The sequence below is a fragment of the Panthera uncia genome, chromosome F2 (assembly GCF_023721935.1).
Source record: "Panthera uncia isolate 11264 chromosome F2, Puncia_PCG_1.0, whole genome shotgun sequence".
Lineage (NCBI taxonomy): Eukaryota > Metazoa > Chordata > Mammalia > Carnivora > Felidae > Panthera > Panthera uncia.
In genome coordinates this window covers 41,426,368-41,570,546 of record NC_064812.1, presented here as the reverse complement: position 1 = coordinate 41,570,546, position 144,179 = coordinate 41,426,368, and the positions used below count along the sequence as shown (strand labels likewise).

At 39.8% G+C, this 144,179-nt stretch overlaps 4 protein-coding genes across 26 annotated transcripts in view; 2 read left to right on the top strand and 2 right to left on the bottom strand.

The window, feature by feature from the left end:
- Positions 1 to 655, top strand: part of DPY19L4 (dpy-19 like 4) — a 65,028-nt gene extending 64,373 nt beyond the window's left edge. For all 5 annotated transcript variants that reach the window (XM_049633123.1, XM_049633122.1, XM_049633121.1 and 2 more), the window contains one exon: positions 1 to 655. This exon is cut by the window's left edge and continues 7 nt beyond it. In XM_049633123.1, coding sequence (XP_049489080.1) covers positions 1 to 158 — 158 coding nt within the window. In that variant the 3' untranslated portion in view covers positions 159 to 655.
- A 23,696-nt stretch (positions 656 to 24,351) lies between these two features.
- INTS8 (integrator complex subunit 8) lies at positions 24,352 to 83,497 on the top strand. 3 transcript variants are annotated; one of them, XM_049633119.1, is made up of 28 exons: positions 24,352 to 24,647; positions 25,977 to 26,151; positions 28,543 to 28,707; positions 29,034 to 29,105; positions 30,029 to 30,080; positions 32,328 to 32,510; positions 36,497 to 36,604; positions 37,974 to 38,129; positions 39,624 to 39,724; positions 40,164 to 40,305; positions 45,083 to 45,153; positions 45,504 to 45,679; positions 47,536 to 47,669; positions 48,896 to 49,006; positions 53,708 to 53,909; positions 57,618 to 57,739; positions 62,223 to 62,407; positions 62,816 to 62,849; positions 64,103 to 64,159; positions 64,267 to 64,328; positions 66,923 to 67,041; positions 67,872 to 67,975; positions 68,725 to 68,775; positions 70,730 to 70,803; positions 70,884 to 70,948; positions 71,081 to 71,124; positions 76,709 to 76,828; positions 81,644 to 83,497. In XM_049633119.1, exons 1-27 carry the CDS (start codon positions 24,518 to 24,520, stop codon positions 76,823 to 76,825), a joined length of 3,012 nt encoding a protein of 1,003 aa, XP_049489076.1. In that variant the 5' UTR covers positions 24,352 to 24,517; the 3' UTR covers positions 76,826 to 76,828; positions 81,644 to 83,497. The 3 variants fall into 3 exon arrangements, with proteins under 3 accessions (XP_049489076.1, XP_049489077.1, XP_049489075.1); XM_049633120.1 differs by lacking the exon at positions 81,644 to 83,497 and having other exon boundaries at positions 24,353 to 24,647; positions 28,567 to 28,707; positions 76,709 to 76,902; XM_049633118.1 differs by lacking the exon at positions 81,644 to 83,497 and having other exon boundaries at positions 24,353 to 24,647; positions 76,709 to 76,902.
- Positions 77,955 to 90,428, bottom strand: CCNE2 (cyclin E2). Of its 6 annotated transcripts, none has more exons than XM_049633137.1 (12): positions 90,179 to 90,428; positions 88,939 to 88,978; positions 88,742 to 88,841; positions 88,612 to 88,665; positions 87,524 to 87,675; positions 86,285 to 86,420; positions 83,718 to 83,864; positions 82,651 to 82,746; positions 81,230 to 81,364; positions 79,303 to 79,414; positions 78,674 to 78,831; positions 77,955 to 78,298 (listed from the first exon to the last, which is right to left on the bottom strand). In XM_049633137.1, the coding sequence occupies exons 2-12, from the start codon at positions 88,950 to 88,952 to the stop codon at positions 78,185 to 78,187; spliced, it is 1,218 nt and encodes a 405-aa protein (XP_049489094.1). In that variant the 5' UTR covers positions 88,953 to 88,978; positions 90,179 to 90,428; the 3' UTR covers positions 77,955 to 78,184. The 6 variants fall into 6 exon arrangements, with proteins under 6 accessions (XP_049489094.1, XP_049489092.1, XP_049489090.1 ...); XM_049633135.1 differs by having other exon boundaries at positions 88,742 to 88,844; positions 90,179 to 90,427; XM_049633133.1 differs by lacking the exon at positions 90,179 to 90,428 and adding an exon at positions 89,930 to 89,997 and having other exon boundaries at positions 88,742 to 88,844.
- A 31,806-nt stretch (positions 90,429 to 122,234) lies between these two features.
- Positions 122,235 to 144,179, bottom strand: part of TP53INP1 (tumor protein p53 inducible nuclear protein 1) — a 155,269-nt gene continuing 133,324 nt past the window's right edge. For 8 of the 12 annotated variants that reach the window (XM_049633102.1, XM_049633106.1, XM_049633104.1 and 5 more), the window contains 3 exons: positions 132,276 to 132,535; positions 131,370 to 131,727; positions 122,235 to 127,078 (listed from right to left, as the gene is read on the bottom strand). In XM_049633102.1, coding sequence (XP_049489059.1) covers positions 126,829 to 127,078; positions 131,370 to 131,727; positions 132,276 to 132,387 — 720 coding nt within the window. In that variant the 5' untranslated portion in view covers positions 132,388 to 132,535 and the 3' untranslated portion in view covers positions 122,235 to 126,828. Of the gene's footprint in view, positions 127,079 to 128,184; positions 128,223 to 131,369; positions 131,728 to 132,275; positions 132,536 to 139,277; positions 140,102 to 140,498; positions 140,752 to 144,179 lie in introns of those variants that run through there. The other 4 variants (XM_049633112.1, XM_049633103.1, XM_049633108.1 and 1 more) reach the window with 4 other exon arrangements.

Here is a 144,179-nt window from a genome sequence, read left to right as displayed (position 1 = left end):
GCGAAGAAGGTGACAAGTTGACCTATTCAAAATATGGGCGATTTTGTCATGAAGTCAAAATTAACTATTCTCCATATGTGAATTACTTCACTAGAGTATACTGGAACAGATCCTACTTTGTATATAAAATCAACACTGTGATATCCTTTCAGTCTTGAAAATAGCAGAGTCTTCATTTCAAAGACATATCACTTGAAGTAAAATGTGATTTTCTTCTACTTACATGGTGTCTTTTGGAAATCAGAGGATGGACATTTGAAATGTTGCTGCTGCTTTTCCCCTCCTGCTGTTAACTGGATCCAGAGTTCTGCGAGAATAGAACATCAAGCATTACTGTCCTTTGGTAAAATGTCAAATCTGCCACAATATTCCAGTCAGGTGTTTTCCTTATCATTACATGGTCTTTGAATACTTTATCTTTTCAATTATTATAAAATTGCCCTCATAAATCTTCATTCTGTCATAACATAGGTCTTGAATTTGAATATGTTCAAGGTCAGAGTATATTTCTCAGACATAACATTTAATAAATATACCATTTAATGTCATAATTATAGACTAGAAGGAAAGAACTCTTCTTACCCTTGAGGCAGTTTCTGAAGGTATTTCATGGTTTATAATAGAATTGAAATATTACAATAAAAATTAATTTAAATGTTAGCTGAAAATATGTGACATTTAAATTAAAATGTGTAAATTGTGTAAAGGAACATGATTTTGAAGGATATATATAAAGATATATCCAGATTTTCCATGATACTGCTCTCCTCACCTGCTGCTTATATAAATGTGCACTTTCTTAGTAATATAGAGGACACAATATTGCATTTTATTATTTTATGACTATTAAGTGGTTAGCTTTTTTCACTTATACCCATAAATTTAATACCAATTTAATCATGATAAAACAGTGTAACTCTTGTTACCTAAATATTTTTTGAAACATTTAAAAGAATGTTCAGGTTTTTAAAGGGGTACAATGGGGTATACAGTCTATTCACATATTTTCTACTGACGTATTAAATAAAAAATTAAGTTTTTATCAGAATGAGAATATTCTGATATTAATGACTAAAATGACAACACTAAAACGAACAATTTCCTGAGATGGGGCAGAGGCTATTAAACATACTTCTGCATGCAGATATGTTTACCATAAAACACAAATGCTGTTATTTATGAAACTATAGTACAGTCTTCAACATTAAGAACAAAATGACAATTCTAATAAAATTCACAACACAGTTTCACAGTCTAAATGCTACGTTCCTTTAGGTTAAATGTTTTTGTATTTTTAATCATTTATTAAAAGAAATTCTTAAATGATTCATTGGGGCATATAAAGAGATTCAGGATAGATGTATCATTTTAATAAGATGGGATGCATGTTTAGTTTTACCTTATGCATATGTTTAGTGAATAGATTTTTAAAATTTTCACTTGTTAGAGTGTTGTAAAAATTGCAGTTTCAATACTCTGAATTACTACTTTAGAAGGGAGCATCTTTTCATTATCCTTATTTTCGGGTATATATATGTGGGGCTTTTTTTTTTTTTTTTTTTTTAAGTGCAAAAGCACATGCACTCTTAGACTAGCTTGAGGATGCTTTGCTTTTTTAGAGCTTCAGAATTAATTGTTTGATGGCAGTGTCATATATCTGGTGTACTAGTTTTATTTGGTTCTCATTTCATGCTTTTATATAATTTTTGACAATTAACATATTTCAAGGCAGGGCATTTCAGGTTCTCTGCACATCTTAATAGTGAGTCATTAGTACTGAACTTCAAGCCTTATGAAAATATTACTCTGGTTACCTAAGTACATAGCAAAGGGTCACCTGGTAGTCCTTGTGATTAGAGCATGTAAAACAATGTAACTTCAGGGTTAGCTTGCATATGTTGAAAGGGAAATAGAATAACCTATGTAGCGTGAAATATTTAATTGAATTTGTATTGATTTATATTATCAAATATGCTGAATTCATTTTGATGTGTGTTTTTTTACTTTGTTTTGGCTTTTGACATAAACATATTAGTGAGTTGCTTTTGCTTCTGCCAAAGCAAATTTATTTATTTCTTAAATAAAATTGATTTGGAGAAGCTTTTAATTTAATTTTTTAAATGATAAGTTGTTCATTCAGCATCAGTTGAAAAGGAAAATGTGAGCTTTATTATAGAAGTAATAATATTGGATACAAGAGATTAGCTTCTATTTTAATTATAGTTAAAACTAGTAGTAGGAAACTTTGAGGAACATTTTATTAATTTCCTTGCTTGTTTGTAGGGTAAAAACTGATTAAAAGTTCTGTAAGTAATTCCATTTGGGTAACTTACAGTTGTTAGATTTTCATAGGTTATAAAAACCTATGAAAGGAGCAAAGTTTACGGTTTTAGGATGAAAGGAATTTCTCAAAGAAATACAAAACATACTTTGCCCTTGATGTTGCAAAACCATGGAAATAAGTGCCTTAACTTCTTTATTTCTCTTTACTTTTTATTTTCAAAAAATATTATCTACTTTTTTCTATAATTTCGTATCTGTTTCCTCATCATTAAGCACAGAGAAAAATTCCTCACTAGGCTATTTTTAGTATTGACTTTAATTCGTTAATAAGCAAATCTTTGGTAAGGGTAGCGATGGGATTTTTAGCCTGCTAAATTAATTTATTTAGCTTCCCAAATGCCAAACAGTCTAACAAATAAAACTTAATTGATATGGTTTATGATATTGACTCTGTGCTGGTTTATATTTTTTCCCACTTTGGCATCTTGGTGCTTTTTGTTAGACTGGTGGGGTTTTACAGCCTAGGAAGTATGCATTATACTTTAGAACTGACTGTTTTCTTCATTACTTTTTGTGTATATGGACAGCATATTTTTTCAGAACATTAACCCAAACTGCGCAGAGCCTCAATGTTGTGGCACTCTTCCATACACTCCAGATTGGTTTAAGGAAAAGCAGAAATGGAGGTCAAAGTGTGTTACAAGTTGGGGCTGGAAAATAGGCTTTAAAAAAATAGGTTCTTAATTTCTTGAAGGGCACAGTGATAGCCATCTTACTAAAACTGTTTTGTTTTTGAGAAATCAACTGTTTTTTCACCCTGTTTTTGAACTGTTAAAACATTTTATTGCCTTTAGTGGATAGATAAAAAGTAGTGCCTCTCTTTATAAAATTGGTGGGGTTTCTAAAAGTTGTATGTAGGTCAATCTTTTTGGTAGATTTATTTTAAATGCATGAATATTTAAACATCACGTGTTATGAATTATTCTGTATATTTAAGAACTTTTTGTAAAGCAAATAACTACTTCCTGTACATCTCAATATATTCTCACTTCAATTGTCCACTTTTTAAATATATAGTCTCTATTGTTGCCATTTGCTAATAGTTTTAGATCCCAATATGTATTAAAATTACAACTTTGAAAAGTTGCAAGTAAAGTTAAACAATTCTTATTGAAATAATGGCTCGTTATTAGCTTTTTGAATGTTTAGAGTTAACACTTTAAGTAAAATTAGATGTGAAAATTGCAAAGAATATATTTAACTCAACTATTTTCCATCTATTAGGGTTTCTAAAATTATACCTGTTTTCTGTTGAAAAAAGGGGCAATGAAGAATCAGATTTGCTGAATTTAGCATAAAGTCACCTTTGAATCACTTGTTTATGTCTCTTAGAATTTGCAAAATTTTAATCTTGGCTTCTGTAATCCTATGTGCAGTTCTATAAGAGATACACTAAACTTCTGACCCCTGTATTTAGTGGAATAATGGTATCAGATAGAAACATGCATTCCAAACTTATCCAAACTTGAAATATCTCATAAACAACTTTTTAATATTTTAAGTGAATAGCTTTGTACAGCTATTTAGCAAAGATGAATACAGCTGCTTTTATGTATGTTGACTTCTGAGTCATAGTACCTATAACAATGTATACCAGATTAAATGTGTTCCTCTTGTAACTGTTACATCTTTCCAAAAGAATAAAAGTTAATTTCAATAAATAGAAATCCTTTAAAAGAGTTGGGTTATAAACTAGTTTACTTCAGATTTTGTAACATTAAATATACTTTTATCAAGAACGAAATTATTTATTTCATGCTTAATTACACTCCTTGTTTTGTTTCTATAATAAAACTCTTTTTAGAATTTTAAGTTGTCTCTTATTTCTATCTTTTTTGTTGTAGCTTTATTGGGATATAATTTATGTACCACACAGTTCACCCATTTAAAGTGTATAATTGATCAGTTTTTAGTATTGAATTGTGCACTTATCGCCACAGGTTTAGAATATTTTTATTACCTCAGAAAGAAACCCCAAACCTTTTGGCTATCACCCCTAACCACTCTATTCTTAGGCAATCCTTAGTAATATACTTTCTGTCTCTATATTTGTACATTCTGGACATTTCACATAGATGGATGGATATACCACATTTTGTTCATACGTTCATCGGTTGTTGGACATTTGGGTTTCCACTTTTTGGCTATTATGAACAATACTGTGAACACTCGTGTAAAAATTTGGGGGTGGATATATGTTTTCATTTTTCTTGAGTATATGTCTAGGAGAATTTCTGGGTTCTATTAGAACTATAGTGAGGAACTGTCAGAGTGATTTTCAAAATGGCGGTACCAGTTTAACCATCCCTCCAATAATGTGTGAGGTTTCCAATTTCTTCCTATCCTTTTCAGCACTTGCTTATTACCTTGCTTCTTGATTGTAGCCATCCTACTTGATGTGAAGTGGTATATTATTGTGGTTTTAACCCACATTTCCATCATGGCTAATGAAGTTGAGCATATTTTCATGTGCTTACTGGCTATATGTATATTTTCTTTGGAGTAATGTTCATTCAGATTCTTTGCCCATTTTTAAATTGGGTTGTCTTTATTATTGAATTGTAAAGGTCTTTATATATTCTAGATATAAATTCCTCATAAGATAGATGATTTGGAAATATTACCTTACATTCAGTGGGTTTGCCTCACTTCCTTGATAGTGTCCTTTGAAGCACAAATGCTTTTAATTTTGATTGCATTGTTAATCACATTTGATACTGATAAAGCATTTTTACTATGATGTGTTTGAAGTAGCTCTTGCATGTATCCTACTTGGAGTTTGTTAAGCTTCTTGGTTGTATACATTAAGAATTTCCTTGGGGCGCCTGGGTGGCTCAGTCGGTTGAGCGTCCGACTTCGGCTCAGGTCATGATCTCACAGTCCGTGGGTTCGAGCCCCGCGTCGGGCTCTGTGCTGACCGCTCAGAGCCTGGAGCCTGTTTCAGATTCTGTGTCTCCCTCTCTCTCTGCCCCTCCCCCACTTGCACTCTGTCTCTCTCTGTCTCAAAAATAAATAAACATTTTTTAAAAATTAAAAAAAAAAGAATTTCCTTTAAATCAAGTTTGGAACTTCTTATATTCCTATTATACCTGTGTTGGTGTGTTTAATAATGACCCACATTTCTTTGAGGTTCTGTTCAGTTGTGTGTTTTTTTTTGTTTTTTGTTTTGTTTTTTTTTTTTTCCATTGTTTTCTCTTTGCTCTTTGAATTGCGTAATCTCTATCAAGGTACCTACAAGTCTGCTAATTCTGTCAATTCAAATCTACTTTTGAACCTTTCTGAATTTCCATTTGTGTGTATAATTTCCATCTCTATTGATATTCTCTGTTTATAGTAACAGTGGATGTTGGTTTCCCTACCCCCTAATCCCCCATCCCCTGGAGCCAGTTCTTATAGTTGGTTTGGTGTTTTCCTTGGTGTTGGATGGACTATTTTAGTGACGTCTGTTTTCTACACATTATGGGGCCTCTGATGTTGGTCCTCGGACAACACTGCCTTGATTATACGTAGTCACCCTGACGGTGGTTTTAGCAGGGATCCGTACTGTCTCTTTCCTTGATGTTTATTCAGTTGTGAAACTTCACTAATTCTCCTCTGATTGTTCTATTGTTGAAAACAATACCCTGGGGCATAAATTATGCCACAACCTGATCTAATTAAATCCTGTCTACTTTGAAGGGGTAATGGGGAGGGTGGTCAATGATTATGGTTTGTTCTAATGCCAGGAAGGCTGTTTGCTGTCTCTCTCTCTCCTTGCCTCTGGTAAACTTTGTGATCTGATTTAGCTTGTATCTTTTATGAAGCTACCGGCTTCTTAACTGCTTTCCACCAAAATCTGTTGTTTTGAGTACCCTTAGGCTTGAACTTCCCTACACATAAAGTGTTCACATTCACTGTTTCACATAAAGTGTATTCCTTTGGGGATAGCGGTGGAGTTCTCTGTTTTACATCCTGGTTTTCTCCGTGGGCAAAAACCCCTAAGCCACAGCTCTGTAGCTGGTAGTGTAGGCAGAATTGTGGGTCTGTGTGGTACTCCTACTTTAGGAGCAGGCTTCTGGGTGGGGATGATAGGCTCTCTGGTCTTGACTCCCAATTTGGAAACCACTCTACACATTAGCTGGGATGAGAATGGCCAGTGTGTCATGCCTGAGTTAGAGTCCCTACTCTTAAGAGTGGGGATCAGGTGTGACATGAGAAAAACTCTCTAAAGGCCCGATATACAAGGGAAGCCATTTTAGATTTCCTTTTAAGTCAACATGACTGTATATAAACTTTCTTCAAACCAAAAGCCTGATTTGTGGCCCTCCGTGCACGCATTGTACATCTGCTTTGTGAATGAGTAGCCTAAAGGAAAGCCATCTCGTCCTTGAGGTATCTATTGATCAGTGTTTCTACTTCCTGCATTCCTTTACACTGCAACTTATGATTCCTGCCTATATGCAAATCTATATAGTCTTTTGCACTTTTACAGGTTGTGAAAAAGTATATAACCCTGTGAACTTCATTCTCCCGAACACCTTCCCTGTAAAGAGTGTGTTTCCTGGACGGCTGTCCTAACTTGGGCTCAGATAAAATTCTTTCTTACTTTTAGAGATTCTACAAGGTTTGTTCAAGTTGTGTCAACAGGTGAAAGAAGGTAGCCCACCTTTTGGCCTCACTTGCTTGGAATTCAGCCTTTACAACACATGGCTTGGAGAAGTGGGAAATTCCGGTGGCCTGCCTCTCCCAGGGTGATGGGGCACTGAGTGGGAGAGGTAGCCCTGGTTCTTGGCTGTACCCACCTGGAGTAGATTTGCCATCATTCTGAGCTGGGAGGGGACAGTGGGGGGATGGTAGTTCAAATGCCCCATGGGTTCAAATGCTACAGACTGTGGCTGTTCTTACCATGTTTTAGTAGGTTTTTTTGAATAAATATTTCTTCATTTGCCATATGTCTTTAGGTCAATTTCCAGAGATTTTATTTTTTTTTTTAATTTTTTTTTTTAACGTTTTATTTATTTTTGAGACAGAGAGAGACAGAGCATGAACGGGGGAGGGGCAGAGAGAGAGGGAGACACAGAATCGGAAGCAGGCTCCAGGCTCTGAGCCATCAGCCCAGAGCCTGACGCGGGGCTCGAACTCACGGACCACGAGATCGTGACCTGAGCTGAAGTCGGACGCTTAACTGACTGAGCCACCCAGGTGCCCCCAATTCCCAGAGATTTTAAATGGTTGTTTTTTTAAAAAAATAATTGTCCCTACTGGCAGTGCAGAGCCTGCTTGTGAGTCTCTCTCTCCCTTGTTCTCTGCTCCTCTCAGCTCAGAATGATGGCAAATCTACTCCAGGTGGGTGCAGCCAAGAATACAGAGCTACTCCGCCTCTCAAAATAAATAAATAAACTTTTAAAAATGTTTAGGCACCTGGGTGGCTCAGTTGTTAAGCGTTTGACTTCGGCTCAGGTCATGATTTCACAGTTTGTGAATTCAAGTCCCACTTCGGTGAGCTCAAGCCCTGCATCAGGTGAGCCCTGCTTTTCTCTCTCTGTCTCTCCCTCTCCCTCTCCCTCTCCCTCTCCCTCTCCCTCTCCCTCCCCCCCCCCCTCGTGGGATTCTCCCTCTTTCTTTCTCTCCCCCCCCACCACTGGTGCCCCCCCTCTCCCAAAAAAAAAAAAAAAAAAAAAAATGTGTGTGTGTGTGTGTGTATATATATATATACATATATATTAAAAAAGTAAAAAAAGTATATTAAAAAAAGTATATATATATATACATATATATATATATAAAAGTAAAAGTTTCAATTCCTGCCACATAGCAAGTGTTTTATAAATTTAAGCTATTATTTTCTGAATATCAATGCAATATTAGCACTTTCACAGCTCCTATTCAGTATTATCCTTTAAAATCATTAAATATTGGGGTGCCTGGATGATGCAGTTAAGCGACTGACCCTTGATCTTAGCTCAGGTCTTGCAGTTCATAAATTCGAGCCCCGCATCGGGCTTTGCACTGATGGTGCAGAGCCTGCTTGGGATTCTGTCTCTCTTTCTCTCTGCCCCTCCCTACTTGTGCACACACACTCTCTCTCAAAAATAAATAAACTTTAAAAATTTTTAAAATAAAACCATTAAATATTGCATTTGAAATTAATTCTGCAAAAGTTAACGCTATAAATCAGCTTATTAAATAAAATCTAAGTGTATTGGACCAAGTAATGACCTATAAGTCCATCAAAGACATTCTCCAGTTTTGTTACAGTATTTTTTAAATGTTTATTTATTTTGAGAGCGTGCACACACTTGCAAGGGTGGGGAGGAGCAGAGAAAGGGAGAGAATTCCACATTGTCAGCACAGAGCCCAACTTGGAGCTCCATTTCATGAACTGAGAGATCATGACCTGAGCCAAAATCAAGAGTCCGACGCTTAACTGAGCCACCTAGGGGCCCCCGTTACAGTATTTTTGATCTCTAGCATTTCTTTTGTTTTTATCTTAGGGTTTTCGTCTCTCTGCTTACATTGCTTATCTGTTCTTGCATGCTGTCTACCCACTAGAGCCCTTAGCATATTAATCATAGTTGTTTTAAATTCCTTTAAGTTATAGATAATTCCAACATCCCTCCTATGTCTGGTTCTAATGCTTGCTCTGTCTCTCCAAACTGTGCTATTTGCCTTTGAGTATGTCTTGTAATTTGTTCTTGATAAGCAGGCATACTCTGGGTAAAAGGAATTGCTGTAAATAGGCTTTTGGTATAGTAGTACGGTGGGGGAAGGGGAGGCATTCTGTAGTCCTATGATCAGGTCCTGGTTTTTTAGTGAGCCTGTGGCTCTAGGCTGTGAACTTCACAAGTGCTTCTCATTTTACTCCCAGTTAGGTGGGACAGGATGGCTAGAGTGGGCTGGGGTTGGATAGTTCCCTTCTCCCTGATCAGTCAGGCTCTGATTAAATCATTTCTCCTGAGGGCAGAATTCCATGTATAAATTAACAGTCCTTTATCAAATACATCTTTTGCAAATATTTCCTCCCAGTCTGTGGCTTGTCTTCTCATTTACTTGACATTGCCTTTCACGGGGCAGAAGTTTTTAATTTTAATGAAGTTCAGCTTATCAACTATTACTTGCATGGATTGTGCCTTTGGTATTTTATCTAAAAAGTCATCACTATACCCAAGGTCATCTAGTATTCTCCTATGTTGTCTTCTAGATGTTTTATAATTCTGTGTTTTACACTTAGGCCTGTGATCCATTTCAAGTTAATTTTTGTGAAGTACGTAAGGTCTGTTACTATATTTGTTTTTTGTTTGTTTCTTTGCATGTGGATATTCCAGCACCACTTATTGAAAAACCTATCTTTGCTCTATTGAGTTGTCTTTGCTTCTTTGTCAAAGAGCAGTTGACTATATTATATGTGCATCTCTATTCTGTCCCATTGATCTATTCGTCTATTCTTTCACCAATACCACACTGTATTAACTACTGTAGTGTTACGGCCTAAGGAGGCTTTCAGGAACACTGAGAAAAAGATAGGCAGGAAAAACAAAATCACACCATGGAACTATTCTAGAACAAAATTTACAGCCTCTACTTGGACCTTAGGTCACATGCAGAGCTCTAGATGGGAATCTGAGAAATGTAGACTTTAGATTTCCTACGAAGCCAGTAGTAGGTCATTAGGATGAGTGATGTTGAGCCAATTTATTATATATGCCACAAAGATGATCCAATTTTTAAAAAGTATGCATACAGTTGAATAGAAAAGACTGGAACGATATATAGGCTTTCCTTGCTTTACATCATTCTGATAAGCAGTGATGTCAACTACCATGGTTTAGTTAGCACCAGTCCTTCAACAGTACGGTTCAAATTTCACATGATGGTATAGTAACTGATTGCATAAAGTACCACAAGGCGGTATGTGAATAAGAGATACCTGTCACAGTCACTTCTTTCGAAATCTGTGACTGGTAACTGCACATCTGTTTTTCAGTTTACACACAGCAAAGCATGTGATGATGTTGCCTCTTTGTCTCCCAGTGACAAACCTAGGTGACATTTTACAGAAATGGGTAATTGAAAGAAGGAACTGGCCAAAGATAAAGGTATACCAAAGAGGGTTGCTTGGGTGGCTTGGTCAGTTAAGCAACCGACTCTTGATTTCGGCATAGGCCACGATCCTACGGTTTGTGAGGTCCAGCCCTGCATCGGACTCTGCACTGGCAGTATGGAGCCCACTTGGAATTCTCTATCTCCCCACCCCCGTCTCTTTCCCTCTCTCAAAAATAAGTAAATAAATATATTTTTTAAAAGTACACCAAAGAAACCAAATGATAATGTTTGAATGAAATTTGAACCAAATGTAGATAAAGTTATAGAATAAATATCTAACCGTGGCTGTGTCAACACTGCCACTGTTCAGAGACTCCAGATATGCTGCCAAAGGAGCTTCGTGAATATATTGATATAAATGAGAAAGATGATGATGTCCCAGAGGAAGTCACAGTAGCCAAAAAAACCCAAAACAACAACAAAAAAACCCCAAACCCTTAATGTTAAAGGAGTTCTCGGAGATAGTTCATGACATTGAAAACACAAAAGATAAAATTAAAAAAGCTGATCCTAACTTAGAAAGGGATATGAGAACTAGTGAAAATAGAATACATGCTTGCTCCATATGGTGAGTTATATGATGAGAAGACAAGCACTGCTGAAACTACTTTTGATAAGTTTTTTTATTTTTTTTAATGTTTATTTATTTTTGAGAAAGAGAGAGAGCATGAGCAGGAGCAGGAGAGGGGCAGAGAGAGAGGGAGACACAGAATCTGAAGCAGGCTCCAGGCTCTGAGCTGTCAGCACAGAGCTCGACATGGGGCTCAAACTCAGGAACCGTGAGATCATGACCTGAGCCAAAGTCAGACGCTTAACTGACTGAGCCACCCAGGCAACCCTACTTTTGATAAGTTTTTTAATGGAGAAATAAAATGCTTTAATTCCCAATGTTTTTAATGTTTATAGTTTAAATGTTTAAATAAATGTTACTTTTTCCATTCTTTTACTTCCGTGTTCATTTATAACCACCAGTTAGAGAGTTTTTAATGTTCTGGCAAGATTTTTCAAAGTTTTAAAAATTAAAGATCATGGAACAATAGTAACTATTTCCATTGATTGTTGAAATCACTTTTGCATCATTTCAGCTTGCATGTTTGTACCTATGGTTCTGCACTAGTGTGCAAAGCAAAGACTACTTGCACATCAAAATGTTGATAATGGCAAAGTGGTAGAATTATTGGCAATAGGTAATTCCTTTTCACTTCTCTGAGTTTGCTAAGTTTGATGCCATAAACATGTATTGATTTTGTAATTTAAAAAGCAACACAGGTGCCTGGGTGGCTCGGTTAAGCGTCCAACTCTGGCTCAGGTCATGATCTCACGGTTCATGAGTTGGAGCCCTGCATTCGGCTCTGTGCTAACAGCTCAGAGCCTGGAGCCTGCTTTGGATTCTGTGTCTCCCTATCTGGGTCCCTCCCTGGCTCAAGCTCTGTCTCTCTCTCAAAAATAAAAAATAAGACGTTAAAAAAAGCAACAAAACATTATAAAAATTTTAGAAAAATAAAACTGTACAATATTGCTGTAGATATCAATACTTGAAAATGCCCATTAAAATTTTTTTTCAGGTGGGGAGGAGGCTCTGAAGAACTAACACTGATCTTTTCTGGCTAAATACAGTTGAGATAATGGAAATGTATCATGATTGATTAAACCTCATTGTCTAAAAAAAGTAGAATCAACAGTCTAATATTTAAAAAAAAATTTTTTTTTAATGCTTACTTATTTATTCAGCACAGAGCCCGATGTGGGGCTTGATCGCACAAACCATGAGATCATGAACCATGACCTGAGTTGAAATCAAGAATCAGACGCTCAACCGACTGAGCCACCCAGGTGTCCCTTAAGATTTTATTTTTAAGTAATCTCTACCACCCAATATGGAGCTTGAACTTACAGCCCCAAAGTCAAGAGCTGCACGTTCCACCAATTGAATCAGCCAGGCACTCCTCATTCCAACTTGGTTTTTAAAATGTTTTCTGCAGCAAAGGAATAAGGACTCCTGGTAATTAATTTCACACCCGAGGGAGGGGGAAAAATCAAGATGGAGCTAGATTAACATCGCCTAATAGAAATGTAATTCAGCACAAATTACTGAACATCAGTAAGAAAATAGTAAATTTAGTAAGCTGAAAAACTTCTATAATAGGCCAAAGTTCATCATGATCCTCAAACGGGAAAGTCAATACAAAGTGTACAATTTGGCAGTTGTGATATGAAAGAAAAATGAATGTGACAGGATGTGATTGTAGTAGGATAACCTGTGTTGTTTAAATAAGTAAGGGACTGTTAATATACAGGTATTCCATTTCTTCTATTAAGTTGATGACTGTCATGTATAGCTATATACTCTTTCTGTTAAGAAGAATGAATATGAGGAACTAGAAAAATTCAAGATCATAATTTAATGATTCTAAAATGCACATTGTTCCACATTTTAACTTCTCTAAAAGTCGGATGCATCTTATAATAAATGATGTCATAGATTTGATATATAGATTAATCCCAGAAAACAGCAGAACCTACATCAAGAAAAGGAAGCACTGATCATTACTGGCGGTCACAAAAAGAAGGCAGCGTTGGAAGATGATGGGTCAACTAATGTCCGCAAGAGGGCGTTAATTGTGCCAAATTCACATCTCCCAGGAGGGGAAGTCTCTAAATAACCCTACAGACCATGAGATATTATTGAAGCATAAATAAATTTGCATTGATGCAAACAGCGTACCCAGAATGGTGGATAGTGCAAAGTTTGTTGGAAACTTCTCATTTCAAGGAAGATATCAGTTTGTGTAAATAAATAAATGGTTGTATACGTACATATCTACACATATCCTGTGAGAAAGGTATTAAGCTTAAAAGTCTTATGAGCAAGCAAAGGCCAATATAAAAATGGACCCAGATGATTGTAGCTTGCATTTCAGTCATCTAAGAAAAGGCAACTCAATCTGGGTCCCATCCTCAAATCTGTGACCTCCCTTTTCCTTCTGTGTATTTAGACTCCTATAACCCCAGGAGGAAAGTGAAGTAAGTGTTACTATAACTCAGCAAGGTAGCAAAACAAGTATTGTCACCCTAGGAAGGCATATAGGGGGAAAATGAAGAAATTAATTAGAAGAATGATGTTAATATTTCAGAATAGATTTAAGTGTAAGGAGTAATACATTTTGTAATTCTTGTGTGTTTGACTGCTTTTTAATATATTTGAACCAGTCACGCTAAATTTGTTAATAGTAGTTTACATTCTTTTTTTCCCTATTTTGTAGTTCACATTTTGATGAGATGAACTTGTAACCAATATTTAAGTATTTAAGAAAAATTAATTTTCAAATGTGTTTATTACATATGTAGATTCAACCGTGTGAGCAACAAAGCACAAATAGTAGTGAATGCTTCTTTTTTAAGCACAGGAAGTCCTTGGATGATATAGAATTGTATCCACAGGTACATGGAAGGGGTTAGTACTCTCAGTAGCCTTAAGGGGCTTGTGAACAGACCATATGTGACATGGTGGAGAATGAGGCCACTTTTAAATCCTTTTAGGACAAGGTGGATGAATGAATAAATGAATGAACTTTGTAAATTGTATCATTGGTAATTAAACAAGAACTTCTATAAAATTGTAAAATTCTGCTCAGAATAGTTTTTCCAAAAATCTCAAATCCCAAAGGAACGTAGCCTATAATAGTAAATTAGCTCATTTTATAGTTGAAACTGACTAATTCCTGCCCTTACTGTAAAACTCATGATGGTATTCAAACATACTTCTTTCCTTTAGTTATATAATATTTTCAGAAGATGCTGGTCCTAATACCTTAGTAGTTACTGTCCATACTATGGATCCTGAGGGCAATGGCATGTCAGAAAGGTAGAGGAAAGGGCTTAAGAATGAGGGCAAAGCACAGTGATATCCATAATTTTATTTGATCCAGATGACAACTCTATAAAAGTCATTGTTTTTTAAAAATTTTTTTAAATGTTTATTTATATTTGAGAGAGAGCAGAGAGAGATAGAGACAGAATCGGAAGCAGGCTCCAGGCTCTGGGCTGTCAGCACAGAGCCTGATACAGGCTCAAATTCATGAACTGTGAGATCATGACCTGAGCCAAAGTCGGACACTTAATTGACTGAGCCACTCAGGAGCCCCTGTAAAAGTCATTGTTATCCTCATTTTAGAAATGATGTTCAGAAACAGAGGTTCAAAATAGAGGTTCAGAGAGATTGATTTGCTCAACTTTCCACATCTGTGCCAGAACTGAATCCAGAATTGAAATTTCAGCTTCAATCTCGTTTAATGTTCTCTACTCCATCCCATTCCATGTGGAAAACTCAGGATTTAGCTTGAGTCTAAACAAATGTTTCTCAACTTCTTGTTCTTTTTATGGCCCTCTAGGAAGCCTTTTTAGGTATCTTTTTTGGAATGGCCTGCCCCATTCCAAAAAAACTGCATTCCAACTCCTACATTCCAAAAAAACAGACATAAACTGCATGTCTGTTTATGTGTTAAATGTATATTGTAGTTTTCACATAAAGAGAGAACTTGATACCCCTCCAAAGACCGGTTGTCACCCCTTTGGGTCTGATATCACCCCTTTGAGAATGCAGTCTAGAGAGCCAGTCTCTTTCACTGTGTTCATTTAAAGGAGAAGGTGAACACAGCTGGTCAGTGAGATTTGAGTATTCCCAGGCAGATCCTGCTGGATCATACTTCAAACCCTAGGAAACACAATTTAAAACCTCCTACTTTTTATTTATTTATTTATTTATTTAGAGAGAAAGAGAGAGCTCGAGTGAGCAGGGGAGGGGCAGAGAGAGAGGGGGAGAGAGAATGCCAAGCAGGCTCTGTGCTGACAGCAGAAAGCCCGACGTGGGGCTCAAACTCAGGAACCATGAGATCATGACCTGAGCCCATGTGGGATGCTTAACTGACTGAGCCACCCAGGCGCCCCATTGTTCTAGGAATTCTATGCGAATTTTGTTGTTGTAATATTAATACTATCTAAGTTTATTATATCGGCATTTAGGAACTGCTATGTTGTGGCAATAAGACGAGTCTTATATTCAGTTAGGAATTGGACTCTTGAAAACAAGGAATACGTCACAGTCCTCAGAGGCAACACCATCCGTCCTATTGGTTGAGACGCGTTGTGCACAGGTGTGCTGTGACAGGCAGCATTGTCCAATGAATGCCTTGTGGAGAGGGATGACAGATATGACAGGATTCTCATGATGGAATTGCCCACACTGGGAGTTGGCAACGGTGAGGTATGCCAGAGTTTTAGTGATTACAAAGAACAGAAACTGTCGTGGTCATGGAAAGAAACAAATCTCCAGGAATCTGAGGACAGGAAACTCAGGGTAGGAACAAAAATGCTCAGAATCTCTAATTCTATACCCAGCAATAGGCCTGAAATGTATACTAAAAAAATCTTCAAGGTGCACCCGGCTGGCTCAGTCAGAAGAGCAGGTGACTCTTGGGACAACTGGGGGGCTCAGTCCGTTGAGGGTCCAACTTTGTTTCAGGTTATGATCTCGTGGTTCCTGAGGTTGAGCCCCACATCAGGCTCTGTCTGCCAGCTCGGAGCCTGGAGCCTGCTTCGGATTCTGTGTCTCCCTCTTTCTCTGCCCCTCCCCTGCTCTGCTCTGTCTCTGTCTGTCTGTCTGTCTCTCTCAAGAAATAAACATTAAAAGCAAAAAAACAACAAAAAAAGAGCAGACAACTCTTGATCTTAGGGCCATGAGTTTGAGCATCATGGGTGTAGAGATTACTTAAATAAATAAACTTTTTAAAAAATCTTCAAGCAGTTACCTACTCTTTCTCATTGGAGTTAAACTTGGTGTCTTATCTCTGCTTCTCTTTGTATGTCTGCTGCATTCAATTTTCTCTGTAGACCTGCTTCCTCTGATCAGAGATGACTGCTTCCAACCCCTCATCCTTATGATCTTCCAGGTTCAGTGCCCACCACAAGCTAGTGTTAGTCTCTGAGCCTCTTAGTGCATGCATTGAAGGCATGTGGCAGCCAGCTGACCAGCTAATGGACGGCCTGCTTTTGGAGACTTGACTGTCCCTGGTTCTCCCAGGCGTTCTTGGGAGGGAACACCACTGGGACTGTCAGGGTCCCAGAAGTGACCTGCTTCTATTATCAGCACAGAAGTCACCAAAAGAACACGTGCCCTGCTCCTAGTTAGGGCCAAGATTTGCAAAAGGGACATGGCTCTTGGTGATAGCGCTGCTGGGTTGGAGTTATTCCAGCATGGAGGTTTCTAGTTCCCCATGACAGTCTGGTGGTTCCTCGTCCCCAGCCCTTTGTTTTTCTCTTGTAATGTAAGTTGCACACATGGTGTGCAGCTCACTGAAAGAGCTTGCCTCTGGACAGCAAGAATTGGGAGTTCACCGAGCGCATGGGCAGGTACACATCACAACTGGTTGCTACTCCTCTGTCTGCCACACGAAATCCTTTTCACCGTGTGGGCTTGGAGAAAGCATGAGTACTCTTCTTTCCTGCCTCACTGCTGACCTTGCCTCCAGACCGAGGTCACGAGGTCACGTGGCTCCCAAAGAAGCATATGAAGGAGTAGAGATTACTTAGAAAACACAAGAAAAGCCATACACAGAGAAGTATCTGAAGGAATTCTGGCAGTTCTGGTTTTGCTGGAATGACAAAGTGAATTATTTTTTTTGTAGAAGGTTCATTGTGGATTTTGTTGTTTATTGGGCACAGTGAACTTCAAGCTTGTTGAATGTGGCTGAGAATATTTTTCTTTTTTTCTCTTTTTTATTATTTTTTAATATTTTTATTTATGTTTTTAATTTTTTAATGTTTATTTTACTTTTTGAGAGAGAGATAGAGTGTGAGCAGGGGAGGGGCAGAGACAGAGTGAGACACAGAATCTGAAGCAGGCTCCGGGCTATGAGCTGTCAGCACAGAGCCCAATGCAGGGCTTGAACCCACAAACTGTGAGATCATGACCTAGGCCGAAGTTGGATGCTTAAATGACTGAGCCACCCAGGTGCCCCAAACCCATTCCTTTTTTTAAGTGAATAGGGTCTACATTCAGTTATCCATTCAGCTAGAAATTTTGTAAGAGTATTACAAAGACAGAAGTTTATGACATGAACACTGCCTTCTAAGAGCTTTAAGTTCACTGCTGTTTGTAAAACATAGACCACAGCAGTGAATCATATCTTAGGAGCAATTAGTAAAGGTGTAGGTCAGATAAAGGAGAGATTAAGTAAAGGTTTATAGTTCTGGTTTATACTGTTTGCATGCATGTGAAATGTAGGTGCTACATGTTCAATCAAACTATTTATTTAGTAAGTATTTATTGGGTGCCTGTTATGTGCCAAGGACTGACCTAGGTGAACACTGCAACCACTCTCCTGCTCCTCCCTGCCCCACCTCCCAGGAGCTTAGAGTCTAACAGGGAAGTTAGGTTGCTAATTAATTGCAAGAAGATGAGTTGAGGGCCAGAATGAGGACATGCAGTGTTATGGCAGCGTCTAATAGGGTGTCTACTTGGTCCAAAGTCCCTAGAGGAAATAAATAGAAGCGTAAGGAAGTAATTTTTTTTTTTAACTTTTTTATTTATTTTTGGGACAGAGAGAGACAGAGCATGAACGGGGGAGGGGCAGAGAGAGAGGGAGACACAGAATCGGAAGCAGGCTCTCGAACTCACGGACCGCGAGATCGTGACCTGGCTGAAGTCGGACGCTTAACCGACTGCGCCACCCAGGCGCCCCATGTAATTTTTGATAGCTAAAGGACTCATTATCTTTCTTTGAAGATGTGATTCAGTTAGATGTAGCCAGATAGCTTATGTAAGGAATAGATAACTTCCAAGCATAAGCCTCCTGTCATATTTCTTTCTTTCACGCTGGGAAGTATCAGGAAAAGGTGATCTAGTACAACCGGTAGATATGGACACTACCCCCAAAGGCCACAAGATGGCAGTGTAACCATTAACATAGTTCTTTACACCAACAAAACACTGTTTTAAAGTAACTTCTATGCCCAACGTGGGGCTTGAACTCTTGATGAGAGTTGTGTATTCTACGACTGAGCCATCCAGATGCCCCACCCCCAAGATACTTATTGAATAAAGTTTTAAATTAGCTGCTCATATTGAATTGTAGTGCATTTGCTTTTTAAAAAATATTAAGTATGTGGGGCGCCTGGGTGGCTCAGTCAGTAAAGCATCCGACTTCGGCTCAGCTATGATCTCCCGGTCCATGAGTTCAAGCCCCGTGTCAGGCTCTGTACTGACAGCTCAGAGCCTGGAGCCTGCTTTGGATTCTATGTCTCCCTCTCTCTCTGCCCCTCCCCTGCTGATGATCTGTCTCTCTCTGTCTTTCAAAAATAAACAAACGTTAAAATTAAAAAAAAAAAAAAGTTAAACATCTGAACTGAATTCAAATTGATTTTTACTGATGTGATTCTCAGATGATGTAAAAAACATCTTCATCTTTAGGTTGCATAACAGTAATAATATCTCTATGCATTTTTTTTTTTCATTGCAGCTCTAGTTTCCTATGCTGTGTTGTCAGTGGCCCACATTTCAGAGGGGAAGAGTTTGTGACCTACCTGAAGAATCAGAATGCTGGGAGGATGTAAGGGAAAATACTTTAAACTCTCCTAAGGAAGGAAGAGGAGACTATGGCCAGGTACTGCAGTTTATTACCAGCATAAAACAGAGACTCCTACTTGAATAATTGTTGAACACAGACAGCATATGAACCTTGCAAGGTGTTCTGTAATTACATAATGATCATTATAAAAATGTTTGCTAGAATTTCACTCATGCTTATGATATTACTAAGTCTGGAACCATTGAATTTGTGATTTTCCCTTATTCTAGCTAGAGTTAAGCACTCTGACACCTTTCAGGCCCTTTGCTTAATTAATAATTAACTACAGGCTTCTCTTCCCATCCTCCTTTTACTTCCCATCTTCCTTCTCCAAGTAGAGATGGCAGCCCCCAGCACCCAAGCAACCGGAAGCAAAGTGAGGGGGTGCTGTTGCACAGGCAACATGCCTAACGCTAGGGTTTGTCCGGAAGGAGGGGAAGGAGGTGCTGGGATGTAGGATTTTCACTGTTAAAACTGGGGCAGGCCTGGCCAAATGAAGATAAGTTGGTATCTAAGGAAGCAGGGTGATACACAGAGGGGTTGTAGAGAGAGGGTGATGGAGAAAATGTGGTAAGATATTAACAACTGAGACATCTGGGCAAAGGGGGTGTAAGAGTTCTTTATATTATTCTTGCAACTTTTTCGTAGGCTTATGACTATTTAAAAAAACAAAAAAGTCAACAGCAAGATATCTTTTTGATGGAATGGTAAGTTTGGACTCTGCGATCAGATAAAACAGGGACTCAAATCCCTATTTTACCACTAAATAGATGTATGATACTGGGCAAGTCACTTAACTCCTCTGAGACACTGTTTTCTCATTTATAAGGTGGGCATAGTACTATTAATAGTACCTTTTTATTGTGTGGTTGTTATGAGGCTTAGATGAGATGGTGTGTGTGAAATACTTGGCACAGTGCCTGTTTCATAACTGATAAAGAGCCTTTATTTATGAGCTATGTCTATTGATATTTACCATATTAAAAACTAAAATTGAGAAATTAAAACAAAATTTAATTCTTGGGGCACCTGGGTGGCTCAGTCAGTTAAGTGTCTGACTTCGGCTCAGGTCATGATCTCACAGTTTGTGAGTTCAAGCCTTGCATTGGCCCTTGCGCTGACAACATGGAGCCTGCTTTGGATCCTCTGTCTTCCTCTGTCTCTGCCCCTCCCCCACTCTCACCCTCTCTCCCTCTCTCTCTCTCTCTCTCAAAAATAAAAATAAATACTTAAAAAATATATTTAATTCCTTTAAAAACCTCAGGGATCTAGGGATGAAGGCCAGGTTTAGGACATCCTGGACACCCACACAATCCAAAATGGTGGCATGGCCCAATGGAGCTGGGGATCCTGAATTCATTAAAAATAAAAATCTGTTGGGGCACCTGGGTGGCTCAGTCAGTTAAGAGTCCAACTTCGGCTCAGGTCTGATCTCACCATTTTTGAGTTCTAGCCCATGTCAGGCTATGTGCTGACAGCTCACAGCCTGGAACCTGCTTCAAATTTTGTCTCCCTCTCTCTGGCACTCTGTGTCTCTTCTCTCTCAAAAATAAATAAACATTTTTTAAAAATTTAGATAAAAAAGTCTGTTGAATCATAATTTTGTACACCTGAAATTAACATAACAATGTGTGTTAACTACACTGGAATTAAAATAAATAAATAATGATAATATAATAAATATATAATAAATAATAAATAATAAATAATGGAATTAAAATAAATAAATAAATAATGGATAATAAATACAAATAAGGAAAAAAATAAGCCTATTATATGTTGACATAAGTTTATACAAAATAACTTTATTTTCATTAAAAAATCTGGTAAGAAGATGGCTTTGTTTTACACTTTTGCTAATCTCTTTCTCATGTATAGAAATCAGTGGGTTCTTATATCTGCTTTTGTACCAAACTAGTACTATGTGTCCTTTTGGTAGAAATATATGAAGAAAATCCAGCTTCACATAGATAGGTAGTTGAAAAAGGAATATTTTTGGGTGCCTGCCTGGTTTAGTTGGTAGAGCGTGCAACTCTTGACGTTGGGATCATGAGTTCAAGCCCCATGTGGAACACAGAACTTACTTAAAACTTTTTTTTTGAAAATGGACTCTCATTAAGAGTCTTTTTTTTTTTTTTTCAACGTTTTTTATTTATTTTTGGGACAGAGAGAGACAGAGCATGAATGGGGGAGGGGCAGAGAGAGAGGGAGACACAGAATCGGAAACAGGCTCCAGGCTCCGAGCCATCAGCCCAGAGCCTGACGCGGGGCTCGAACTCATGGACCGCGAGATCGTGACCTGGCTGAAGTCGGACGCTTAACCGACTGCGCCACCCAGGCGCCCCCCATTAAGAGTCTTTTCAGGGGCGCCTGGGTGGCTCGGTCGGCTAAGCGTCCGACTTCAGCTCAAGTCACGATCTCACAGTTCGTGGGTTCGAGCCCCACGTCGGGCTCTGTGCTGACGGCTCAGAGCCTGGAGCCTGTTTCGGATTCTGTGTCTCCCTCTCTCTCTAACCCTCCCCCGTTCATGCTCTATCTCTCTCTGTCTCAAAAATAAATAAACGTTAAAAAAAAAAATTAAAAAAAAAAAAAGAGTCTTTTCAGATAATTATGGATTTTCTTCTTTGACACTACACCAAAACTCAAGAAAAGTGGTTTCTTGGCTTAGTCAGTTAAGCATCCAACTCTTGATTTTGGCTCAGGTCATGATCTCATGGTTTATGGGTTTGAGCTGTCAGCCCAGAGCCTGCCTGGGATTCTCTCTCTTCCTCTCTCCGCCCCTCCTTGTATGTGTGTCTCTCTCAAATAAATAAACATTAAAAAAAAAAAAAAGAAGGTTAGTTGCAGTTTGGAATCTGCAATCATGTCAATTAACTTTTCAAACTCTGCTTATTGATTGTTGATGAGCCTGAATATTTCATTCAGTGTTTATCTGGGATTCATATATCTTCTTTTATAGATTGCATTTTCCTGACTTCAGCCCAGTTTTCTATTGGACTGGGTTTTTGGTTTTGGGTTTTGTTTTGTTTTGTTTTGTTTTTGGTCTTTTCTTAGAGAGGTATATATTTGGTGCATGGGGTAAGATTTCAGTCTCTGAGGTCATGCTGCTTAAATTCATGCTTAGCATCTGGCACTTAATAGCTATGCGACCTTGGGAACTGTTTTAAAAAATATCTCTGTGCCTGTTTTATCACCTGAAAAAGAAGATGATAATGAAACCCACCTCACAGGGCTTGAATAAGAGAATATGCATATTAGGGACTGAATGTTTGCGCTCCCGCCATTCATATGTTGAAATGTTGAAACTCTACCACCTAACTGATGGTATTAGTAGGCAGAACCTTTATTTGGGAAATAATTAGGATTAAATGAGTTCATCTGATTGAGATGAGTGAGTGAGATTAGTGCCCTTCTGAAAGAACTTGCTCCCTTTCTGATTTGTCAATTGAGGATACCATGAGAAATTGGTAGTCTACACTCCAGAAGAGGGTTGTTACTAGAACTTAACCATATTGGCACCCTGATCTTGGACTCTGGGTCTCTAGAACTGTGAGAAATACATTTCTGTTGTTTACAAGCCATTCAGTTTATGGTATTTTGTTATAGCAGCCTGGATAGACTAAGACAATGCATAAATCAGTGTCCACATATAGTGAGTTCACAAATGAGCGGGTGATACTCTTAGATTTTTTTTTCCTATATACTAGTTATCTAAAATTCAGTACCCTCTGGACATTTCCATTCTGCCACCCCGCAAGTGCTGCATATTCAAACATTTCCAACATGAATTTCAAACCTGTCCCTTAGCTATTCACTATACTGATAAAGGATCGAGACATAGGTAATCTACCCTTTTCACTGGAGTGGGGAACATGGGATCCATCCTTTCTCCCCTCATCTTTTTATGCCTGAGTAAAACACACCAAATCTTCCATGAAAATAACTTTTTAATCTCTCTATTGGTATCTTCTTAGTCTTCAGGCTTTTATTAGTCTAATACATGATTTCTTTAGAGGCTAGGACAGAATTGCAGGAGTTGGGGGGGAGTGACCCAGGGATGGCTTCTATAGTTAGAAGAGGGCAAGGCACAGGACCCAGGGAACACTAAAATGAAAGAGGAGACGCAGCACACAGCCCAGAAAGAGGACTGAGCAGGAAGAGAATAAGGCAATGATTGCCACTGAAGCATTTGGATTTACTTTCACTTAGGGAGGAGTTACTTCCATTTATTTTTCTTAAAACTTGTGAATGCCTTCCTTTTTCATTCTGGAAAAGACCATAAGTGATTGATCTTATCCTTGCTATCCTATGGTTGAAGCAGCCTGGGTACAACTGAAAGTTCATCAAAGCTGTGGTTTAGCCCCTTCTTTGTTGGGAAATCTTGGGCAAATGATAACTCTGAAACCTCAGTTTCTTCATTGGTTAAAAGGTGTGTAATGAGTTTGTTTATGGGAGAAAATTAGACTCTTGTATGAAAATAATTTGCAAAAACAGCACTATATGAGATCAGGTAATATTTATCAATGCTTCTAGATGCCAGGCCTTGTCTAAAAAGCTGAACTATATTAATTCATTTACCTGTATTATCTCAAGCTCCGCCTTGAATTTTCTTATTAATCCTAAGATAAAGCACAAATATGGAAACAAAGGTCCAGCGAGGTTAAATAGCTTAACCTAGAGTCCACACTCTTAGGGCGTGTGCACCATCTTTGAATACACTTTTTCCTCTTTTAATTGGTAATTAAAAAACACAAGAACATTACAAAATGGAGGTAAAAGTAAAATGGGGTTAACAATATCGCTAGCTGGTATATCCAAAGGATTAATTAGGCGCTAAATATTGAGAGATGGTCCTGAAAAATAACAGAAAAGCTGGGCCATCATTCTCATCCTTCGAGGAAGGGGATTGGGGCGCAGGTGCCCAAAGACAGCCCAAGACAGCAGGGCGCCTCCGCCTAGAGGACCTAAGTGCAAAGAAATCTAGAAAATGGAAATAGGGAAATTAAAGCACCGAAGAAGACAAGCTTTGTCTGGATCACGTTTAAACATGTAGTGTTCGTTGTCTTTTATGAGGACATCGAGGTCCACTGTAATCCTAGATGAGACTGTTCCATTTTCTCGCTGAGAATCCCCCAGGAAAAGGGGAAACTCCACTGGCGATCCAGCTTCTTTGCTAGATGTCTCCTATGGCAACCAGGACGAGGCGTTATTTACGGATTGGCCCCGCCCTCTTTCTCTACAAATCGAACAACGATTGGTCCGGAGGCGCGGCGCTGGCGCAAGGAGGCGGGCTTAGGCCCCTCAGCTCAGGCTGGGCCCCGCCGCCATTTTGGGTTGTGTGGGTTTCCGAGACGCTCTGAGCTGGGCCTCGCCCGCGGAGGTTCCGCAAATCGCCGGCCAGTGGTACGCGTCCGAGTGTCAGGTTGGAGCCGGGAAGCGTCCCTGGGGGTACCGGCGGCGGGGGCAGGATGAGCGCGGAGGCGGCGGACCGGGAGGCAGCCACCTCCAGCCGGCCCTGCACCCCGCCGCAGACCTGCTGGTTCGAGTTCCTGCTAGAGGAGTCGCTGCTGGAGAAACATCTGCGCAAGCCCTGCCCGGGTAAGCGCGGCGCCTACACCCGGAGGGAAGCGGGACCCGTCCACCGGCACCTGGCTCGCCGGGCTCTCAGGACCCGCGCCTCCTCGGCCACATAGCTGGGGGGCCCAGGAGGCGCGAATTCGAGCCAAGCTCTGGCGGGGTTCCCTCGCTAAACATTAAGCCTCCCAGTGCGGGGGCACCGCCGGGAAGGGTTTAAAAACGCAAAACAAAGGCCCTCCCGCTTCCCTCCCCTTTGGTCCTTTTACCGTTTGCGGTTTTAGCTCCTTTGAGGTGGTCTTGTGAGATTGAGTGCGTCGGGGAGGCTGGATCTCACACACCCCTACGGAACTCCGGGCTGTGATCAATTTAGAGACGGAGAGTAATTGCTGTTCTAGTGCTGATCATGATGCTAATTCTTTATATTTTAGGTTCTTATTTAAATGTTTTGTTTCTCAACGAGGGGATTTTACCGACTCCTAATTATTTTTTTCGCCCAAGTTGGTCTATAAATTAAAAGGAGAAAACCTCCGAGAGCAGGGAATGTTATACATTTGTAACATGGTTGTTTAATGATGATCATGATTAATATCCCAATTAGTGGGTGCTGTTAGAGAAGGAGAGAAACGGCAGGCATTTCTGGAAAGAGGTACTGGTATGACCAGGTAAGTTTCTTGAATAGTATTTTGCTGATACAGTTCAAATCCAGATGTAGCTTGTTGAATCTATGTTAGCCTTAACTGATGGAGACAACTGTGGGAGAAGTTTTAGTGGTTTCATTCAAGCAGTTTTACCACCTGTATGATGTTATGTTCCTTTAATTCTTTGCTTTTCATATTTATTGAATGTTCTGGGTGCCATGCTTAATACTTCACATCTGTTATCTCATTTAATTCGGTGTTCATAATCACAGGTAGGTGGTGGTATTCTCTATTTGCATTGATGGAAACAGGTGCAGAGAGGTAATTTGATGCAGGTCGCACTAATTGTTAAAACAGTAATTCCAAAGATGACATCTCTGTTCTCTTTCCTCTAATTGATATTGGTTATTTGCTAAACTGGAAATCTATAGTCATCATGTTCTTACTTCTAAAGTGTTTTCTTCTTCATGATTCTGTTAACCCTTCCTCCTTACGTACCACCCTTCCTCCTTACGTACCACCCTTCCTCCTTACTTACCACCCTTCCTGATCTTTCATGTAATCCCTAAGCACTCTTATAAATCATATTCCTTAGTCATCATAACTACACAGCTGTTGGGATTTTTTTTGTGGCCAAAAGCCAGTATAGTGAAACCTTTCGCATCTTTGTAATTGAAAGTTAAAGTTAAATTTATTTTCTTTTAAACCCTAGATCCTGCACCAGTTCAACTTATTGTTCAGTTTTTGGAACAGGCTTCCAAACCTTCAGTAAATGAACAAAACCAGGTGCAGCCTCCACCTGATAACAAGAGAAATCGTATTTTAAAGCTACTTGCTCTTAAAGTTGCTGCACATCTGAAGTGGGACTTAGACATATTAGAGAAAAGGTATTCAAGATTTAAAAGAAATTTATTTTGAAATACTATTTAGATTTTTTGTTTTATTTTTATATATGCTTTTCTGATACCAGCCCTAAAATGCAACTTCTATTTCTGTATGTTCCTGGTAATATATGCACCTGTTTTTCAAAAGGTATAAAAAAGTATTTGAATGTTATGTGAATTTAAATCACCTTTTCTTTTTTTTTTTTTTTAATTTGTTTATTTTTGAGAGAGAGCGCACAAGCAGGGGAGGCTCAGAGAGAGACGGAGTCAGAATCTGAAGCAGGCTTCAGGCTCCGAGCTGTCAGCACAGAGCCTGATGTGGGGCTCGATCCCATGACGCTGGGACCATGACCTGAGCCAAAATCGAGTTGGATGCTCAACACACTGAGCCATCCAAGCACCCCCTCACAATTTTAAAAGAACTCCTTGTAAGGGCATCTGGGTGGCTCAGATGGTTAAGCATCTGACTCTTGATCTCAGCTCAGGTCTTGGTTTTAGGGTCATGAGTTCAAGCCCCACATTGGGCTCCACACTGGGTATGGAGCCTACTTAAAAAAACAAAAAAAAAAGTACCTTGTAAAATTCAGAAATCAGAAATAATAGAGGAGGGAGACAAGTACTTTTAACGTTTTTGTGTAGTTTTTGTTGTTTTTCTCTCTATTTTTTAGAAGTACTCTTTATACCCACTGTGGGGTCCAAACTCCTAACCCTGAGATCGGTAGTTGGATGCTTTACTGACAGCCAGCCAGGCACCCTTCTTCCTATATTTTTAAACAAAGTTGTGATCATACCCTAACCTATATACACTGTTGTGATTTCTTTGTTTCTTTTTTTCCCATATAACAGTAACATGAACATTTCCCCATTTTGTTTTTTGGAGATAATTCCGTCATGTGGATAATTGATTAACTGTCTTCCATTGATGTTCAGTTTGTTTCTGCTTTTCAATTTTAATAAATCACAGAGCCTTAAATACCTTTGTCATTAAATTTCATCTGAGTTTTTGGTTACATCCTTAGTACAGATTATTAAGTTGCTGACTCAGGTGGTATAAACATTTTTAAATCCCATGATGTATACTGCCAGATTGCATTCCAAGAGAGTTGTACTAGTTCACGTTCTCACTGGTAGTGTTTAAACACTTGGTTTTCACCACCCTTCTCCAGATTAAAGAATTCTTTAAGTTGAGGCTATACATTAATAGACTTGAGGCCTGTCAAGAGGTAGTAATGTGGACCCAAAAAGTATGATGTATATGATGCAGTTGGAAATTGAACACTGGGATATTTGATAAGCAACTGAAAACTTTTTGTAAGGTATTTCAAAATTTTTTAATGTTTATTTTTGAGAAAGAATGTGTGGGGGGAGGGGCAGATAGAGAGGAGGACAGGATCTGAAGCTGGCTCTGTGCTGACAGCAGACAACCCGATGCAGGGCTTGAACGCATAAACCTTGAGATCATGACCTGAGCTGAAGTTGGACGCTTAACTAACTGAGCCACCCAGATGCCCCATAAGACTTTCTAAGTTTATTTTTATTTATTTTTTTGAGAGAGAGAACAAGCAGAGGAGAGAGAGAGAGAAAGGGACAGAGGATCTGAAGCAGGCTCTGTGCTGACAGCAGAGAGCCCTGTGTGGGGCTCGAACTCATAAACTGTGATATCATGATCTGTGCTGAAGTCAGAAGCTTAACTGAGCTACCCAGGCACCCCCAACTGAAATATATTTAGATGTGAAATTAATACAGTGACTATATTGAGTTAATGTTTTAAAAGTTTTATTTAAGTAAACTCTGCACCCAACGTGGGGCTCAAACTCACAACCCCAAGATCAAGTTGCATGCCCTTCTGACTGAGCCAGCCACGTGCCACTGTTGAATTAATTTTTTGAGATCAATTCTGAAACAGGGAAGAAATGATTTAATGTTAAAAATTTGCTTTATGATAGTATGGGAAGGGGAGAAAGTGAGCAAGAGTAGAGATGAAAGCATATTAGCCATCAGTCCATAATTGTTGAAACTAGATGATGGGCACATGGGGGTTCATTATATTCTGACTGCTTTTGTGTATGTTTAAGTTGTTTTCATAAAGAAAATTTTAAAAATCTTTAAAAACGTAGTATTTTTTTAAAGGTTCATTTGGAGGCAGAGAGGGAGCGAGAATCCCAAGCAGGCAATGCAGGGCTTGATCTCATGAACCATGCTTGAGATCATGACCTGAGCTGAAATCAGGAGTTGGATGCTTAACCAACTGAGCCACCCAGGCACCCCTGAAATTTAATATTTTCATACAAGTTGTTGAGACAGATTAATAAAATAGCCTCAGATTTAGTCCTTTAACAATGTAATTATTTTCAGTGAAAATACTGAATTGTGTATTTTATGCTTCTTATGCAGATGTGTACCTTTTGTTTCTTTAAGTTTGTCTGTTCCAGTATTGAATATGCTGCTAAATGAACTGCTGTGCATCAGTAAAGTTCCTCCTGGGACAAAGCATGTGGATATGGATCTGGCCACTTTACCTCCGACCACTGCCATGGCTATCCTTCTCTACAACAGATGGTAAATTTTTTCATAGACCTCAAATGTGTTGGGCAGCCTGTGTGTAATTGCCCTCTGGCTTTCAGGGATGTGCTTTTAAGGGTCCCCTATACCCTGGAGAGCTCTTGGAGGATCTTGGAAACTGGGAGTCTGATGGTAGAGAAAATTATGACTGCATATATGAGAAGAGCATTCTGATAAAAATGTGGATGATTTATGAAGGTTTTATCCATATCGATTGAAAGTTCAGCTAATTTATAATAACAAATGTTCTAAGTAGTACTTAAAAAATAATTTAAGTGACATTTGCAGTGTGTTAAATTTTCTTTTTCTTGTCTGTCCTTCAGGGCAATTAGGACAATTGTTCAAAGCAGTTTTCCTGTCAAGCAGGCCAAACCTGGACCTCCTCAGTTAAGTGTGTAAGTCGGCAGATGGGACCCTTGGTTGACACTTTTTGTCATCAGAATTAAAAAAATTTTATTTGCATGTTTTTAATAACCTCTGGTACCGAAGGAGTAGAGTTAGAGGAGGGCACAAGGCCTACGTGCAGGTAGGTTTGGGGAGTTAGAAGGGTGACAGAATCAGGCAATGCTCTGGATATCTATAGTAGAGAGCTCTGGAAAAAGGAATGCATTGTGACTTGTGCCTTTCATCTTAGTGTTAATTCCCCTGCTCCAAAGTATTACGATTTTTTTCATTTAATTTACATGAAGATATATTTGTTCTGTATGTAGGGAAATTGTTTTAATATGTAAAATTAGTTTAGAATACGAAAAATTACCAGAGTTATCATCTGTGGAGTTTTAAACCTAATTCTTATAATTTTTTTTAACGTTTATTTTTGAGAGCGCACGGGCAGGGGAGGAGCAGAGACAGAAAAGGAGACACAGAATTTGAAGTAGGCTCCAGGCTCTGAGCTTCAGCACAGTCTGACATGGGGCTCAAATCCGTGGACCACGAGGACGTGACCTGAGCCAAAGTTGGATGCTTAACCAACTGAGCCACTCAGGCACCCCTAAACCTAATTCTTAAATTCTAGGTTAGCAGCTTACCCAAATTTGGAGCTAGAGAGCATAGTTTCTAACTTGATAGAAATGAGCTTTTGCTGCCAATAAGGTTTAGTCTTATATTGAGGGTTTTGTTTTTGTTTTTTCAACACAAAGCAAATGAAAAAATAATGGTAAATGAACATCATAATTGAGTTTTTGTTTTTTCAAGAGTGAAAAGAAGTAGTATTAACATTTTTATTTAAATTCTGCCTCATTTTGAAGAATCATGCTCTGAAGTTAAGAATTTTTAGTCTTGAAAAATGTTAAATACTTCTCAATCTTTTCTCTTTTAGCATGAATCAGATGCAACAGGAGAAAGAACTAACAGAAAATATTTTGAAAGTAGTGAGTATCAGCATCAGTTACACATTTCTGGGGTGCATTCAGAGCATGTTCACATGCTTCCTCTAACCTTAGATATGCAAGAGTTGGCAGGTCTGGAAGCAGTGATGTATAGGTTTTTATTGTTAGAACATAGTTTGGTAACAATTGTAAATCATACAGCTTTTCAGTGTAGTGCTTTACCACCAATTCTGTTGTTCAATTTTGATACTTTAGCAGATAAGAGAAATCACAGTTACAGATGATATCTTCATATTTTTTCCCCAAAATTTTACAATTAACAGATTTTATTTTATTTTTCTTTACAACAAAACTTTATTTTATGTTATTTTATTTTATGTTGTTATTTTATGTTCTGTTGTTTTATGTTTTGTGATTTTATGTTATTTTACTTTATGTTATTTTATGTTATGTTATTTTATGTTATGTTTTATTTTACTTTATGTTATGTTTTATTTTATTTTACGTTATTTTATTTTACGTTATTTTATGTTATTTTATGTTATGTTATTTTATCTTATTTTGTTGTTTTATGTTATGTTATGTTATTTTATGTTATTTTATGTTATGTTTTATTTTATTTTATGTTATTTTATTTTGTTATGTTATTCTATTTTATGTTATTCTATTTTATGTTATTTTATTTTTTTATTTTATGAAATTTATTGTCAAATTGGTTTCCATACAACACCCAGTGCTCATCCCAACAGGTGCCCTCCTCCGTGCCCATCAGCCACTTTCCCCCCCCCCCCCCCCCCCCCCCCTGTATTATATTTTAAAATTATTTTTGCAGGGGCGCCTGGGTGGCTCAGTCGGTTGAGTGTCCAACTTCGGCTCAGGTCATGATCTCCTGGTCTGTGAGTTCGAGCCCCGCATCAGGCTCTGTGCTGACAGCTCAGAACCTGGAGCCTGCTTCCTATTCTGTGTCTCCCCATCTCTCTGCCTCTCCACCACGCGTCCTCTCTGTCTCTCAAAAACTAAATAAACATAAAAAAATTTTAAAAAAATTACTTTGCAGTCACAAAAATACAGTAGTTATTGTTTAAAAGAATTTTTTTAAGTTAACTTGTTTTGAGAGAGAAAGTGTGAGCAACGGAGGGGCAGAGAGAGGGAGATAGAGAATCCCATGCAGGCTCCATGCTGTCAGCGCAGAGCCTCACACAGGGCTTGATCTCATAAACCCGGAAGATTATGACCTGAGCCAAAACCGGGAGTTGGACGCCCAACCGACTGAGACACCCAGGCACCCCTATAGCAGTTATTTTTTTAATGTAGTTAATATAAAAGTGGAAATGTGGGAGTTTCCATAATTTAAAAATGATCTCTGTAATTCCATGACCCCTACAGTGCACCAGAAACACTGTGTAAAGTCTAGGGGCTGGGAGAGGAGAGAAACATTCTATATTTATATAAAGTTAATGTGATGTAGTATTTTGAATGCTTATTTATATTTTTTGTGAGACATAGAGCAAGTGGAGGGGCAGAGAGAGAGGGAGAGAGCCTCTGTCAGCACAGAGCCTGATGCAGGGCTTGACTCACAACCACGAGATCATGGCCTGAGCTATAATCAAGAGTCCAGGACCCTTAACCGACTGAGCCACCGAGGCGCCCCATTATGCTGTAGTATTTTGAATGTGGAGAAAAAAAACCCTGCATCATTTTATTTTTGTTACTAGTGCCTACTTAAACGGTGGCTGACACATTGATGCATATAAACATTTCTTGAATAAATCAGTGGAAGCAAATCTTTAGAGCACTTTTATCTTGTTTTGTAAAAAAAATAAAAAGGTACCTTTTCTACTTTGTATTTTCTAATTTCTAAATAGGAACTTTTACTGTATTTTTAAAAATCTAACTATTTCAGGGGCGCCTGGGTGGCGCAGTCGGTTAAGCATCCGACTTCAGCCAGGTCACGATCTCGCGGTCCGTGAGTTCGAGCCCCGCGTCAGGCTCTGGGCTGATGGCTCGGAGCCTGGAGCCTGTTTCCGATTCTGTGTCTCCCTCTCTCTCTGCCCCTCCCCCGTTCATGCTCTGTCTCTCTCTGTCCCAAAAATAAATAAAAAAAAAAAAAAATAAAAAAAAAAGTTGAAAAAAAAAATCTAACTATTTCAACAGATTTAATTGCACTCTTGCTGTGTTAAATTTTTTTAATAGCTTAGTACACCAAGTTATTGAGTGTCCTGTGTATATATTTTGGTTAGTTTTCTGTGATGTTTGTATTTTAATAATTTGTTTATTGAATTTTTGTAGCTAAAAGAGCAAGCTTCTGATTCTATTTTGGTACTAGAGGCAGCCCTTAAATTAGACAAGGATCTTTATGTCCACACAATGAGAACACTAGATTTGTTGGCAATGGAGCCAGGCATGGTAAATGGAGAAACTGAGAGTTCTACTGCTGGATTGAAAATCAGAACTGAGGAGATGCAGTGCCAGGTACTTATTTCAATATTCAATCAATGCATGGCAAAGTTTTGGAAAATCTTACATGAGGTCATTCTAGTATTTTTAATTAGAATTCCTCCCTTTGTCTTTTTGATTTTTGACTTAAGATGCTATTAAAATTTTGACTCATAATTAATTTGTAAATTTTATGACTTCACTTGAAATTTTCCTGAAAGAAATGGAAGGGAAATTTCATTTGATTTATGGTCTCTGAGATAGTTTCCCAATTGTGTTTAAGAGACAGACTCTGAATACTGAGAATGCAGTGAGTATGTAAACAATTCTACAGTTCATTCATATTGTTAGATAATTAAACCAAAAAAAACCCCTGAACCCCAAAACAAATACTATGCTAGACTTTGAAAAATGTTGGCCCCTAGAGAACATAACTAGTTTTTCAAGGGTCTTCATTGAAGGTGGTTCTGTAACTCTGGGCTCTAGTTCCTTTGAAAGCTTTCAGTTGATATTGTTGTGAGATACTGCGTATTTGTGTTGTCTTTTTCTCCGCTGGATTGTAAACTCTCTGAAATCTCTCTCTATTTTAACGTGTATTTTGCATCTTCCTCACTTTCTAGCAGAGAACCTTAGGTACAACAAATTTTAAAATATTCAAAAACTGCGTAAAAAGGGCCACGAAGATAGTGTGTTTTATATTCTGTATTCTCTTCTTTGTGGGAGTTGGCGCGTCATCTTCTGTTTTTAAACAGGCAGTTCTTTTTTTAAGTAAATTAATAATTAAAGTAAATTCTGCCCCCAAAGTGGGGCTTGAGCTCACAACCCTGAGATCAAGAGTCACGTGTTCTACCGACTAAGCCAGCCAAGCACCCCTTGCGTGATTTCTTTTTTTAAGTGTATTTATTTCTTTTGAGAGTGCACGTGTAGGAGAGGGGCAGGTGAGAGAAAGAGAATTCCAATCAGCTCTGCGCTGATAGTACAGATCCTGTTGTGGGGCTCGATTCCATGGACCGTGAGTTCATGACTTGAGCCAGAATCAAGAGTAGGACGCTTAACTGACTGAGCCGTCCAGGCACCTGCTGATTTCTTCAGTCACTGTTTCCCATTCCTGAAATGGGCAGAAGTAGCTATGACAACGTGTTGGGAGGTGCCTTTTCAGATTAGCTGGTTGTAGAGTTGAAGATAATCATTTTTTCAGTACCTGATGAGATGGCAGTCACAGTTGGAATAGGAGTAATGAGAATTGACATTTGGGAACATCTTTAAATAGTGGAACTTACATATAAGAGGGTTTATGGTACTATATTGTAGTCACAGAGTCTATTTAAAAATAATTGGTAATGTTTCTGATTTTCACTATCTAGTGGGTGATACAATCTGAAAAACAAAACAGCTGTTAATAAAACATCTCAGTGTGCTAGGTAAACTATCAAATACTTTCTTTTTTTTTTATTTAAAAAAAATTTTTTTTTAACGTTTATTTATTTTTGAGACAGAGAGAGACAGAGCATGAATGGGGGAGGGTCAGAGAGAGGGAGACACAGAATCTGAAACAGGCTTCAGGCTCTGAGCTGTCAGCACAGAGCCCGACGCGGGGCTCGAACTCACGGAGCGCGAGATCATGACCTGAGCCAAAGTCGGCCGCTTAACCTACTGAGCCACCCAGGCGCCCCTCAAATACTTTCTTAATTATATAGCTGAGTCCTAATTCTGTGCCTTGAATGGCAAATTAGTAGCAATACTTATTTCCCAGCACGTTAATATTTAAAGCACATTCTTTACATTACTAAAATTTACCTGATTCTAAAGGAAAATCTTTAAATTCTTTTCCCAGTAAAAGCGAAAATATTTGCTGTCAGGGCAACTTTGTTATCAGGCTTTTTGTTTGTTTTAACTTATTAACTACCTCTTAATTATAGAATTTAAACTTGTTTTATGTATTTATGTGGGGCTCAAACTCATACCCTGAGATCAGGAGTTACATGCTGTATGGAGCCAGCTGGGCATGCCTAGAATTTAAACTTGTTTTAATGGGGGTGCTTGGCTGGCTCAGTTGGTAAAGCATTTGACTCTTGATCTCAGAGTTGTAAGTTGGAGGCCCACTTTGGGTATAGAGATTTCTTAAAAAAGAAATCTGAGGGGCGCCTGGGTGGCTCAGTCGGTTAAGCGGCCGACTTCGGCTCAGGTCATGATCTCACGGTCCGTGAGTTCGAGCCCCGCGTCGGGCTCTGTGCTGACAGCTCAGAGCCTGGAGCCTGTTTCAGGTTCTGTGTCTTCCTCTCTCTGATCCTCCCCCGTTCATGCTCTGTCTCTCTCTCTGTCTCAAAAATAAACGTTAAAAAAAAAAATTGAAAAAAAAAACCCACAAAAAAAACCCTTGTTTTAATGTTAGTATAGTGATACTTGAAAATACCTTTTTGGTATCTTGTACTGTGTGCCCGGAAAGGGGAATTACATGTAACTGTAATGTCTGTGTGTGTATAAATATCTGTATATTCTTTTTCTTTCTTTCTTTCTTTTCTTTTCTTTTCTTTTCTTTTCTTTCTTTCTTTCTTTCTTTTTCTTTCTTTTTCTCTTTGTCTTTCTTTTCTTTCTTCCTTCCTTTCTTTCTTTTCTTTCTCACCCTTTGATCCAGATGGGAGGAAGCACTCTAGAATGAAAATCAGCCACACATTTAATGTGGACTAAATAGTAAGAAGCAGTATCCTACAGGCTGAGAAGAATTCATCTTGATTAGCTCAAGAGGACAGAATGTGTATATATGATACATATCAGTAAAGAGTAGTTCTGTGATGTGTATCAGACTGTTCGAGGTTAGAAGTTTAGAGGAGGAATAAGTATCTGTTTGCTAAGACTGGTTTGATGTAGATGGAAATAAGAGATAGGGAGTGAAGTTTATTTCCAGGATCTGATAAGAATTGGGAATTGAGAAGACTGGTGTGGTTGAAATAGAGGAGAATAGAGAGTTTTGAAGAGAGAAGTTAGTCCAGATTCTGAGATCGTTAAAGATCGGGCCCAAGGGGTTTGAATTTTATCCTACTTGGGATAATTTGAAGACTTTTTAAGAAAGTCAGATCTGTCAGCACTGTGTAGAATAAACTTTTGAGGCAGGATATTAGGAGCCTTAGGGATCTGGGTTCGAGCCTGGGCTCTGCCAGTACTTGGTTATATGCCTTTTAGCAGACATTGTCACTTCTGAGCTTTATTCCTGTCCATAAAATGTTCAAGTTGAATTAAACAATCTGAGTCCTTGAATTCTGCATTTAGTGAGTCTAGGCATCGATTGAAGAAGGTTCTTGAAGAAATACACAATTTTTTTTTTTTTTTAAGTAGGCTCCACACCCATCATGGGGCTCAGACTCATGACCCTGAGATCAAGAGTCGCATGCCCTATCAACTGAGCCATCCAGGTGTCCCAGAAATTCACAAATTCTATTAGTACTTTTTTAGTTGTCTTTTTCTATCCTTTCATTGTCATTAATTCAGATTTTTCTCAGTGTTCACTCTGGCCAGGCAGTTACTCTCCCCCACTTTGAAAGAAGCATAGATGATAGAGAATCCGTCGTGATGTTGAGTAGCAGCAACGGTGACAGTAAAATCTAGTTGACAGGGGCAGCCTGAGCAAGAGTATAGCTAGCTGCTGCTCTTGGCATGTAGTGCTGGTGGCTGCAGGTGATAAGAGTCCAGTGTTGAGATGACCGCAGCACTCACTAGGTCAGTTTTGGCTCTCATCTTGGCTCTTTGCCTCCCTTGCCCTTTTGTTTCCAAAGGTCGATCCTTGGGCCACGTAATTCTGTAGACCACCCTAAATCTTACCATTTAAATCTGTTTTCTCCTTAAATCAGTCCACTGGATTCTGTTGCTTGTGACTAAGAACATTGACTATTCCATTGCTTGCTGAAATACAGTTTTTTTCCTGTATATGTACTAGTGTTTTGCTGAGATAAACATACTTTCGAGTTTTGTTAGCTCTTCAGTTCATGAAAATTTACTAAGCAAATTGGTATTCATTACCATTTTAGGTGTGTTATGATTTGGGTGCAGCATACTTCCAGCAAGGCTCTACAAATGCAGCTGTTTATGAAAATGCCAGAGAAAAATTTTTTAGAACCAAAGAACTAATTACAGAGGTAAATACAGTGATAACAGGCACATAATATTTAGTTCTTAAAAGAGTCGATATATGTTTTTGGGTTTAATTTTTCTGATGATTAAAAAAACAAATGTTCATTGTGGTACATTTGGCAAGTTTTAGAAAGTACCAAAAGCATTTTCAAAATCTGTATTACTACTGCCTAGTAATTACCCCTTTTGCCATTTTAGCTTATTTTCTTCCAGGTTTCAGTCTTTGTTTTTATACAGTTAAGGTTATATTAACTATATATACTATATTGTTATCATGCTTAAATCTTTGAATAGACATTTAAAGATCTTCATGTAGATGTGCTGTGATTTACTTCATTTCTCTAATGTTTGGGCATTTATGTTTACTGTTTTTATTTATCATAAAGCTATAATATTTCTGTCTCCAAGCGTAAGACTTTTTTTGGTTTTAAGATGCTCTCAAGTTAAATTCCTACAAGTAGAATCATCATGTCAGTAAATTGTAATGTCAGTAATCATCATGTCAGTAATTTTGTAAAGGCTGTGAAACATAAAACCAAATTGCTTTCCAGGTACATTTCTCTCGGTACTCCGATCAGCAGTGAGGGTTTTTTTGTTTTTGTTTTTTTCCTCCAATTGCTAATTTGGTGGGTGAAATACACGAACTTTAACACATTTACATTTCCTTAATTCCTGGTAAAGGTGAGCTTTTCATATGTTTATCACTTGCATTTTTCTTCTTATGATTCTGACAACTGAATTTTAAAATCTGTAACTAGGTTTTTGTTTGGTGCCTAGAAAATATCCCACTTCAGTCTCTCCTTTTCAGAAAAATTGATTAAATGCTCAAGAGATTTGCTTTAAATCTATTCTAGATTTTTTGGGAATCCACATTTTACTTTGCCCAGGCAGCTCATCAGATTTGCTCTGTTCTTACATATTTTTAAATGTTTTAAGCTTGTTTTAAACAGTGTTCACTCTTTTTTAATGTCTAAATTGTTATACATACTTTGATGATGATGTTTACCTTTTGTATGTTGGCCTGAAGTCTGCAGGCTTTTTGGTAAAGGACCAAATAGTAGATATTTTAGGCTTTGTGGGCTGTATGCAGTTTATGTTGCATAATCTCATTTGTTACTATGTTTTTTCCCCTTTACAACCTTAAGTATGATTCTCAGCTCAAAGGCTGTATAAAAATAGGCCACAGGCCAAATGCCTGTGAACAATAGTTTGCTGACCCTTGCTCTAAACTTTCAACTTTTTCATTTTTTATGGTACTTCCAGCCCTGAATTTTCCATTACATTTTATTGTACTGTTAAAATGCATTGAATGGGTACTATACTATTGTTTTCTGTTACATTGATGGATAATGATGTATACCTCTTACTTTACAGATAGGTTCATTATCTCTTCATTGTACCATAGATGAGAAGCGGTTAGCGGGCTATTGTCAAGCGTGTGATGTTCTTGTACCTTCTTCTGATAGTACATCTCAACAGTTGACACCATATAGTCAAGTCCATATTTGTTTGAGATCTGGCAACTATCAGGTAAGATATCTGATGGGGAAGTAATAGGGTGCTTGGAAAGCTTTGGAAGACAGACAGAACTCATTTTAAATTCTGGCATCGCCATTTACCAGTTGTGTGATTTGGGGCATGTAAAACTGTCAGATTGGCCTATAAAATGGTAATAATTACCCCATTTCATAGGTCTTAGGAGAATCAAGTGACAAGTTATAAAGTCTAAGCAGTGCACTGTACAGACAGATGTTGAGTCATTATTGATAATTTTTCTTGAAGGTATAGAATTTACCTGTGTTAAGTAAATTCTTCAAGAAACTGTAAGCAGGACTTTTAACTTTTAAAATTACAGGTAAAGAATTGTTAGTTTTATGGAGCCTTAAGTCTGGTGTCTGACTTGAAAGTGTGGCTTTTGTAGCCCAGCCTTATTAGCCACTGTAAGACTGGGGGTAAAAATGAGCAAAGCAGTATTTGTAGGTTTGGATGGTCTATTCTAGAGACTGCTTTACCAGTGAGCCTGGTTATCGTCTCGATTTTTACCCATGGAAAACACTTAAATTAATCTGTTTATGTTCATTGCCTTCTGTGGATATATATTTTTAGGTTTGTAATGAAAATTACTGGGAATTAGAAATTGTACTTTTGAGGGGCACCTGGGTGGCTCAGTGAGTTAAGTGTTTGACTTCAGCTCAGGTCATGATCTCATGGTTCGTGAGTTTGAGCCTCATGTCGGGCTCTGTGCTGATAGCTCAGAGCCTGGAGCCTGCTTCAGATTCTATGTCTGTCTCTCTCTCTCTCTCTCTCTCTCTCTCTCTCTCTCTCTGTCTCTCTCTCTGTCTCTCTCTCAAAAATATATAAATATTAAAAAAAATGTTTTTAATTTTTTTAAATGTTAAAAAAAAACTTGTACTTTTGAAATCTTTATCAGAAAGCCTTCATGCTAGAAAATGAATAGTGCCTTCATGTTACTTCACTCAAAGTAGGAGTCATGAAATGACAAAGCTACAGCCTATCTTTATTTCTAAGAAAAAAAATTTTTTTTTTAATTTTTAAATATTTATTTATTTTTGAGCGAGAGAGTGAGTGGGGTAGGGGCAGAGAGAGAGGAAGACCCAGAATCCAAAGCAGGCTCCAGGCCCTGAGCTGTCAGCACAGAGCCCGATGAGGGTCTTGAACTCCCGAACCATGAGATCATGACCTGAGCTGAAGTTGGATGCTTAACCGACTGAGCCACCCAGGCGCCCCTTGAATTTCCTCTTATCGATTGATTCTTCACCTCTCATTTTTGGTCTGTGGTCTTCAATTTAAAAAGGCAGGGTTGGGGGGCAGGTGAGATTTTTACCCTCAATCTTCATTTTAATATTTTAGAAAAGAGTTTTGTAGTAAGTTACTTTCATGATTTTCTTCAATATATATTTTCCATTGTAGAAAGACTTTTTTTTCTTTTTGGGAAGACTTTTAAAGTAAACAAGCTTCGCCATGATTTTTGAATTGGATACAATTTTATGTCTTGTGTTGTAGGATGTAGTAAAGATTTTTATTGAAGATAACTTAACCTTCAGTTTACCTGTCCAGTTCCGGCAGTCAGTACTAAGGGAACTCTTTCAGAAAGCTCAACAGGGGTAAGTAAGTAAATTGAAGAACTACCTTCTTATTTTTGAATAAAAGAGCAAATGCATTTTGGGTGTATAACAATAGACCTCCAAATCACCTGTAAATCTGTGACAGTACTTTCATCTTTGTTAGTATATGGGAAATTAACATAGCCAGAAGAGCCACTTTAATGTTCATCTGATCCTTAGTAAAAGCATTTGGGGGACAGAAATCAGTGGAATTTGATTCTGTTACCTAATCTGGAGTTTAATTGTCCCTTGACAGATTAAAAACTTTCCTTTTCTGCGCTACCCCCCCACCCCGTTTGTGCCTGAATAACCTAAACTCTTACCTCTCAAGAATAAAAAACTCATTCTAGTGAGTGATTTTGGTTTTGTGAAATGTACCTTACTTTTTTTTTTTTTATTAAAGAGAATGTATTAGTAGATCTACTTTTGTATTCTACAGAAATGAAGCTCTAGATGAAGTCTGTTTTAAAGTCTGTGCCTGTAACACAGTCCGTGATATATTGGAAGGTAGAACGATTAGTGTTCAATTTAACCAGCTATTTCTTAGACCTAATAAAGAGAAAATAGACTTTCTTCTTGAGGTAAGACATTTTTTCCCTTTTTGATTTGTAATTTTGCTGTAAGCTTACCAGTGACCTCTTAGTTGCCAAATCTAGTGCCCTCTTTTCTGTCTTCATCTGACTTGCTAATAGTTGATACTGCTTACAGACTCTCCAACCTTCTCTTCTGCCAGAGCTCTTTGCTCGTTCTCTGTTACTGCGTTTTCCTTCATCCTTCATCAAGACCTCTTTTGCTCTCTCTTTAGTGTTTCTGTTTACAGTAGTTCTGTTTTTGGTGCACTCATCTTCTCATATCATTTTTTATTCTCATTTAAAGCTTCAGTCATCAGGGGCGCCTGGGTGGCTGAGTCGGTTGGGCACCCGCCTTCGGCTCAGGTCATGATCTCACAGCTCATGAGTTCGAGCCTCGCATCGGGCTCTGTGCTGACAGCTGGGAGCTCGGAGCCTGGAGCCTGCTTCGGATTCTGTCTCCCTCTTTCTCTGCCCCTCCCCTACTCGCATTCTGTCTCAGTCTCTCTCAGAAATAAATAAACGTTAAAGCTTCAGTCATCTGTTTTTTGAACATTCCCAAATTATAATTCTGACCTCTCCTGTGAGCTCCAGAATCTGTGTTTCTGTTGGGTTTTTTGATGTCTGTCTTTAACTGTTTTAATATAAAAGATACTGAGAGAAATACATAAGCATAGTTAATATCACTTAGTTTCAAAAATATTATATTGTCAACATTCTAGAAGTCCTTTTTTTTTTTTTTTTTTAAGGATTTTATTTTTAAATAATCACTATACCCAATGTGGGGGCTCGAACTTACATCCCTGAGACTAAGAGTCACATGTTCCACTGACTGAGCCAGCCAGGAAACCCTCTAGAAGTCCTTTTTTTTTTAATGCTCTTTACTAAACCCTCTCCATCTCTGCTTCAGAAAATCACTGTCCTGCCTTTTGTGATCATTTCCTTGTTTTTCTTTGTACTTGTATCACCTTTGCATCCTTAAGGAATATTCTTTGTTTTGAACTTGATATAAAAGCATACAAAATACTTTTTTAATTTTCCTTCACTAAACAGGTTTATGAGCTTTTTTTCCAAGTTGTATGCATTTATAGTTTGATTTTTTTCATTGTTGTGTTACAACATGACTATTGTGCAATTCATCCATTCTTATGACATTTATGTTGTTTACATAATGTAAATGGCTATTTTGCTGCTTGGAACATTATGTATATCTTGGTGTACACATGTATCAGATGTCTACAGAAAATATATCTCTAACATTACTTCTTAATATCAGTGTTTTTGTCGCCAGCATGCATTGGTCACCATCCTTGTCAACACTTGGTATTGTCAAATTTACCTATGAGGTCATTAAGATTTCAAATTCCATTTCTCTTATTACTAAGGAACTTAGCAGCATTTCTTTCACTTTTTGCTCATAATGAATTTTGTCTTTTGAGGTACCTGTTCCAAGTGAAATGCCTCGTTTTTTCTTTTGGATTGTCTGTTTTTGTCTTTTTTTGGTACAAGTTCTTCGTGTATTTTGTCCGTTACTGATTTTGAATACTGCAGGTATCTTCTCTGAGTTTGACTTCTCTTTTAACTTTCTTTATATTGCTTTAAAAACTCTTAATTTTAGTATAATAAAATTTATCAGTCTTTCCCATAAAGGAAAAGATTAGTGAACTCTCTCTTGTTTAAGGAAGCTTCCTATCCTGTGGTCATGAAGATAATGTTATATCTTCTAAAAGCTTTGTAGCTTAGCCTTCCTTTCACATTTAGGTCTTTAATCCACTTATAGTTGGTTTTTGTGTATCATGTGAAGTAGATGGTCTGGTGTCATTTTTTTCTCCTATGACTATCCATTTCTTCCAGCGCCAGTTTTTTTTGTTTTGTTTTGTTTTAAGTTTATTTTTAAGAGAGAGTATGCACGTACATGGGTGAGGGGCAGAGAGGGAGAGAATCCCAAGCAGGCTTCGCACAGTCATCACACAGCCTGATGCAGACTTGATCTTGTGAACCCGAGCCAAAATCAAGAGTCGGACGCGTAAGCAACTGAGCCACCCAGGGGCCCGTCCAGTACCACTATTTTGGAAGGCTTTTTTTTCCCTACTGATCTGCAGTGCTTTACCTCTATGGAATGCCAGGTGTCCATGCATGTGTGGGCCTGTTACTGGGATCTATTCTGTACCACTTTTCTGTTTGTTCACAGGTCAGCATCCCTGTCATGATAACATTTAAACATAAGCCTTGTTTTTCAAAGTTGTATTGGTTTATGCTTATCCTTTGCATTTTCTTTGCATAGACTCAAATTGTCAAGTTCCACAAATAAGCCTGTTGGATTTTTGTTTGAAGCTATGTAATGTTTAAAAAGCAGTTTGAGAAAAGTTAATATCTTCATAGTATTGAGAATTTTGTGAACTGGTACAGTTCTTCATTTATTTAGACATTGTTTGATGTCCTTCAGAGCTTTAGAATTTTTTCCATAGAAGTCTTTTTTGGTTTATGAACTTGAAAATGAAAGTAATTTATGCATTGGCATAGAGGTAGAATTGAACTTTGTGTAATGATTTTGTTTCCAACTACTGTGCTAAGCTTTTTTTTCTTTTTTAAGTTTATTTTTGAGAGAGCGAGTGAGAGAGAGCACAAGCAGGGGAGGGGCAGAGAGGTAGTATATTTTTCTTGATTAGTTTTAAGAGGTTTTATAAGAATTTGTCCACTTAAGGCAAACTATAAGAGACTCTTAAATACAGAGAACAAACTGAGGGTTGATGCGGGGGATAGGAGAGAGAGGAAAATGGGTGCTGGGCAGTGAGGAGAACCCTTGTTGGGATGAGCAAGTGCCAGTGGGTGTTGTAAGTGATGAACTACAGGAATCTACCCCAAAAACCAAGAGCACATGTTACACACTGTATGTTAGCCGTTTGACAATAAATTAAATTGAAAAGTAATAAAATCATAAGAAATGAAAACAATAACTGATCAAAAAAAAGAATTTGCACACTTAATCTAAATATTTATTAAGTTTTTTTTAATGTTTACAGCATTCATAAAGATGTCCCCTATTTCATGTTCTAAGTAAAGAATTGAGCTTAATTAACATTTGTTCTATCGCTTATTAAAAGTAACACCTATTCCCTTTGTTTCATGACATGTTTACAGTGCATCACTATGTATGAATAAGTTGTTACAAAAGCATATTTGGGTATTATTAACATTATTACTTATTAATATTACGATCATTAATATTAATTTATAGTGTGGAGCACAATTATTACAGTGTAAATATTTTATACATCAAGATGCTCAGATGTGATATATGCTATTAGGGTAACCTGTTCATTTGAACATAGTACTTTTACAATACTCTTTCTGAGTATGGTACTTTATTTAAAAATTACAATTTTTTTTTCCTTTTAGTAACAGTTTCATTGAGGTATAGTTCACATATCATACTGTTTACCCATTTAAAGTGTACAACCCAGGGTGCCTAGGTGGTTCAGTCAGTTGAATTTCCAATTTTGTCTCAGCTCATAATCTCGTGGTTCGTGAGTTTGAGCCTTGCATTGGGCTCTGTGCTGATGGCTCAGAACCTGGAGCCTGCTTCAGATTCTGTGTCTCCCTTGGTCTCTGCCTTTCCCCCGTGTTCGTTTGTTGTCTCTCTCTTTCTCTCTCACAAATAAACATTAAAAAAATTGTTTTTAATTAAAAAAAATAAAGTGTACAATCCAGTGATGTTTTAGTGTGTGCCTTGATTTGTACAGCCACCACCTCAGTTTTAGAACATTTTCATCCTCCCTCTTCTACCCCACAACAAAATCTCTTACCTGTTAGCAGTCGTCCCTCATTTTCTCCTAGTCCCTTAACCTCAGGCATCTACAGATCCACTTTTGTGTCTCTAGATTTGCCTGTTGCCTATGCTGGGCATTTCATATAAACAAAAATATAGGCGGTGTTTTGTTTTTGTTTTTGTTTTTGTTTTTGCTGGCTCTTTACTAAATGTTTTCAAGGTTCATCCATGTTATAGCATGTATTAGTGCTTCATTTTTTATGACTGAATAATACTCCATTAAGTGGATATACTATTCATTGTTCATTTTGTGTATCCATCAGTTGATGGGCTTTAGGGTTATTTCCACTTCTTGACTATTACGAATAATGCGGCTGTGAACATTCTAGGATTTATTTTTTTATGTTAACATGTTAGAGAATATTTGACAATTTCCTTAGGTTAGGGACTTTGATACTTATTGCTTTATTTTGGCTTCTTGTAAGTAATCTATGGGAGAAATCCTAATCTGATGAATAAACTCAGAATATTACGAGACTGTTATTTGTAAATAACTAATATTTCCATCACTAGTTTCTGTTATTCTTTTCATTTCACTGGTTATTTTAAAACCTTGGTTACTCTTAATTGTTGGGTCTATGTACATTAGCCATTACGTATCCTTCAGTTCTCTAAGATGAATCTTCTCTCACTTTTCTGACTGGAGCTGCTGCAGAGTTCATCACCTCATATAATTGGTTAGTGTACTTTATACATTCTGGGAGAACTCTATACCATTCTAGATAGCTGCTTCTTTATTTCATAGAAATGACAGCAGTTGTTGAAATGATCACATTCCACTCCCTTTCCCCATGATGATTCTTAATTCACAGTCTCATCTTTTAAATTACTGAACTAAATCTGTGATTGATAGGTGGCTGAAGAAGGAATATTTGGTTGTTTTTAAATCGAAGCTTTTCTGACTATAGCGTGCATTTTTAAAAGTGCCAGTATTCAAATAAAAATTACTCAAATTCCTAGGTGTGTTCAAGATCAATAAATTTAGAAAAAGCTTCAGATTCTTTGAAAGGAAACATGGCTGCTTTTCTAAAGTAAGTGCCCTTTTCTCCTTAATTTGAATTTAGTCCTCTGAGAAAAATAACTTTTGTTACTTTTTGTGTTTGTCCTGCATGTCTTATAAATAGGCAGTCATTTGAGAGCCAGTTAAGTTCAGATTTGTATAGTGACACAAAATTTAGAATTCTGTTACTCTTTGTGTATCGTGACATGGACATCACAATTTTAGGACCAAAAAATTTTTAAATCTGTTTCAAATTTTGTTACATAGTTTATGAAATGGTAGCTTGTTAAATGGCTTATTAATAAAGATTCGTTAATATGATTGTTTTTCCCAAACTAAATTATAAACTTTTTTTGTTTTACACTATTTTTACTGATCTAGGAATGTGTGTCTGGGGTTGGAAGATCTGCAGTATGTTTTCATGATTTCTTCACATGAGCTTTTCATTACATTGTTGAAAGATGAAGAACGAAAGCTACTTGTTGATCAGATGAGGAAGAGATCCCCTAGAGTAAATCTGTGCATTAAACCTGTAACTTCATTTTATGATATCCCAGGTTAGCTCTCTAGTCTGCTAGCAAAAATGTTGGCACATTTTGCACTTCTGTTATGTTCGCCCCTCAGTGTATTTGAGGATGCCCTCTCATGTGTTTTAGTTTATGTTTATGTCCATAATTAATTTGAAATTTACCAGTCTTCTGTAGTCCTATTTCTGTCTAAGCAGTGAAGTGCTGGGATGCTGCTCAGTCTGTGTTTAATGGAGATTGAGGCCTAGATATACAAAAGTTTTAGTTGGTGAAAATAGACCAAGGTTCTATTGCTGATACATTCTTGGAGGTAAAATGAGAGCTGGGAGGGGTGCCTGGGTGGCTCAGTTGGTTAAACATCTGATTTCAGCTCAGGTCTTGATCTCGTGGTTTATGAGTTTGAGACCCTTGTCGGGCTCTGTGCTGACAGCTCAGCCTGGAGCCTGCTTCGGATTCTGTGTCTCCCTCTCTCTCTGGCCTCCCCCCCCTTCTCAAAAATAAATAAACATTAAATTTTTTTCAAAATTAAAAACAAGAGCTGGGAGGGGAGTCCTGAGACTCAGGGAAAGTACAGGCTTTCATGGATTTGAGCCTGCATCACTGTGATCTGCTGGCTAAGCTTCCACTTGGGCAACATTGCCATTTGTTACCTTGTTTTTTTGATGATTTTTTTTTTCCTTTTTGCTTTTATTTTACAAATAAAAGTAGAAAACGTAGTGCTATTTGTTAATAAGAAACACAAGCTTTAGAGCTTAATATAAATGAGACCGAATTCAGTCAGTTTAACAAAACAGAGTTGTAGCTGCTGTGAACCTCGCTACATTTAAACTGGTTGACCAGTTGTAAAGGAAAATGACATTAGACCTAAAATGCTGGGGATGGATTAATGAAGACTATCTGAAAGTTGAGTTGTAATTAGGGATTTTAATGATCTTTTTGGTTTCTCTGGGAAGGCAGTCCCTCCTCCTCTTCCTCTCCCTTTAAAAAACATTTTTAGGGTTTGTTTAAAATTATTTTTTAATGTTTATTTTTGAGGAGGGGAAGGGAGACAGAGCGCACGTGGGGGAGAGCCAGAGAGAGGGAGGTACAGAATCCAAAGCAGGCTCTAGGCTCCGAGTTTTCAGCACCAATGTGGGGCTCGAACCCACAAACGATGAGATTATGACCTGAGCCGAAATCAGGCGCTTAACTGACTGAGCCCGCGAGGTTCCCTCCCCACCCTTTAAAAAAATTTTTTTTTTTTTTTTAACGTTTGGTTATTTTTGAGAGCGAGCATGAGTGGGGGGGGGGGGTGACTGAGAGAATATTTATTAAAATGAAAATATATTTATACATGCTTTTGTTAACACATTATGTTTGAAAGTAGGAGACTATCTACATAAGTGAATTTTTCCATGTAGCCCACCTAGTTCTTTCTATAGCCAGTTACTGATTTTATTTTTTTAAGTTTATTTATTTATTTTGAGTGAGCAGGGGAGGGGCAGAGGGAGGGGGAGAGGGAATCCCAAGCAGGCCCGCACTGTCAGCCTACAGCCCGATGCAAGGCTTGATTCCACAACCCTGGGATCATGGTCTGAGCTGAAATCAAGAATCAGACCCGTAACCAGCTGAGCCACCTAGGCGCCCCCCAGTTACTACTAATTTTTGTCTTCGTTTATAGTGTCATCTTTATTAAATGCAGACCTAATACATATTGTTACATTTTTCTATGTGAGGATAAAATTAATATATAATTTATACTATATTAAATTCTCTATATTGAGTTCTCAAGATGAGAGTGGTATTTCACTTATAGATAAAATACTTAAACACAATTTCAACAAATTATTCTTATATTTGTAGGATTCCTTTGAATTGTCATATTGAAACAAATCTTTCTTTCTTAGCCTCAGCAAGTGTCAACATTGGTCAGTTGGAGCATCAGCTGGTATTGTCAGTGGATCCCTGGAGGATTCGACAGATTTTAATTGAATTACATGGTATGACTTCAGAGCGCCAGTTCTGGACAGTGTCTAACAAGGTTAGAAACGCTTTGTCAACAGCAGATAAGAAAGTTACTCTTTTTTTCTGATGTAATTTAATAGAAGAGTTATTCCCTGAACTTCTTAAGAATAAAGACCCCTATTTGTCAACAATATTAGGACCTTTACATGACAATAATTACACTTTGAACATCCATTGTTGGAGAAAATACAAAATGTCAAAAAGGATACTTTTAAATCCGTAACCTCTAAAAATAAGTTTGTTATATTGTCGTGGCATCTCCATATATTTTAAATACAGCTGTAAGTGTATGTATAAGGTATATTTACGCAGTCTGTAGCTGCTACTTCCTATGTGTTTATAGAGTATTTTTGTTTTTATTAATGCCCTCTTGAAGTCTAAAACCTAAAGGTTGGAACCGATTCATTAAAACTTTTTTATAGGGCATTTCTGGCTTTACCTGTTCATTTAAAAATTCCCAGCTAATGTATTTACCTGATTCTGAAGTTATGTGTTTAAAACCTTTCCTGCATGCAAAGTGCGGATGAAGATAGCTTTTCGAACACCATTTCAGTGGAACGGAGCTAAAGCTACAGGGAAAGAGTCCGTGTATGCAGGAGAGAAGTATGGCGGTACTTCTAACTCACTGCGTACCGCTCTGCTGAAAATGTAGGAGAAAAGTAGCCGGGCATTCATGTATATTTTATGGGATTTGAACACAAAAGTGCAGTGAAATGAAAAATTTCTCTGAACATTAGTGTTGGGCATCATTAGTGTTGACATTGTTAGTGCTCATTTTATAGATGAAGTAGAATAGCATAGAGGGAGTTCTGATCTGAATGCCTGAGTTTGAATCCCAGCCTCTATACTTATTAGCTGTATAATCAATCTTGCGCAAGTTAATTTGACATCTGTGTGCTTCACTCTTCTTATCTGTAAAATGAGGTTAATAGTACCTACTTCATAGTGTTGTGGTGAGGATCACATAAGTTAATATATAGTCCTCGTGCTTTTTTTCCTTCTTTTTTCCTGTGGACTATCCTTTAGAAAGTTCCAACCCATTTAATTTATTACTGGCTTATAGTGAATATGTCTGTTTTGATTAACATTTCATTAGAGCTGTCATTTTCCTTTTTCTATGAAAGTGATCTTTGCATGATTATTTTAAATGTGATTGAAGATGATTGAAAGATTCTTCTCTAGATTTGGCTTTCTGTGTGTGTATTGTGTGCATGTGTACTTATGTATTTTTATTTCTTCTAGTGGGAAGTACCTTCTGTTTATAGTGGGGTCATCCTGGGAATTAAAGACAATTTAACAAGAGATTTGGTTTACATTCTGTTGGCCAAAGGTTTACACTGCAGTACTGTTAAGGTGAGTAAAAGCATATGTCAATTACTGGTTAAAATATGCTTTATCAATTTTATCGTGAAACCCAGGAATCAGAATCTCCTATATTTTCCTTGATCTTAAAAATACAGCCCTAGGCCTAAAGGGTCTTTTCTCCCCGCTCTTAAAGGATATTTTAAAAGGTGTTTTGGTTCTTTTTCCTCTACCCTCACAACTGTACCAAAGTGGTCTTGGATATACAGATACTGCTCCATTCCTTGAGACCATGAAAATTATTTAGTGTATCTTTTAGGATTAACTTAGTAAAATTGTGTTCCAGGCTGTAAGAACAAAACAAAATCCCTTAAGATTACTTTTGTAGTTTATTTTACACAAGGAGTTTGTAACTGTTTGGGAAGTTGAGACCTAAGTGAAATGTTAAATGATACAAGATGGTAAAATTGCACGAGTAATAGTATAGTAAATTCTATAGGCAGGTTAATAGCATTTCCAAATTTAGTTCCAGCAGAAATCCTGCACTAAAGCCCGAAGCATGAATAAGTTAGTGAGGTAAAGGGGGGGAATGGCACCATGTGGAAAAGCTCAAAGATAAGAAATAGGATGGTATACAAGGGGACCGGAAGCAGTAAGCTGATGTTAAGAGTATCATTTGGTAAGTGAGGCTAGAAGGGGAAATAAGATGTAGCCTGTACAGACCCCGTGAGCATTGCTAAGGTGGTTGGTTTTTTTAGATGAGCACTCTTCTAGCTAGAAGTCAAGTGTGTAGACATCACAGTTTGTTTGGTTTTGTTAGATATAATTTATTGTCAAATTGGGATACATACAACACAAAGTGCTCATCCCAACAAGTGCTCTCCTCAGTGCCCATTAGACATTACAGTTTTAAGGGAAGCGGTATCCAGCCTTTTTTCTTGTCTTTCCTAAAATTGATCTGCCTGAAAAACTCTTTATGGTTCATGTGTCCTGTTGTTTTTCCTTTTCACATTCCGTTCTTTTTTCACAATTGCCCTTTTCTAGCTTACTTTAAAAAGGTGGAGGGAGGGGTGCTTGGGTGTCTCAGTCGGTTAAGCGTCTAACTCTTGATTTCAGCTCAGGTCATGACCTTGTCCTGAGATGGAGCCCTATGTTGGCCCCGAATGGAGTGTGGAGCCTGCTTGGGATTCTATCTCTCTGCCCCTCCCTGCTCGCTCTTGCTCTCTCTCACATTCTCTCTCTTTCTCATTCTCTCTCATTCTCTTTTTCATTCTCTCTCTCTCTAAATATTTAAAAAAAAAAGGGGGGGCCATATTTTAGCTTTATAGTAAGTTTTGAAACCAAGTGCTGTCAAGGCTTCCTTTGCAAATGATTTTGGCTAGTCTAGGTCTTTTGCTTTCTCATTTATTTTTAAGATTTTATTTAAGTAAACTCTACACCAAATGTGTAGAGTTTATACAAATTTATAACCTTGAGATGAAGATTGGCATGTTCTACCAACTGAGCCAGCCAAGTGCCCCTCCCCTTGGCTTTTTTAATATAAATTTTAGAATCAGCTTTTCGGTATTTACTGGGAAAAAAAAAAAAAAAAAAAAGCCTGCTGGGATTTTGATTCAGATCGCAATGAATCTATAAATCAATTTGGAGACAATTGATAACAATATTATGTCTTTCAGTCCATGAACTTGGTATAGGTCTTCATTTATTTAGGCCTCTATTTATTTATGTCCTTATCTTGTTAAGTTCGGTAATTTTCAGCATACAAATCTTGCATGTATTTTGTTAGATCTATCCCTAAAGGCATGTATATTTTAAAATAAAAATAATGTAGTTCATTATTCAAAAAGTATTTGCACTACACTTTAGCATCTCCTTAAACTCTTCCTAAAACAATGCTTTTTATTTATTGTTATTATTTTCTAAAGTTTATTTTGTGAGACAGCAGGAGAGTGCATGTGTACGGGGTTGGGGCAGAGAGAGAGAATTCCAAGCAAGTTCTGAGCTGCTGGCGAGGAGCCCGATATGGGGCTTGATCCCATGAACCGTGAGATCATGAACCAAAATCAAGAGATGGATGCTTAAATGACTGAACCACCCAGGCATCCCTCCAAAATTACTTCTAAGCTTAAAAATTTATATCAGGAAGTGAATATTATATAAAACTTTTTGAGAGGGCGTTGAACAAAGAACCTTTTGTAGATAGTGCTGTAAACCAGAGGTTCTCAAAGTCTGACCCCCACACTAGCAGCATTGGCTATATTTGGGAACTTGTTAGAAACGCAAAATGTTGGACCCCACTTAGACCTACTGAATCAGAAACTGCAGATGGGGCACAGCAGTTTGTTTTAATAAGCCCTCCAGGTAATTTCTGATGCATGCTAAAGTTTGAGCACTATTTCTAGACCAGTACTGTCCAGTGGAAGTGCCATGCAAGCCACATATGTAATTTATGATTTTCTTGTAGCCACATTTTTAGAAGTACAAAAGTGATTTTAATACATTTGAACTCACTATATCTAAACTATTGTTTCAACAAATAAGCAATATAAAAATTATTGAGTTTTGTTTTTTTTTTTTTAAATGGGTGTGCTAGGTTTTCACTCAAAATCCAGTGTTTTATGCTCAGAGCACCTCCCAGTTTGGACTGGTCACAGTTCACATGCTCAGTAGGCACATGTAGCTCATGGCTACCATATTGGAACGTACAGCTCTAGACAGTAGTGAGCTGTTGAAAAGTTTATAATGGGGCATGCCATTAGCCCCTTTTCTCCTTCCACCCCTAAAATAACTAACATTTATTGAGCATGGAGACTGTTCTGCAGTTTTCTTATATATTTATTCTTTGACTTATTGGTCACACACACAACTGTGTAGAAGGTGTTAGCTCAGTTTTATAGGTGAAAAATCAGAGACTCAAAGGTAATAAATTGAGGTCACACAGCTAGTAAGTGGCACAAGTGTTAGGGTAGAAGCGAACAGACAGATGTTAAGAAGGTAAAATCTAGAATTGATTGTTTCCTCATGTGCTGTGGAAGGCAAGAGGGAGAAAAGAATGGAGAGAGATGTTCAGATTTCTGCTTAGGTTTCTGCCAGCTTGTGAATATGTAGAAAAACATTTTTGAAGGACTGATTATCCATTTTAAAATGTTTAGTTTGGGCCTGCAGTTGGAAACAGCCTGAAGCTTGGGAAATGGTCTGGGCTAGATATAGAGATTTGGGAGACATCAGAGATCACCCAGGGAGAATATACAGAGCCTAGGGGATACGACATTGTGTCCCAGAAACAGTGGCAGGATGGGTATGAGGACCAGACACAGGTGGAGTCGTGATAGCCAGGGGAATAGAGAGAATGTCAGGCACAAGGGAGTGGGCAGCACGGGGATGTAGCCCCTGGGTTCTGTAAGATAACTAAAGAGTGTTTAGTCAGTTGAACAGTTAGAAGGTCTTTGTTTAGTGGGAGCTATTTCTTCATCGTGATGGGGGTAGGAGTAAAGGAGAAAACTGTGGGGAGGGAGAGAGAACGAACAAAGACTGCTCTTCGGAAAAATTAGAAGCGGACGTGTAAGAAAGGGATTGGATTGTAGTGAGTTTGATTTTTTAGTCAATTATGTGGACTAAGGTCGTGTACAGAGATTTTAGAATGTAAAACCTTGTTGGGGTGCCCGGGTGGCTCAGTCAGCGAAACGTCTGACTTTGGCTCAGGTCATCATCTCCCGGTTTGTGGGTTCGAGCATTGGGCTCTGTGCTGACAGCTCAGAGCCTGAAGCCTACTTTAGATTCTGTGTCTCCGTCTGTCTCTGCCCTTCCCCATTCATGCTCTCTCTTTCAAAAATAAACATTAAAAAATTTTTCTAGAATGTAAAACCTTGTTGAAGAGTATAAGATCCAATTCTTGATAGGTTAGGTATAGAAGGGTACTTGTCATGGAATCTATATGGATTTTGTGTATACGTATGTATAGAAGATGTATAATTTATGTGTATTCTATATATGTATATAACATGTATGGCTCGTATGTATAAGATAGGCATATAGGTATATAATATACATTATGTATATGTAATATGTGTAGCTTATATAAAATGTATGTATGTGATGTGTATATAATTATGTGAAAGTTTTTTTGGTTTTACCATTTATATAAAACTAGTTTGATAATACAGCATATTTTTATGCTGTTTATTGGATATTTTTAAAAAATTATTTAAATTCAAATTAGTTAACATACCACTTATATCAGGAAGTGAATATTATATAAAACTTTTTAAGAGGGCATTGAGCAATGTTGTATCCCCTAGGCTCACGTATAGTATTGGTTTCAGGAGTAGAACCCAGTGATTCATCACTTCCATATAACCCCAGATGTTCATCCCAGCAAGTGCCTTCCTTAATCCCCATCACCCGTTTAACCCATCCCCTGCCTACCTCCCTTCCAGCAACCTTCAGTTTGTTCTCTGTATTTAAGAGTCTCATATGGTTTGCCTCCCTCTCTGTTTTTATCTTATTTTTCCTTCGCTTCCCCTGTGTTCATCTCTTTTGTTTCTTAAATTCCACGGATTTTTTTTTAGACTACAAAAGAATTAAGTATTGGAATAAATCAGTGACACAGATGATAAAGATAATCTGGCCTCTTTCCAAGATCCGGTGTTAACCATTTAAATTAATCCTCCTTCTCTTTGCTCCGTTCTCACAAAGATGCACATTTTTCGATTCCAGAGGAAAAGCAATCCAGTGATTTCTTTCTTTCTCTAGGACTTTTCCCACGCCAAACAGTTGTTTGCTGCTTGTTTGGAGTTGGTAACAGAGTTCTCGCCAAAACTCCGTCAGGTCATGCTGAATGAGATGCTGCTTTTGGATATTCATACGCATGAAGCTGGAACAGGGCAGTCAGGAGAGAGACCTCCTTCTGATCTTATTAGTAGGGTGCGAGGATATCTGGAAATGAGGCTTCCTGGTAAGACTTTCACAAAGCCAAAGTTCAGAAATACAGTACTCAGGTAATTGTGGGGAAGAATCTAAAAAAAAACATTTGCTTGACTTTTTGCCATCTATAAAAAAGTTACCTCTCTCCTAAAACAGAAATCTGTCGTGGAGTTCACTTGAGAACATTGAGGATAATGTAGGAAACTATTCATTTCCAAGAATTTCCATAACAAAGTACCACAAGCTAGATGATGAAAACAGCAGAAATTTATTCTCTTATACTTTTGAAGGCCAGAGATCTGAAATCAAGGTGTCAGCATGGCCATGCTCCCTCTGAAGGCTCTGGGGAAGAAGCCTTCTAGCTTCAGGTGGCTCCCAGCAATCTTTTATTCACTCCCATCTCTGCCTCCTTTGTTTCGTGGCCTTCTCAGGGAGTGAGAGTGTGAGTGTGTGTGTGTCTTACAAAGGCACCAGTTATTGGATTTAGGGTGTGTGCTAATTCAGTATGATTTCATCTTAACTAAGTAGATATGTGAAGGTCCTGTTGTCAAGTGAGGAAACTCTGAGGTCTTAGGTGGAAATGAATTTTGAGGGGACACTGTTCAACACATTACAAAATTATATTGCAGTTTTAAGATACTTTGTTAAAGAATCAAAATGTCATTGAAAGTACAGATTGAAAGTTTAATTCCTCATTACTATCATAGAAATAATCAGAATGGTTGCCACTGGGTCAGGAACTCAATTGTCACTTCAGGAACAAACCTTGTGTGTCCAGCTCTAAGTATAAATATGCCATTATGAAAAGGGCTTATCATAAAAATTATCTCTGTTGTATGTAAATCTTACTTAAAGTAGTTTCTTAATTTTACATGGTTTAGAGTAATTAAATCATACTATACACATTTAAAGCTGTAAGCAGTAAAATTGAAGTGTAACGGAAGGTGCTAGTAATGTGTCAAAGCAGAAATGGCCACTGGCCCTCTTGGGTCTTTTGGAGTAAGTTAATTGTTAATACATTCTGATTTCTAGCAGAAATTACAACCATGGGTCAGGATAAGGGAGGGGTGCAAAAAGGTGTTATCTGCCATCACCTCCTCCCTCTCTTTTTAGGGAAAAAAATTGTTCCCTGGTGATACTGGGCTGATTTTGATCAAATTAAATGCATACGCTCTGTAAAAGACAGAGGGTGTTAACGTGGCTTGGTTTGGCTCTACTATCAGGAACAGGAAGTGATCTTTTTGTGTGTGTGTGTGTTTATTTTTGAGAGAGCATGAGGGAGGGGGTGGGCACAGAGAGAGAGGGGGACAGAGGATCCAAAGCAGGCTCCATGTTTACAGCGACAAGCAGTCCTTTATGTGGGGCTCGAACTCATGAACAATGAGACATGAACAATGAGACCTGAGCTGAAGTTGGACACTTAACACTGAGCCACCCAGGCATCCAAAGGAAGAGGAAGTGGTCTTCATTGACAACAAATCCAACCTTCATTTATAAATAAGGGCTACTTCTTCTAAATTAATTATTTAGATTAATTATTCTAAAACCACTGATGTCTTTTGGGAGAAATTCCCTAACTTTTAATACTTTGTACTAAAAGGTAACTTTGTGTTGAGACACGTGTCTTAGTTATGTTCCTTGGATTTCAGCAAATTTGAATTCTAGGCCTGGTAGAGATGATGAATTGTATATTGCAGATGCTTAAAGGGAAGTTTAATCTCCAAATCATTCCTTCTCAGGCTGTATCAGAATTCTCCCTAGATTCTGATTTATCTTTAAGAATTGTTGCTGTACCCTCCCCCACTCATGCTCCCTCAAAAAATAATAAAGGGCACCTGGGGGCTCAGTTCGTTAAGTGTCTGATTTCAGCTCAAGTCATGATCTCATGGTTCATGGGATTGAACCCCCTATCAGGCTCCATGCTGGGTGTGGAGCCTGCTAACATTCTCTCTCTCCTTCTGCCCTTCCCCTGCACACGGGTGCAGTCGTTCTCTCTCTCTCTTAAAAAAAAAAAAAAAAAAAAAAAAATTAAGGGCGTCTAGGTGACTCAGTTGGTTAAGCTTCCAACACTTGGTTTCGGGTCAAGTCTGATCTCACGGTCATTGAGATCAAGCCCTGCATGGGACTCTGCGCTGGTAGCATGGAACCTACTTGGGATTCTGTCTCTCCTCTCTGCCCCTCCCCTGCTGATGCTCTCTCTCTCAAAATACACTTTATGGGGAAAAAAAAAAAAAGATTGAAAAAAATTAAAATTAACAAAAAATCCAAACCATTGCTGTATTATTAATGGGGAATGTGGGTGAATAAATGAAGCCTTGGAGTCGAATGCTGTGTGGTCTACCTTTGGCAAAATGTAAAGAACTCAATGACCTGCATGTGTTAGAGATACCAGTTTCACTTCTGTCTTTGTTCTTGAAGGTGATGCAAATAGTATATTTTGTTTTGCTGTGTTCCTATGCCTGTCTTTGTCGTTGCAAATCCTCTTTTGGGTAAGGTGAGATGTAAACAAATAGCCATAGGCAGTTTTTTTTTTCTTTTTTAGAAAGACTAAACAAAATATATTTACCTAAGAAGTTTAATAGCTCTCTCTATTTCAAGTGAACGTTGTTATTTAGCATTCTTTGGGATTTTTCTTTTTGCTGAAGTATGTTTAAACCTGAATATTAATATACTTTGAGCTACAAAAATTTGCAACATATTTAATACTAAGGTATATTTATTTGTTTCAAAGGAAACGATGTGCGAAACTTTTTTTTTTTTTGGTCCAAAAGTTCTGAGTGATTTTTTTTTTTTTCTCATTACTTTTGCTTAAAATTGTTTCTGGGGTGCCTGGGTGGCTTAGTCGGTTAAGCAGCTGATTCTTGATTTCGGCCCAGGTCATGATCTCAAGGTTCGTGACTTTAAGCCCCACATCTGGCTCTTTGCTCACAGTGCTGGGTCGGCTTCGGATCCCCTGTCTCCCTCTCTCTGCTACTCCCCCATGCGTGCACGCGTGTGCTCTTTCTTTCACAAAAATAAATGTTAAAAAAATTGAAAACTAAAAATGTTTTTGGTACGGTAAATATTTTTTGAAAGTAAATGATTTCATAGAATGCTTATTACATTTTAATCAGAAGAAATATTTAAAATGATACATTCACTCAGATTTGTTAGTTTTATTATATGGTATAGCTATTTCTGTGCTCTAAATGTGCTAAAAGTTTATACTGTACCATCATACTTGTTTTGTGTGTTTATTCTCTGCTCATTTGGGTTACAAATTTTATAGAGGACAGGTAACGCGGACTTCCACAAGAGAGTGTAAAGTATTCTTAGTAGGTGAGTTTGTTAATTAGTAAATAGTAGGGACCATTCAGTCTGTTGTTGGGAAAACTTAACTTTTTAAAAAAAATTTTTAACATTTTATTTATTTTTGAGAGAGAGAGAGAGTGGGGGAGGGCCACAGAGAGGGGAGACACAGAATCTGAAGCGGGCTCCAGGCTCTGAGCTGTCAGCACAGAATCCCAAACGGGCCTCAAACTCTGACCTGAGGCAAAGTCAGATGCTTAACTGACTGAACCACGCAGGCACCCTGAGAAACCTTAACTTTCTAAAGAAAAGTATAAAACATTAGAATTTTTCTGTTGTTTCATCTGTAACTGTTGTTTTTAATTTGTTCAACTGAAATCTGAGTACATGTTTGCTTTGTTCTGTTTTAATGTTATGATGGTAATTCCAACTATTTTCTTTGTCTTTTTAGATATTCCTCTTCGTCAAGTTATAGCTGAGGAATGTGTTGCTTTTATGTTAAACTGGAGGGAAAATGAATACCTTACACTGCAAGTTCCCGCATTTCTGCTTCAGAGTAATCCATATGTAAAGGTAATTTGTGTTTAATCTAAAAGGATTATTAGGATGAGATCATTGTACCTGTTTCTTTAGATCTATACTAAGGCAACTTGTCCAATTTCTATGATACAATGGAAGATGGGACAAATGTTTGTTGGTGTGTGGTTAATAGTATAGTTTGAGATAATTTGGGTGCTTGGGTTTGCCCTCTGATATTTTTTTCAATGTCCAGTAGTTCATGAGAATGCAAACAAAAATTAGTTAACGGACATTTTGGTATAACCGTAAGCTAGTGAGAGGTTAGTTCTCTTCTTGTTTTGATCAGTATAATCAAACTCTAGTGTTAACCTCTGGAATACATGGGTGTACCTGCATGTGAGGGGTGCACTTCCAGCTTTTTTCCATCTGAGCACCTGACCCTTCCGTAGAGCTTATTTCCTCCTCTCGATTTTGCGTGGTCCTTGGTCATGTAAATGTTTGTTAGTAATTACACCCAAATGAAAGAATCCATTCAGTGAATTGGTGGTGAGTTGTTTATTCACCTTTCTTAATTATATCTCTCTTGTGCAACTGAAAATGTTTCTGGATGGAGAAAATAAAAACAGAAACTTGAATTTTCCCCTAAGACTATGTTTGTCATGTGTTAATATTATGTGTACCTGAACAAGCAGTGGACTTTTCTCCCTTTCTGGTCTTCAGTTAAAACAAAACAAAACAAACAAAAAACAAAAAAAACCATGTAGTGATTTAACATTTCTTTGTGTGTACGTTTGGTTTTTCAGATTTCCTTATTGCTTGTATGCTTTATGTTTATCTCCTCTTACCTTTAGTACATAGTCTCTTCAGTCAGTGGTTATCTGAGAACTCTTGCAAGACTCCCTGTTTTACATTTGTTTTGGTTATTTGTTTTTTCCTCCTAATTTCCTATATGTCCTTTAAAAAACTGAGATCATTTCATTTCAGCCCTTTGAAGATTTGCTGATTTCTTTTGTATTTTTACTCCTTTTTGTCTTCTCTATAATTGTTCACAAAATTTATCTCATAACTTGAATCATCCTTCTCTTTGGAATTTTAGACATTGGATTAGATCTGTTTTTTCACTGAATTTTCTGAAATGTGAGTTCCTCCTATCTGGGATACTTGTCTGATTATGCCCAGTAGTCTTGGTCTTTGTTAAACCCTCAGATGAAAGAACCATTTCGTTCCAAGACAGTAATTTCCACTTAGGATCATAGCTTGTTGTTCAGCATTAGGACCGTATAGTAGCTTTTCTTTGCTTTTCTCAGCAATGAATTCTGTGGAGCTGTGCACCAGCAGGGCTGGGTGCGTGTTTCAGGGCCTGCAGTGTGGAAGGGTACGAGATACTGTGCTGGAAATTGCCTGAACTTGGGCTGGGTTATGTCACTGCTTCCTGTAGCCCCCTGATCTCGCCCAAAAGGAGGAAGGATATGTGGTGACCTTGCTGAAGAGTCATTGAAGTATTTCATCATCTTATCTGGTTAGGGTTTATGTGTCCCCTTTCCTAGTTTGGCCCTGTGCTCCCTTGTTTATGTCAGGGAAAAAGGAATCAGAGAAAGAGGTCTAGAGTAAGGGATCGTGTTTTGGAAATGCTATAATTTGGAGCAATTTCCAAACTTGGAATTTGGCGTGGAATGCATATACATATGCATAGGGAAAAGTTTAGAAGGATGTTAACAGTTACCATCTCTGGATAGTGGAATAGTAGGTGGTTTTAATCAGTTTATTTTCCATTTTATTTTCTGACTTATTTGAATATTCTGTAATCACAAAAGGAAAGGGAAAAATCTTAAACATGTAGCTAAAATATGACCTTTTGAAATAACACAGAACTGTATAGTCTCCCCTTTGGATCAGGATAGGAGGCAGTGTAGCTAGCATATCGGAAAAAGCACAGGATTTACGGAGCTCGGTGGTAATAGTAGTAATATCAGATAAAGACCAAAGTTTGTAATGTAGCCTCCAAGGCCTTTTAAGGTGCAGGTGCTTCTTCCTCTGTTTGCTCTCTCTTCCTCCTTGTCCTGCTGTTCTGTGCTCGTGGTTCCACATTACTCACAGCTCTCTATGCAGGATGCTTTCTCTGCTTCTGCACTTGAGCATGTGCTGTGAATCACTTAGCCGGGATGCCCTTCCCACTTTTGCCTGTTGGTGTGGTTTCTTGGAAGCTTAGCCTTATTTCTTTCTCTGCAAAGGAGTAAATCACTTTCTCCTTTGTTACCTTTGAACTGTGCTACTAAGTAGTCCTGCTACTTTTGGGGAGGCATATATTTTTGTTGCACTTACACTATGTAATAAGTTATTTTTCACTTGTCTTCTTATAGAACAGTGAGCTTCTTGAGGACAGTTACTTTTTATATTCTCAGTGCTTTATTTGATGTCCACACATAGTAGATGCTTAAGAATGTTTGTGGAATTCAGTTGACTTTGAGGGGCCTAAGACTTTTTTCTTTCCTTTTCTTTTCTTTTTTTTTAAAGTAATCTCTATACCCGGTGTGGGGCTCAAACTCAAGGACCCTGAGATCAAGTCATAGGTTTTTTTCTGAGCTGGCCAGATGCCCCTGGGGCCTAAAACTTCTGAAAATTCTTACTTTTAAGTAAATTAGTGCAGTGACCTCAACCAAGCATGTGATTCTTAACAACAGAAAATGAATGGAGACAAGGAGCTACTCTAGCCCTGTATTGCGCTACAGTAAATAGCTGCATATATGGTGGTCTTAGTTGATGGAGCAGACTTGTATTCGGTAGGCATGCAAGATAAAATTTTTTTTTTTTTAATTTTCTTGTGTTTTTTTTTTTTTAATGTTTATTTATTTTAGAGACAGAGAGAGCACCAATGGGGGAGGGGCAGAGAGAGCCGGAGACAGAATCTGAAGCAGGCTGCAGCTCTGAGCTGTCAGCACAGAAAACACATTCACATAGCACAGCTAGGGTTTTCACATTGTTTTTACTACCTTTAGGAAGCACGAGTGTTATAAATTTTCTTAGGTGTGATCATGGAGTTATGGTTACGCAGGAGAATCTTCTAGCCCTTAGAAGATACATAGTAAAGTCTTTAGGGATGAGGTGTGGTGTCTGCGGCTTATTAGTTAACAAAAGAGCATATGTAGGTATATAAAGTAAATACAGTAGAATATTCACAGTAAGTCCAATATACAGATATTACTGAATTCTTCAAGTTTTCCATGTTTGTAATTTTTTATTATAAAAAATAGGGAAAAGTATGTTTTCATCTTTGTCATAATACTGCTGCCTCCTTAAAGAAGTTACCTGAGGTGATGGGGACCTCCTTATGAATGTTTTCTAGGTCCAGTTAGGGATCTGGGCTTTCCTGATGGACTTGAAATGATCTTTGCCGCTTCACTGTTGAAAAGAGCAATGATGTGTAAGAGTTAATATGAACAAAGGATAGAGGGGCCCTCTTTTGTTTTGAAATTACAGAGAGAAACACTGAATTTGACATAAGCCTGTTTTTTTCCTCTGCATTTTGGGCCTGTCTTTTCTCTGCCTTTTGCTTTTAGCCCTTCCACTCTTTTATTTGTGTGTTCTTCCAGCATTTTTGGTCCTTTTAAAGTCGCCTTTATTCAGATCATTCACTTTCAGTAAGCTGTCCTTCCTTCCTTCTTCCTCACATCAGTAACTCCATCCCCAGTTGCTCCCATTTTTCTTAGAGAAAGGTGGTTCCACATCTTATTCCCTTATTCTGCCAACTTCAGTTTCCAGATTTCTCCCCTTATTTTTTCATTAAAAAATTTTTTTAAATTTATTTTTATTAAAAAAAAATTTTTTTTACATTTATTTATTTTTGAGAGAGAGCACAAGTGGGAAAAGGGCAGAGAGAGAATAAGACACAGAATCGGAAGTAGGCTCCAGACTCTGAGCTGTCAGCACAGAGCCTGACGTGGGGCTTGAACTCACAAACTGTGAGATCATGACCCGAGCCCAAGTCAGATGCTTAACTGACTGAGCCACCCAGCTGTACCACCTCCCCCACCACAACTTTTTTTTAAATGATTACAGTGTGTGTAAAGTTAAAGCACTATTTTAATTGCACCTCTGGGCTTTTACCACAGTTAACATTGTGTGTGTATATATACTTCCCATTACATACACCACATACCCTGCCCCCTTCTTAAGTGGGATCATGCTATTTACTAGCTAGGTGCCCCTCCATCACACACTCTTAATAAATCACATACCTCTTTGCATTGTCTCAGTTTTGTTCTTATTAGACTATACTTGTTTTTGCCCTGATTAGACTTTTATTGAAGGAAACAGTGAGCTTTATAATGTGGCAGAACCAGAGCATCCTCTTCCCCAGTCAGATTCCAGTCTGTTAGACAGTGAACTTTAAATTCCTCCATGGTTGGATGGAAGGTATAGCATAACATATGTGTTGGTATGTTTGGGCCACTATCCTTTCTTCAAGTGCACCTTAAAATAGAACTTACACGTATATTACAGATTATCTTTTGTGTATTTTCTGTTTTTCGTGTTACAGCTTGGACAGCTTTTAGCAGCTACATGCAAAGAACTTCCAGGCCCTAAAGAAAGTAGACGGACTGCTAAAGACCTTTGGGAAGTTGTTGTTCAGATCTGTAGTGTATCCAGTCAACACAAACGAGGAAATGATGGCAGAGTTAGTTTAATAAAGCAGAGGGAATCTACATTAGGTATAATGTACCGGTACGTTTCTATCAGTTTATTTTTTGTACTCAGTTTGTGCTGTTTCAAGAACATCTACCATTATCCTTGTATATCCTAAAGATGGACAGTGTAAGAGTTCTCTGGTGCTGATCTCTGATGGACTAACATGGCCACCTTTGGAAATACCTCTTATTTATATGTTATTTTAAGAGATTGTTAACCATTTAATATCTACTGGAGTTCAAAGTCGTTGATGTCTATGATTGCATAGTACTGAAGAAGTCATATGTGATTAAGACAGAAGAAATTGTATTAGGTTATTATGACAATAGAATGTTATACTCTTTCATACATGCAGAATTGGAGAGTTAGGTATAAACCTTCACCTATAATTTACTTTCTTTTTAATTTCTGATAGTAAATATGTACAAAATTTGTTTTTTGTAGGAGTGAACTACTTTCTTTTATCAAAAAATTACGGGTAAGTTTCATTAAAAGTTATCTAATTCTCATTTTTGTAAAATATGACTGAAAATATTGAGTGCTTAAATGCTGGTTGTTTAAGTGCTCTCTCTGTATGATGTGCTCATTATCTTCAGTGATCATTTCTGAAGATGGGATGGTCTAAATGGAGAGGTTTATTTTGCATTTATCTTAACATGTGTTAGTGAACAATTAGGTTTTTTTTTTTTTTAAGTTTGTTTTGAGAGAGACAGACTGCACGCACGAGTGGGGGAGGGGCAGAGAGAGAGGGAGACAGAATCCCAAGCATGCTCTGCACTGTGAGAGCAGAGCCTGACACGGGGCTCAAACTCATGAAACACTGAGATCATGACCTGAGCTGAAACCAAGAGTCAGACGCTTGACTGAGGCACCCAGGTGCCCCAAAGGAGGTATTTTTTTAATTTTAAGGAAGTTTCCATAATAGGGCAGGATGTGTGAAGCCTAGCCTTAATTTTTGATGATAGGATTAATGTTACACTTATTTACTGACGTAACCTAGATTCCATCCTTTAAGTATTATTTTAAGGAATAAAAATTTGATTTTTTTAGAGCTAGCTGGAAGTACTAATTGGAAAGAGATGTATTTACTCAATTTCAAAAGTCATTTGAGGAGTTGAGCACCATAAGCCAGTCACCTAAATATGCTAATTTTTGTGTAATTGTGTGCTGTGACTTCTTTCATGAGATTCAAAATAAAGTTGACCTGTAGTGTGCGCTTTAAACTAAAGCAGATGGTAGATTTCAAAAGTGAAAGAATCTTTTTTTAAATGTCTTTTTGAGAGAGTGAGTGCGTGTGCATGCTGGCTAGGTGGGGGAGAGGCAGAGAGGGAGACAGAATCTGAAACAGGCTCTGTGCTGATAGCACAGAGCCTGATACAGGGCTCGAACTTGTGAACCGTGAGATCAAGACCTGAGCTGAAGTTGGACTTTTAACTGACTGAGCCACCCAGGCTCCCTAGAGTCTTTTGACAGAAAGTCTTTTGACTTTGTGTGTGGGGGGGGCACCTGGAGGGGCTCAGTTGGTTAAGCATTTAACTTTGGCTCAGGTTCTGGAGCCTACTTCCAGATTCTGTGTCTCTCCCTCTCTCTGCCCCACCGCCGCTCACACACTGTCTCTCTCAAAAATAAACATTAAAAAAAAAAAAAAAAAATCCTTGGTATCCCTGAGGTTGACAGGAGGAATGTTAAATATATATAGTATTTAATGATTCTGTATTTTCTTTCTCATAGGAACCTTTGGTTTTGACTATTATTTTATCACTCTTTGTGAAACTTCACAATGTTCGGGTCAGTATTTCATAATTTCATTAAAAAAATCTTCAAAAGAAATTTCCTTTAAAAAAAATCAACTTAAAAATCACTTTTTTTTTTTTTTTTTTTTTTTTTTTTTTTAGGAGGACATCGTGAACGATATTACAGCTGAACATATTTCTATTTGGCCATCCTCCATCCCGAAGTAAGAAGTATTATAGCTTGAATTTATTTTTTATGTATTTAGAGATCATCCTGATACAGATAATCTTGAATAATTTCACTAAAAGGCTGCAATCTATAAGGATTCTACAGCCAACTTCATTTCTCTGTTGCAGTAATTATTTCTTAAAAATGAATAAGGCATAACTCTAAGAGCTAAGGTACACCAGCCTTAAGTTGAACAAAAGATCCCTAAGTGGTCCTGATGACTTGTCAGTGGGTAGAGTTAGAGCATCGAGGCAAAAACGATCTTCTGTTAGGGTTCCTTCATCTTACCTCTTTTATAAATATCTATATGAAAAGGGCATCAATAAAAAAAGTTTATTTTGAGAGATAGTGTGCATGTGGGGGAGGGACAGAGAGCAGGGAGAATCCCAAGCAGGCTCTGTGCTGTCAGCACAGGTCAATGTGGAGCCTGATGCAGGATTGGTGAATTGTGAGGTCATGACTTGAGCCAAAACCAGGAGTCGGCTGTTTAACCCAGGCGTCCCGAAAATGACTTCTTTATAATTATTCTTTGTAGGTCTCTTCTAACACTGTGACTGTCAGAGGGTCCCAACCCCTTTTAGTTACTAAGAAGTTCTTGGATACTTTATGAAATATTCCCTCTTTCTTTCATCTCCTGAAAAGCACAGTAATATGGGGAGAAGAAAACGTTCTTTTTCTGGAAGAAGAAACCATTTACATATTTCTTTTCCTACACATAGCAACTTCTCATTCAAGAGTCCCATTTCTTCCCTCCTAAAAGTTACTTTTCCTATCCTCCCTACCCCCAATTTTTTTTTTTTTTTTTTTTACTTTGTGCCTGAAGGGCAGGACTAGGCCTTATTTTATTGCCCTTAGTGGCATCTTTGAAGAAGAAAAGATTTTAGTAGGTAGATAAGCAGGCAATAGAATGAGAGTAATTTGCTTCCATCTTAATCCTAGAGATTGAAAGCAGTTGTGCATCTCCTATAGAGGCTTGGAAGGTCAAAAGTGAGTGAGTGACCTCATATTGAGGCTTGTTTCCCAAAGGATCACCGTGCTTCAGAAGCAAATGTGCATCCTAAATGACATTGTAACTGCAGATTTCTTTTTAAGATTTTAGTTTTAAGTAATCTCTACACCCATGATGGGGCTCAAATTTACAAATGAGAAGAGTCATGTGCTCTACTGACAGGGCCAGCCAGGTTCTCTGACTGCAGGTTTTTCTGTAATATTTAGTATGTTACATAGCAGTCCAAAAATCAGATAGAGATCCTTCTGCCTAACTGATGGTTGGTAGCATCTCTGGGGTGTTGCTTCTTTATCCCAATGGTTGATTTTCAGTGTGTGTTTATAAATGAGGCAAAAGAATAGTTTACCACAGAGGCTCTGAGCTAGATTGGTGGAGTTTGAGTCCCAGCCTCTTCTTCACTTACCTGGTATCAAACCCTGTATAAGTTGCTTTCTTTGCTAGTTTCCTCATTTATTAAATGGATATAAGAAGAGTATCTACCTCAGATTTGTGAGGATTAAATAAAATAATACGTTTCCAAGGTAGGTGTTTATAAGGACTGGCTTGTAATAGGCTTAACTGTTACCTTTGTGATAAAGTTACTTTAATGTAAGTTGACACAGAGAAAATGTGACTAAATGTTTGAAAAGAAAAAGTATTTCTCTTGAGCACGAGTTTTTATTAACTCTAAGAATAGTGTGAGAATGGTATGGATTGAGCATTACTATGTTAAGATCAGTTGTTTGATATGTAGATCAAATTCTTGTTAACATTTTATAAATTTCTATAAAATCACAAACCAATTTAACTCATTTAGCTGTAAATGAATAATTGAGTATTTGCTAATAATACCACAGTTCTGTTCCCACTACACTGGGAACATTGGTGAATTATGGTTAGATCTAACTCTGGGGCAACAGGAGGACTTTGTCCAAGTTCACCTTGTAAGCGACAGAGCTAGGACTTGAACCTTTTATGTGTCTGAATCCAGAGCCTACGTTCTCTACCTCTGTGCCTTACTGCTTCCGGGAGATAGGCACTGTGAGCTTTGTTTCTTGTGTGCTGGGCTGGCTTTTATCCTTACAGCTCCATCCTCTACTTCTGTATCACAGGACTTCCAGGTTTAACGAGGCTCACAGCGGCTGGCCCTGTTCCCTCCCCTCCTCTGCTTCTTTACAGGCACTTGAATATACTCAAGTGGTACACTTGCCACAGGTAGCCCCCGACCCTGTGAGGGCCGAGTGAAGCCTCTAATCCAGGGGACTTTGTTATTCTCACTAGAAGTCATAAGGTGGACTCGAGGCTGCATAGTATTGTTAGTATTCAGGCCCTTTAAGAGTGACATTTGGGTGGAAAAAAGGAAACAAAAATCAGATTTGTTTTCAACTTCTTATAAAAAGTGAAGCTTATCACACTTCATACTTCCTGGACTCAGCTGTTATAGTTTTAATAAACTACTTTTACTAATAATTGGCATTATATTTATGGTCACTTAAATTTTGGCTAACTCTTTTTGTTTTTAATAAATGTGCATGGAATTTGAAGTTGCAAAATAGAGATTAATGTTCGTTGTCTTTTTTTTTTTTTTTTTTTTTATTAAGCCTCCAGTCAGTGGACTTTGAAGCTGTGGCAATCACAGTGAAAGAGCTAGTTCGGTATGCCCTCAGTATAAGTCCAAACAACCATTCCTGGTTAATTATTCAGGCAGACATTTATTTTGGTAAGTGAGATGTATGGTTGTTTTGCATTTTGTTTTTGTAGCACTTTTAGAAGTGAAAATAAATACATATTTTTCCTAATAGTTATTAAACTGGTCTTGTTTTTGATGTCTATTCTTCCTAGATACATTGCTATATATTCATTTTCTGTATTGTGCCTTTGGTTCAGATACTTCGAATTTTTATGTTGACTACGTTGTTTTTTTTTAAGTTTATTTATTTTGAGAGAGTGTGTGTGTGTGAGTGGGGAAGGGGCAGGGCAGAGAGAGAGAGGGCAAGAGAGAATTCACGCAGGCTCCACACTCAGTGCAGAGCCCAACACGGGGCTTGTTTCCACGAACCATGAGATGATGGCCTGAGCCAAAATAGTCGAATGCTCCACCGACTGAGCCACCTAGGTGCCCCTGAAAATTGCCAATTTTAATGCTCATTTTCATCCTGATCCTCCAAAGAATTTGTTATCAAGATCTTAATATCTATGTTTAAAATAGATTTACTGATTCTAAACTACGTCAGAAAATTCAGGTATGTTTCTAGTATGGGCATTTGGGAAACAAATACCTCCAGTACTAAGTTTGACAAGAAGTCTGTGCTAAATTTTTGGCTCATCAGTTTTAGAAAGCAAGGAATATATTACTTCTTTTAAAGTAGTTTTAAAAAATGTGGTTTTTCTGTGTTGTCCCAGATAAGTGTTATCCCTAGCCCTGTGGTTTGAATCTGCTTTTGTCAACTCATGAAGTAATCATACCCTGCTCTTCACAAAAGAGTCCATGTTTGTCTTTCCGGCCGTTATGTCTAATGTTAGGTCATTCTCTATTATTTTCTGCTTCAGCAACAAACCAGTATTCGGCAGCTCTTCACTATTACCTACAGGCAGGAGCCGTGTGTTCTGATTTCTTCAATAAGGCTGTGCCTCCTGATGTTTATACAGACCAGGTAAGTTGTCTCGTGGGCTCTCTTTCTTGTCTACCTTTACATGTTCCTTTTTCCCAGGCCCCTTTTGGGTGAGCTGATTCATTTCCATATATGTGGTAAATTGAATGCTCTAGACCTGATTGCTCTCCATATTTCCAGTGCCCATAGATCATTGCTGCTTTGATTTCTCAAAACACCTAAAACTCAACCTGTCCAAAACTGATTTCAGCATTTTACTTTACAGTCTCCCTCCTGATGCCCTTTTCTCACATACGTGAAAACACACACACACACACACACACACACACACGCCAAAATACCAAACACCTTCTTCAGCCATTTAAGTTGACCAAGCCCAAATCCTCAGTATCCTCTTTTCTTTATGATGGCTCTCACTGAAATCCATTCAGCCTTTAAGACAGTGATTCTATCTCCTAAATCTCAAATTTATTTCATTTTCTTTTATACGTATCACTCTTTCCTCTGTTTTATGCCATCGGTGTCAGAATCTATTAAATGGTAGATTATAATACGTGGCTTTTAAGTTAGATCTTAAATATTTTAGTAATGTGTTATTTTTAATTAAAAATTCTATTTTTCAGCGCATTTTTAGATTCACAGCAAAATTGAGCAAAAAGCGGAGTTTTTTATACCTGCTGTTCCCACATACGCACAGTTTTCACCACTGTTGCCATTCCACATCAGAGCAGTGCATTGGTTACAACTGGTGTTAACTAGTTTTTGAAAATAATCAGGATTTGTTTTTGTAGGTAATAAAACGAATGATAAAATGCTGTTCTTTGCTGAATTGCCACACACAGGTTAGTTTATGATATGTTGGTTTATTTTCATGTATATTGGAATTTGCAGTAAATATAAAGCATTGGACTGGGAAATCGCCTTTATTTTCTTTACCATAATTGCTTAAGTTTACGGTGTTTAAGAATTTGGCATATTAAATTTTTTTTTTTTTTAGTTTTTTAATTTATTTTGAGAGAGAAGCAGTGTGAGTAGGGGAGGGGCAGAGAGAATCCCAAGCCGCCTCCACACTGTCAGCCCAGAGCCCAGTGTGGGGCTCAAATTTATGAAACCATGAGATCATGACCAGAGAGCCAAAACCAAGAGTCGGATGCTTAACCAACAGAGCCACCCAGGCACCCCTTAATTTTTTTTCTAGGAAATTTTAACTAAAATGAAAGTATGAATTAGAAAACATTGGTCTTAGAACCTTCTAAATGGAAAAGAAGCATTTTTAAGGTGTGTGGGTTTTTTTTTTTTAATATTTAAGAGTCGATATGCATGTGAGTCACTAGGGAAATACAAATCAGCACCACATGAGGTACCACTTCACACTTAATGGAATGGCTGTGATTGAAAGGCAGGCGCCTTGGTGGCTCAGTCACTTAAGTATCCAACTCTTGATCTCAGCTCACGTCATGATAATCATGGCTCGTGGGTTCAAGCCCCATGTCGCACTCTGTGCTGATGGCACAGAGCCGGCTTGGGATTCTGTCTCTCCCTCTGCCCCTCCCCCACTCGTGCAGCCACACTCTCTCTCTCTCTCTGAAGATAAACTTAAAAAAAATAGTAACCAGTATTGGTGAAGGTGTGGAGAAATTGTAACCTTCATACGTTGCTGGTAGGAATATAAAATGGCATGACCTGCCAAACGATTTGGCAGTTCCTCAAAAATTTAAGCATAAAATTACCATGTGACCTAGACCTAACAGTTCCATCCCTAGGTTTGTAACCAAGAAAATTGAAAACATGTCCACAGAAAAATTTGCACACGAATGTTCACAGTAGCGTTACTCATAATAGCCAAAAAGTTGAAATAACCCAGATGTCCATCAGTTGAGGAATGGATAAATAAAATTTGGTAGATCCTACGGTGGAATATTATTTAGCCAGAGAAACAAATGAAGTGCCGATACATGCTACAACAGGGGTGAATCTTGGAAGTATTAGGTTGAGTGAAAAAAAGCCAGATACACATGGCCTTGTTATGATTTCATGCATATGAAATGTCCAGAATAGGCAAATCTATAATCAGAATGTAGATTAGCAGTTGCCAGAGACTGAGGGTGGAGAAATGGACTAGCTGTGACAGGTCTGATTGCAGGTTCTGTATGTCCTTGAAAGGCATTATGTAATACTTTTGTTTCGCAGTTTTCCATTCCTTTTAGTTTTTTGAATGGGCTTTTAAAATGGACAAAGCTCTAAAAAGTTATGATTTAGATCATTCATTTAAAACTTGGGCAGACAGGGGCACCTGGGTAGCTCAGTCGGTTAAGCATCTGATTTTGACTCAGGTCGTGATCTCCTGGTGTGGGAGTTCGAGCCCTGTGTCGGGCTCTGTGCTGACGGCTCAGAGCGTGAAGCCTGCTTCAGATTCTGTGTCTCCCTTTCTCTTTGCTCCTTCCCCACTTGCAGTCTGTCTCTTTCCTCTCAAAAATAAACATTAAAAAATTTTTTTAAATGGGCAGATGCGTATGTAAAGGTTTTTGTAATTAAAAATTAGATGGGATCCATAATTATGAGCTGATCTACTCAGTATGATCTGCCAGCCCTCTTTAGTGTGTTCTTGATGTAAGAATCGTTAAAAATTTCCCTTCCCGGGGCACCTGGCTGGCTCAGTCAAAAGAGCCAAACCCATGCTGGGTGTACAGATTACTAAGAGAAATAAACTTAAAAAAAAAAAAAAACTAGGCCTCCCAAATCAGGAGAGTCCTTGTTGACACTGGTTACGTTAAATCATTTTCTTTGTTTATGTAGGTGGCAATCTTATGTCAGTTCCTCAGAGAAATTGACTACAAAACAGCCTTTAAATCATTGCAGGAACAAAACAGGTATGAATGATTTTTAAAATAAAATGAAGTTGAAATTTTTCTGCTTAATAAAGAAGAAGTAACTAAAATCTGTTTTTCAGTCATGATGCTATGGACTCCTACTATGACTACATATGGGACGTTACCATTTTGGAATACTTGACCTGTATCCTTCCATCAACATATGTGATATGAGGACAGTTCACTTCTGTAAATTAAAAAAGTACTGTAAATAAACAGTTGAGATTTTGTCATGGTACTTAATAATATCAGATTTATTCTTAACTGATTTGTTTAGATCTTCATCATAAAAGAGGAGAAACTGATAAAAGACAAATTGCGGTAAGTTATGCCTTTCTTCAGTAATACACTTAATTTCCCTGATTTTAAACCGTCGTTAAGATTTGGACCCCCCCACCCCCCCAAAAAAAGATTTTGTATGCCTAGTTACTGCCAGATTTTGGTTATCAGTGTTTGCTTTTTAACAGACCTATTTTCATCTAGAGCTTTATCTCTCTTTTATTTTAAAATATTGGATCACATCCTCTCTCTGCTCCAAACCTTTGAATGGTTTCCCATCTCCTCAAAGTCTTTATAATAGCTTACAAGCCTGCATATGACCTCTAGCTGTCCATCCGACTTTCTTGCTCACTTTTGTTACGCTATTAGCCCTATTGTTCTTTGAACATGCTGAAAACATTCACCACCTGAAGGGCCTTTGAAATTTTATTTTCTATAAACATTCTTTAACTTCCCTCAGGTCTCCTGGAATGTCATCTTAGTCTTCCACTCAGGTCATGATCTCACAGTTCATGGGTTTGAGCCCCACGTTGGGCTCTGTGCTGACAGCTCAGAGTCTGGAACCTGCTTCAGATTCTGTGTCTCCCTCTGTCTCTCTGTCCCTCCCCTGCTCGTGCTCGCTCGCTCTCTCTCTCTCAAAAATAAATGTTTAAAAAGAAGAAATTAAAAAAAAAAATGTCATCTTAGTGATCATTTCCTGAGCATCTTATAAAATAGCCATGTCTTTCTCTACCCTTTTTCCTCCAACACTCTTTTTCTCATTTCCCTTTTGAAAATGTCCTCCATTATACTTCTGATTTACATCTGACATACTATATATTTGCTAATTTATTGGCTGTTTCCCCACCAAAAACTTGGCTTTGTCATAGCTGATACCTAGAATGGTGCCTGGCACATTATAGATGCTCAGTAGTTATTGATAGATGAGTTATCTGTTTTTAAGTTTGACTTATAAGCCAAAGTATTCTAAAATTTTTTAGTGTTTATTTAGAGAGAGAGAGGGAGAGAAAGAATACCAAGCAGGCTCCACACTGTCAGCGCAGAGCCCAACACGGGGCTCAAACTCACAAACCGTAAGATCATGACCTGAGCCGAAATCAAGAGTCAGGTGCTTAACGGACTGAGCCACCCAGGCGCCCCAAAGCATTATAAATTTATGGCCATTTTTACTTGACTGATACTTGCTGCATCAGTATCACCACAGATAATTTTTCTTGTTGCTTTCGCTCATGCTAACAAAATTATGTGCTATTGTATATCTTTTAAAGCTTTCTGCATGGACTAAGTTGTATGGGCATTATTTGGAGGGGGAAAATAATAGTATGTTTTTTAAAAATCAAAAGGAAAAAGAACATGAAGCCAGCCTACTTGATTGGAGGCAAGTCATTCTCCATTTCCAGCTTATCCACAGCTGGTAGGCATACTGAAGTTGTCACGTCTCCAGTGCTATTTCCAGACCGTCTCTACTTGTATCATTTTAAGCCCTTTCTCCTTAAAAGTTTACACTTGTCTCTTTAGTAGGTCATCTAACCAAGCTACTGGTTATTCCTCCACATGCATCAAAATATACGTGATTATTTACCCAACATCCTTATCCGTAGCTTTCCAAGTTTGATTGTTACCTTTACTTAGCATCAGCCACCCACACCCATAGCCGTGTCTTATTGTCAGAATTGTTCTACCTAAGATCCATCTGCCAGTAATTTATCCTTCTCTTACTTCCTGGCTCCCATGTTCCTCATGGTCAGTGAGATATTCAGGTTAATGACCAATTTTTCCCCAGTCTGTCAGCCCCTTCCCAGCTTCCCTTCCTTCCCTACTCACTTTGAATATGGCAAATACCTATGTGTACACTATCAAGAGGTGCGGATTCCGCTGGTCTGAGATAAGGTCTTGGAATCCAAATTTTAAGTTTCCCAGCCAGTTTTGATTATGACAAACCACGTTTGGGAACCCCTGCTTATCTATGACTGACTGTCAAAGCTACCCTTTGGTCAATATTTTCAGCATTTTGGGGCACCTGGCTGGCTCACTTGGAGTGTGCTAATCTTGGGGTCGTGGGTTCGAGCCCCACACTGGGTGTAGAGATTACTTAAATAAGTAAAATGTGAAAAAAAATGTATATTCAGCATCTTTGCATTTTTGTCTTTCATTTCACCTGGAAATATTCCAATCCTGAATCGGTTCAAAAATTTTGCTTTTTTCCCCGAGCCACTGAGTTTGGTTGGAAAAAATCCTGCCACCATATAAACTGTGGTGCCATTACCAAACCATGGTCTCAAAGCTTAGCTGGCTTCTTATCTCTTTTGTGTTATGGGCCAGCAGTCAGTGGTCTGCTTTCTTTTCAGGGACTATTTTAGACATTTCCTGTGTTCAGCCCCCTCTCCTTTCTCCCTGTTCCGTACTTCCTTGCCTGTGTTTGGAATAGACCAGAAAAGACTATCAGCTCCTGTCCACATGGGAGTTGTAGTTTTGGGAATTGTGGCCTTATAAGTACCAGCTTCAAATCCCTCCTTAAAATTCTACCTCTGTGCTCATTGTTAAGTGTACTCTTAGTAGGAGGTTATGTTACTTTTTTTTTTTTTTTTAAAGGAAATTTATTAAGGGAGGAAAGGGTATTTGGTTTTTTAAGTTACTTAAATTCAACTTAGTTAACATACAATGTAATATTATCTTCAGGTGTATAATGAACTCATCACAGTAAGTGCACTCCTTAATCCCCATCTTTTTTACCCATCCCTCACCCACCTTTCCTCTGGTAGCCATCCGTTTGCTATAATTAAGAGTCTGTGTCTTGGTTTGCCTCTCTCTCTTTTCCCTATTTTCCCTCTGATCATTTGTTTTGTATCTTAAATTTCACATGTGAGGTATTTCGTATGGTATTTATCTTTGATTTATTTCACTAAGCATATTACTCTCTAGCTGCATCCACATCATTGCAAATGGCAAGATTTCATTCTTTATGGCTAATATTCCATTGTATTATACATATATATATACACACACACATGTATACATATACGTATATGTATGTACACATACACATACACACACACACACATATGCACACATACCACATCATCTTTATCCATTCATCAGTCAATGGACACTGGGCTGTTTCCTTAATTGGGCTATTATAGATAATGCTGCTATAAACATAAACATAGAGGTACGTGTATTTTTTCCCCCCAAATTTTTATTTGAATTCTAATTAACATACATGCAATATTGGTTTCAGGGGTAGAATTCAGTGATTCATCACTTACATACAACACCCAGCAAGGCTCTCCTTAATACCCATCACCCATCTAAGCCCACCTCCCACCCACCTCCCTCCAGCAAACCTTAGTTTGTTCTCTATTGTTAAGAGTCTCTTATGGTTGGGGTGCTTGGATGGCTTAGTTGGTTAAGCACCTGCCTCTTGATTTTGGCTCAAGTCATGATCGAGATTGAGCCCTACATCAGACTCTGCGTGGACAGTGTTGACCCTGCTTGGGATTCTCTCTTTTGCTCTCTCTGCCTCTCCCCCCCTCAAAATAAACTTAAAAAAAAAAGAGAGTCTCTTATGGTTTCCTTTTTTTTTCTTCCCCTCCCTTATATTCATCTGTTTTTCTTAAATTCCACATATGAGTGAAATCCTGTTGCATTTTTCCTCTGATTTCACTTAGCATAATACAGTTTAGCTCTGTGTCGTTGCAAATAGCAAGATTTCATTCTTTTTGATGGCCGATTATTCCATTGTACGTATATATGTATATCTGTGTGTGTGTGTATGTATATATATGTATGTGTGTGTGTGCGTGCACGTGTATACACACACACACACACACACACAGACACCATTATCTTTGTCCATTAGTCAATGGACATTTGGGCCCTCTCCATAGTTTGACTATTGTTGGTAATGTTACTCCTTGATGAAGGCAAGTTTTTAGGCTTTTGATTCAACCTGTTCAGTGACCATTAGTTAGTTGTCTCCTCTCCTGTATTGTCAGCCTCTCCCATAGCTTATAAACTATTTCATCCTTGACTGTACCTCTACTTCCCTTGTCCCTTCTCTGCCCAGTTCTGTGAAGCTCTCAACCCATTGTAATTTGACTTCTGCTGTTATCACTCTTAACAGTTCTCTCAAGGATCACCAATATCAAAGTCTGTGGATGCTTTTCAGTCTTTATCCTGTTGACATCTCACTTCTTAAAATTCTTTATTCCTTTGGCTTCCCTGACATTATTTTCTCTCAATTTTTTTCACTGACTCTTCTGCCTTTTCTTCTGTCCTTTTCTTCATGAGCATCTCCCTCTGTCTCCCCCTTAATCTTGGTTTCCTCAGAGTTTAGTCCTTTGGTTATTTTCAGATTGCCCTACGTTCTCTCTAGGTAGTCTCATCCACTCATGGGTTTAACTACCCACAGTGTACATTATTTCTCTCAAATCTCTGGCTCCAATTCCAACTTCTGTCTTATACTTTGGATTTTTATAGCCAGTCATCTTTGTGTTATTTTATCTGTTGGAAATCATTCTTTAGTCATATACCCTATGACTAGGTTTTTCCACATGCACTCCTTCATGTTGAAACGGTGTTGACGGTTAGTCTTTGTTGTTTAAAGAAGTTATAATAGGGTTTCTTTTTAAAAAATACATGATTTATTTGAGAGAGAATCCCCATAGGCTCCACATTGTCAGTGTGGAGCCCCACATGGGGTTGGAACTCCTGAACTGTGAGATAATGACCTGACACCAGGAGTTGGATACTTAACCATCTGAGCAATCCAGGCACCCCTGGGCTTCTTTCTTTTTTTATCTAAAGATGTAGATTGCCTTTTAATCTAAAGGTAATTCTAAGATCCTAAAATACATTCTAACAAAATGCTCTTTGGCAGATTATACTATAGATTTTTAGTAGGCTGAGGTATTCTAATTATGAAAGAAATGAACCACTTATATAGGCTATCATAATGCTGAGCAACTACCTGTTTTTGCATATTAAAAAAGTAAAGCCTTTCCTGGAACATGAATTTTGATTTTTCAAACTATTTTGTAGGAGCGTTAATTAACTGTAAAAATGTGTTGGATGATATGTAGAGCTTATTTGCTGGTATTTTTAGTCAAATAAACTTACATGAATTACTGTTCCTGTAGATAGTCTTTTCTTATCCACAGGGGATATGTTGTAAGACCCAGGTGGATGCCTGAAACCATAGGGAGTACTGAACCCTATATATAGATATTTATGTAATAAATTATTAAAAATATTGTTACAAATGTTACAAATATTATTACAAATATCAAAATATTGTACTCCCTCTTCTTGGGATGATGTGAGGTGAATGATGTAGGCATTGCGGTAAAGCATTAGATTACTTTGGACTCTGAGACCTGTTAGGAGGAGGATCATCTTCTGGACCATGCTGGACTTCAGATAAGGGGGAACCTACTGTAATTCCATGAACAGTGGCTAGGCATTTGATCTTTAAGAGTGGCTCTGAGTCTGTCTTTGTTAATTTCTTCTACACCTCCCATCATTTACAGTTGACTTTGTTAGCATGTAGGTAGTTTTGTATTATGTATACTAGCAAGACTTTGTTTTTGACCACACCTGTAATAACATCACCTTTCTGTTTTGGAAGATCAAAGCCATCGGTCAGACAGAATTGAACGCAAGCAACCCAGAAGAAGTGTTACAGCTGGCAGCGCAGAGAAGGAAAAAAAAGTTTCTCCAAGCAATGGCAAAACTTTACTTTTAAACAGTTAGTTAAAAATTTTTAATTTTTATTTTTTAAACAATGGGCTAAAAATAAACAGTATTAGATTATATAATACATATTTACACATTTAGTGGTGTTTTCTTTTCAGACAAAATACTGAAACAATTTAAAAAAAACTGTACAGAAGACTTCATACCATAACCACAGCTTAAATTTATAATTTCTTCAAAAGAAGAGATTCATGTATCCAGTAAGAGAATAAACTAGCAATCTGGTATGCTTTGTTTTCTAACTAGACCCACTTTCGAGGTTGAAATTTCATTAAAAACAAAGTAAAATATGTAGAAGTAGCTAGTCTATACACAGCAAGTTCTTACGTCAGGGTTTTGTTTTGTTTTTAATAAATAATCTAGGAGTCAGTATACATTTACTACTTTTTCTGCCTTATGAAAACAGAAGTTTAGGCCAAGTGTTAAGCTTTATCACTTTGTCCTTAACTCAGTGTAGGAATTTAAAAACGACCTTAACAGTTTTGCAAACATAAATAAAGTCTTAGTCACACTAAATTAAGAAAAAATCCTTAGGGATGTCTTGGAGTTAGTAAAGTGACTTTCTCATATAAATAGGTTGAAAGTGTACTTTTTCACTTAAATTGTGATGTACAAAAAGTCATTATAAAGCAACCTCTGTGTCAAAGCCCAAAGTAGGAGCTACACATTTATCTTGTTTAAAATTTCTTTGGTATTCCCCATTTAGACCACAGTTTAAACACCATGTTCATTTAAGCCTTACTGATTAAAAAATGTTATGGCAAGGCAGATGAAATAAAAAACAGATTAAAGTTCACCTTTTGTAAAAATTCAAGTTTTATAATAGCTTGCTATAGCAGCTGTAGATAAATTAGTCACCTTATTACAAAACTAAATCTTTGTAAACAAGTTTAAATTTTATTTTCAAAAACCAAATTGCACTAGTCAAGACAATATGAATTTTGAGAATCTAAAAACTAGATTCAAAGTATTGTATTACTCAATGTCGCCTTTAAGGTGGCACTTACCTAGTCTAAAACTCCAATGATAAAATTCTTAGTTTATCAAGGTAACACAGTAATACTGGATTAAAAAAAAAAAAATTATGGCATAAAGCGTGGCTATCTTCTATCCAGTCACCTTGGGAATGAAGTCATCTTTGTAAACAAGTCCCGCTGTTTAAACAGCTAACGTAGGAATTTCTTCCTTAATGCCAATTTTAAGTGGTTTTTTAAAATCGAAGAATGGCAGTGAAACTTCTGAATTGGCTAGGACAGTCATAGCACTATTTTCCTGAAAACTTTAGTAGTTCAGTTCTAGGAAATTCTACCAATGGTCAATTCCAACTTGTTTGCTTAGTTAACCTTCGTTAGTATTTTCCTGGTGGTTTTTCAGTGCTCTTCGGTGGTGTCATAATGCCTCCACTGCACACTGGTGACAACTGTCCCCCCTTTTGAAAGGTGTTTACATAATTTACTTCATCCTATACATGTGAAGAAATCATGCAGAGATTAACAGGTAAGGTAAAGCACTGATAGAGTAAAACAAAGTCAAACCAGACTTGGATATTAATTTGAGACTGCTTAGACCTCATGAAATGGTCTCTTTATGTCTTTGCAAGCATGACTAGTCCTATTCTAGAGGTTGCAACAGTTTGAACTGAATATAGCTGTATTTTTAAAAAACTCTTACTTGGACTACTGGCATTAATCTTGAGACATTCTACAAATTTTGCTGTGACATCAGTGTGCCCATTAGAGCTTTCTATCTTGTATCACTGCCCTAAAGTATTTCTAGTATCCTTATTAGTTTCAGTAACTTACTAGATATAAAATGAAAAGCCCCACAAGAAACATACCAGCATAGCCAGATAATTTGTATGTGTCTGGATATTGTGTCTGTCTTCCATAGAAATCTTCTTAAAAATCTTCAGCTTCACAGGATTAGTACTTTTTACTACACTGGCAAAAGGCACCATCCAGTCTACACATTCAGAAATGTTGTCCCATTCCAAACCTAGATAGAGGAAAGTTAGGAAAATGTGAAGGTTACAAGAGAAATTGTCAATATATTGGCTTGTCCTTCCGATTTTAAAGATAATTTGAGAGTGCTAATCTGCTTTAACCTCTTGGATTTTGGCCTTCTAATAACTGTTCATAAGGTGACTTATTTTGTGGGAGAAAAAGACTTAGAGCTTCTTAACCCGTACCTTCTACATATGAAACTGAAGTTGTCAAAACCCAAAGAACTCTTAAAGCAGGGCAGTGACCAAGCTGACTGACTTCAAACGGATTTAAATTCCATTTGACCTTATTTTTTGTTTATGGATATATACTGAAGATGAGGAAGGACTTCTAACAGAAGAGAAGGTAATTGCTAACCTAATGTTTTCCATTAAAATTTTAAACTGTTTAATAGGAAGCTAAAGTTGATAAATTAATAGTCCCTTGTGAACATGTAAGAAGATAACAAAATATAGTGCCTTACCTGAGGCTTTCTTAACCACTTCAATAGAGGTAAAATGGCACAAGGCAGCGGCAGCCAGGATTCTGTACTGGAATTCTAATGAGTCGATGGCTAGAATACACAGATCTAGAAGCTAGCAAAGGAAAAAGCAAACGTACATGTAATTAGGAGAAAGGATGAGTAATCAATGTTGCTACTAAAGATCAGTCAGCTATAATTTTAGAGTACTTATGATGTGGACCCATGTGCCAAGAATTGCTAAAACTACAGGGATCCAAAGATAATTTCCTTCAGAGTGGTGGCTCAAGCCAGGAAGTGAATAGGCAAGGATTGTTATGATGCAGCGTGGTGTGTAGCAGTAGGAAAGGCACCTAATCCAGAGTGGGGAAGACCTGTGCTGCTGAAATCTTAAAAGACGCAGTAGCCACGAAGATTGGGAGGTAGAGAGTATTCTAGGTGTAGGGAATAGCATTTGCAAAGATAAATGAAATATTACTTTCCCTTGGGACCTCTAGTTCAGAACAAAGGAATTCCTTTCCTTCATTCCTTATTTTAAAAGGGAGAGGGGCGTAGGTAGAGAGGCACAGATTAGATCATAGATTAGCCTAGATTAGATCATAAAGGGTCTGTAAATTTAGTTCTGATTACTGAAATTATTGGAACATTTTAAATCAGGAAAGATACATTTTAAGAATGATCCTTTAGAAACATGTTCCCTTCTGTGTATCTGCTTTACTGTAATCTAAACAGTGAGATTATTTAAAAGGCAATATAATCTAGGTAATAAAGAGTATAGTAGAATTGTGTAAAAGGGCTAGATTTCAGAGGCTAAGGTAATACTGTCCATGGAATAAACAAATTATGTTTGCTCCCATTGTCCAGAAGGTAGAAACATGAGAAGAGTTAGAAATAAACAATGTAGATGGGGCGCCTGGGTGGCGCAGTCGGTTAAGCGTCCGACTTCAGCCAGGTCACGATCTCGCGGTCCGTGAGTTCGAGCCCCGCATCAGGCTCTGGGCTGATGGCTCGGAGCCTGGAGCCTGTTTCCGATTCTGTGTCTCCCTCTCTCTCTGCCCCTCCCCCGTTCATGCTCTGTCTCTCTCTGTCCCAAAAATAAATAAAAAAAAAAAAAAAAAAAAAAAACGTTTAGAAATAATGTAGAAATAGTAATTATTAGCTTATCAAATTTTTGTTCTCTATCAAAAGGGGATAGCTGCTTATGATACTTTAGGATGCTGGCAATTCTGACAGAAAAAATAAGCCCTCATTAGAAAGTTTTACAAAATGAACCAATTCTAATTCAGTTTTAGTTCATAAGGTGTTTACTAGATTTAAAATACAAATTAAATTTCAACCTAGGTTATTTAAAACCCAACCCAAAATACCACAGTTCCTTCAGTTTCTTATGTAAGCTTTTCATATTCTACATAGAATTCGAACATAGATTTTTCTCACTTATATATGGTAGTACAGCAACCTTTAAGATACATACGAGAAGCAAGCAGGAAAGAACATTTGCTATGTTGGCCTACAAAAGCATAATTTGAAATTAGATTTTTTAAAAATGTTATAACTAATCTTAATTCTAATGTATAAAATAGGTACAGTGTGTTCAAATATGAGGATAAGATTATCATACAGAATAATTTCCTATCATACTAAAGACAGCTGGCTGCTAAATACCAAAAAGAGGTATTTAACACTCTACTTTAAACCCCTAAAGAATGAAGAGTACTCATAATACATTTAAACTGAAAGTTTAAAGTCTGTTCTCTAGAATTATTAAGCAATGTAAATACTGGGAACAGAATTTTATGCATCAGCAGTTTTGTTCTAGTCAATTAAGGAGTGAATTTAATTCATTACGATTTTTGTTGTATAATTTATTTAAGACTGTAAATGCACTAAACAGTTACAATAAACATTAGCATATCTGCAGTGAAAATACCTGAGCTATTTGAATGAACTTTTCCTGAGAATACTGAGGTAGAAGAACTTTAGGAGCATCTTTAAGAGCATCAACTTGGAGGAAGAGATTTAGCCAGGAGATGACTGTTACAGGACAGAGTTCCCATTTTAAAGCCTGTTAATAGTATGAAAACACCTGTTAGTAAACGTAAGTATATATACACTGTAATATATAGCTAATTTACTAGTAGTCCTTTAAAAGCTTTCTGCTTTAGGCCTATTCTAGGAATTTTATTCTGACCCTTATTTTATTAAAAGTACTTATAGATACTTCAAAATGTAAAGCTGCTTATATTTTACAGTTTATTAATCTAGTTCCCTTTTTTATTCTCTATCTTAACTTAATAAGCTCATTGAGCCTAATATTCATTCCTTCTTTTCTCATTTCTTGCAGCCCCTGGTCTTCCAAATCTATTCTCTACTTTATTGAAACTGCCATTTTAAAATTATATTCAGTGAACAAAGCGAATTCCATTCAGATCTTCCAAAAACTGATCTAGACTTTTTCTTTCCATGATCTTTAATGGCTCCGGTCAAAATGTAAAAGTTCAAAACAAAAAAGGCAAATCTTAATGTATCATATCTGTTTCTTCATGAAGCTTTGGGACTTTACCATTTACAAGCAGTCTAAAGTAATTAGGGGAGAACAAGAGAGTATTGCAGAGAATTCCGTCTTCTCTTTACATCCTCATACTGTGCTTCACGTCTGAATCTGAGTAAGTTTATTGTTAGAACAATATCAACATGCCAGCAAGATCCCATTCTAATAGAGCTATCAATATGAATGTTTACAGACTGTAAGCATAATTTAGAAGACATAAATTTGTAATTTACAACACAGTAAATGAAAGTCGTGTTTTCTTGTGTGTCCTGTATACAAAGTTATGATGTCCAAATTTAATAACATACTTTCTAGTAGCTAACACTCAGCCTTTACTCTAATTCAGAGCCTGATTAAACACCTTTTGGGTTTTTTTCTCCACCATTTTGCTTAATAGTCCTTTTTGGCATATAGAAAGGAAAAAAGGCAGTGAAATAATTCTCATTCTCTGTTGGAAGAGGGGAAAATCAGAATATTTGAGTGTCACTGTTGGAATTCATTGATACATACACATGGTATGGTAATTATACTTTTCAAAGCATTTCCTTAATCACTTTTAAAGCAGTATATTCTCATTATAGAAAACTTGAAAGACACAGAAAAATGGTCTACAGCTTAAGTAAATTCTCCCCCCCACCCCCATTTATCCATACCATTGTCAATATATTGATGCATTATTAACCTCTTTGAACTGGATCTTAATGCTGAATGAAATCTGTTTTGACTACTTACAGTGTGTTCTTTGAGATTGAGTAGCTAACTGTTAAGTTACTAAAACTGCAACTAGAATCACTTAATACCTTTAATATAATAAGTTCCATTCTTAAGATATCCTCTTCACTGCAGGCACCATCAGTGACATAAGCAAACTCTTGGAGCTTAGGAGCATAGATTTCCTTTGAAATGGATTTTAAAAAAACATTAGGTGTAGTTGAGACCGAGATTAAAACAAAAAGAATTCTACAGAAACCACTTAACAGGCTTTGTTTTTAAGGACAGCTTCATAAAGTGATTTTAAATCTTAGTAATGATACGTTTCTCAGATGTAGGAGGTGAAATTAGCCAACTACATTGAAACTTATTTTCATAGGCTTGATCTTGAATTTCAGTTAATAAGCAACTAGAATATTAGGTCGGTCTGAACAGTCCAGAGAACAAATAGAATGATCAGAGTAGAAGAGAGGCCTGTTACAGATGAGAACAGGCTAAAAATCAAGATTTCAGTCTAGAAAGCTACCTGAAATACAGTTGAATTCCAGAGAAGGGTAGACTAAATATAAAATTATTCACCAAATTTGGCAGGATTGGGAGATAGCCCTTAAAGCTCAGAACAAAAATATGGAAGAAAAAAATAAATTCAAGGAAATTAAGGCATGTTTCACAGTCCTCCTCCTGCCCTCAAGATGATAAATGTTTCAAAAATCTCAAAAGAAATTATGATAATCCAAAATACATTGTTTAAGAAAACCAGATGGAGATTGTGTGAAGGAAAACCTCAGGCCAGAAAAGAGTTGCTTTCTATCCCGGCACCGCCAGCAGACACATAGAGACCATTATTCTAACCCAGCAGAGCTATTTATTTCATTTGATTGGTCAGTTAGTTTTCAAAGACCATTCTATTGAATCCAAGTGCCATAATTATGTATTGGGACCACACTGGTATATTTTGTTTGGCAGAAAGAATAGGCTCAGATACTACAAAAGGAAGTATATTTATCCCTCCATACAAATCAAGAATGTTCAAAAAATGTTTTAGGGGAAAAATAAATCCACTTATCTTAGAGTTCATATCCAAAGTTGTAGGGATTGATGTGATGTAAAAAGAGTTTAAGGTAAATCTATCTGTGGATAAACTTTGAGAACTTACCTCAAGTTTGGAAGCAATGAATAATGAGGTAATTCCAATGAGCTGAAGCATATTTTTATTTATATCCTTTTGTGTCAACATAAATCTGTCAAAAAAGTCTTGTGCGAGGTAAAATGTTTCTCTATGAAGTGTGTATACTTCACATACCTAGAGAAGGATCCAAATATTTACATCATCATTTGATGAATTTCTTCAAATTAGAAAGTTAGATCCTAACATACCAGTCTTTAGAATACTTTTTTTTTTTTAAATGTTTATTTTAGTGGTGGGGGGGAGCGGGTAGGAGTGGAGTGGGAGGGTGGGTAGAGAGAGAATCCCAAGCAGGCTCTGTGTTGTCAGCGCCAGAGCCTGATGCAGGGCTCGAACTCACAAAGTGTGAAATCAGGACCTGAGCCAAAATCCAGAGTCAGAGGCTTAACGGACTGAGCCACCCAGGTGCCCCTGAAATTTTAAGCCCAACTTTGTTTTTTAGGATATCAAAGCTGAGATTGGGCAAGGGCGAGGAGGGAGACAGATGTTAACATGTACTAATAGGATAAAAAGAATCTATTACCATCCTCATTTACTAGTTTTATTGTTTTATTTTTTTGCCCCACATGGACTTTATTCCCAGATTCATTTACATTTTTACTGACTGTGAGCAAACTTTTCTATTAATTTCCTGTTTATTGCTGATAAATGGGTAAGTTCTCATGCTTAGTTTATATTTTTAATTCTAACAGCCCTAAATGATGGTCTTCACTGTTCTAGGCAGACCTTTAACGACAAAATAACCTTTCCCTTTAATATTTTTTTAACTTCTTTTTTCCATGTTTTACTGCATTGGCTAAGAATTTTTATAGACAAAAACTGGATGAACAACATTGGTGACATATAAAGTCTTGATCACATCCCTTGTTTCTGACTGTACTGGGAATTTCCCAAATGTTTCACTACTGTTCTTAATAATAAACAATGTCTGTCATTTCCACACTTATTATAGGCAAAGCTTTAAATTCTCAAAATAACTCCAGAAAGTGACCATTATCCCCATTTTGAGGATGAGAAAACAGGGATAGAAATACAGGAGGGTTTTGTTATTGTTTTTAATGTTCATTTATTTTGAGAAGGAGCACGTACGTGTACGAGCAGGGGAGGGGCAGAGAGAGGGATCCCAAGCAGGCTTCAGGCTGTCAGTGCAGAGCCCGATTCGGGGCTCAATCTCACAAACCGTGAGATCATGACCTGAGCTGAAGTTAGGAGTCAGATACATAACCAACTGAGTCACTCAGGAGCCCTGAAATACATGAGTTCTAATAATGTGTTTAGGAAATCTCTTAGTTTACTACATATTTTGAAATGAGGAATAGAAACTGAATTTCAAAAAATGTCTTTCACATCTATTGAGACTTGATGATTTTTCTCCTTTAAACTATTATGGTAACATTTAACCTATCTTTATGTTTCTAGACTGAAAAGATATACTAAGAAAAAGAATGTAATGCTCTACTCTGTTTATTCTACCCAGTTTTGCATATAATCCTATTTAAGGGAAAATAGCAATAAGTTTGGACAGTCCAATCCAATTCAGATTGGATAAAAAGTCAATGTAACAAAAAGGAAAAAAATTAAAAATCTGTATGATTGTGTTTAGGTTGCTTCCATGATCACTAGGTACTCCCAAAAGTCAAAACCCAACCACCTTCTTGTACCCATATGATTGAAATATAATCTTGTCTTCCAGTCAGAGTAAGAGATAAGATAACCTGACTGCAAAGAACACCATTTTATAGTCCTTTTTAAAAAACTTTTCTGATAGCTTCTGAGATTTACTCTCGCGTTGTTGCACCAAAAAGCCGAGTATTTCTCCCTTAGAATGCTTCATTTCTATCTTAAACACAGGGAGACTACAGAACAAATATCCAAGGGCTGGAGGAAAATAGGTTTGTTATCAACACAAGTAAATTCTTGGAATTATTATCCAAAGAATGGGAATGGGCTTAAACAAGAGAACGTTTTGGGCATAGATCTTTAGGGACTTCAAAATCACTGTAATTCCTTTAGATTAATGGTACAGTGTATTTCTGAAAGGAATAAAAGTATATAATAAAGGGAAACAATTGAGCATAGAGGGCTTGGTACTTCTGGATATTTAAAGCCTCCTTATTTAGGACTTAGAAATCAAGATCCCAAATCATAATTTGGATTCTGGTGATGCAGAAAAGGACTTCTGAGGGCCCTGAAGCTTAGTCCTGGTTCTTCACTTTGTATAGCAGAATGTAAAACCTTGTCAATTACATATTCTGTTCATCTTGATTATCCTCAGCACCTAGTGCCTGGTACACAGCAATACTAACAGGTACCAGGAATTCCTAATTGGGTTTGGGTTATATGGGATGTAGTGGCTGTGTTAGGATTTTACTCTCACAAAGTAGACATTTGCCATTTTGGTACCATCAACTACAGTAAGGACCCCCCAAAAATATTTGCTGCTGGCCATGAATAATATACCAAGGGCACCTAAAAAGCACATTTACATCTTAAATATTTTTCCATCCTACAGAGAGAAAGGTATTAATGGAACATACCTCTAAAAGCCAGTCTAGAAGTATTGACCTCATCTGTGGTTCCAGGTCAGAATGCAGAACTTCAAAATGTTTGTCATGAACATATCTAGTCTCTTTTTTTAGCATGTTTAGCCAAACATCATTTGAGCATCCCCAACTATGGAAAGGGGTAGAAAAGAATCACTATGTGACCTACATAATATACAACATAAATTTTCAGACACTGAAATCCAACTTTCAATTAGAACTTGAAAGGAGCTCTTTAGAAACCAGTTCTTTAGCATGAAAAAACAGAGGCTTGAAATTATACAGCAAGAACTTAGACTAGACTTCAAGAGTACTTTCCCCAGAGCAACACTGAAATTTTAAATATTTAAGCATATAATCCCAGTAGAGACAAATCTCATCATCTCCAAACAGATCATCAATAGTAGAATCACCTAAAGTGGTGGAGGCTGGCAGAGTATAGTGAAGGGGAAGGTTGGCAAATTTAAATGTCTTAGTCCACTAATTTGCATATAGAGCCAAATAATACTACACTATGTGCTTTGTATAAGCTGTACCTCTTAGTCCTATTCATTAACTAAAAAACATATAGACCTTACTAAGCTTGGTAAGAAGTAAATACGGTTGATACATCAAATGAAAATGTCGTATGTTAAAATGCTTCCATCTTAATTTAGAAAAATCATTTAAACTCCATTTAAAAGGTGTTCAGCTCCTCTCCCCCACTCATGCTCAGTCTCGCTCCAAGCTCTCAAAATAAATGTTAAAAAAAGTTTTGGGTTTTTTTAGTGGGGGAGGGGGCACCTGGGTGGCTCAGTTGGTTAAGTGACTGCGGCTCAGGTCATGATCTCACAGTTTGTGAGTTCGAGCCCCGCATCAGGCTCTGTGCTGACAGCTCAGAGCCAGGAGCCTGCTTCGAATTCTGTGTCTTCCCCCGTCTCTGCCTGCCCCTCCCCCATTTGTGCTCTGTCTTCTGTGTCTCAAAAATAAATGTTAAAAAAATTTTTTTAAAGGTGTTCAGCTCTTCTAATGAGGCTTGCGGTATTCAAAGAAATGAAAATAAATTTAAAAAATCAGTATTTTAAACACCCATATCCTTTGTGAACAGCAAAGTATTCTCAAAATAATACATGCATAAATATCAGAGCAATTTTTGTATGTTTTTATAGTGAAGGCAAAATAGGACTCAAAATAGTACAATATATTAAATTAGTACGATTTTAATTGACATTAAATTCAAAAAAATATTCTTACCTTAAATCAGGCAAAGGTGAAGGATTAATAAAAAGATTTTTAAATCTGTAATTTGTAAATCTGGAGAAGTCTCTTGTTCCTATTTCTTTGTGGGGTGTTTCAATGATTATACAAGGACTGATCCCTCCAGATAATACAGGTGGCCAACAATTCTGTCATTAAAGAAGAATTTGTGCAATAGAAAATCACCTTTTTGTCTTGGATCTTTCATAAATAGAAGCTAATATCTCTAAACCGACTATAGTTCTTCCCAAATACCATCGTTAACATTGCTGATAATCTAGTTGACATTTTATAAATAAGCCATACAGCTCCTACTGATCTTCAAACAGTTTTAACAGGTGGGGTGTTTTAGAAAACAATATAATTCTGAAAATACAAGACATTCGGCATTGGGGGAGGAGAGGAATAAAAATTCATCTGTGGTCACTTATCACTTTCAAGATTAAAAAACTGAAGTTCTTCCCTTTTTACAATAGTAGCAAGGGCACCTTGTTTTATAAAAAGTTCCTCCCTCATCCCTACCCCCCAACCCTTTAAGCCTGCTCCCATACTTCAGAGTACTATAAGGCAAAACCTTAAAAATGGAATCAACCAAAGTCAATTAGTTTAATATTTAAAGGACCCTTTCCCCAACCAATGCTGGTTTCAAAGAGAACCACGTCTCTAGTGTTCTCTGTACCACACACAGAATGGGTAGCAAGGGGCTGGGTGCCAGTCTGTCAGTGACTTCACATCCTATTTATGCCCAAAGGAGCAGCTATTAGGACCCTCCACTAGCCAGAGAGGGAACAAAGAGCAGTACATTGGACAGATTAGGCGGGCCCTGGTGCACCAGGCGATTCCAAGAGGGAGGGATTTACAAAGAGGAACCAGCTGCTTCAAGGCAAACTTATTCTGCAGCTGTAGTAGGATTTAGGCACATACAAACCACCTAAAGATCAGCACCTTCCTGCTGACCTCGGGTCATTCCGAGTAAGTGTCAGAGGTATCTTTCTGTTGCACAGCAATAACGCAATTCAATTTTTATTTGTCCTGCATTCGTTTCACCCAACTCCCCCCCCCCCCCCAGTCCAGTTCTGCATTACCCTAATCTCATACTGATGTCTCTTGGTGACCTCCTCTTTTCTTTTTTTGACATCCTGGAAAATAGAAAAGACCACTGTTAAACTAAAGTCCCAGCAAAGAAGTTCTCTCCTCCCTCTCCCCTTAACTCACCTGGGTTGTTTTTCTCTTCTTGGCCTGAATTATCTGGGCTTCTGGAGGGGAATCCGTCTGGCTGGGCTGGGGTTGCTGCTGCTGCTTAGCTTGTAAACGGCTACTACAGTGAATTTTTTAAAAGGAAGTTTTATAAGTCAAGAGTTTCAAACGCAGCAGCTAACTTTTAAACACATCTACAAGACAAATAATGTTACCTGCGTCTTGACATTCTCTTCTTTCAGGTGTGTGAAAGCTCTGGAGAGGAGAGAGGAAAAATGAGAGTCAAATATTTTGTCACCCATATTCTCCCAGGTGCCAGTCAGATGCTCATTCAGGGGTTACAGCTGAGTCCTTCAGGAGGTGGCCTGAGTCATTTCACCGTGCTGTCTTACGCACTACAATGGTTATTTCACGGGATTAATTTTGGACACATGCCTGCGTCTCAACTGAACGTACAGTCGGGACGCGAGTGTCTTTGAGAATTTACAAAGCACCCCCAGCAAGGAGGGAGATCTCCCCCAAATGGGTCTTTTCTGCGCCCTCCGTCCTCTCTCCCATAACCCCTAGAGGGGCCTGGGCAGCACCCCCACGTCCCCCCCCCCCTTCCATCCTGGACAAGCAGCGGAGAGAGAGGGGGTTGTGGAGGCGAAACGCTGTGGAGAAGCCGGTTCCGCGCCAATTTGGAGAGCGGCGGTGGCGGGGAAGCAGGGGGAGGAGGGAACTGAGACTTGTGTCACGTCCTTCAGTCTCCGTTCCCTCCTTCCCAGCCCCACTGGGCCCTGCCTGTCGCTTGGAGGGGCACTGGGACCCCGACTCCAGATAAGGGGTGGGAGCGAAGGAAAGCGAGTTAAAGAAAGGGGAAAACTGGGCTGGTCGGGGAGGTTTTCTCTCCGGGAAGGGGACCCAGACCCCGATCCTCTATCGCGCGGTAGAGCTCCCCTAACGAGGGTGGGAGGGAGAAGCCCCTGCAATGAGGGTATTTTCCTTGGCCTCCCCTTCGGGCAGCCCTCCACCCCCGCCACTTCCCCGGCCCCCTGCCAAAGATCCTGACAGGAACGGAACGCGGGGAGCCATCCTCCCGACCCCCCAGCCGCCTAATTCTCAGCCTTCCCGTATTTCCTCCCGCAGGCTCCCGCCCGCGGGAAGAATCGGCCCTGGGGGCTTTCTCTCCTCCCTCACTCCTCCCTACGCCCAACAGCTCCTCACCGCTAGACCCGCTACCGCTCCTCTCTCAGCTGGCGCCGGCGCCAACCCAATATATAGGCCAGGCCGGGCCCGCCCCGCACGCATGCGCCTCAGACTGACACCTCCGGACTGCGCGCTCCCCTCTCCCGCGCGCCCGCCCCGCAGGCCCGCGCGCCGCGCCCTGCTCTCAGTCCGCGCCCGCCCACCCCGAGAGGCCAAGGGCCTGCTAGCCTAGGCCCTCAGTTCGCGTTCACCTGCTCTCCACTTCACCTGCCTGCGATGCCTGGCGGCGGGAGGGAGTCTCTCAGAGGGCCCTCCTCCAAGGTTCGGCTCCCCACCGCCCTGCTTCCGCGTCTCCCGCCAGTAGTTTCCAATTCCCTCCCGCCCTCAACTCCCGGATCCCTTCAGTGTCGGGCAGCGGCTCAATCCCGGCTTACGACCAGGTGGAGGCGACATGGGTGAGCACAGAGTAGCCAGGAAGTGGCCATCCTGTGGTGCTCTGTGGCTGTGCCGCTAAGTGTTCAAGGAACCCGGTTATTGCGGATGAGACGCCGGGACCAGGAGGACCCGCCCCTGAGGGAGGAGCGCCACTTTGGCTGCCGAACTGGCCAATGGGAGGCGAGGACGGCAGCACAACGTGGAGAGGCTGCAGAATGTAAACACAGCCGGGCGCAAGGCTAGCCACGTGTGTCTCCGCGCTGCCCGTCGGGTCTGGGACCACCGGGGCCAGCCGTGGCGCCCCAGGACAGCCAAACTCAGGGATGTCTGTCTTGCACTTTGCTCCAGCCCGCCGACGGAAGAGGTTCGTATCAACCCTGTTTTCCCGCTCCCTGCTCCGCCAACCCGGTTGCCTCCCGGGGGTGGGTCTCTCTGCACTCCGCCGCCCTGCCTCTGCCAGGCGGATTCCCACTGCGAAGTCCCCGCGCGCAGGAAACGCTCGCGCTAGGCTTCACCCTCCCTTCCTGCCTACCGGACCTGCAGTTCCGGGGTTCCCCAAAAGTAAAATGTCTCTCAAGAGCAGGGCCGGGGGCGGGATTCCACCCCACAGCTCTCTGGGGTCTGACCGGGAAAACTGCCCCACCACGTGCCCGCCCGGGGCCCGCCCGGCCGGCCCCGCCCCGCCGCCGCCAGCGCGCCCTGCGGAGCCCGCGCGAGTTGCCCGCGCGGGAGGGAGCCGCCCGCCTCCGTACTATAATGGCAGGAGGCGGGCCCGACGCGTTTCGTTCTCTTCCCACCTACCCCCATGGCTAAACCTGGGGGAACCCTCGTTGCCCTTATTACCGCCCCGCTCCATCGCGACCCAAGACTGGACATCTCCCAGCAGGACATGCCGTTGATACTTCGCAAACAGGTTTTGCGGCGGGAGCAGTGGGGCGGGGACGCCTACGGGAACAAAGACCCCCGCGGTGGAGGAGCCGAGCGCAGGCTCCTTGGAACTCGCGGCAGCTCGGGCCGGACGCTGAGCGACCAGGTTGGGTGCTTTGCCCTGGCCCGGCGCGAGCCGCCGGGGTAGGGCCGGGGAGACCCAGGTGCCGAGGCTGGCGCTGCGGCGCGGCCCAGGCGGGAGCCCTTCCCGAGATGCACCAGGAGGCGGCGGCGGGGACCGACCCGGGACCCCTCCCGCACCCCCGCCCCGCGCCCTTTGTGCCGCTCCGCCTGTTCGGCGGAGCCTGGAAATAACGGCTGCTCTGCGGGGTTTTGGGCCCGCAAGGCCAACTCTTTTTCACGCTTTCCTTTTGGATTCTTACTCATGCGACAGCCTTGGGACCCCGGCAAAGTAATTCTTTTTCTCCCGTCTTTATGCCTGAGGAAATAGTAAGAGTCTTTCTTGCCTCAGGTGCCATAGAATTAGGAGAGGCCCAGAATCTTGTCAGTGCCCAGAAGCTTGATACCATTTATAATGCTTCTGATGGCGCTCTCGTTAGGGGAGGAGTTGCCTCCCTTTCGCAGTCACCTCAAAACACTTTCGGTGTAAAGCTTAGAGATAGTAAGAAAGGGGAGGTCTTCCAACAAATGTGTTACCTTGACATAAGCAAAACTGGTGTGGCCTAAATGAATGAATTTGATAAAATGTACAGAAAACTAGGTACGTCGATTAATATTTGTAGGATTAACTTTGGTGTATGTATTGTATGCTCAGCACTGGGCTAATTAATATATTACCCGTAAACAAGACTGTAATTAGAAGTGTACTTTGGTAAGTGCCCTTGACTAGGAAGTGAATAGAGTACAGTCATAGTAAAGGAGAAATTAGAAGACATCTCAAGACTGCTTTGTCTGGAAACCAACAGGGTGAATTCTGCCATGTTACAAGTACCTGACCAATAGTTAAGTGGGATTAAAAAGAAGGTGAGTTTACCTTTCAGATGGATCCAGATTCCAGCCCTGCTCTGTTGCAAGTTACTGAATTCCTCTGAGCATGGATTTTCTCTGGAAAAGATAGAAGGCACCCATTTCAAGGCTCTTTTTAAAGGTTACGTTTGATAATGTATTAGAGACCCTCTCTTGTGTATGTAACTGTCACAGAGCACATGCTCAGTGCTCTTTGCTCACCTGTCCACCTCCCTTACTCGTTTACACCTGTAGAAATTGAGTTTGAAGGATCCTGAATAACACAGAAAGCTGAATTATAAAATTGCTGTTTCCCAGAGTTTTGTTCATGTAGTTGTCCTTTTAGGTAGTTACTTTAGACATCGTCTTTTTTTTTTTTTTTTTTTTTTTTTAGTTTTATTAATTAATCTCTACACTCAAGGGGGGCTTGAACTCAGGACCCAGAGATCAAGAGTCCCACACTCTTCTGACTGAGTCAGCCAGGCCCCATAGACATCATCTTTCAATATGTTATCTTTGTTTCATATTTTTTTTTAATGTTTTTTATTTATTTTTGAGACAGAGAGAGAGCATGAGCAGGGGAGGAGCAGAGAGAGAGGGAGACACAGAATCTGAAGCAGGCTCCAGGCTCTGAGCTGTCAGCACAGAGACCAACGCGGGGCTCGAACTTACAGAGTGTGAGATCATGACCTGAGCTGAAGTCGGAAGCCCAACCGACTGAGCCACCCAGGTGCCCCTCTTTGTTTCATATTTTTACACATTCCTTTAGCTCCCTCTTTTCCCACTGACCCTAGTTTTAAAATTCACTTTGAAGTGTATGAAATTCTTTCATACATACATGTAATAATTTTAGAAATTTGGGCATTTTCTGAAGTATTTTCCCCCATGGTTCATGCAAAGTTAAAATACCATAGTAAATAAAGTAGTGGCCTCTACAGTGCTTTCATTTTCGGGAAAAAACAGGGAGAAAACAAAGGTTTTTAGAAGCACAGGTTTAAAAAAATCAGGCCCAGCCCACTTATTTCTTGCTTCTATGCCTTTCTTTGCCGTACCTTCTGTGAAACCTTTCCAAATCCCTGCCTCTGTGCTCTTCAGTTCTGCTCACCTCACAGGACAATAATTACCTATGAAAATGTCTTTTATCTCCAACTAGTCCTTGAATTTTGTTTTGTTCATCTTTTTCTAGCAGCTACCCAGCAGTTCAGAGACATACAAAGAGGACCTTGGTAAATACTGAATTGAGTTATGCATAGGATATCCCATTATAGAACTTTAATTCTCTAAGGCTAGAGTGATGGATGGTAGAATTGTTCCCAATGAATAATAAGGTTTTTAAAAAATTAATCAACTCTTTTTTAGAAGTTTTTAGATTCAGGGGCACCTGGGTGGCTTGGTGGGTTAAGTGTCTGACTTCATGATCTGGTATCTGTGAGAGTAGACAGAGAGAGCCTGGCTCTGTGAGAGCTGCCTTTGGCTACCTGCTAGAGGTCTGGGGGGAGAAGAGAGGCATCTTAAGGTGTGGAAGCTAGAGCCCTTTAAAGATGGTCGGTTCAGGCCTGCAAGATTTGTGATACTCCACAGTGCAGAGAAAGAACAGGGATAAACAGGGCAGTTAGAAATCCAGAAGCTCTAGGTTGAGGTTGAAGTTGGCAGGTGGATGCAGGGTGGATCAGCCTGCTCAGGGCCAGACACTGTTCCTGTTAACTACTGGGGACATGACAATTAAGAAATCGCCCCTATCTGTAAGAGCTCATATATCTACTGGGGTGGGGGACAGAATAAATGTGTAGCAAATAATTATCATTAAGCAATATAGAAAAGAAAAAAACGGAATATGACAGAGGAGACTATTAAGCTGTAGGAGGTAGAAAGTGATCTGGGAAGGACTCAGGAGGTGACATTTTATCCATTTCAGTAATTCAACAAACACTAGGACACAGTAGTGAAGCAAAAATCACTGCCCCCTTGGAGCTTAATTCTAGTTGTGTGTGTGTGTGTGGGCAGGGGTGGGGGAATAGAAAACAAACACGTAGCAGTAATAAGAAGTAAGAAAAATAAAAACAGCATAAGGGATGTGATGTGAGTTGCTACATTAGATACAAGTTCAGTGAACACTTCTTGGTGTGACATTTGATCTGAGAACTGTGAAGTGAGAGAACCAGCCATGCAGGTAAGGAGGAAGAACATTCCAGGCAGGGGAACAGGAAGTCCAGGAGACCTTGGCTTATTTAATGGACGAGGAAGTGAGTATGGCTGGAATGTAGTGAGAGAGGGAGGAAAGGCAGCATTTTAAATGCTCCCATTTAAAAATGACCCATGGGACTGCTGTGTGGAGAAGAGATGCCAGCAGGGAGAGGAGTGAGTGGACTGGAGTGACTCAGGTGAGAGCTAGTGACAGCTTGGAACAGGCTAGGGTGGCAAGGTGATGAAAGGTGGTTGCATTCGGGATGTATATTGAAAGTATAGCAGAAAGGATGTAGTGATGGATTTGATGAATGGGACAGGGACAGCTCAAGAGTGAACAGCTAGCTGAGTGACTGTCATTTACTGGTGCTGGGCTGGGTAGATGAAGGGAGGAGCAGTTTTAGGGCAGGATGAAATTAGGAGTTGGTTTTGAACGGGTTAAATGTTAAAATTTTCCCCTGTATTTTATTATGAAATTTAAAAATATCCATTAAAGTTGAAAGGAATTTATAATGAATAGCCATATGCCCCCCACCTAAATCCCATCAATATTTTGCTGCGCTTACTTTATCACAGATTCTTTCCATCTGTCCATACCTCTATCCATCCATTATTCCACCTTATTTTTTCATGCATTTCCAACAAAACTGGAGATATCAGTATACTTCCCCTCAAATACTTTAGTATGCATACATAGCATTAGCAGAATTCAATATTTGTTTAGTTTTTTGAGATAAAACTTACTGTCGATGAAAAGTACAAATGCTAACTATACATTCTTAATGGATACACTTGTGTTACACAAACTCCTGTCAAGTTATAAAACATTACCATCATCCCCCGGAAGCTTTCTTTCCCTGGCAATGCCCATTTCCACCTACCACCAATAGGGAGCCACTGTTGTGATTTTTTTCCACCATAGATTGGTTTTACTAGCTCTGTAATAGAACTTCGTATTATATATAAATTGTATTATATGTGTATAAATACATACACATATGGAATCACACATATATATTAATTTTTTTTTAAATTTGCATCCAAATTAGTTATCATATAGTACAACAATGACTTCAGGAGTAGATTCCTTAGTTCCCCTTACCCATTTAGCCCATCCGCCCTCCCACGACCCCTCCAGCAACCCTCAGTTTGTTCTCCATATTTATGAGTCTCTTCTGTTTTGTCCCCGTTTTTATATTATTTTTGTTTCCCTTCCCTTATGCTCATCTGTTTTGTCTCTTAAAGTCCTCATATGAGTGAAGTCATATGATTTTTGTCTTTCTCTAATTTCACTTAGCATAATACCCTCCAGTTCCATCCACGTAGTTGCAAATGGCAAGATTTCATTCTTTTTGATTGCTGACTAATAGTCCATTGCATGTATGTACCACGTCTTCTTTATCCATTCATCCATCGATGGACATTTGGGCTCTTTCCATACTTTGGCTATTGTTGATAGTGCTGCTATAAACATGGGGGTGCATGTGTCCCTTGGAAAAAGCACATTGTGTGACTCCTTTCATTTAACACGTTTTTGACTTTCATCCATGCTACTGCATATATCATTACTTTCTTTTTATTGCTGAGTAGTATTCCACTGTATCTATACACCAGTTTATTTTTTATTTTTTGGCTGTTACAAATAAAGGTGCTGTGAACATTCTTGTTGTGAACACTTTTTTGTGGACAAACATATTCATTCCTTTTGGGTATATACCTAAGATTGGAATTTTGGGGTCATAGAGTAGGTATATATTTTAGTTTTATTTAAAAAACAAAAATAACGGGGTGCCTGAGTGACTCGGTTAAGCATCTGACTCTTGATTTCAGCTCAGGTCATGATCCCAGTGTCATGGGATCAAGTCCCATGCTTAAGATTCTCTTTCTCTCCCTCTCCTCTGCTCGTGCTTTGTCTCGAAATAAAATATGAAATAAATAAGATAACCAACTTGTGATGAGCACTGGTGTTGTATGTAACTGTTGAATCAATTCTACACCTGAAATATTACACAGTATGTTAACTAGCTGGAATTTAAATAAAAACTTGAAAAAAACAAAAACGAAACCTGTCAGACTTTTTTTGAAAGGTCCATCTACAAAAGAATGGGTAAATACATTGTGGTATAGTCCTATTATGGAATACTGTGTTGTAGTTAAAATGAAGTAGAACCACATGTATCAACATGGATAAGTTTCAAAAATATAATGTTTGGGAAAAAAGTAAATTGTAACATTCGGTATGATACCATTTATATAAAGTTCAAAAGCATGTGAAACAAATATCACATATAGTTATTGGTACATACTTAGAATAGCATAAAAGCATATTTTGCAAAAATAATCATTGATTTTTACTATCCAAAGGTAATAGTACCTTGGGATGGGGCAGGAAGATGAACGGGATCATATCATACTTTCTGGTTCTCTGATTTCTAACTTTGTCTAAGGAGCTTCTCCTGAAGTATTTATCTCGTTTACTCCTTCACCCCTGGCCTGTACTTCTGTACTAGTTAAGATTGGGCAGAATCAGGATTCAGGAAACAGGAGCTGCTCACTCAGCTTCTGAGCCCCCTCTGGTGGCAGCATGGTGCTGGAGGGGCCCCAGGAGGCCCCAGCGGGGCAGGTCCTGGCGGAGGCCGCCCCTGACCTGCCCGCTACCGCAGCCTCCAGATGACTTCCAGCCCTTCCTTCCCACCTACTTCCTAAACTTAGTTCTGTGATCTGGCCCAAGCTCTCCACCCAACCCCAAGTACAAACCCTCTTAAAACTGAGCTGTATCTTAAAATGTTTTGTTCCATTCGGGTTTTTTTTTTTTTTTTCTTCAGGGACTCTCAGTTTACATTTGTACGATTTCCTTTGTCTTCTCTATCATGCCTTCTCTAATGATTTTATTTATTTCTATTTTATCTTCTTCACTTTTCTTGTTTTCCACAGTGTCCTTTAGCGTGATGCCTCTTCTCTCTTGTGTTTCTTGTAATGTGGTTTCTGAAACGTTGTGTTTTTCTTATTTTCTAAATCTACCAGTTCCTGTTTCAAGTCTTCCTGTTGTCTGTGGCCCTCTACTGCCCGACCATCCCTTCCTTGAGTTATTTCTGCCCCTCAGCTTCTTGCATGGCCACAGCCTGGTTACATGTTTTAAATGTTATAATAGGATATTGGTTAAATTTTTCTTCTGCTTTTTGGCAACATTTTTCTGATGAGTTTTCATAGTCTGCGGGAAAGTTTTGCTACTCCCTTTCAGATTTTTTTCTGACAGTACCTTTGTACAGATGTTTTTTCTTACGGTGCCTCTGACTGGATGTTGAGTTACAACTTTTTATCATTTATTTTTACATGCGTTGGATTTTTCAAAACCAGCAATTTGCAAGAGAATGCTGGTGCCTGGAGTGAGGGAGCCTTCCTCCACAGGCTGTCTTCGTTTCTCAGCTCAAGGGCTCCCTCCGGTGTTCCCACGGAGATGTCCACTTTCTTTACTACATGGTGCCTCTGTAGCTGGGCCTCCTCTTTATTTAGGCCAGCCTGGCTCAGGAGGCCTCCTACGACCGGCTCCTTCCCCTGATGGAGCCCCTGACAACGAGGGCCCTGCCCTTCCTGCCAGCACGCTCCTCACTCTTTCCTAACTTGCACCTGTGAGCCCTCCAGGCACTTGATTTTTTTCTTCCTCCTCTTTCCTTGTCCTGCTCATGGCAGTTCCCAGCCAGACTGGGTCCTCTCCTCCTGGGGTTGAATTTTCACTGTGGATTGCTGGGACCTGCACCACCCGGACCTCCATGCGGTTTCTGGTCTTCCCTGTGGCAGCTGGCAAACCACACATTGTAGTTCACTCTGCTGGTTCAGGGGTGACGCCACACACAATATGAAGTTTGGGACCTTTCTCATTTCCTCATTTCTCTGAAGATGAAAGTTTGTAGAGGAGTTTCACACCTTCATGCTTGTTGCTGAATGGTTTTCAGGAGAATTGCAAAGACTCTGAACAAAGCTGTCAACATGCCCCTGTCAGGCTGCTCTGGAGCCGATGGGCAAGCATTCAGAGCCCTCCACAGTCTGGTTGTCCTCCCAGCTCTCTGGTGTGACCACTGCTCCGGCCAAACTGGTCTACCTACCATCCCGGGAACTCATCGTGCCAATTTCTTTCTCTGTGTTCCTGCTTTTTCCATGGCTGCAGTGTTCCCTTCAGGGGCCTCTGTGTGGTAGCTGTTGTTTTGGTGACTCAGCCAGCATGCATTTCTCCCTCTCCCTTTCTTCTGCTGTCAGAACCTACCCACCGTCCACCAACAGGGATAGGTGCACAATACGAGCTTATTAATCATGGTGTCCCTTCCGTGGGCAACAGTTGTTTCAGGGAGAGTTGAATGGTCCAAGCAGGGCCAGAGTCCCTCCCTGAATTTTCCTTCCCTGAGAGCCAGCTGATCTCTTGCTCGAAGAGTCTCTTGCTCCAAGGTCACTGTATCAAGCAGTGTTCATTTGGAGGAACACCCCATCGGCAGTATGAAAGGCTGTGGTGACAGTAGAGCAGAGAGAGAGAGTTTCCTTAAGTCCTGGATCCACTCTGAGGTTCCTAATAACATAAACCAGTCTATTACAGTCTATTACAGGTTAGCATAAGAAACTGAGTCAGTTTTATCACGTGCAACTGAAAGCACCTTTGTTTCCTATCATCCTGGTGCTTTTACCTATTTTAACACACAACACACTGTTTAGTAATTATAATTGCATGGTTATTGTATTTGTCCGTATCCCCCACTGTAAGCCCTTTATTACAGGACCCACACTTGTTCACCATTGGGTGCCCAGTACCTAGCATTGTGCCTGGCCAGCATTTGGCAGTCAATAGATATTCAACTGAAATTACATTTCTGCCTTTCTTAATTCCTCCCATCACTCAAAGTCTTAGAGTCCAAGTCATTTGTGGAGCCTTCCACATCAAGTGAGAGAATCCATGTAAAATGTCCAGCACTGTGTGCAGCACTGATGTGTGAGCAAGCTCTCATCAGAGCTGCATCCTTCTTGCCCCTAATTCCTTGAGTTGGAAGTGATATCTCCCTCCTTTATCTCATTTAATCCAGTGCTTATACCAGAGTTATTTGCATTTTTCTTTTAAATTTTCAAATATTATAAATGCCAAGAAGCAAGGACCTGGCACAGTGCCTCATACAAAAGAATCTCCAGTTGTAGAATATCCAGCTGAATGCATAATGATCAATATTTTAGAGGTGACATAGAAGCTGGTGGTCTGTTATTAGCTATGGGAGTCCTCATGTTAAGTGAGCCATGGGGTAGATCCAGAGGAACCTGAAAAAAGGGGAAAGCTGAATCATACATTTGCAGAATGTATGGATGAATGCTGTTTAAAAATCTAATTAAGCTGTGACAACTGACCATGGCTGAAAAATAGCTGTGATTATTCCCTATCCCCAATATCTCACTACTTGGTAAAGACTGTTAACTTGTCCAAACTGAATACTTGGAATTAGAAATGAGGCACAAGGGAAGTGTAAGTCAGAGTTCGTAATGCCTTCAGTTCTGATAAGGGGAAACTGAATGTTGCCAAGAGGCTGGAAGCTCTGGGTCCAGAACTAGGTTTCCTACCTCTCACAATTGGCCTCATACCTTTCTTTGGCTGTATCTTCCATATGTGGTTAGTATAGTCTGACCGGTTAAACCTTCTGATAGAATGTAAACTCCAAAAGGCCAGGGACTTGGTCTGTGTTGTTCAGTGTTCAGTCTCCCAATACCTGAAACAGTGTCCGATCACTATGGGGCCATAGGAGGAACTCTGTTGAATTCGTCTCTCTACTGGAGACATTTACTGGCTATATACTGGATACAGCTTTTTTACCTTTTATGTACCTTGCTGAAATATTTATGTGCACAGATTGCCTTATCTGATCCAGATGTTAAAAGAATTTTCACATCCAAGTCCCGTGATGTCAGTGAATTCCAGTATCTTATTCACTAAGGTAACTCTAGTGCCCCAAACACTCTGTCAGTATTTATGGAATGAATGATTTGGAATGAATGATTTAAGTATTTGTTGAGTGAAGCTTAAATTGAGCAAAGAAACGGAAGTGAGTGGCTCAGATTTAGTAAGAACACTATACTACATTTGTCTGAACAGTGTTAGAGTTTACAAATGCTCTCATAAATACCCCTTCATTTGAGTCTTGCAACAGTCCTTGAAGCTTTATTTGGTAAGTTTTATAGATGAGCAAAAAGGCTCAGAGGAATCAAAGGGATTGTCTAAGATGGCATAGCTTGCAGGTTGGAACTGAACCCAAGACTTGACTCCAGGTTTTCTGATCGTTCTGCTTTTTCATGGAGACCAATAGAAGGTGAGACAAGGGTAATAGAAAACAACATTTTATAATTGGAACTGTAGAATCTTGGAAATGGAAGTGGCCTTGTACATCAACATTTCCGAACTCCTCCCTCATTTTTCAAAATAGGAAAGTAAGATTCAGAGAGGTCCTGTGATGTATCCAAAGGGACACCTCCAGCTGAAGAAGGAATTACACCTTAGCTGGCTCCTCCCCTTACTGCCTCTGGTTTGTCCTCAGGTTTCACTCTCAGCTGGAGAGAATGGATGGAGCTTGCAGGAGGCCAAGCTGCCCTCTGCTTCCCTGCATCAGAGCCCCTGGAAGCCTCTGGAACTCCAGCCCCTCTGGAAGCCTCCAGCTCTGACAGGAGTGTGGCCCTGGCTGAAGGTTTTTCTGTCTCCCTCTTTCTGTCATTTCTTTTTCCTTCTTTCTTAATTACCTTGCAGGTGAAGGGTGAGAATTGTGGAAGAGGCATCTAGCCAAGGTTCCCTGCTCTCTCCCCTGGTTTTGATAAAGGTTGCCGAGAGTTAGTAAAAGTAACCTCATTTCACTCTCCATTTATTTACTGGCTTTGAACTGTTCACAACTCAGAACCTAGTTTTGTTTTTCTTTCTTTCTCTGATGCCCTCTGCTGTAGACCCTGCATACTGAGGGTTTGCGTTGCCTGGAATCTAACGGAATCTTGCCTCTGTCCAGTAGGAGTGAGTTTACCAGGCCTTAGAGAAGATAATTCCATTGATTGGCCTTGTACGTCACTCTTTATGAGTGAGAACCTGACAAACAAGAGCACAAGCCTCAATCTTACCAGTAATCAGAGAAATGCAATGAAATGCCATTTTTCAACCATCCAATAGGCCAAAAAAAAAAAAAAAAAGATAATATTTTGTGCTGGCAAGAGGGTGAGAAAATGAACACTCAGATATTGCTGCTGTAAACATGAATTGCTGTATCTTTTGGGAATGCAGCCTACTATCTATTAAAAAAAATACAGAGATTACATTCAGCAGTGTTATTTTTGTTCATTCATCCTGTGGAAATCAATGTTCCAGTTTGTAAGGTCATGTGTTCAAGAAAGTTTACCACAGCATTATTTATAATGGCAAAAGCCTAAACACAATTTGAATTTCTGTCAGGAAGTGTGGTTTATCTGTAGTACAGAATATGTCGTGCAATTATTTTTTAAAAACGGAATTAGTCTTCCTTGTGTGGACTAAGAAAGCTGTGTTATCATGTGAGTATAGTAATAGTTGCAGACTAATATTAATGAAATGGTCTTACATTTTGGGGAAAATAAATCTTCATACGTGTGTCTACGTGATTACATGAGTATGGAGAAAGAAGTGACAGGATACCATCTCAGCTAGACTTGTTACGACAAACATGCATTGATACTGTGATTTTTTTTTTTTTAAATAAAGTGAAAAAATGTGAGAGAATGAGTTTGAGAGATAGAAACTAGATTATAACCCATCTGTCTATCCCTTACTACTTGTGAGAGGTTTGGTCAATTACCTAACCTCAGTCCTCATCTGTAAAAAGGGAATAATATCTACCTCAGTGTGTTTGATTAAAGGACGTATACAAAGCATGTCTCATATTGTAATCCTTCTGTTTCTTTTTCCTTCTACACGAGCAGTTTGGAGTAGAATATTAGAACACGCATAAAATGTGTTGGCAATGTTACCAGGCTGTATTATCCCAATGTTCTCAACTTGACATGGGCTTACCAAAGAGGTGGATTAGTGCTTCTCTGGGAAAAAATATCCAGGTGATAATCTCTCTTTCCCTCCTTAATCCTTACAGAAACAAAATAAGAGTAATGCATGATGTTGCCTTGGCCCTCTGGGGGTTATTTACCTGGAACCTCAGTCAGTAACCCAGGTGAGAAGTAGGAAGGGGTGAAGGCCTCTGAATAGCCAAAACAGATGTTCTAAAGTTCAAGGTCTTACTGGATCATTTATTCTTATTTTAGACAACCCCAATAAGCTTTTCCAGCCCTAACACATTAGTGAGGACGCTATGACAGGCAGCACCCTGACAGCAGCCAGGAGGGACAGCTGGTCTGAGCCCAGGGGTGCCTGGAAGATGCAAGGACTGTGCAAGCTGGATGGTCTGGAGCCAGGCCCTGTTTTCACAATGCATAACTTATCTTCATGGTGGTGATGCTGAGTTATTAGGGAGAAATTAATTCATGCTTAACATAATATTTTTAAAATTCTTCATTTACTTAAATAATCTCTATACCCACCATGGGGCTCAAACTCATGACCCAGTGATCAAGAGTTGCATGCTCTTCCTGCTGAGCCAGCCAGGTGCTCCTCATCCTTTATATGATCTTATAAATGCCCTAATTAGAGTGTAATGCAGTCCAGAAGTATTACCACCAGAGATGATTAAACTTTTTCAGCTCTGCTGCTTAAAAGGTAAGTTTTGGGGGTATCTGGGTGGCTCAGTTGGTTGAGTGTCCGACTTCAGCTCAGGTCATGATCTCATGGTTTGTGGGTTCGAGCCCCACATTGGTCTCTGTGCTGACAACTCAGGGCCTGGAACCCACTTGTGCTCTGTCTCTCCCTGTCCCTCAAAAATAAATAAATGTAAAAAAATAAAAAGTAAGTTTTGGTTTCCTATTAGTGACAGAATATAACAGAGGTCTTTATACTGTGAGGGCAAGATAGAAAGCTGCATAGTCAAGAGTGACATTAGAGAGAGGTAAGAGAGGCATTAGAGATTGTTCAAAAAGGATATTGACCTGGAATAATGGAATGATTTCCTACAAAGGAGTTATTTGCTTTTTTGCTAAAATAAGGTCCACAATCTATAATCCAAAATCCTTGGGACCTGGGGGGTTTTGGAACTCAAAATTTTTCAGATCTCTTGAAAGGTAGCATGTATATAACATTGTATGTTATATAATAGCCCCAGCAGGGTTTAACTCAGCAAATCATAATCAAACATACTAATACTTCTACAGTGAAACATCCATTAGGACAAATAGTATGTAGTTTATTTAAATAATAATAAACCACTAAATGAAACAGTGGGATAAAAATAGATTGTAAATACTCTAATGTTATTTTTTTAAAATTGTTTAATGTCTATTCATTTTTTAGAGAGAGAGAGAGACTGAGCATAAGTGGAGGAGAAACAGAGCACACAGAATCCAAAGCAGGCTCCAGGCTCTGAGCTGTCAGCACAGAGCCTGACGTGGGGCTGAAACTCACGAACCGCAAGATTGTGACCTGAGCTGAAGTTGGGTGCTTAACCGACTGAGCCACTCAGGCGCTCCTAATACTCTTATTTCTAAGAAAACATTTTATAAGTCTTTTAAATATGCCAGTTCAGATTCAGCTAAATATGCCTGTACATGTGCAAACCATGAACATCTATTACCTCTGGTTGCCTGAGCATCCAGAGGAGAGGAACCTCAGTGCCTATTGCTGGCAGCAGGCTAAAAGGAGCTGGGTTACCGATGACATCAGGAGCTGGATCAAGGGAAGCACTCTAATAGGGGCTTCTTTAAAGACTTCTCCCCATGTCAGATGGTTAATTAATTTAGATTTCCATTTAAGCAGTTCCTCATTAATTACAAAAACCAACATAAACTCACGTTCATTGATAAATGTGCATGGTTCAAGGCCAACTACTGACACACCACACATTTTCACCATATCATTTAGGTATTTTTTCCCACCTGTTTACAATTTCATGTTCATCATCACCATTATCCTCATGATTACCTGTATTTAACATTTTTTTAGTGTTTATTTATTTTTTTTTTTAATTTTTTTTTTCAACGTTTTTTATTTATTTTTGGGACAGAGAGAGACAGAGCATGAACGGGGGAGGGGCAGAGAGAGAGGGAGACACAGGATCGGAAACAGGCTCCAGGCTCCGAGCCATCAGCCCAGAGCCTGACGCGGGGCTCGAACTCACGGACCGCGAGATCGTGACCTGGCTGAAGTCGGACGCTTAACCGACTGCGCCACCCAGGCGCCCCTAGTGTTTATTTTTGAGAAAGAGGGGGACAGAGGATCTGAAGCGGGCTCTGCACTGACAGCAGTGAGCCCGATGTGGGGTTCAAACTCACGATCCGCGCGATCATGACCTGAGCCAAAGTCTGATGGTTTACCGACTAAGCCACCCAGGCGCCCATGATCATCTACATTTAAAACCGTTTCACACACCCATAAGGTTGGCTACCATTAAAAAAACAGGTATTGGTGACGATGTAGAGAAATCCGAGCCCTTGTGCACTGTTGGAGGGAATGTTAAAATGATGTAGTCACTGTGGAAAATAGGATGACATTTTCTCAGAAGACAGAATCACCACATAGTCAACAGTTCCATACAGTCAGATTTCTGGGTACTCAGAAGAATTGAAAGCAGGGTCTCGGATATATATGCACCCATTTTCATAGCAGCATTATTCACAATATCTTAAATATGGAAGCAACCCAAGTGTCCACTGACGAATGGATAAGCGAAATGTAGAACATACAATGGAATGTTAATTAGCCTTAAAAAAGAAGGAAGTCCTGCAATATGCTACCACATGGATGAGCCTTGGGGACACTATGCAAAGTGAAACAGGCTAGTCACAATAAAGATAAATACTGTATGATTCCGCTTATAGAAGGTACTTCAAGTAGTCAAAATAAAAAACAGAAATTTTAATAGTGGTTGCCGGGGGTGGGGGGGGGGGAAGAATAGGGAGTTACTGTTTCTAGGTGTAGAGTTTCCGTTTTACAGGATGAAAAGAGTAATGGGGAAGCTTAGTGGCAAAGGTTGCACAATAATGTGAACGTATTTAATACCAATGAACTGTGCACTCAGAAATGGTTAAGATGGTAAATATTACATGCATTTTTTTAATGTTTTCTTTACTTTTTGAGAGAGTGTGAGCAGGGGAAGGGAAAAGAGAAAGGGACAGAAGATCCAAAGCAGGCTCTGCACGGACAGCAGAGAGCTCGATGTGGGACTTGAACTCCCAAACTGTGAGATCATGACCTGAGCTGAAGTCGGACACTCAACAGACTGAGCCACCCAGGCACTCCAATTTTATGTGTATTTTGCCACAATTATAAAAACCTTTGTGCACACAAAATCTTCAAAAACACTTCAGCAATTTTCTCACTCAAGACGTACAACAGGAGGACCGTTCGCAATGAGGAACATTCTTTGATGTCAGCCTAATACTTTTAGCTGAGCTGACAAACTTTTGGCATAAGGTGGTCTTCTCATTAGTGATATGAAATCCTTCAAAGTTTTTATAGATTTGGTTTCAAACATCACCCTAAGCCAAAGTCCATGCCAAGCATTTTCAAAAATAAATTTCTATTTTTGAAGTAATCTTAGATTTACAGACAAGTTGCAAAGACAGCACAGAGTCCCGTGTGTTTGGCACCCATCTTCTGCTAACATTAAATAACCATGGCACATTTGTCAAACTAAGAAATTAGGGGTGCCTGGCTAGCTCTGTCAGAAGAGCTTGCCACTCTTAAGTTCGGTGTTGTGAGTTTGAGCCCCATATTGGGTGTACTTAAAAATAAAATATTTAAAAAAAAATAATAAAGTTTACTCAGATTCACTAGTTAACATTTTTTAAAAAGCTAAGAAATTAATAATGGCACAGTACAATTTACTAACGTCCACATTTTATCAGATTTCACCAGTTTTCCGCTAATGGCTTTTTTTTTTTTTTTTTTTCCCTGTTCTGGGATCCCGTCCAGGACATTTCACTACATTTAATCATTGTGTCTCCTTTGCCTCATCAAGTCTATGGCACTTTCTCAGTCTATCCTTGTTTTCCACAACCTTGAAACTTTTGAGGAGTGCTGGTCACATATTTTATAAAATGTCCCTCGATTTGAGTCTGTCTGTTTTTATGTTTCTCATAATCAGTGTGTGGTTATGCATCACATCAATGCCAAGCATTAAAAGAATTTTTTTTGATATTTATTTTTGAGAGAGACAGAGTGTGAGTGGGCGAGGGGCAGAGAGAGAGGGAGACACAAAATCCGAAGCGGGCTCCAGGCTACTAGGTGTCAGCATAGAGCCAGACATAGGGCTCAAACTCACGAACTGCGAGATCATGACCTGAGACGAAGTCAGATGCCCAACTGACTCAGCCACCCAGGAGCCCCATCAATGCCAAGCATTTAAAAAAAAAATTATTTTTTTTTTTACTGTTTATTTTTGAGCAAGAGAGAGAGAGAGAGACGGAGCGTGAGTGGGGGAGGGGCAGAGAGAGTGAGGGAGATGCAGAATCTGAAACAGGCTTCAGGGTCTGAGCTGTCAGCACAGAGTCCGACACCAAGCTTGAACTTGGGAATAACAAGATCATGACCTGAGCCAAAGTCGGATGCCTAACTGACTGAGCCACCCAGGTGCCCCTAGCATTTTTAATAGTAATTTATCAACATCATTCCAAGCTTTAGTTAACTGTATTAATGGCATCCCGAAGGCAGGAATGCCCCAGCCCCAGGAAGTCTTTTTATTTCTTTTTTCAAGATTTTATTTTTAGGTAATCTCTACACCCAACATGGGGCTTGAACTCACAACCCCAAGATTAAGAGTCACACGCCTCCACCCACTAGCCAGCCAGGCACCCCTTCCAAGAAGTCTTTGACTCCAAGGCCCTTATTAACTGCAGCAAGCAAGCACCTAAGACAGTTTTAATGTTTTAGGTGCTTTTGCTTCATCACAGAGGATACGATTGCACATCGGCATCACGAGAAGTTATGGCTGTTGTGGGGAGTACCTCTGTAGGAACAGTAAAACCTCACAGGCCTTCCTGACCAGCCTGCCTTCAGGAAGTCCCACTCCTGCCATACAGTCATTATTGACCAGTGGGAGGATTTCTCTGGTTACCGTGTTTTGTTTGCATAGAAAAACCCAGGGAAATTACATACACCTTTTGAATATTTTGCCTGTTGCTCTTTCTCATTCACTGGTCACCCACCAGTGTTACTGAGGTTTTTCCAGGAATGCAGCTTCGGGAAAGAGCTGTTTCATCAGCATTGTCCGTTTTCTCAAGAAAAATGTTTCACTCAGATAGGATTTTATCAGATTCATTAATATAATTTTCCGATGCTTCCTGATCATTAGAAGCTTCTCCCAGCTGATCTGCAGATTTTACACAACGATGCCTCTTCAAGTTCTGTAGCTACCTTGATGAATGTTCAGATGCACCTTCAAGGTGCAGTTCCTCAGGATGTGTTCTAGCTGTATTCTAGTTACATATTCACTTTCACTCAAGCAAAACGTGGTCAAGATCTTAAATTCTGGGGGCGCAGCTGGCTGGCTCACTCGTTAGAGCACGTGGCTCTTGATCTCGGGGTTGTGAGTTCGAGCCCCACATTGGGGGTAGAGATTACTTTTAAAAAATCTTAAATTTTTGTCCTATGCAATGTTTTCTTATTTTTATTGATTCTTGTTCATCCATCAGTATAAAACTTAGCTTCTGTTTCTTCAGCTCATATGTAGTAATGACTCTAGTCCATAATCTTTAGTAAAATGCCTCACAAACACATCAGGATCAAGCTTCTGTAATAACTTCACTCTCTGTGCTATTGTGAATGAGAGGTGCTTCTTTTCTTCTTTTTGTCTTCTCACTATTACCAGAAAGGTGTCTTTGACTCTGATGTTTCATGGTTACCAAAGAACAACAACAAAAAAAAGACAACAGAATACCAGCACTCAGCAGATATTTTGAGAGGGATGTTGTGACAGCTGAGTCTTTGGTCAGTTCAAGCCTGTTTTGCTGCAAAATAAGTTTTGGTGCCAAACTTATGGGATAACTTTTGGTTTTAAGGGCTTTTCAGATCAGAATTTCAGATAAGGAATTGGGGGCCTAATTTTCTTGCAGAAGATTTTTTATGCAGTGGAAGAAATATCAGTTTCCTGATATATTAAGAAATGCTTCCTGAGCACTGAGGACAGGGACTCCTAATTTTTTTAACCAGAGACCCCTTTAGTCTTGGAACAATGTATACATAATGGTCAAAGGTTCTGACTGCCGTGGATAACCAGCCTAATCACACTGAAAGGTTGTCATTTATAGGAAGAAACATTTTGTCTGGCATACCAACTCAGGTTATACAGAAAATATATTGGCTTTATATTGTAGTTTAAATTTTTTTAATGTTTATTTATTTTTGAGAGACAGACAGAGTGTGAGTGGGGGAGGGGTAGAGACAGAGGGAGACACAGAATCCGAAGCAGCTCCAGGCTCTGAGCTGTCAGCACAGAGCCCGACGCAGGGCTCACACTCACGAACCGTGAGATCATGACCTGAGCCAAAGTCGGATGCTTAACCGACTGAGCCACCCAGGTGCCCCTGTATTATAGTTTAAATATATATTGAACATAACACACATTCCTTTTTACTAATCTTGCCGGAAGTCCGAGGGTGTTAGGCTGCAAACTTCCACATATGTGTCAGGCTCTGCACTCAGAAATAAACGTATGGCCCTTACTGGTGCCTGGGTGGCTCAGTCAGTTAAGCGTCTGACTCTTGATTTCAGCTCAGGTCATGATCTTATGGTTCATGGGATCGAGCCCCCCATCGAGCTCTGTGCTGGTGGCATGGAGCCTGCTTGGGATTCCTTCTCGCCGTCTCTCTCTGCCCCTCCCCTACTCTCTCTTTCTAGATAGATAGATAGATCTCTCTCTCTGAAAATAAATAAACATTAAAAAAAAAAAAAGGAAAGAAATGTATGGCCCTTAAAAGTACAAAAGTGAGTAACATGAGAACTCACACATACAAAGGTGAGTCATAGGTGTCCATGGTTCAGGACTTACAATTTAGAATGAGACCTGAATAGAACCCAGATCATGTCATCATAGGGCAAAAAGCAAGCAGAGATAAAAGGGGGACTTGAGAGCAGTGAGTGATGAAGAGTTTGCCCAGAAGAAGCAGGGAAGACCTGTCGGAAGTGACGCCAGTACTAGACCTTGTAGGATAAGGGGGATGTGGGGGATCCCCCTCCCCTGACACCTGTCAGTAATACATCTAATTCAGCTGCAATAAAGACAGTTTCCCATTCTGCCTTGCAGCGAGGGGAGGCCACTGACTGAATTTGATTTAGTGCAATGTAAGCAGAAATGGGGTATATAACTTAGGCAGTGAGGCATGAAAGTGTGGCTGGTCTGAAGGTCACAAAATAGCAGAGGGAAGTAGCAAGATCGGTATAAAAAAAGAGCAGAAATAAAGCCTTGTGCAATTTCTTAGAGCCTGATGCAATGCTTTTCTGTGATTTCTCAATAGCAGTTCAACACTGAATCTGAGGTGGTCCTAACACAACAAACAACACAGAGGCAAGCCAGACCCTTGTCCCGTGAGATCAGTACCACTCAACAACTAGAAACTTCCTTAATAGAACCATTGTCCACTAGTCCACCCGCCCAAGGGGAGGGCCAGTGCCCTGCCTCATAAATGGCCCAGTCCCTTTTCTATCCCACTGTCATCCTGTCGGCCACTTAGGTTTTACTTAGTATTTACATGTAAAAGAATTACTACAGAATAGACCCAATTTCAGCTTACTCTACCTATTAAACAAGAACAGCCACAAAGAATGGACGCAGAAGACAGATCACTGGACAGTGTAGTATCAGCTTATAAATTCCTGTGGTAAAACTTAACCCCACTACAATAATCTAAGGATTGCAATCCTCTGGTGCCTACCTTTTCCAGAGTATCCTGTATGAGAGCGGCAGAGGCATTTACCAACATCTTTGCATTAGCCGCACATCCTCTGGTACTTTAACACCCTTCCTGGAACACCCTTCCTGGAACTTCAGCTACAGCAGAGGCGTTGCTATGGTATACAACAGGAACCCACATCTCCCAGTTTCCAGATTAGTGTATTTTCCTCCAATATAACAACTGAGAGAAGTAAAAGTAAGCTCTGTCAAAATTTGACAATGAAATGTATAACGCTTTTGGTCTGAAATGGATTATTTTTGTGTAATGACAAGATGGTTGAATTATAAGTGTATTGACAATGGCACCCTGCCCCCAAACTGGCTCTAAAATAGAAAATGCAAAAGGGTTGTCTGGGTAGCTCAGTTGGCTGAGTGTCTGATTCTTGACCTCAGCTCTGGTCATGATCCCAGGGTCATGGGATCGAGCCCTGCATCAGGCTTCACACTGGGTGTGGGGCCTGCTTGGGATTCTCTCTCTGCCCCTCTCCCTGCTCATGCGCTCTCTCTCTCTGAAAAATAATAACAAATAAGAAAAAAGAAAATGCAAGGATAAAAAGGAAAAGAAAATCCAAAAAAAAGTAAATAAATAAGGAAAAGAAAATGCAACCACAAAGAATCTCTAAGAAAAAATTTAATGTATCAACACTATAGAGATTTTAGAAAACATCAATAAGTGTAAAAATTCTACTTAAAAAGTAGGGCAAAAATTCAGTTGCAACATAAAAGTAGGTCACCCACTCTTTGTCAAATCTTCCCCTAAATTTTATAACCTCATGTGTTAATGGCTTACCAATCCAATTTTATAGCAAGGGTATAAGAAATAATTCTTAAGTTTATTCACTTTCCTTTAAGAATGTACATCAATTTTGGGGTTCCTGGGTGGCTCAGTCGGTTAGGCGTCCAATTTCGGCTCGGGTCATGATGTCTCAGTTCCTTGAGTTCGAGCCCTGTGTCAGGCTCTGTGCTGAGGGAGCCTGCTTCGGATTCGGTGTCTCACTCTCTGTTCCTCCCCCGCTTGCACCCTGTTTCTCTCTCTCTCTCTCAAACATAAATAAATATTTAAAAAAAAAAAAAGAATATACATCAATCTTGTTCTCATGTTTGCTACTTAAGTACAAGGTATCAATAGCAGCCTCTGTGTGCTAATAGCAATCCCCTTACCCCCGAGAATTTCTGCAGCACTCTGGGGCTGCAAATGGACATTCTCTAGCATGTGTTGTTGCCAAACGCTTTCTTTGTCAAATGTTTTAGGATCAGCAAAGCTGTCTCTTTGTTTCTTTTCAGTTGTTTTTTAGTTGCAAGGCTTTCTAACTTGCTCTGGATTACTGGATAAATATCTGTAATCTTTCTTTTCCCCCCCTCAGAAAAAATATTGCCTGACCTGTAAAACTCAAGAACTTCTAAGCATGTTGGACTCCCCTCCTGATCACTGCCATCAACACGATCCAGGCTCATCTGGGAGAAGCCACTCTTCTTCGTGCTCTCTGGGGCCCAGGCTTGGTTTGAAGCAGGTAACCCTGGCCTGGGCCTCCCAGGATTTCCGAGGCAGTGGTGACAGGGTAGGTCCTGGGAGGCTGGCTGAGAAAGAAGTTGTCCGGGGAAGCCACCACAACAGACTCTATTAGTGTTATTTTAGAGGCTTTGTTTATCACAGATAAAGCCTGGTCAGCTCTTTAATTACCAATCCATTTTTCACCTTTGTAAACTTCTCTAGAGGCTATTTTTAGCCTATGAGATAGCTGTATAAAATATCACTTCATTGATTTCTGTATGATGATTTACTCTTGAATATAGTTTTCGAATGTTTCTTTGACACGAATAATTTTATTCCTGTAATTCATTGTTCAGAGCACCCCACATGGAGGTTGGTAGAGTGTATCCTTTTTCTGTCCCCAGGCCTGCCCGAACTAAAAAGCCTCCTTTTCCTATCCTCTTCACCCCCACCTCTATTACACATAGTTCTGTCCTCACAGGACCCCCAACACCCTCCTCTCCAACGCAGACTCCACATTTTGCCCCAGGGAGGTGTTCAGTAAATGCCGAGCAACTGATAACATCCATCTCCCTTTTCATTCCTTATATTTGGATAGGAGATTAATTTTAATTTAGTTAAACATTAAATTTTATGCAAAACCACCAGGCCAGGGTGTATTGAAGCAACTTTAGGACATATTCTCTTCAGGTAAATCATTCAACATCAAAAAAAACAAAAAAAAACAAACAAAAACAACAACAACAACAACAAAGTTCAAAGTTTTATTCCTCTTATAGGAAACAAACCCCTCACTTCTTGTAGGAATCCCTTTGGTTCCTATCCCTTTGAATACGTAGTTTTTAGCTTATAGAACTTGAAAATAAAATATCACCCCACTAGATGCACCAGCATAATCATTTGAATAAAAGCATTTAAAAATACCCATCACTTTCCTCCTTATCAAATGTACCCCATAATTACTGATTGTTACTTATTCTCAAGTAAGAAATCAAGTACTTGGGAATGTCATTTGTTTGGTGTAGTCGCCATGATTTGCTCTATCCTTTTCAGAGAGACCAGGCATTCATATCTTTGAGCCCACCCACTGCTTTTGTCTATACTTAGTCCATCCCAGCGGCAGAGAGGATCCTGTAAGACCTTTCAAGAGTGATGTCCCCTCTTCCCAATCCACCAGGCCCCCCGACCGGTGCGGAACAGTACTAGGTCTCCCACAGGCCAGTGTTCTGCTTCTGCAGACCTCCTGAGTTCCAGATGGTTTGTATTATCTGAGTTCATTATCCACAATCAACACTATAAACCAGTCAAGTTAGCAACAAAGTCTAAAATACAGCAGTGAATTTAAAAATAAAATATAGTAGAGAAACATTCAGAAATCTACACTTGGAGCAATATATTAGGACCAAAATTTCTAAATAAAATGGAGCTGATTCAGGAAGTATCCATGGAGATGATAGATATATAGATAGATATTTTTTTAATATACAATCTCTTATAGCCTTACTCACTTTGGCAGGTCACACTCCAAGTTTAGAGGAGGTAGCCAAGCAAGAAGGATGAATCTTAATAGTCCCAGTTTCAAATGAAAACGTGAGTTAAGGTCATGCTGAGGATCTGCTAAGTGCAAGACACTGGCGATGCTCCAGTGAGTGACTACCACCTGTGGCCAAGCTCCAAGAACCCCTAAGTGAAGCAGGATTACATGTGTTCGGAGAGATCAGCGTGCTGCCCAGAGAAGGGCCTCATTGCATCGGGTGTCATTGCATCTAAGATACCACGAATTGTAAGAGAGCCCGTTTTATGTGTCACTAAGAAAGGACAAACAGTCACTTGTGCTATGGCATGCCACTGACTGTGGGACACGTGTGGATATCACAGGTGTTAAAGTGAGAATCAATGTGCATCTTAAAAGTGGTGGAACATGGAAGTTTCCACAACAAGGGGAATGGAAGGAAAGAAATGTAGACGATTCAGAGGGAATAGAATACCTAGCAGGAAAAACAGATTTTTAAAAAAAATTTTTTTTTTTTAACATTTATTTATTTTTGAGACAGAGAGAGACAGAGCATGAACAGGGGAGGGGCAGAGAGAGAGGGAGACACAGAATCGGAAACAGGCTCCAGGCTCTGAGCTGTCAGCACAGAGCTGGACGCGGGGCTCGAACTCATGGACTGCGAGATCGTGACCTGAGCTGAAGTCGGACGCTTAACCGACCGAGCCACCCAGGTGCCCCGAAAAACAGATTTTTAAAAAACTCTTTTTTTTTAAATGTTTATTTTGAGAATGAGAGAGAGGGAGCAGAGGAGGGGGAGAGAGAGAGAGGGAGAGAGAGACTCCTAAGCAGGCTCCCTGTTAGGGCAGAGCCTGACTCGGGGCTCAAAGTCACGAACCATGAAATCAGGACCTGAGACGGAATCAAGAGTCGGACGCTTAGCCAACCGAGCCACGCAGGTGCCCCAGGAGAAGCAGATTTAAACAAGAGCAGCAGATAAAAATTTTGGACCACATAACACCAGATGTTAGGACATTGCAAGTCAAATTTAGTGAGCTCCAAGCACCCCTTCTACTGGCTTGCGAGAGAGCCCCTTGTGTCCCTCTCCCAGGATCAGGCAAGAATGCCAGCAGATGGTACAATAAAAGGGGGGGGGGCAGCTGGAGCTGGATCCCACTGTGGCTGCCGTCACTGCCAGGCAGCCCCACGTTGCAGGAGCTCCAGTGCCCTTCCAGAGCTCTGCCTCCCAGCTCTCAGCCCCTTGCCCTCAGAGAGCTGTTGCCTCAAGGGCTGGGTTTTACACTGAACAGCCTCTGCCAGCAACCCACAGCAACCCCCCATGTGGGGTACCACACTCAGCAGGGGGCTGAACCTCCATAAACAAAGGTCTTTCACTCCTGTCCCTGCTCATGGTCTCAGCCACGCTCCTGGGCTCCCAGCACTCACCTCTACCCATTCTCTAGGGCATACCCAGCTTAACCCTGGTCAGTGAGGCTGAACTAAAAGCTCTTTGACTGCTCTACTAGGAGCCAAGAGGGCATAAAGAGAACCCAACCCAAATCAGTTTAAGCAAAAAGAGAAATCTTACTCACCTACACAATAGTCCAAAGGTAGAGCTTGATCAAGGCAGTAGGGTATATTACCAAGCAGGGCCGTCTCTCCTTCCCTTCTTCACTTCCTCCACACGGGCTCTGCTCCCAAGAGCCTCCCCGTTTCTGGGCTGAGAGCATGGTTGTAGTTCTAGGTTCAGGTGTTTCTTGACTGAAGTCAGGTGGAAATGGGCCTCAGACTCTCTCTCTCTGCAGGCCCAGAAAGAATCTCAAATGCATCTCATTAGCTTTGGGTAGCTCACAATCCTATCCATGGGCTCACCGCTGTGGCCAAGGGGAGTGCATTTCTGCCAGGCCAGGCCTCATTCATACACTTACTCCCAGATCTGGGAACGTTCAGGCCATCTGTAACTAATGTGGATCATGGCAGGAGAATAGAGGATCCCTAGCTGAAAATAGGGATGCTACCATCAGAAGGAAAATTTCCACAAAACAACCCATCTCTGCTTCACTCGATGTTTTCCCTAGTAGACATATTCTTCCTCTTGATAACATCCTCCAGTGGTGTGATGGTGGCTGCAGTAAGGGAAGGGTGCCACAGGAGCCCACGCAGGCTTCTCCCTTGCCTTTGTCAGAGAGAAGACACAATCATCTGCTGAGAGATCAGGACAGCTTTGGGTTTGAGTGGTCTCTCAAAGTGTGTTCCCCGGACCCACAGCAGCAGCCACACCTAGGAACTTGCTAGAAATACACATACTGGGGCCCCAACCCAGAATTACTGATTACACACTTTGGAGGTGGGACCCCGTGATCTGTGTTTGAACGAGCTCTCTAGGTCATCTTTTTTTCCCTCCAAGTTTTTATTTAAATTCCAGTTAACATACAGTGTAGTATTAGTTTCAGGTGTAGATTTTTTTTAAATTTTTTAAATTTATTTATTATTATTTTTTTTAATGTTTTATTTTTATTTTTGAGACAGGGAGAGACAGAGCATGAACAGGGGAGGGTCAGAGAGAGGGAGACACAGAATCCGAAACAAGCTCCAGGCTCTGAGCTGTCAGCACAGAGCCTGACATGGGGCTCGAACTCACAGACCGTGAGATCATGACCTGAGCCGAAGTCGGACGCCCAACCGACTGAGCCACCCAGGCGCCCCTGTAGAATTTTTTAAAATAATTTTTTAAGTTTATTTAATCTCTACACTCAACATCGGGCTCGCACTCACGACGCATGCTCTTCCGACTGAGCCAGCTAGGTGCCTGTCAGGTGTAGAATTTAGTGATTCACCCCTTATATATAACACCTGGTGCTCATCACAGCAAGCACACTCCTTAATCCCCACCCACCACTTATTTAGCTCATCCCCTGCCCCTACCTCCCCTCGGGTAACCATCACTTTGTTTTCTATAGTTAAGTCTTCTTCGGTTTTCCACTCTTTACCCCCACCATGTTCGTTTCTTTTGTTTCTTAAATTTCACACGTGAGTGAAATCATATGGTATTTGTCTTTCTCTTGACTGACTTATTTTGCCTATCATTAGACTCTCTAGCTCCACCACATTGTTGCAAATGGCAAGATTTCATTCCTTTTTATGGCTGAGTAATATTCCATTGTATATATATACCACGTCTTCTTTATCCATTCATCAGTCCATGGACACTGGGGCTGTTTCCATAATTTGGCTATTGTAGATAATGCTACTATAAACACAGAGGTGCATGTATCCCTTCAAATTCGTATTTTTGTATCCTTTGGGTAAATACCTAGTAGTGCAATTGCTGGATCATAGGGTAGTTCTATTTTTAATATTTGTTTAATGTTTATTTATTTTTGAGACAGAGAGAGACAGAGCATGAATGGGCGAGGGGCAGAGAGAGAGGGAGACACAGAATCCGAAGCAGGCTCCAGGCTCCGAACTGTCAGCACAGAGCCCGACTCGGGGCTCGAACTCACAGACCGTGAGATCATGACCTGAGCCGAAGTCGGACGCTCAACCGACTGAGCCACCCAGGCGCCCCTATTTTTAATTTTTTGAGGAGGCTTTATACTGTTTTCCAGAGTGCCTGAAGAGCCCTCCTGTAATTCTGATGCTCACTCAAATTTCAGAACTGTTTGGTTAGAGCTTTGCTACTCAAAATGTGGCCCATGAACTCACAGCATGGACATCACTTGGGATCTTATTAGAAATGCAGCATCTCTGGGCGCTTGGGTGGCTCAGTCGGTTAGGTGTCTGACTTTGGCTCTGGTCAAGATCTCATTGTTCATGAGTTCCAGCCCCACGTCTGACTCTGTGCTGACAGCTCAGAGTTTGAAGCCTGCTTCTGATTCTGTGTGTCTCTCTCTCTGGCTCTCTCTCATTCAGGCTTTGTCTCTCTCTCAAAAATAAATAAGCATTAAAAAAAAAAAAAAAGAAATGCAGCATCTCTGGCCCCACCCTAGACCTACTGGATCTGAACCTGCATCCTTACTAAGATTGCCCAGATGGTTCGTTTGCACATTAAAGTTTGATAGCATTGGACTTGGGGGCTCGAAGAGAGTAGAGAAAGGGAAATGCATAGAGTTGATCAGAGGCATGCAGAATGGCCAAAGAATGGCACTTGAGCTTGTATACCCTAAGTATCCCATGGTCCTGCTCCCCACAATTGTGTGATTTTGTACAGTAGCTCTTGAGCAGCTCGATCATAGGAACAAAGTCCTAGACTGAGGTTGACATGAAGTCATGTCATGAAGTCATGACATGAAGTCATGTTGGAAAGATAAGAGATTCAGTTGAGCATGTAGTTGTGGGAATGGCCAAATGGTGCAGAAAGAGGTGTAGGCTGAATGGGGGGATGGTGGCCACAGAGAAAGTGGGTGGGAGCCTGAATATTTCTAGTAACTTGAAGCAAAGTGGGAGAAACAGCTACATGGAGGAGTAGTGGTACTGGGTTGACTGACGAAGGATCTGCCCCCATGTTCTCTGGGTCACTGGCAGTTGGCTTTCTTTGTGGCTGTAGAATTCATAGCAGCTGTCTCTTTCAAAACCAGGAGCAAACTGCTTCAAGTCCGTGACCCCTAGAGTCTCTTTCAAAGAGTTTGCCTGATTGGTCAGTCCCATCGAGGAGAATCTCTTTTTTGATCTTGAAGTCCACTGATTAAGGCTGTGATTACATCTGCAAAATCCCTACCTTTGCCATAGAATGTAACCTAATCTAGGAGCAACATCCCCTTTGTCATATTCTATTGGTGGGAAGCAACAGGTTCAGCCCTCACTGAAAGGGAAGGGATTGGTTGTAGAAGCTGTAACTTACACAGGTCGTCTTAGGTGGGTGTATACCACAGACTGTGAGAAACCCGGCTCTCAGTCCTGGTATACACATAAAATAATGACATAATTGCTATGTCTCACTGCTATGTCTGTGAGAAATAGATCTACAAATTAGAGCAGGTTATTTGTGCAGTTTTGTCCCAGCTTTGCATACCTGGTCAAAATACTGACTTCCTGTTGCTTAGTTCTCCCCCACCCCTTTCCTTTCAGTGTGGTTATGTACTCATTTCTAATAGGTTCAATTGCCCTTGCTTCACCTTTGGGGTTCTTCCTCTCCTCCAAACACCCTGGTTGATTTTCATTTTTTATTGGGAGGTATTGGAAGCATTTCTATGGTTTTTTTTTTTTTTTTTTTTGCATTTTTATGGTTCTAAAAGCTGAAGTTGTACAAACGGGGATGCTCAGAGAAATGAGGCACTCCCTCATCCTCAGAGACCTGATCCACCTCCTCCCTTGTGTCCAACTCTTTTTTTACCCATCCTCTGTAGGTGACCAGTCTCTTTAGCTTCTGGCTTATTCTTCCAATATTCCGCACAAATAGATATGTGTGTGTTTTCTAACATTCTTTCTTACATGAAGGGTAACTTACTATATTCTTTTGCACTTTGCTTTTTTTTTTTTTTTTTCATTTAAAAGTCTCAGAAATCAATCCAAATCAGTTCGTAGAGGTTATCCTCATTTTTTTTGGATTGATATGCATAGACCTCCATTGTGTGGATGTGTCATAATTTTCCCTTTTATTTTTAGCACTTGATATTTATTTATTTTATTTATTTATCTATCTATCTATCTATGTACAAGTTAGTTAATATACAGTGTAGTCTTGACTTCAGGAGTAGAACCCAGTGATTCATCTCTTACATACGATACCCAGTGCTCATCCTGAAAAGTGCACTCCTTAATGCCCATCATTCATTTAACCCATCCCTCCACACACCTCCCCTCCACCAACCCCTCAGTCTGTTCCCTGTATTTAAGAGTCTCTTATGGTTTGCCCCGTCTCTGTTTTTGTCTTATTTTTCCATTCCTTCCCCTATATTTATCTGTTGAGTTTCTCAAATTCCACATACAAATGGAATCATAGGATAACTGTCTTTCTCTGACTTATTTTGCTTAGCATAATACCCAATTCCATCCACGTGTTGCAAATGGCAAGATTTCATTCTTTTTCATTGCCAGGTAGTATTCCATTGCATATATGTGTCACATCTTCTTAATCCATTCATCAGTTGATGGACATTTGGGCTCTTTCCATAATTTGGCTATTGTTGATAGTGCTGCTATAAACATTGAGGTACATGTGCCCCTTCGAATCAGCATTTTTGTATCCTTTGGATAAATTCCTCGTAGCGCAATTGCTGAGTCATAGGGTAGTTCTATTTTTAATTTTTTGAGGAACCTTCATACTGTTTTCCAGAGTGGCTGCACCAGTTTGCATTCCCACCAATAGTGCAAAAGGGTTCCCCTTTCTCCACATCCTCTCCAACATCTGTTGTTTCCTGAGTTAATTTTAGCCATTCTGACTGTTGTGAGGTGGTAGCTCATTGTCGTTTTGATTTGTATTTCCCTGATGAGTGATGTTGAGCATCTTTTTATTGTCTGTTTGCCATCTGGATGTCTTCTTGGGAAAAGTGTCTATTCATGTCTTTTGCCCATTTCTCCACTAGATTATTTGTTTTGGGGTGTTGAGCTTGGTAAGTTCTTTATAGATTTTGGATACTAACCCTTTATCTGATAGGTCATTTATGAATATCTTCTCCCATTCTGTCGGTTGCCTTTTAGTTTTGTTGATTGTTTCCTTTTCTGCTCTTTTTGTCTTGATGAGGTCCCAATAGCTCATTTTTGCTTTCATTTCCTTTGCCTCTGGAGACATGTCAGGTAAGAGATTGCTGCCTGTTTTCTCCTCTAGGATTTTGATGGTTTCCTGCCTCACATTTAGGTCTTTTCTTCCATTTTGAATTTATTTTTGTGTATGATGTAAGAAAGCGGTCCAGTTTCATTCTTCTGCACGCTGCTGTCCAGTTCTCTCAGAACCATTTGCTAAAGAGACCTTTTTCCATTGGATATTCTTTCTTGCTTTGTTGAAGATAGTTGGCCATATATTTGTGGGTCCATTTCTGGGTTCTCTATTCTATTCCATTGATCTTTGTGTCTATTTTGGTGCCAGTATCACAATGTTCTGATTACAGCTTTATAATACAGATTAAAGTCCAGGATTGTGATGCTTCCAGCTTTGGTTTTCTTTTTCAGCATTACTTTGGCTATTTGGGGTCCTTTGTGTTTCCATACAATTTTTAGGATTGTTTGTTCTAGCTCCGTGAAGAATGCTAGGGTTTTTTTTTTTTTGATAGGGATTGCATTGAATGTGTAGATTGGTTTGGATAGTATTGACATTGTAACAATATTTTTTCTTCCAATCCATGAACATGGAATATTTTTCCATTTCTTTGTGTCTTCTTCAATTTCTTTCATAAGATTTCTATAGTTTTCAGTGTACAGACCTTTTACCTCTTTGGTTAGGTTTATTCCTAGGTGTTGATGATTTTTGGTGTGCCATAATATTTTCAATCATTCTCCCCTGTATAAGGATATAGGTGGTTTTCGAGATGCTGCATTCACAGACAATGCTGAAATGAATAACCTTCTGGTAAGTACAAAGGAACTAGATAATCTTTTTTATTTTTTAATGTTTATTTTGAGAGAGAGAGAGAGGGAGGGGGAGAGGCAGAGAAGGAGAGAGAAAATCCCAAGCAGGCTCTGCGCCGTCAGCATAGAGCCCGACTTGGGGCTCCATCTCATGATCATGACCTGAGCCAAAATCAAGAGTCAGATGCTTAAACGACTGAACCACCCAGGCACCCCAGGAGCTAGGTAATCTTAAGCCACATGTCAAACTGAAACTTTGACATGCCCATCCCCACAAAACACCTTCACTTCTAACTTACCTTACAGACTCCATGTAGTCACTGCCTTTGAGATGTGATGGAGCTGCTAGATACCTCAGTCACTCCTTTACCTTGTTAAGTAGGCCTGGCAAACACTTCTCAGCAATGACTACTCACCTGCTGTTCCAGGGTTGGGTCTTTCATTTCAAGATGCTCTTTCCACCTTTGGGTTGACCCCTCTTCATTCCCAGTCGCAATCTTTACCTCTCAGCTCAGAGTCTCAGAAATGATAAAAATCTGTCTTGACATAGGCTAGTTCTAGAATGAAGAGCTTCCCCAAGGATTCATTAACATGGGAGATATTCTTTGGGTTGTCTGAATGTTTACTGGCCTAATTAAACTAGAGCTCCACAATAAGGGTATTAATGGACACCAGGAACGTTCATATTGCCCTAAAATGTTTGCATAAGCTTGTGTCTGTATTTAACTGGGAAAGAGCCATTGAGAATTCGCCAACCTAGCTTTACAAAGGCTAAGAACTAGTGTATTAAATTCTGTATTAAATTCTCTATTTGGGGACACCTGGGTGGCTCAGTCAGTTGAACATCTGACTCCAGCTCAGGTCATGATCTCACGGTTTGTGAGTTTGAGCCCTGTGTGGGGCTCTATGCTGACAGTTTGGAGCCTGGAGCCTGCTTTGGATTCTGTGTCTCGCTCGCTCTCTGCCCCTCCCCTGCTCACGCTCTGTCTCTCTCTCTCAAAATAAATGAACATTAAAAAAAAAATTTTTTTAATCTGTTTTTTTTTTTTTAAACACAGATTGGTCGGAAGGAAAGGTACTGGCTGGAAGTCATTCTCAAATTCATGTTCACTTAAATGTTCATGCATTTCAGGTGAAAAATTTTAACATACTAATTTTATACAAGTTTCAAAAACAGTATTTAAAGTGAATAGTAAACATATATTCTGGGCAAGTAAAACTAAACAGCAAGTAATTTCATTCAGTTGTATCTAGTTTTAAGGCTGATGACCATAAAGATAAAATAAGAGAATCAGACGAATGTGAAGTTAAAGAACATTTTATTTACTGACAGATTAAAAACCACAACTCCAAGTAGTGCAAAACGCACCACTGAACTCAATTACAAAGAACTGGTGTTAATACACAATGTTTAAGCAATGCTACACTTATTTTTGGCAAAGTGCTGTATTGTTTAGTCTGTGTATAAAACTGACCATCTATGAACCAATCAGTATAAAAAATTCTATAAAAACAAATTTAGACAGTGGCTCAAGAAAACAAGCTGCCATTTATGCATAGATGATGTACAGTATATAATCTAACCAAATGTCCCTTTTGAGTTTTCAAGTTGAAAAAAATCTGTGTTTAGGAATACATCAAGAAGGCACATAGTACAATCTACAATACTCTTCAGTCTCTATAACTGATGCCCTGTCTTTGAAAAGCAAATGTGTTCACAATTTTACTTGAGACAAAAAAACCAAGCCACTCAAAAAAGTAATAACAACACACAATTATTGATTAAAATTCCAAACTTCTGGAGGAAAATGCAACCAAAAAGCAAGCAAAAACCACTCATACACATCAAGCTTAGATACACACACATCTAGCTCCCCAAGTACTGATTTGGTTTTTAGAAGTCCATCTAGAAAACAAATACTAAAACTTCAGGCAAATACAGAGCAAAATGGGGCATTTAACAATTATACAATTAAAAAAATATGTTGTAAGGAAAATTCTAAACGATATATAAAACATCCACTGAAGCTGCCTTCCTTTGAATAGTAACCTCTCCTCCCCCATAAAGGATACTGTTGCAAAGAGAAAGAAATATCCTTATCTGTATGCTTTCCGGTCCCTCTTTCTCCACCCCAAACCACTGTAACTGGTGTCGTATTTCAAGTGAAATTGGTACGTGGCAAGGCTGACACCACTGAATTAGGTAGGTTTCCTAAATAAAGCATTTCATATAAAATTTTCAGCATTAAAATAAGTAGATAAGGATGCCATTGATAATGCATCAACATGGCTGACAGTGAAGCCATCCATGAGAACAGCCCAACTTTTAAAAGAATTTAGCCAGCATGAATGGGCCTTATAAAATGAAGATAGTTTTAAGGTAACATTACAAACATGCTAGTGTCTCCAGTACAAGAAGCAGTCTCTTAACTGATTCTAAAAACAAAGACACTTGGAAACTCTTAAACTTTCTCCACTAACCTATTTAAACTTCAATGTTTATCTTCTAGTTGGAGTCCTTCATTTTTTTGTTTGTTTGTTTACAATTCAAAGAAAAACAGGATAAGAAAGACACTCTTTTTTGTTCTTTTTTTCTCAAGATATAGAAAGACAATATATTTCCTTGAAGAAGAGGATAGCGAAAACACTTACATTCAATGAAGATGTAAAGATAACAAACCACTGTACTACACAGATTTGAGAAGGAAAAACAACAGGCGATGCTGAGCGCCCTCTCAAGTTTTCAGTAAACTGTGTTCTCACTAGAATCAAAGCACTGATAAAACAGAGAAGGTATGTAAACAGGAACAGCCTGCATGGGAACTGGGAAAATGTACAGGAAATTAATGTAGAAACAGCTCGCTGGAGTAGAAAGTCAAACATCCAATCACTGTGAACCTTTCTGTAAAAAAAATCCCCCACCTGCCCGGACATATAAATGCATTGCCACAGAAGATAAATAATGCAGGGTTAATCTTCAGCTCACAGTGCAATACATAATTAGTGGAGAAAGAAAAAGTAACAAACATAGAATACACATTATAAAATGTTTTATTAATGAAAACACAAACTTTGAGAAATACGGTGCGTTATAAAAACTAAGGGACTCATCCATGAAGCACTGCTTGTGCACCACACATTCCAGACTTTTTCCAAGTAACGTTCTATATATTATCAGTTTAGAAGTAGAGCACTAAATTCGGAGGGGTCTTATTTCTCACTGCTTGAATTTTTAAGAAATATGCACTGAAGCACATTTATGTAAACCACTAATATTTACAAGAGCAAAAATAATAATTAACTTATAATAAATTGCATTTTGGCCATGTTTCAAGGAATACTTAACAGGTCAACATCATCCTGGTACCACACGTAGTAGATGCCAAACAAACCCCTAATGACCAAGAACTTCAAATGAATTACGTAACCACTTTCTTCCATTCTAACATGTGCCAATTTAAGACAGAAAACTTAGATACTGATACAAAAACCACAGTATGATATGACAGATGGCATGATAACCCTAAAAAAAAATCCCAAGCCTGAAAGTATTTGTTTTCCAGGTATAAACCATAAAAAACTAGGTCCAGAGAAGGCCAGAAAAAAAGTCAATAACTGACAGAGATGTAGATGTATTTCAGGTATCAGGAAATTTGAAAAATAATAGAAAAAAAAAAAAAAAAGATCCTAGCTATGTTACACACAAATCTGTTCATGCTGCCAAACAAATTCTCATGGCTGAACTTCTGTAGCTTGTGAGGTACTAACAACTTGCATGTAATATATGAAAAAAGAGACCCCCATATAGTCAGAGGCTTACATCCAGAAAACATTTAGCTGGTATATTTTCAAGTTACCAACATATGGCCCTAGAGACAGACACGATGTAAAACATACACACCTTCATGAAAACTCTACCTCACCTCTCAACTCTCGTAAACACAAATAGTAACAAAATAACTTCTAGCTCAGTTTGACAAAACTTTACAGACTTGGCCCCTAGTTAGAAAACAAATAAATAAAGGGGTGGTTCAAATGGAAAGGGAATAAGGAAAGCAGGGGGTCTAAACTCTTGTTCTAAAGAGACATTCCTGGCACTTCGTCACAGCCAGTGGAAGAACCACCTACCGCCACCATCTGACGATGCTGTGTGACGTCTTCCGCCTCCAAACTTCCCAGCCCTGGTCAGAAAAGAGCTCAGCTCTTCACTTGAAAAAGTCTCCCATAGTTCCCTGCATCCAGCTGCTACAGGGTTATTAGAAAATATAATACTTCACATAACTATATGCTGCTTTTTCCCTTGAAAACCTTGTATAGACATGTATTTACTTAATTAGGGTTGCAGAGGCATTGGAAAAATAAGCTTTTTGACCACAAAGGTGATACTACTGTTTGTCAGTAGAATGTGCTTTGGATTGTCTATGTTTAGTTTAGTTTGAGAGGAAATTGGTGAATGTGGATGGCTCAGCAAAACCCATCACAATCGCTAAAAAAATAAAGTGACCGGTTAGAGGTAAGATAGATTTTCTCTAAATGATAAATAACTGGCCTCCATGTGACTCGAGCCCTGAACCCTGGCCTCATTAGCACCAACACTCTGAAGAACAGTTGTGGCCCCACCCCCACCATCAGGTTCAGTAGAGAGGCCCCTGGGATTTCACACAAGGTTCAGTCCTGGACAGCCCACTTCCATCAGTACACAGTGCGCACAACGACCGTGAGGGAGGTAAATACTACTACTCCCCCATAGGTGGAGGAAACAGAGGCCAAAGTGGTTAAAGATTCTGCCTGAAGCCCGAGTTAGGGGAAAAAAAAAAAAAAAAGAGAACTCAAGGAAGCCAACCCGTCACTCTTCATCTAGATGCTAGGAAAAGTTGTCACCAGGAATTCCTTCTCAGCCTCGCTTGCCACTCAGCAGGGCAGGCTCCACGGCAGATGATCCGTCACCGTATCAGAAATACAAAGCCTACCTCTTTTTCCTTGGACAGTTATAAATAAGAAGTCGCTAAAGTGCCTGGACAGGTACTTCTGAATTTACAGCTGATGTGAAGTGCCAAGTGGGCAGAGCCGGCAGGAAAGAATCCACACAAGTCAAATGGTGGACTAATGGGGTAGGTGGAGACATACATTTTCCCAAACACAATTTCACAGATCTGACGGATCCCCTCTGCATGTGAGACAGCGCTTCTGTCCCACGATCCTTGTAATGTCTCTGTACCACGTCACACAGTCACATCGGAATTACTGAAAGCACTGTTCACTAACACTTAATGTACCTGAATTCCAAAATGAACTGTATGGCTAATCTGGAAAAAAAAAAAAAAACAAAAAACCTGTACACACAGAAATATATCAAGTTTTCTTTCAAGAGAAAGTTCAGCCATAATTCCATTATATCCATGGCAACTATCACCTGTTAATGCTCATGTTAGTGTGTAAAAATGTATTCGCTATATACAGAAAAGATTATCAAGTACTGGTCAATAAAGTGTATGGCTGACCCTGAGAATAAATTTTTGCTTACTCGAAATATTGATTAATACAAAATAAAATGAAATTGAAAGATGCCTATCCTCATACTTGGGAAGAAATGTCTTTAGAATGCTAACTCATATACACCTTAACAGATTTAAAGACATCCCAAAACACCAAACACTGTAACTGTATTGATATGTTTCCAAAAATATTCTGAAAAAATTTACAAAAAAGTAAATGTTAAAAGCAAGGCATTATGTGATACACAGCATGTAAATCTGGTTTTCAAGATAGTGTCTAAACACATTGATAAAACTATGTGATTGGTCATCAGTTAGCTGAAACAGCATCTTCATTGTCCGTACACATACATCCACACACATATGCACAAACCAAGAGAAACCAATCAACCTTGAAATTCTTAGTAATTGTACTGACGTGGGCAGGGCTGATGGACGGCCCAGCCACTGTGCTTGACTTGCCTAGAGTGGCAGTCCCTGGTAAGATTTTGGCGACGAAGGCTATTTCTGTTTAAAGACTGTCTTTCACTATGTTCTTTTATCCACTGGGAAGGGCGAAAGCTCTTGGGTTGTTCCAGAAAAGCTGTATGAGCAGCAAGAGCTGCAACATAGCAGTGAATGTGCTGCCCCATCTCATCCTGAGCTTCCACTCTGAAACAGAAAAACACGAGGATGCATTCAGTGACAGAGTACGTTATTCATGAACTTGAAGAAGTTACTTAGTGATTCAATTTGCCACACTGATTTGTGGTTGAAAGAGATCTTACTGTCTGATGGCTGACAGACAAGTTTATATTTTGTAACCACAATGACTGATAATGTTAGAAAGGAGAAACCACCTTTTCACAGAAATATGCCATATAATCCACAGCGGGGGTTGGGGGGGATTAAGTAGACTGTCTTTTAAAAAGTGCTTTACATTTTGAATGAATTTCAATTATGCAGCATTAGATAAGTTTTTCTGTGAGGAGAACTAACATTTACTGCATATCTGTATTTGCAAATATAATGTATTTAATTCTTGACATAATCTTAAAAGGAAAACATATTAATTCTCAAATTTTACTGATCAGGAAGCTGAGGCTCAACAACGATAAAGTCAACTACTACCTCATACAACCAAGATTCTAGTACAGGTCTTACTCCAAAGACTGTTATGAAGCAGGTTGACACTGGTGAACTATGCTAACTGCACCTTCACACGTTTTCTGTCTCTAAGTAACGGTTCCAGGAAATAAGCTGCAGGTCTCTATGTAATAGAAACATGCATAGAAAATTCTACTCATTTAACATTTTTATAGATAAAAAGCTACCTGCTTACTATAAAATTTATATCACAACAGGGCACAGTTTGGAATGGCATTTGCATAGAAATGTTACAAAGACCTGAGGAGAACATATCTTAAAATCCGGCTACAAACCATGTGGTTATTATCTGTCTTATATATTAAAAGCTAATTTAATAGGATAGATGTAAACTAAATTAACACATAACATGAAGAGTTTTAAGAGTTTTAGGGTTATTTTACACAACATGGGCAGTTATAAATTGTGGCTATAATCACTAGAGGAAAATGCTATTATGTTTTAAAGATTTTTAAAAAAAATAGTAGAATTAAAGGGAATCACATTAAGAAACTAATAGAAAGAAGTTAATACAAAGAGAGCAGTTTTTAAAAGGTGGGCATTTTGAGTTCTTAACCTTCCTGTTCAGACTGATAACACATATCACACAGTCTCAAAGGGAATATACTTACTCTGTGCCAGTGAGTCTTATAAGCAGCTTTTCCTGGCCCTACAAATGTTAAATGGTGAACTATTAAATCACTAGTAAGATTTAAAATGCTACTTAATTTTACTGTTAGGACATGGTGCATTTTCTATATTAAAACTGGCTTACTATGGGTCATTAAAGGCACATGTATTACTTGAGATTATGATAGCACATAAACCTTCATAAACAATACTTATAAAGGTCAAAATGCAATAAAACACACACTCTGAAGCCCATCTACAGTAATTATGAAGCACCTTATTCTTACATGCTTTATATAATGCTTTATGGTAATATTCCCAAGGATAGACAGGATGGAAGCAATCTAACTTCTGAAAGACATGATTTGTTTCCTGCTCAGAAAATACAGATATTTACTACATAGCCATCCTAATGTTGGTAACACCTGATCTATCTTGATTTAGTGGGCTTTTGTAAATAAGAATTTGAAATCCAGAAATAAAGATGTTAAAAACATTTAGTTTTTATAAAACTAAGATAGTTTGCAGTACTTTCCTATGTTCAGAAAGAATTCATATGAAGTTAAGGGTATTCTTTTGATCCTATATATATGGAAAAGCACGTATTTGTTTAACTTTCTTACATGTTATACCAAAACATATAACAAGATATAAAAACAAACAAGATACAGACAATGAGCATAATGACTGCATCAAAACCTCAAATACATAACCAGATGCAGCGCATGGTCTTGGACTGGATGCTTGTCTGGGCAAAACTAGGTGAAATATTCTGGGCTCTGGTGCAGAAAACAGAGTATAGTTTGGGTAGTAGATGAAATGAAATTTTACTGGGAAAAAAAAAGGTGGAGACCATTGCCTAAAGAAGCAGATTACACAACTATATACAAGTATATACAACTTGATCCCTTTAGGTTAAAAATGTGTGTGTGTGCATGCGTGTACAAACTTGTGGGCATATAGAGAAAAAACCACCTGGAAGGATACACTCTAGGGTGTTAACAGCATCCATCTCTAGGTAGTACAAGTGTCTTTTTAAATTTTTTAATTTTTACATATTTGCATTTTCTAACTTCCTGCAATGCATATGTACTGCTTCTGTAATAATGTTATTTATAAAGTGCTGTATATACATACACACATGCTTTAAACACTGAGAAGTAAGTACACAAATCCCAGTAAGTTTATAGTGACTATTAATCATGGGAAACTCTTGAGTCCAATTCCACAGAGGTGAGATCAGAACCAGGTGGGAAGGATTTCTAAGAAGTGAAGAAATTAATTTGAATAGACTATATGGCAATTTAATCAATACCATGTCTAAAAAATCTCATTTTAAATTTTTGTTGAAATGCCTGAGACACTGATCTCTTGATAAACTTACAGCATTGAACAAAGTGCCAGTTAAAGTAACATTTCCCATCAAAGATCTTACCCAGTACAAAGCCTGGGTAACTATATAAGCAAATTATTTTTCAATTTGGTAAAGGATATGTTTATCCTCATAGAAGATGACGAGATTATCTACAATATTAAGACTTATGAGTGCAGCAAACTCTGGTAAAGTTAAATTAATGAGCTGCCTGGGTTTTGTTTATTATCTGGCAAACAGGAAATAGTAGAAGATATATACAATGATCCAGTTAGTCAAGGTAGAGCCTGGACAATCTAAAAACAGGCCCTTTGGACTACAGGAGTAACTACAGGAACATTCTGAGCTGCTCCAAAGATTCCAATTCACCTGTAGCCTTGACAGGTATTTAGAGAATTAAGTCGGTACCAACATCACCAAAACATCGTAATACCACAGGCACAGCTCACTACCATGCATCATGACTAGCCAGAATTCGAGCTGATTAACAAGGCCATAGACTTTATTTTAGCAGGTGGGAGCAATCTTGAAAATGCTCGCTGGATAAAGGTGACAGTATTTCTGTAAGTTTGCTTGGGAACATGTCAATCTTTATTGACAAGGTACTCTCTCCCTGAACCTTTCCAAGCCCTCAACCCATCTGCCATTCAAACAGAGCCTTTCAGACCCCTTGAACTCCACACAACAAAAAAGTATTGTTTGGGTATGAAGCCTTTCCTCCATAAGACAGAAAACTCATACTTGAGATCTGCCAGGTTTTTGAGGTTAAGTGACATTTGATGCAACCCAGTTAAGACCACTTGGAAGAAAATAAGAGTTTTATTTTAAGATATACTATTCTTGTTGAATTTGATACACCAAATAACTCAGTGTATAAAATGCCAGAGTTATATTCTAAGACACTTAGCAGAAATGCTAGTCTTTTCTTTCTGGTCACCAGCAGAGTACGGGTGTGTGTGTGTGTGTGTGTGTGTGTGTATAATGTTTATTTATTTTTGAGAGACAGAGACAGAGACAGAGAGTGGAGGGGTGGGGGCAGAGAGAGAAGGAGACACAGAATCTGAAGGAGGCTCCAGGCTCTGAGCTGTCAGCACAGAGCCCGACACAGGGCTCGAACTCACAGACCGTGAGATCATGACCTGAGCCGAAGTCGGCCGGCCACTTAACCGACTGAGCCACCCAGCCGCCCCAACCAGCAGAGTACTATAAATGCAACAGTTCTGCATTATATAATTGGGGCTGTATTCTAATGAATTTTTTTGAAAATGTAAAATGAACACTTTTTTTTATACCACCTACTACCTTGTGCACTATAGACATGCCTTCATAAATCTCTAATATTACTCTGCATCTTCTAAAAAATTAGCTTCAAGTTGTAGTAGAAACAAATAAAATGCATGCCGAACAGACTGCCCATGGACAGAATAAAATACAGTTGGCCCCTGAGCAACTCAGGGGTTAGGGGCACCAGCCCCTGTGCAGTTCAAAATCTATGTACAACTTTGGACTCCCCAAAAACTTAACTGCGAATAGCCTACTGCTGACTGGGAAGCTTACCAATAACATTAACGGCCAATTAACACATATTTTGCATGTTATACGTATTACCTGCTGTGTGCTTACAATAAAGTAAGCCAGAGAAAAGAAAATGTTAAGAAAACCATAAGGAACAGAAAATACATTTACAGTACTGTACTGTGTTCATAAAAAAAAAAAAAAAAGAAAAAAGAAAAAAAGAAAAACAACTCTGTGTATAAGTACACCCATGCGGTTCAAACCCACGTTGTACAAGGGTCAGCTGCACTTACAACGTACCTGGGGCTACTTGGGTTATGAAATTCATCAGCCCCACAGCTGGCCTCACTGACAGCAGGGCAGGAGTTATGCACAGCATAGACAGACATGCTGGGATGTTCGATGAGAAGGTTTTCCATAGGACTGGTTTCCACCTTGAGAGTGGTTAATCCACCTGCAGTAAAACATGGGGGAGGGGTGATAAACCAGCTCTCCTCCATTGGACAGGACTCAAATTGGAGGAAGCAGGAATCGCTTGTATCAGCCAAGCACTCAAGAGATGCAGGTAAACAGGAAAAGACTGAAGGGTGCTCAGTAGGTGACTCTTCACTGATGTCTTCTTCTTCATCTTCTGCTGCTGAGAAACCAGTGCAAGTGTCTACATCACAGTCCACATACGTTGGTGAAGTCCCACGGGAGGACGGGCATCACAGTGACAGCAGATTGAGAGCACAGAAAAAGAAGAGATGATACTGTTAGCTGATGTTCACATTTCTCCTTTCATTTAGGTCAGACACAAAAGCATCTACATTCACTCAATGATTATAAAAGAACTTCTGAGCACCTAGTGTGTGTGTATGTGTGGTGTATCACTGCATCAGATGTATTACGGTGGCTTTGCAGGAGACGATTTTTCTATGCTGCTAAAGTAAACATGATGAGCAATGTGGGTTACAAGGATTTCCTATTAAAGTGCATCTGATCTGAGCAGGGTATGAGAGTTGCAAAACTGGAAGATCTGACGTCAATCAATTTCACTGACTGATTATCTGGCACAGGATGTTTCCTGCAATTATTTTAGACAAATTCTTGCTTATTTACTTTAAAGGCTTAAAAACCTTCAGAGTTACTGGTTTACTTCTGCAAAAACTAAGATGCAAGAGTTTCCATTTTTGCTGTGATGATTAACTGCTGAGAATACCTTACCTATGAAGTCAACAAGAATCCATTCATCATCCTCTTTCTCACTAAATTCTGGTTCTTGATTGGAAGAAGTATTGACTTCGCCCACAAACATTTTATTCAGTCTCTGGAACATCGTTAAGGCAAGATTGAGACTTTGGCGGGATGTCTTTATAGCTGAGATTTCAAAACACTGTCTTCAGTCAGCCTGATGGCACGACAGGAGATTAAAGTGCACGAGGTGCTTATTCAACTTAGGTGGGAAGCAAGAAGAATCATTATCCCTAAAATAAAACAGGAAAAGAAGGTTATTTCAAATCAGTATATATTTATATAATATGTGTGTGTGGTTTTAAAAGCATGTGCCCACACACACACGTGCACACCCCTCTAGAAGAAAGCTCATGCCTTAGTCTACAGTTACAGCCGTTCCCTTCCAGCAGGCATCAAACACAAGAAATGCAGTACCTTTCATCTATAAACCATTATGAATTGAGTTCTCAATGCAACCTGTGAACATCTTACATGTGAAATGAAAGGCTCTTTTCCACATCTGTGCTTTTATAAGGGATCAATCTGAATTATGTATTTCAAGGTGACATACTCCTTTCCTGTAAGAAGAGAAAAACTAGATACTAACGGTCTTGCTATATGATATTCAACTGCCCCGAAGCTGCCAAAGGAAGGCTGCAGCAGGGCCAGATGTCTGCCATGTTTCCCTGGCTCATTTTCTCTTCTGTTCTGTTCTTCTACAGGGCTGCAAGCAGACCCAATTCCATTTAAAATCAGTAGGTACAGCATGATTTGGCCTTCAAAACAATTTCTACAGCTGGCACAGGGAAATTTATGCCATAGAAAACTGAGGACGACAGCAACTAGAACTGGAAACCATTCACCGCGTGGTGGCAAGCAGGAAGGTGTTGTAGTCAGTGTGCCTGGGTTCAAATGCCGTCTCTGCTGCTTTTGCTCTGCGCGAGTTAGGAAGTTACACTACTTCAGCTGGCAATAGTTCTACCTCATGGAGTTCTGTGAGTTCTAAACGAGGAACTCCAGGCTTGTCTGATCTTATTCCAGAAATCCAGATTTATATATCCATTTCTCCCTGGTTACTTGATAGGCATATCAATCCTAATACATACCAAAGAGAACTTTTAATTATTTCCCCACAAACTTACACTGTCCTTCTTTCTCTTCTCAGCAAGGAGAAGCAGCAGCACCCAGCAGTTACCCTTGACTCCTTCCACTCCCTACCCAACCCCTCAACCAAATTCTCACCAAGTCCTGTTGACTCTAGCTGAGCACGTGCCTCAAATCTGCCCACTTCTTGCCACCACTTTTATCCTAGTTGAAACCAATCTGGTGTCCCTTTGGACTTTGCCAATCACCACCTCCTAGATGGTCTCCCTGACCCCACTCTTGTGAAATGAGATAATGCAGGCAACCTACTTAGCAAGGCACTTGGCACAAATTCTCAGTCAGTGTCAACTATTATTCTACAAATATTTACTGAGTACGTATCATGCATCAAGCAGAGTGCTAAGCACAGGGGAAGACAGGTAATGTGATGAATGCCATGGAAAAAGTACTGAGTGTTCCTCAGATCTACACAGGTAGACGTCAGGAAGGATTCCTGCAGTAAATTACTTTGATCTGGAGTGGTTGAGAAGATCAAGAATGGAGGAAGGGGGAGAAGGAACACCGGAAACCTGCAGATGAGTGAGAATGTGGCAGCTTCTGTATGGCTGAAGATCCAGATGGACAGGTGTGAGAGCGCGCTAGGGGTGCTAAGCAGGAAACAGATCCTATAGGACCACGTAAGCCAGAAATGAAAAGTCAAGGATGACCCAGGTTTATGGCTTGGCCAACTGGGGAGATGGCGGGACCATTTAGTGGAAGAGGCATACTGCAGAAGGCATAGGCTGGGCATCTTGGACAAGCTGAATTTGGGAATCTGCAAGTCATGAACCTGGAGATGTCTAGTAGACTGCTAGATATAGGGCTCTGGAGTTCAAGGGCATGGTCTCAGCTGGGGGCACTGATTTGGGAGTTGTCAACAAAAGGGAGTGACAGAAACCATGAGTAGATGAGACCATCCAGGGATAGTGAAAAGCATCTTCCTAAATGATACTCTTTCTCACCAGCATCAGCCTTGAATCTAACTTCAGACTCTTGACATTTCACTTTCTTTTATTTATTTATTTATTTATTTATTTATTTATTTATTTATTTTGAGAGAGAGAGAGAGAGACAGAAGGCGAGCACACACGCAAGCATGTGTATGCACATGAGTGGGGGAGGGGCAGAGAGCAAGGAGACAGAATCTTAAGCAGGCTCCACTCTCAGTACAGAGCCTGATGCGGGGCTTGATATCACGACTCTGAAATCATGACCTGAGCCAAAATCAAGAGCTGGATGCTCAAGCAAAGGAGCCACCCAGGCGCCACGACCCTTCTTCACTTTCAAACAATCATCATTTTTAGCAGTACATGTAGTTACAATCTGTATTTGATGAGATTCTTGGTTGAATTCTTTATGTGCAAATGAGAGTGCTACAACTGTTTGGCATGCTACTACGAATGTGTAATACTACGAGTGTGTGTTCAAATAAATGACATCTGAGCACTGTTGTGGTCACAATCCATCATCATCAGCCATTAATTATTAAAAGAGAGTCAACAGGAAATGTTACTTGCATAACCAGTCTTCCTGAAAGCCTTCTGGAAAGCAGCAGGGCCAAACCATGAAGGCTGGAGCTCTAGTACAGAATTCAAATTCAGCTTTATGTTCCATGTAAAAGAAATTAGGAGAAAAGTGGGCTTGTGTAGTTTGCTGGACCTACTACTGTGGTGTAGGTGATGAGCTACCACAAGTTCTGACATAAGTAAAGGTTTTGAACACGTAAGTGAGGAGGGAAAAAAAGATACTTAAAAACATCCCCCCTTGCCTTAAATTACAAAGGCATACATTGGTCCCAAGTACAATTCTGTGTCTGCTGAAATAGTTGAGAGAATAATCCCAATTCTCCAGAGTATAGGGCTGACTGCAGGCCCTGCATCAGCTAGGAAGGTAGAGCTGCTGGGCAGGAAGCAGAGCACCTCACAAGAAAACCCCTGCTCATCCTGAGTGAGCACCGTGTCCCCCAAGAGCGATGTCACATCAGGGTAACTTAACAGGGCCCAGGCCAGTTAGGTGGCAGCGAGAAGGCAGAGAACAATGCTGGGGCCACGGTGGTGGGGCAGCTAGCTGCAGGTTCCTGACTGCAAACTGCGCTCCTCTAGCTCCAGCTCCAAACCCATGTGATGGAAGCCAGCTTACGCCTGGAACATATACAATTCTGCCACAGGAAAGGTGTCTCTGGAGGAACTTTCCACAGGGCAGCACAAGTCAATCTTCTTTTGGTTTCCTGAAGTCAGTGGCTGCCTTAAGATATCCCCTATTTCCTGCAAGAGCAACCATCCGTGGGTGGGCAGAGTATTCAGGAGCCCAGCCAGGCAAGGGAAGAGCTCATTCTCATCTGTCCTGAGTCAGAGCTGGTATTTACATGACACACCTTTTGAAGCCTGCGGGCAGGACACAGAGTCGTCTTAGGGAAGGAGTGCTGGCCTGGGCCCCAGCAGTAGGGGGTTCTGGCTTTCCCTCTACCACAGGTGGCTCAGACTAAACAATTTAGCCCTCCTGAGCCTCAGTCTTACCACTGGAAAAATGGATCACATCTTTACTCTCTCCACAGACCTCTAGCACAATGAAGAAGTGGGGTTGGGCTAACTATGCAAAGTTCCTTTACCCTGCTTTCTGTAGGTATCACAAAGGAAAAGGAGCTGTCGGGAGAGACCCCAACATGCTAGAACGGTTCATGAGGTGGCTGCAAGGCACCCTGGGTGGATGAACACTTGAAATATGACTTGTATGACCAAAAAACCGAATTTCAAATTTTATTTAATTTTAACCCATTTAAAATTCAAATTTGGAAGTTGACAATTGAGCTATTCTTGGAAAAATTTCTTTTTTTTTTTTTTTTTTTTAAATTTTTTTTTTCAACGTTTTTTATTTATTTTTGGGACAGAGAGAGACAGAGCATGAACGGGGGAGGGGCAGAGAGAGAGGGAGACACAGAATCGGAAACAGGCTCCAGGCTCCGAGCCATCAGCCCAGAGCCTGACGCGGGGCTCGAACTCACGGACCGCGAGATCGTGACCTGGCTGAAGTCGGACGCTTAACCGACTGCGCCACCCAGGCGCCCCTCTTGGAAAAATTTCAAGTATGTTCAGAACAATTGATTAAGCATGTCCAATGAAATTTTTACATGTGAATTAAGATGTGATATAGGTTAAAATATATACCAGAGTATATTTAAAATTTTTTTTAATCTTTATTTATTTTTGAGAGAGAGACAGAGTGTGAGCAGGGGAGGAGCAGAGAGAGAGGGAAACACAGAATCAGAAGCAGGCTCCAGGCTCTGAGCTGTCAGCACAGAGCCCTATGCGGGGCTCGAACTCACGGACCATGAGATCATGACCTGAGCTGAAGTTGGACACTCAACTGACTGAGCCACCCAGGCGCCCCTACCAGAGTATATTTTAAAGACTTAATACTCCCTCAAAAAGAATGTAAGATAGCTCAATAATTTAAACAGGGTGCCTAGGTGGCTCAGCCAACTCTTTGTTTTTTGACTCAGGTTCTCACAGTTTGTGAGTTGAAGCCCCACATAGGCTCTGCACAGATAGCATGGAGCCTGCTTGGGATTCTCTCTTTCCCCCCCTCTCTCTGCCCCTCCCCCTCCCTCTACTCTCAAAATAAAGAAATATTTTAAAAAATTCAAACATACCTGTAATTCACATTACATATTATACTGGACAATGCAGTTCTAGAAAAATCTCTCCAGAATCTTGAGAGCCTATCCTGCTGACGACCCAGGGACCGTCCCTCTCCAGTCTCTGCTATTCTTCACCTTGGCTCCTGCCCGGGAATGGAGGCTCTTGATGGGCCTGGTTCTATGTGAAGCCGTAAGTCAAAGCAGAACTTCAGACTTCACTCCTCACTACATGTCACAGACTTTTAAAAAAATTTTAAGTTTTTAAAAGGTAAACCCCCAACATGGGGCTCAAACTCATCCTGAGATCTAGTTGGATGCTCTACTGGACTGAGCCAGCCAGTCACCCCTGTTGTGGACTTGTTGATATTTACAACTCTAGGGCAATGGATAAAACTAAAATGAAAATTCCAGAGAAAGAAGTTGTCCTAAGAGGACAAATTTACAAATAAAATTCTGGAATTCAGCAAAGAGGGAGGGGCAAAGAAGACTGGTAAGGTAGTACTGCTGTTTGAGGCATGTGCAAGCTTTCCACACCATAACTAACCAACCTCAGCCAACCTGCCAGGGCAGTTTCATCCCAGTGGAGAAAAGAAACAAAGTATCTGGGCACCAGCATTTTAAGAAGGCAGCTTTGTCCCTGTCTCACTCACTCACTTACTCACACTCACTCACTCTCTCTCTCTCTCTCTCTCACACACACACACGTCTTTTTCCTTATAAAATTAACTACATTATAGGAAGTTTGGAATAAGGAAATAAGGAAATATTTCCACTGCCTTGTTACAATCACTGTTGGTGTATTATGCATTTCCTTCTAGCTTCTTCTACACATAAGGTTTCTTTTTACCATAAAGTCTAGTGAAGGCACAATGCTGTTTCCTGCTTTGTTACTTAACATTTTATCATTAATGTTTTTCATATTATTACATGAGTTAGAAATGCTCAGTGGGCAGAAAGGTGGTTTAATACCTTTAAGTTTAATACTTAAGAGGAAGAGCATTCTAGTTCGAGAACTCAGAAAAGGCGTTGCTAGTCTAGAAGAGCTTGTTAGTATAATTTATCTTATTTTTGAGACAGGCAAACAACCAACAGGTAGTGTGGCTCTGGAGTTACCCTGCTGTGTATGAAATCTTGGCTACGCTACTTGCAACTTGTATGAAGTTAAGATATTTAGTAACCTTTTGGTGCCTCAGTTTTTTCATCCCTAAAATGGAGAAGATAGTGCCAATGTGAGGATTAAGTGTGTATCCCTTAGAATAGAGCCTGCCACATAGCAGGCAGCCAGTTAAGTATTAACTCAGAATATGAAATATAACTTGGAATATTTAACTCCATTCCACGCCAGCTGTGTGACTGTAAGCCATTTAGCACCTTTGGGTCAGAATGCCTTTATCTACAAACTGTTTATATAATAATTACAGCTACAATCTACTGAATACTTGTGATATATAACAGTGAGTTGAGGTACTTATTTGTCACATTTTACTAATAAGGAAACTAGGCTCAGAAATTAAGTAACTTGCTTGAGAGTGATAGAGCTGGTCAGGTGTGGAGCCAGCAATAGAGCATAAGTCTGTGTGGTTCCAAGTGTCTTGCTTTTCCCTGCACATCATTTTGCTCAGGCTCCTTCCAGCCTCAACTTGGGCTCTATGAATTTCAGAGAACAGTGCTTTTCAGTTGGTTTTGGCTGCCAGTAGGCGGCTCCAAAAACAACATTTTTAAATTAAAAAAAAAAAAAAAAACCCACAACTTTGATGATCTAACTTCGAACTATGTGTACAGTTGTGGCTTCTTGACAGTTTCGAAATATCAGGTGGCTGAACTAACACGTCTTCACTGAAAAGCAGCCTCAAAATGATTTTTCTCTTTATATCCCACCCTCCCTATTTTAGAAAAATAAATACGCTCATTCAATTTAAAATTGATTTTAAACTGCAGAAAAACCAAGCCAAGAAAGCTGCCCTTGCTTGCTCCACTCCTACTCCGCCTATTCAACTGGTCATGGGGAGCTTTTCCTCTCAGGGACCCACCACTGTCTGCCCTGAAGGCTGAATGCCAGTGGACAAAGACAGCAATAAGCGGTAACTCCTAGCCTGTTAACCTCAAATTTTGAAAGTAGGACCATTCCCAAGAGAAACAGGAGGGAACAATTGAGTGAGCAAGCAAGCATTCACAGAAAAGAACAAAAGATGGGATGAAAAAACAAAAGAGACCTTGGTCATATAAATTAATGAGGTCTTGGTTCCAGATAGGAGCTCTTAAAAATTATGCTGCACATTCAGAATGATAGTGGCTGTGACTTAAAAATCAAAAGCTTCCCCGGGATTTTCACATCTGCAATGAAAAATGTATTTCAATTACCACGCAAATGATTTCAGGATCTGGGGGTACCTCATTATTAGGACTGTTCAATGACCCTATGGGTCACTTTCTCCTCCCCTTTTCGGAAACTACTCTGCATTCAGAAAAGGCTCTTTTACCAACAAATGCCCAAGTTCTTGGAAGTTACAGATGGAAAGGGGCTCTTCCTTAACCCACTCTAATTTGGAATTGGCACAGAAGATGACGAAAGAGGTAATTGCGAAATACAATACAAAATGAGGCATGCCCACATATAAATTCATCTGCAACTTTGAAAGAGAAAACACCGTTTCCTTTTAATTGGCTGTGTGGCCTCGAGTAAAATAACTTAATCTCTCTGGGCCTCGGGTTTCCTATCCACAAGATAATAAAGCCTACTTCAGAGGGTCTCTGCGAGGAGCAACGGAGATAATGCACGTAAAGCCCTCGATGTCGTATCTGGCACAGAGTAAGGTCCCAATCAGCGTCAGCGACCAAAACGATTAGGATTTTACTCCTGACGGGCAAGTGCAGTGTCCTTTCCACAGGTGCAATCTCATATAGTGATGTGTAAGATCAGGCAGGGTCAGGGGACATGCGGCGGACAGGCGGACACCTGGGACACTCAGGCGCTGGTCGCCGGGCAAGAAAGGGGGGTTCCCCGGCGCCGCAGGACCCTTGGTGCTACCGGGAGCGAGCCGGTGTCGCGAGGGCTGGCGGAGGAGGCGAGGAGCGCAGGGCCGCCGGGCCGGCGGAGCGGGGCGCCGAGGTCGCTCCTCCCGCAGCCCCCGACGCCAGTCCAACGGCCGAGTGCTGGAGCAGGAGGAGGAGGAGGAGGAGGAGGAGGAGGAGGAGGAGTAAGGGGAGGAGGAGGTCCCGCCGCGGCCAAGAAAACAGGCCAAGCTCGCGGGAGGAGACAGAAACTGAACACCCACCCGCCGCCCAGCGCCGGGCTCGTCCGCCTCCGCCCGCACCCGGGGCCTCGGGCCGGCCGCCGCCAGGGGAGGAGGCGGGAGGCGCGGAGGGTGCCCGGCCCGAGGCCCGCGGGACGGCGGGAGAGAGCGGCCCGGGGCGCCGGCCCCGCCCGCACTTACGTGGGCCCCACCGGCAGCGGGGACCGGCGGCGAGGGAAGCGGGCGCGCCGCTCGGAGGGGACCGGCGCGCACGGGCGCGGGGCTCTGCTGAGGTAGCTGCGGCTCCCCGGCCGGCGGGCGCAGGGCGCGGGGCGCGGGGCGCGGGGCAGGTCCGGCGGTCGTGGTGCTGAGCGGCTGGCCGCCGGCCGCCCGTCTCGCTCCTTTTGTTGTTGTGCAGCGCTCGGAACAGCTGATCGGCCGCTGCGCCCGCCCGTCGGGCCCGCCCGCCCGGTCGCCCGCCCGCCCGGCCGCCCCGCCCGCCCGGCCGCCCCGCCCCGGGGCCGCGCCAGGCCCGATCCCACCAATCGGCGGCGCGGGGGGCCCGGGGCCGCCCTGCGAGAGGTTGTCACTAACGCACGTGACCTGGCGCCGAGCCGGGCGACGCTCTCAAGTTAGAAACAAGCCCGGGCAACAAAAGCCGAGGGGCGAGAAGAGGGGCGAGCGGAAGGGAGGGCGAGAAGGGTGTGAGGGGGTGGGTGCCGGCACTGGGGCCACTGGGAGGGGAGGGGAGGCCAGGCGGGCCTGGGGGCGAACAGAAATGGGAACCCGCGGGAGTGTGAGGAGAACGGGAAAGGTGAGAGGAAGAGCCCGACCCCAGTGGCCCGTCTGCCCCAGTAAGGGGGCAGGGGCCAAGGGGTTGGGGCACTGAGGGACACAGCAGTTTTTGCTGTGAGCAGAAAAAAAAAAGAAAAAAAAAAGGCGTTGAGAGTGATGGAGGCCAGAGACCCCAAGAGGCCTGTTCAGGCCAATATAGGGGTAAAGCCTTAGACATGGCTCTGTAAAGGCAGCTCCAGACCCGCTTCTTGGCCTTCTTGGGAAGGAAAGTCTGGTTCTAGGTACAGGGGATGCTGGCCCCCTTAGCCTCCTTTTTGAGCCAGTCCCCAGCACCCTGTGGTGACTGACACTGGGAGCTGACCGAACTTGCCTGCAGGCTCAGGATTCAACCTGCAGGCAGGCAGAGCAGAAGAGGCCATGAGACCAAACCTGAAGGCAGTGAGGTCAGTGATCTGGCCGGGCTTCTGCTCCAGCAGACTTGAAGAACCCTGGAGGGAGGGGAGCGTGGAGAGCTGCTTCTTCCCTAGGCTCTGCATCCAAGCTCGAGAGTGACCCACGGAAGCTCTGACCTCTTACTGTTGTCATACCTGCATACCGTTGGCATTCACATGGGGCCTACCTGCTCACCGGTTATTTATAGTGAGAAGAGAATGAAAGGGTGAGCCAACAGATGCTTTCCAAATCAAAGTTCTGTATGCAGATGGATGGATTAACTGTGTCTGGCAGAGACAAGGGAGTCATGTTGATGCATCTCTTCTCTCCTGGTTCCTGTTTGGACTGAGATGCAATTCTCTGACCCAGGGCGAAATTTATAGCAACTGCTCACAGATATAATCATACAGTGTCTGAAGGGCTCTCACCATTCTGACTCTCACAAGAATCCTGGTTTTAAAGGATGTAACTCAAAGTTCAGGGGATTTTCTGATACCCAGAAGTAATAACAAAAATAAGGTGGCCATTTGAACTTTCCTCAGGAGGTAGACTGAGGCTGTAACTTGGATTGGACAATCTCATGGAATTGAGTGTGCTTTAGATTTTAGGTTTTGGCAAATCAGGCTCACCCCAATATTTTCTAATATCATTGCTATCTTTGGAGCTCCATAAACTCTTGCTCCTTAGGAATCCATGAAGAGACCATCTTCCCATTCAGAATAAAGGCACGATAATTCTAAAGGTCTAATTCGTAATTTGAGACCTACCTTTTCCAATCTGATAAGGTTTATCACTGTTAAAGGCAAAATGTGAAAGCATACAATACTTTGTTATGATGGAGAAAACAATGTGAGGTAGATGATGCTTCCAAAGAGGGTCACAATAATATTTCTTGCATCATGAAGTGGAGACTGTTTTTCTTCCCCTTGAATCTGGGCTGGACCTGTGACTGCCTTGACCAATAGAATGTGGCAGACATAATGTTTCTAGCATGTCTAAGACCAGACACTAAGCAAACCTGACAACCTCTGCTTTGCATTCTGGGGAAAGCCTGCTACCGCATAAGAAGAGAACACCATGCTGCAAGGAAACCCAAGCATATAGTTACGTGGAGAGGCCACATGGAAAGAGAGACATGCCTGGCCAGCCCCTAGATTATTTAGCTCATGGTACCTGAGATACCAGACATAGGGGTGAAAAAGCCCTCTAGGAAGTTCCAACTCCAGCAGATGCCACAGGGAACAACGATGAGCCATCCTCACTGAGCCCTGTCAAACTGCAGAATCACAAACAAATAAATGACTGTTGTTTTAAGGCACTAAATGTTGGTATGGTTTTACAAGCAGCAATAGATAACCAAAACGCAAAGCTAAACAATAGGAAGGCCCCTGGCAGACAGATCAACCTTCTCTAAACTCCACAAAGTAGAATTTGGGGGATAAAAAAAAAACTTCTTATCTCAGGGGTCATTTGCTTTCTGTTTACCCTCTCACTGATTTGTAATCTCCCCACCCGGTGCTTGTTTATCCCAGTAGCGTACCAAGGGGGTGAGAGAGGGGGTGTGGGAGAAGTCTGTCCCTATGAGGGAGAAGTATTCTATCCCTGTGCATTGTTTGGAACTGTTGGAGCATGAAAATAATAAAAAGCAAACTGACTTTTACTTAGTTTTATTATTGTTTGAAAATTTTCTACAGACAAGCACACACACAGAAATTTTCTGCTTACTGTCTGCACTGGGAGTGGATTGCTCCCACTGACTCCCTCCTCGGGTATGCCACTGGTTTACATAGATGCATGCGGTCAGACCCAGGAGTAATGTCATCTCCACAACATAGAGCTGTCTGAATACAACCAAACTGTCAAATCACACAGCTGCACACCAGCTTCTCGTCTGCTGACAAAGACCCAGCCAGGTTCCCTGCCTGGGCAGACCCAGTGAATCCAACCATCCTTTAATAGGCAGGATAATTCTCAGCAGGTTGCTATAGTACCCACGTCCAGGCTGACTCTCTGCTGTGGGGGTGACCCTTTCCCCATCTGTCAGAGTCCTCCTGTCTGTTTTCCATGGAGCTCAATACACTCCCTTATCTACCCTAACAAAAGGGATTCAACCTCAAGTTTTGTTGTGAAGGACCACAGGGCAGGGCCACATTTATGCCAACATCCAGAAACAATACAGTTAATGCCCCTGCCTCCTGCTTACAAAGGCAGGCTGTGGCCATTGCCCTGCCAGTTGCTTCAAGGCTGCTAAAGAATGTTGCTTCCTACCAAGCCACAGATGGAGAACCCCACTGGGTGGCTACTCAGGGCAAGCTCAGGACAATAAAGCAACAAGTTGCCCAGTCTATACTGAGGAGGGTCTGAAAGTGAAGTCCGCTCAGGCAATTTACAATCGGTCCATCAGCAAATGCAGCCTGTTGGGCTTGTATCGTCCATCCAGCATGCTGTCAAGTGTCTGGGAAAGACAGAAGAGTTTTTGTTTAATTGCATTTTAGAAGAGCAATCACTTGGAATTCCAGTGAAATCTGTTCTAAGAGAAGAAAAGAAAGGGTCTCTCATGGTCTCCAGAAAGCCTGAAACAGAAGGAAGCCAGAGGTTTGGTGCTCTACTTTCTGAAATAAAAAAACAGAAAACAAATCTAACTGGGATGCCCTT

Coding starts and splice junctions, on each gene's coding strand:
- CCNE2 (XM_049633135.1), bottom strand. Junction 86,421..87,523: donor TCACCTTTGCCTGATTTAAG/GTAAGAATATTT, acceptor CCCTTTCCATAG/TTGGGGATGCTCAAATGATG. Junction 78,299..78,673: donor CAAATTATCTGGCTATGCTG/GTATGTTTCTTG, acceptor TCACATGTATAG/GATGAAGTAAATTATGTAAA.
- INTS8 (XM_049633119.1), top strand. CDS start 24,518: ATGAGCGCGGAGGCGGCGGACCGGGAGGCAGCCACCTCCAGCCGGCCC. Junction 30,081..32,327: donor CAGAAAATATTTTGAAAGTA/GTGAGTATCAGC, acceptor GAATTTTTGTAG/CTAAAAGAGCAAGCTTCTGA. Junction 40,306..45,082: donor AAATAGACTTTCTTCTTGAG/GTAAGACATTTT, acceptor TCAAATTCCTAG/GTGTGTTCAAGATCAATAAA.